This window comes from Arvicola amphibius, chromosome 12 (assembly GCF_903992535.2).
Source record: "Arvicola amphibius chromosome 12, mArvAmp1.2, whole genome shotgun sequence".
Lineage (NCBI taxonomy): Eukaryota > Metazoa > Chordata > Mammalia > Rodentia > Cricetidae > Arvicola > Arvicola amphibius.
Genome location: NC_052058.2, coordinates 80,004,444 through 80,148,622, shown reverse-complemented (window position 1 = coordinate 80,148,622; position 144,179 = coordinate 80,004,444). Strand labels below are relative to the sequence as shown.

At 35.6% G+C, this 144,179-nt stretch overlaps 1 protein-coding gene, 1 long non-coding RNA gene and 1 other non-coding gene across 3 annotated transcripts; all 3 read right to left on the bottom strand.

The window, feature by feature from the left end:
- Positions 1 to 74,191: 74,191 nt before the first annotated feature.
- Positions 74,192 to 74,298, bottom strand: LOC119799642. The gene has a single exon (XR_005282918.1). It is a non-coding gene; the product is annotated as a U6 spliceosomal RNA (small nuclear RNA).
- Positions 74,299 to 89,823: 15,525 nt separating this feature from the next.
- On the bottom strand, positions 89,824 to 94,823 carry LOC119827888. The gene is made up of 2 exons (XR_005287723.1): positions 91,785 to 94,823; positions 89,824 to 90,956 (listed from the first exon to the last, which is right to left on the bottom strand). It is a non-coding gene; the product is annotated as an uncharacterized LOC119827888 (long non-coding RNA).
- An 807-nt stretch (positions 94,824 to 95,630) lies between these two features.
- LOC119827887 (complement factor H-like) lies at positions 95,631 to 143,520 on the bottom strand. The gene is made up of 10 exons (XM_038349833.2): positions 143,219 to 143,520; positions 121,346 to 121,541; positions 120,788 to 120,958; positions 116,425 to 116,595; positions 104,363 to 104,554; positions 103,805 to 103,981; positions 101,941 to 102,125; positions 101,517 to 101,622; positions 98,979 to 99,056; positions 95,631 to 95,872 (listed from the first exon to the last, which is right to left on the bottom strand). The coding sequence occupies exons 4-9, from the start codon at positions 116,546 to 116,548 to the stop codon at positions 99,043 to 99,045; spliced, it is 798 nt and encodes a 265-aa protein (XP_038205761.1). The 5' UTR covers positions 116,549 to 116,595; positions 120,788 to 120,958; positions 121,346 to 121,541; positions 143,219 to 143,520; the 3' UTR covers positions 95,631 to 95,872; positions 98,979 to 99,042.
- Positions 143,521 to 144,179: the final 659 nt, after the last annotated feature.

Genomic DNA, 144,179 nt, shown 5'->3' with positions numbered 1-144,179 from the left:
ATGTCAGAGGACTATTCATTTAACAATGACTTTCAAGATTTAGTGTAAGTGGTGAGATTGTGCCTGTGTGCTTCAAAAAATTCATGAAATGTAGCCCACCTAAAGGTGACCAATTTAAATGAGGGCAATGACCTGCTTTTAAGTTTAATATCCAAATGAAACTCTGAATGCTGCCATGTAGAAAATAACTACCAATGATTTCAAATAATACTATAACAGCTACATGTATATCATTTATGTATTGGTCCATTTTTTGAAAAAAAGTGAACATCTTAAAACACTAATATTAGGGCATTTCTAGAAATATTGGAAACTCTTAAAGGAATATCATAAATGGATTTAAAATATTTGACATACTAATACTTATGAATACTGCATGCATAAAAGTAACACATGAATAGCCTCTACAAAATGACAACATATATGAGGAATGCAAATATTTATTAAATGAATGTTATCGATTGACATTGGTCTTCTTATGACCATTATAATTTTCTTATATTATCAATCCATGAATTACAACTTATTTATTTTTACAGGTAGCTGAATTATTTAATTTTAGATATTTTAACTATATAGATTAGTTATCCTTTTTCTATTGAATTTTAATGTTTTTCTCCAAGGACATTTTATAACTTATTTTCATGAACTGCAAAACGTGCCCATGCTTAGAGAAAAACAAAGTAAAAGTAACTACTAAAACCCCATAACAGAGTATAGAGAAGTTAAAACAACTTTTGTTGTATCTCAGACATATTTAGTTGTAGTGTATATTTTATTCTCAACCACCAAACTTCATGGTAGTTTAATTTCCTCATCATATAGTATGGTATATAAGTTAAGAAATGTTGAGAATAATCATTGTAAGTCGGTGAAATGATTCTTTAAAATTGATTTTAGTAATGTATTACAGTTTAGTTTCAATGTTGATATGCATTAAACATTTCTCATACTTCAAATTTAGACTTTCCAAAACATAACTATTTGTAGTAAAAATTTACATATAACAATATTGATTAAGTTAATGTTACCATTAAAAGTAATAAAGAAATAAACATGATTCTAGTAAGTTCCAGAGGGACTTCTGAGAGTCAATGTTGAGAAAACTTTTACTGTATATTTAAAAATACTCATTAGAATGATTCTCAATTGTCAAGTTTTATTTGGAACTGATATTAATTGATTTAGACTTCTTGGATCTCCAGTTTTCCTTCTTTTACTGATGCTACCTACAAATGCACCAGGCCTAGAACAGACATTTTTACGAACAGGTAATAGCTGAACAATTGAAGATTTATTCTTTGATAATTAAAATATGAATTTTAGTAAAAGGAAAACAGATAATCTGCCGATTGGTGGAGTGATCACAGCGGCTTTACTGTGATGTGCCCAGGTGCATCATCCCAGACTCCTCTTAGAAAACTAGATATCTGATTTCGTGAGAATAACCAGTAGTTGCATCTTTTTAGCAAGCTGAAATATGAACTAGACACAAGCCACCCTGGAAAAGAAAGTTACAATCTAAATTATACTTTTTGAAATAGAATTATATACTGAAAAGTGAGGTGAGGTAATTTTAAGGACATGAAGTATTTAATCATCACTCATCCACTTTTGGAAATTAATAATGAACAATTCTCTCATGAGGGTAAGAGTATCTTTCAGATTTTGTCTCCTTTATTAAAATGGTTCAGTAAAAATAGAGCAAGAGAGTTACATCAGCTCCACAAAATTCTTTTCTTTTTCTTGCAGTGATTTTGCATATATTCATTATGGAAATTTTCATGGATTTTGTCATCATAAATCTAACAAAATAAACTTGTATCGTTTTATGTTCTCAACACTAGAGTGAAATTTTTCTTTTACTAGGTTTATTCTACTTAAAGTTAACTTAATTCACATCATCCTTCTTGGTCTTCTCATTTTCTTCTTTTTATACATCTTTGGATAGCTTGTGACATTAGTACTCCTATTATGGCTCAAATTACTGCCCGTTAAGTCTAGTAGGTAATATGTTAATAGTAATTCCTTGGCTTGTACATATTTATAGTCTGAGATAGGATTTAAAGATGTGACATTTTAATGTAGTTAGTCTGCTGTCCACTTTTAAGGCAGAGACAGTTTTCTTCCTCATCAAGAAGGAAATCAGTTTACTCCAATAAAAATTACCTCCATGTAAATAAATAAATAATAAATAAATAAATAATAAATAAAAATGTGGAATGAATAGATAGGAAGTAAACGGAAACTTTTTCACAAATGGGTTGATTTTAAAAATTCCAAGGTATTTAATGGGAAAGGAATGGATAGGAAGAGTAGTTCAGTTTTGTGGAACACTGGGCACACAAAAAGGTAAAAGTAATTATTCTTATTTATATTTTGATTCATAAGAGTGCTAGTGATTATTATGAGTTCAGTTGGTTCATATTTCTATTGCATTATTTTGGATCATCCTATTTCTCTTTCTAAGATGCTGGTTCTCAACCTGTGGGCTATGATCCTTTGGCAAACCTGTATCTCCAAAAATATTTACATTGTGATTCATAACAGCAGAAAAAATATAGTTATAAATATAAATAAAAGCAATTTTATTGTTGGGGCTCATCACAGTGCTGTATTAAATGGTCACAGAATTAGGGAGATTGAGAAACAATATTCTAAGCAACTCTTAGAAGCTTGATACCTATAAACATTCCCCCCAAAAAAAGAAGATCATGAACTCCCTATATATTTAAGGGGAATATTATTATACTCAGTCTTGAGAAGATCTACAGTTGTGCTCTGCTGGAAAGCTGCAACACATAGGTAGCCTCCCCTCTGCTTTAAAATATATGTAAGTGTAAAACAACACATAAATTTGACTAGAATAACTTTAATAGTCACTTTAGCTAATAACTTGAAAATATTTTTAAAGGTCTATTTAGTAGATTTAAGTGGTCTGCTGCATGTATATTTGAAAATGTGTGTGTATTTGTGTTGTACCTGGTGTCTGTTGACATTAGAAGAGGATATTGGGTATTCTGGAGCTTGAGTGAATAACCATGTGGGTGCTGGTACCTGAATTCAGATCCTGCAAGAACAACAAGTACTCTTAGCTACGGAATGATCTTTCCAGTCCCTGAGAACAACACATGTATTCCTTACATCCTTTATATTATCCTTCGTTAACCTAGGAAAAGAATGGCTTTCAACACTCACAGCATAAAAGCATGGGTGTTAGTTTGGATATTTGTTTTGAGTTTAAGTTTTGATGGAGGACTTTCATTGGCTAATTAATAAAGAAACTGCCTTGGCCCTTTAAGAGGACAGAAAATTAGGTAGGCAGAGTAGACAAAACAGAATTGTGTGAGAAAGGAAGCAGAGTTGGGGAGACGCTTCAGGCAGTCGCCATACGCAGTCGCCATGCTTCTCCTCTCCGAGATGGATGCAGGTTAAGATCTCTCCTGGTAAGCGACCACCTAGTGGTGCTACACAGATTACTAAATATGAGTTAAAGCAAGATGTGAGAATTAGATAATAAGAGGATGAAACGAATGGGCCAGGCAGTGTTTAAATGAATACAGTTTCCGTGTAATTATTTTGGGTAAAGCTAGCCAGGTGGCGGGAAGCGGTCCGCCATTCCATCTACAAAGTTTTTGTTTTCTTATGGAAGAGGGAAATTTACAGGAGAAGAAGAAGTGTTTCTAAAATTACACAGATAAAATGTGATATGAACTTATAGGGCTCATGGTAGTGCTTCACATAAAAGACGTATGGTTTTGCTTTTGGATTAGAAGAGATCAACTAAATTATCATATACTAGAACCAAGTAGGATGTTATAATTCAAGCATACCTTTACAGACAGCAAAGTTAGTAAAGAGAGTAGAAAAATAATGTGTATGTCACAGAGAACATTATGTAAAAGTTTCATCAGTGTTCTTGATGAGTTATTGAAATATACTGATACATTTATCTTTTTTTCAATTTTTTGAATCCCAGAGCAAATTGATTTTCCATTTTCAGCAGTCAGTGTATATTTCTTTTTATGTAATAAATAAATTTATTACACATACAGTTTTGCTAAGAACTATGAAATTTGAAGCACAAAAAGAAATCCCACAACCTATTGGTTTCTATAAACATACAATTTATCTTAAGGGTTTTTTATTTTCTGGTTAATATGGTTTGTATTATAATCTAGAGCCTGGAAACCTTTAAAAGTTCCAGTCCTATATTAAAAACAAAACAAAAAAGTAAAAACATAAGCTTGGCTATTGAGTGGTTTTCTGTTGTGGAATGTTAGTTTAAGATGTTACAATCTTTTATGGTGTGAAATACATGTTTAATGATGCAAAGATGTGTTGCATTATTTCAGGTTACATTTTTTTAACTCTGTAAAGCTGTGTTTCTTTGCCTGCCTATAACACCTGATTGTTCTAATATGGAGTTGAACAGCCAATAGTTAGGCAGGAGAAAGAATTAGCAGAGCTTCCAGGTAGAGGGAATAAATAGGGGGAGAAATCCTGGCTCTGGAGAAGACAAGAAGGAGCCAGAAAAGGAGAAGAGAAGGAAAAAAAGGGTCCAGTCACCCAGCCACACTACCAGCTGTTGAGTAATAATGAAAGAAAGGTATACAGAATAAAGTTAGGTAAAAGCCCAGAGGCAAAAGGCAGATGGGATAATTTAAATTAAGAAAAGCTGGATAGAAATAAGTCAAGCTAAGGCCGGTTATTCATAAGTAATAATAAATCTCTTCTGTATGTGTTTGTTGGGGAGCTAGATGTCAGGCCCCCAAAGAGTAAACAAACAAAAAACCACAGTTTTCCTGGTGTTGGTTCTGGAAACTCAAATCAAGTCCAAATATAGTTTCCTTTCTCTCCTCCTTGCTTGGCCACTGCTGGTGTTTATGTACTATTCAGAGTCAGAAGGAGACATTCCTGGCAGCATGTAGTCTGCACAAACTCTGATCTTTCCCAAAGAACTTACTTCTTGAATCAGAATATTTTTGATGCTCCTCATCTCTCATCACAGTGCAGTAAATAAACCTTAATCCTCGACAAGACATCTTACTTTCAGATGAAAAGGTCTGATGAAAATTTGCTCAGTAAAGGTAATACCTTACTGTAGTGTTAAAAAGGGCAACTAAGACACACATTCTAGTGTCTCGGTAGGAACACAAACAAAGCCAAAAGTTTTATAGATAAGCACACTTAAACTTCTAAATATCGGGAAATAATATTTCAGTAGTCTCTTCTCCACTTCAGTTGGCATGCATCTTACTGTTCTTATGTTTCATTGATGAAATACTACTGACTGCTGCCATTATTTCACAGGGACTCCAGTGACAACTGGCCTAAGATATAGTCACTGTGCTCTAGAGTTCTTTTAAAGCCTTTAATCCCAGCACTCGGGAGGCAGAGGCAGGCGGATCTCTGTGAGTTCGAGACCAGCCTGGCCGACAAGAGCTAGTTCCAGGACAGGCTCCAAAGCCACAGAGAAACCCTGTCTCGAAAAACCAAAAAAAAAAAAAAAAAAAAAACAACTTTCAATAAACTTACTGTAATTCTTCATTTCTCATGGATACCATTGTGTGTTCTTACTCAACACTCATTTGCTTTGAGGTGAGTGTTATCAATGCATAGGATAATATTCATTATAATATTATCAGGGTGATGAAGATGTAGGAAAGAAACCATAAACTAAGAAGCTTTTATATCCCTTTCCCATATGTTCAAGTCAGCATTAGAAGATAATAATCACCACACCATTTTTCTTAGAGAACACCATGAATACATTGATTAATTCAGAATTCCACAGTAATACTCTCTACTAAGCTGACCTGAGCATTAGTCCAGGAGGTTATGAAGTTTGATTCCTTTCTCTTCCTCCACTTCCCTATTTCTTATCATCTTCAGAGGGTGTCTCATCCTTTTTGAGGCCTGTGAAGGAATTTTTACTACAAGAACATCTAGACTATCTTTTCTCTTTACTTTTATGGTCTTGAGAGTAAAACACGGTTCCAGCTCAGTTGAATAGAAGATGTCTCCCAGACAGTGGTAGATGGTTAACCTTCTGTGTGATAGTTGTTAATAGAATTCATAATTATAAAGCAGACTCAGCTGAACAAAATTCACATGATGGTATGGTACACCCTCTCAGCAGTAAAACATCAAGAACAGATGTTTTATGAAATAGATATTTGTATTCAAAGAGTGATTTTAAAGGGATAGACATTTTGAGACACAGATTTATTTTTAAGCTTTGTAGCATTGATGTTACTAAGGCAAAATCTGGCTATAAATGTGTGTTGTCTGTTTTTGTTGCTTTTCTTGTTTCAACAAAATACCTGACAATAGGAACTCCTGGAAGGAAAGGTTTGTTTGCTTACAGGGTGTGGGTTCAATCCATTAAAATAGAGAAGCTGTGGGGGCAGGACCTTCTGGTAACTCCTCATTGCTAACAGCCATGAAGCAGAAAGAAATAAATTCCATTTCTTTTTTTTTTTCAGTTTGGGACCCAGCCCAAAGAATGATCTTGCTCACATTTAGGGTGGATTTTTCTTAAACAACATAATCTATGTAATCCCTCATAAGCATGCTCAGAGGCTAACTTTATCTAGATAGATAGTTTCTCTTGGAGATTATCTAATCAGTGATTGTCAATGCTCTCAAGTTGACAGTCTAATTTTATGTTTTATTTTTATTACATAAACATTATGTTGGCATTGTTCAAGCAATTACAATAAACTTTAAAATAAACAGTACACCTCAATTTTTCAAATTCTCAAAGGACAAATTTCCCTACATATGAGTTTGTGACTTATCAAAACAGATCTACACTATATCAATACTTAGTTATCTATTTGTTGTTTGTTATTAGGTTTTCACTATATAAGATATTTCCAATGTTATTTGTGATGTCAATACTTAACACAATGCTGATCTACTAAAAATGTAACTAGAATTCTGTTACTGAGAAATTACATTTTTCAGTCAAAACAAAGCTTCTAAAAATTTCTATGAAGCTTTGCACCAATGTTTTCATTTAAAATTTAAATAACTTGCTAACATTCAGTTTTTACTTTTATATCACGTTTTCATTGCATTCTACATTTTATGAATTTTATCATTATTTATATGTACAATTTATTCAGCTATGTTTAAAGCAGGTATATATTTCTTATTTTGGCATTATGCCATTAATATTCTCATGGGAGATTTCCTACTTACTGAGGCCTGAAAGCCTCACCAATTCAATAGGTTGTATTTGAGCTATGAATGCTGCATTTTTCCAAAACTGTGAAGCTTGTGATTAATAGACAGTTCTGTAGTATTTGACTTTCTTAAAATTAACATCTGATTTTGCTTACCAAATAGAAAATTACAGGCAATAGATTCTGGAACAAGTTTTATATTCTGTATTTTTACCACCAAGAGTATTGAGACTGAACAGACCTAACTAAAAGATTTTGAGAAAGAAGCAGAGAAGAATGTTGTGGGAGTTTATTTGCTCTTAGTGAATACACAGTGCTCTGTAAAATAATCATGTTGCCCTCACATTGGCCTTCTTGCATCATCAACATTTCCTTAATGGTCTGTCAAGCGATGCTTATCAAAGATAACATTAAAGAAACTAGACTCAGCTGCTGAGCCTGACATGTTTACACCGTACAAACATCCTTGAAAATAATGATACTTGTTTGAATACTTCTGAAGAACAGGGTGAAGAGATCTTACATGCAATTTATTTTGCTATTAAATGCTGTCCAGAGGAAGTCAGAGAAAAAAAAATAAGTATCTAAGGTCTTATTTTTATTAAGTACTTGGGGGCAACTAAGAATTGTAGCATTAGCAGTAAATTGCTTTTTTTGGTGTGTTTCTTCATCTGACTACAACTTCTTAGAAAATTATACCTTATATAAAGTTCATCAGATTTCTTGTTATTGTATGATTCACAGTGATCAAAACACTGATGAAAATATAAAAATTAGGAAATTGAAAATGATATAGGATTATTACCTCCCTTTCTCTCTCCCTTCCTTCTCTTTTAAGATTAAATAATTTTAATTTTTATCTAGAAGCATGTGTGATAGACATGGAAATTGTTTATAGATCATTATGAAAACTGTGATCAGGCACATGATGGCTCAAAGTTTTTATAAGTAGGTAATTCGAGCTGATTTGAAGCTAAGAAATTTGGAAGTCAGTCAGAGAGTACAGTGGCATGATGTCAGAATCAGCCACAGAATCATCCTTCCCTCGCCACCTCCAAGTCTTTTGCTAGATTTGAGCTTCAATTGCCCATCTATAAGAAAGATCTCACTCTAAAGGCCCTGTCATGCTTCATATCCAGTGTTCATGCAAGTGTAAGAAAGGGGATGTGAAATTTCCAGATGGCTTTGTTTGCTGTTTAAAATTTGATCTTTCATTAGGTGCTTGCTCAATCTTTATTAGCAATGTGATCTTAGGCAATTGGTTGAAATTCCCAAGCAACCCTTGGTTATGAGGAGAGTCATTTAAACTCTGAGAAGTTCCACAATGGTAAGGAAAAAGTAACCTACTCACATGTGCCAGGCATGTTATTACAACTCAATGCTAAATTGGGACCGTGAAATAGTAAGTGAATATATGTGAATATATTTTGAAAATAAAAAATTCAGTTGGTGCACCTAGGTTGTTTCCAGGTTCTGGGTATTACAAGTAATGCTGCTATGAACATAGTTGAACAAATGCTTTTGTAGTATGATTGGGCATCTCTTGGGTATATTCCCAAGTGTGGTATTGCTGGATCCTAAGGTAGGTGGACTCCCAATTTTCTGAGAAACTGCCACACTGATTTCCAAAGTTGTTGCACAAGTTTGCATTCCCACCAGCAATGGATGAGTATTCCCCTTACTCCATATCCTCTCCAGCATAGGTTATCTTTTTTTTTGTAAGCCATGAAAGAATGGATATGGAAATTGTGGCACATCTACACATTAGAGTACTACTCAGCAATAACAAACAATGAAATCTTGAATTTTGCATGCAAATGGATGGAAATAGAAAACACTATCCTGAGTGAGATAACCGAGACCCAAACAGATGAATGTGGTATGTACTCACTCATTAGTGGATTCTAGCCATAAACAAAGGACACTGAGCCTATAGTTCATGATCTAGAGAACGTAAGTAATAAGGTGAACTCAAAGGAAAACATATATAGATCCTCCTGGAAATTGGAAGTAGACAAGATCGCCAGGCAAAATTTGGGAGCACAGGGGTTGGAGTGGGGTGGGGGGAAGGGGAGAGGGGGTGAGAGAAAGGGGGAAGGGGAGGGTTGGTAAGATCTTTGGGGAATGGGATGGTTGAGATGGAGGAAGGACAGATATGGGAGCAGAGAAGAAAATATCTTAATTAAGGGAGGCATTGTGGGGTTGGCAAGAGGCTTGACTCTAGAGGGCTTCCCAGATGTCAATGGGGATGTCCCCAGCTAGAACCCTGGGCAATAGAGGAGAGGGTGCCTGAACTGGCCTTGTCCTGTAGTCAGACTGATGACAATCTTGAATATTACCATAGAACCTTCATCTGGTGACAGATGGAGGTAGAGACAGAGACCCACATGTCAGCACTGAACTGAGCTCCCAAGGTCCAGTTGAAGAGCAAAAGGAGGGAGAATATGAGCAAGGAAATCAGGACAGTGAGGGGTTGGTCCACCCACTGAGATATTGTGCCTGAACTAATGGGAGCTCACCAAATCCAGCTGGAGTGGGACTGAACGAGCATGGGATCAAACTGGACCCTTTGAATGAGGCTTATAATTGAGGCAAACTGAGAAGCCAATGATAATGGCACTGAGAGTTGTCTCTACTGCATGTACTGGCTTTTGGGGATCCATTCTATTTGGATGCATACCTTCCTAAGCCTGGATGGAAGGGGAAGAGCCCTGAACTTCCCACAGGGCAGGATACCCTGCCCTCTCTTAGGACTGGAAGGGGAGAGGGGAAAGTGAGTGGGGGAGCGGGAGGGAAGTGGAAGGAGGGGAGGAAGAGGAAATTTTGATTTGTATTATTTATAAAATAATAAAATGATGGAGGCAGGTCTTCTATCAATCTGTTGATTTCATTGGTTAATTAATAAAGAAACTGCTTGGCCTCATAGGTTAGAACATAGGTGGGTGGAGTAGACAGAACAGGAAGAAGGAAGTGAGGTAGATGGCTCAGGCAGATGCCTCAGGCAATCACCATGCCTCTCCTCTCTGAGCCAGATGCCATGAAGCCAGCCACCAGGTCAGGCATGCTGAATCTGTCCCGGTAAGAAACCACTCGTGGTATTACACAGATTATTAGATATGGGTTAGTCAAGATGTGAGTAAGAGGCTGAAACTAATGGGCCAGGCAGCGTTTAAATAAATACAGTTTGTGTGTTGTTATTTCGGGGCATAAACTAGCTATGCAGGAGCCGGGCGGGATGAAAAGCAGGCCTGCCCGCAGCTCGTCACTACAATAAAAAGTCAGAAAAATATAAAATTGAGAAACTATTAAATTTAGCAAGAAAAATAAAAAATAAAAATTCAGCTGGTAATTATATCTTTCTTACTGTTAATGCCAGTTATTTTTGACTTTCCATTTATTATCATATAAAGGTATAAGTGTACTTAATTTGTACACCTATAAAATAATAATTTTATAGGTTAGGTACACACTATTGAATGGGGTAGTTGTTGAAGATGCAGGAGTAAATTCCTTTTGTTTCATTGCTTTCAAATTGCACCTTTCCTTGGAGTTATCTGTATAAAACAAGTGAAAAAAAACTTTTTAAATGTGTTGGTCACAGAGAAACATGAGTTCATATCTGTGTTTTGTTTAAAATATTTTTGTATAAATTATATTTCTTCATGTGCTCTGGTAAGTTTGTTCCATATTAAACTATACAAACTAATTATAGTTTTGAAAATAATAACTGTATTTTTATTTAAATTTCTGCTTTCACACAAGTAGGCATTTATCCTTCATACACCACAAATATGGGCTCCTTTCAAAGAGCACATGCTGATCTGCCAGCAGAATAATGCTTTCCTATTAATATTCTGCTCCATTAAAAAGATTCAAGCAACTTTTAAAATACTTGAGACTGTAAAGATAATGGCCCCACTTTCAGAAAATTTATTTGATTATTAAAATCATTCATTTTACATCACTTTCTTTTGCAAGCTAGTGCCACTCTGCATGTGTGAATAAGTCACACACATGCATTGGTTATGATTGATATATAAATATGAACATGTATTATACTCAGTATGTTCACAAATAATCACATATATTCATACATATTATAGTCACCCATGGAATAGTGAAACAATTTTCATACGTAACACTGTGAATTGTTATGTGGCTTTAATATGAACAAAACTGTTTGCACTATGTATCATGTCTGTCATGGACATTTACAAGACTGGCACTAAATGATGCAGTTGTACTTCAGTTGTCTCACTTGCAGCATCTATAGAAGAATGGAGAAGTTACAAAAGAGAAAGCTAATGATAACACAGTTTGCTAAATCTCTATTTTACTTTCATTGGTCGCATTATTGTGCCTTCCTTATTGCCTTCTACCTTCTCTAAAGTTTTTACCTCTTCTTTTTCTTCTCCTTCCTTCTCCTCCTCTTTGGCTCACATTGCCTCTAAACTTCAAGGTTTCAGTGACCTTCCTTGTTTCTGCCTCTTCCTTTCTTGAAACTATAGGTAATATCACGTACTTATGATAATTCATGGCATTTCCCTGGAACTCTTCAGTTTTCTCCCTTTAGTCTTCGCCCCTGTGCCGTGGTGGCCACCTCCTCCAGTCCTCACTCATACTTACAACTGGAGAGTTAAGATGTGATAAAGACGATGCTTTGTTTCAAAAATCACTTAAAACATAAATTTAACTTTTGGCTGTGTATATAAATGTGTCCATAAATATATAGGCAACTTCAATGATCTTTGTTTAAAATCAAATTCCAACTTCACAGAATATCAAGAGTCTGAAATAAATCTGATATAAAATTTCCAGGTAAGATACATTAATTCTATCAATAAATGTAACATTGCTTGTATATAATGTTAATATGTCATTTATTTAGTTGTTGAGTAAATATTTATATAGTAATTATTTTAAAAGAAGTATCAGTAAAGAACATTTTTCTTTATAATGATTCTTCTACACAGAAGAATTTATCAATTCATTGGGTTTATTGTTGAAAATACCAAAGGAATTTTTTATTTGGGTATTCTAAATAACAATTTAGTATTAGAGAAAAATAAAAATCTGAAATATATAGAAAATGTTGTAAATTGATAACAACATTTTTAACACTGTGAATATAATATAAACATGGCTATAGTAAATTTCATACGACAAAATTCATCTACACAGAACAAAAAATTGTTTGAAGAATTATTTATATATTTTGAAGATCAGACCTTTGTCTGATGTTGGGTTGGTAAAGATCTTCTCCCATTCAGTAGATTGACTTTTTGTCTTAATGACAGTGCCCTTTGCTTTACAGAAGCTTCTCATTTTCATGAGGTCCCATTTATTCAATGTTGCTCTTATTGTCTGTGCTAAGTAGGAAGTGGCCTCCTGTGCCCATGGGTTGCAGTCTACTTCCCACTTTCTCTTCTATCAGGTTCAGTGTGGTCAGATTTATATTGAGGTTTTTAATCCATTTGGACTTGAGTTTTGTGCATGGTGGTAGATATGGATCTATTTTCATTCTTCTACAGATTGACATCCAGTTATGCCAGCACCATTTGTTAAAGATGCTTTCTTTTTTTCATTGTATACTTTTAGCTCCTTTGTCGAAAATCAGGTGTTCATAGTTTTGTGGGTTAATATCCGGGTCTTCGATTTGATTCCATAGGTCAACTTCTCATAATTGAATAAATTTGGTTTATCATAAATAATAAAATCCTTTGGTGCAGCAAAGACTCTTGATTTTATTTTCTTTGCTACTATGGATCTTCCTACATATATAGAATAGAGAGATTGTGGAATTATACAACAGTGTAGTATTCTTTTAACACATAGCATCTTGTGTCACTTATTTTTTCTTTCTGCCTTATTTCACATCTTCTTTAAAAAAATCAACAAAACCAGTGCTGAATATATTAAGGCCACGAAGAGTGCATATTCAAAAATTTGTGGTGTAAGGAAAATCTAGAGAAAATTTTGTTTATGTAAGCACTGAAATTTGACTTAACTGTTTTGAATAAAAGTTCATAGTGAATGTGTGAAACTTAGACAATTGTTGACTGTTAACAAATCACTGGACCTGACAGAAATTCTTCTTTACTATTTAAAAATGTTAATTGCATCATATAACATGTAACATGAGGAATATTAGGAAGTGTGTCAATACATAGAACAGAAAGATGGAGTTCTGTGAATGGTAAAGTATAGGTAGGAAGAGAGTGTTCTGTGAATGGCGATACGTAAGGTGGAAGGATGCAGTTATGCAGATGGGGATACATGAGGGAGAAACATGCAGTTCTGTGGTTGGTGACACATGAGGGAGAAACATGCAGTTCTGTGGATGTTGATACATGATGTAGAAAGGTGCTGTTCTGGGAATGGTTGACTTTAGTTGCAGGTAAATTACATGCAACTTTAGTGGGCTTGCTTCTTTATAATATGCAACCTTCACCTGCTGATGCTCATTAGAACTCTTTGCTGATCTCTATATATTTAAATATGAGACAAAATAAGTAAACCAAAATGGAAAGTGTTAACTCATCGCTGTCCTAAGTAGGTTCTAGATAGAGTGGAAGGCTTGGTTAAAACTGATATTCTGATATTAGAGTCCTGCTTTGTAAGTAGATCAATGATGACCCTTCCGGAAGATGAATTTTTTTTTGTCTATCTAGTTCATTCTTTTTAAAATTCAATTATTTTTCTTATTTTACATCCTGAGCACAACGTTGCCACATTCCTCTCCTCCCATTTCCTCTCCTCACCTCCCCTCTGTCCATACCGTATCCCTTTCTTCTCTGTTTCTGTTCTGAAAGGGACAAGCCTCCCATAATTATCAAAAAAGCATGATGTAGTGAGGAGCTATGGGCTGCATTCCCGCCCAGCTCCCAGCCGCCTGGCTAGCTTATGCCCCAAAATAACAACACACAAACTACATTCATTTAAACACTGCCTGGCCCATTATTAGTTCCAGCCTCTTACTCACATCTTGATTAACCCATATCTAATAATCTGTGTAGCACCACTTCGTGGTGCCTTACCGGAAAGATTCTAGCATATGTCCATCTTGGGCCGGAGCTTCATCGCGTCTCTCTCCCTGAGGAGAGGCACGGCAGTCTGGATCAGAGAGCAGAGGCATGGTGATTTATAAACTTCCCTTCCTAGCATTCTGTTCTGTCTACTCCGTCCACCTAAGGGCTGGCCAATCAAATGGGCCAGGCAGTTTCTTCATTAACCAATGAAATCAACTCAAACAGAAGACCCTCCCACATCAGCATGACATATTAAGTTGCAGTAGGATTAAGTTCCTCCCCTTGTTTTAAGACTGGGCAAGGCATCCAGTATGAAGAATAGGTTCCCAAGATAGACAGCCAAAGTGTTAGTGAAGTGTTAGTGACAGCCCTTCCTTTAACTGTTAGGGGTCCCACAAGTAGACCAAATTACACAACAGTCACACACACACACACACGTGTGTGTGTGTGTGTGTGTGTGTGTGTGTGTCTACCTCAATTCCAGCAGTGTAATATTTCATAACATCCTTATCTGTATAACAGAATAAATTTGGGAGAATATTTAGTTAAAAGTAAATGTAAGAAACCAAAAATCAAAAGAGAAGATGCTGTATCTAGTAGATGAAAAATCTCTTTAATATTTTAAGTCTCTAAATCCCACATGAATAAGTAGATCCTTGTGTGCCCTATTTGAATTCTGAAAAGCACAACATAGTTTAAGTAGCAAACACCATTAATATTAGCAGCCAGAATGATGAGGCAGAAGGATCAGAAAGTCAAAGTCATGGAACCTTAAAAATTGCAGTATGTGTTGGGGTGGGTCTCATGAGTCTTATGTCTCCCTAATATGGCAGTTAATGGTTGCTGGGGATAGGGAAGTCATTGTGTTCATTGGTATATTCACTGGATAATGGTCACGCTCCTGGAAATACCCTGATGCATACTCAGCAAGTAACCCCAATTAAACTCAAGGGTTTGGAAAATAAAACAAAGCATGTGAAAGAAGAATGGGATTGTGTTGTGGAGTAGAACAGGTTGAGCAAGAGTAAAGGGGAAACAAAAGAGTAACTGGGGTGAGAATGACGACAGTACATTATATGTTTATACCGACACTCAAAGAATAATTTTTGTAAATATTTGTAATCATTAAAAAGAGAGTTTGAGGCTAACCTGTATTATAGGGTAAGAACATGTCTCAAAAACTTCCCCTAAACAGCAATACCCTACAATTTAACTTGCTCAAGCTTTTACATATGAGGGCTGCTGTAAGCTATCATTTGTCAAGGTTCAGCACACTGACTTGTCACAATGGGGGATCATTTTCTGAGTTAATAAGGGAATAATTCAATGATTGCCAACGACCCCTGAAGATAATAAACACCAAGTGTACCCTGAAGTATAAGGATGGGTGTTGCTCTTCCTATGAAGGAAGAACTTTGTAAGTATAGGGTCAGTGTCAGAGGTTAACATCCTGAAGATTCTTATCAAGAAACTGGGAACCACTGAAGACATGGAGAATATAAAATAAGTAACCCTGATGAACTTGCTGCTTTGCACAACCCTACATGTCTTTAGACCGTTTATAATAACATGATTGTTGCTTACAATGTAAGTATCAAAGAGACCTGAACTGTACCATCACATAGTTAGGGCTGTGAATTTTAATGCCTGGATCTTTTTACACTGCTTTTAATTAAGTTGTGTGTCAGCAGGTAGCATTCATAGAGAAAATCCTGCTTTGTGAGAGCATATTCATATACTGACTGTAGGATATACATCAGTAGCTAATACCGGTGAGATATTCTCAATGGCAGAGTAGCTTTAGGGGTAAAGTTAGGAATAACCAATGCCTTTATAAATTTGTTTTTAGAGTTTTGAAGGAAGCCCTATCAGTATACACTACCTAAAGGGGTTAAATTACCAGAATGAAGTCTTCCTCAAGACCATTAATCAGTGCTAGGCCAGTCATTGTTTGAATACTCACCTGAGGAGACTCATTTTTATGACAATATAAGCTACCTATGAAAATAAGCACTTCCAAACCTGTGGAGTTTTTGTTCAGAATGTTATTGCAACAACAGACCTGAAACTAGACTAGAAGGTAACCCACAAAAACTTCTTCACTTTAATAAGTAAAATCTGGAAACAATTGCACAATCAAAAACTTTACTGTTAAGGACTGTTATAATACATCCTACAAAAATAAACTAAAATAGATAACATCTCATCTAGGTTCCATCTTTAATAATTATTGGAAGTCCTTTCTTACAACTGGTAATCACAAGAATGTTCATGTGTCTGTTAATCAATTCAGAGCATGTTTACTTAACCTTCTTCATCAGGTATCATGGTCCTTCTAACTTATATGGCTTATCCATGATGCTCTTAATTTAAAAAAAATTAAGATTCCATTGTTATTAAGCCTAGTTTTTAAGAAGTGCACAGCCATTGGTGAATGATGGCAGAATAAAATTATATTATTTGGAAACATTAAGCAAACAAAATTTTCTACAATTAACTTCTGTGCAATATTACTAAGAATACTCAGTCTTAATTACAAAGAATATGCATTTAAAAACTAGATTACTGCAATTAAAAACCATAATAAGCTAACATGTCTCCCATTAGAGTACACTGTTTTTTTTTTTTTTTTCAGTTCTATTGTTAATACAGTCTTGGTTAATTAAAAACAGAAGTGGCCTTTTTGGGAACAGGCTCTATTTTAAAATAATGTGGCTAATTTGTCAATGAGATTTATTTAATTATCATTCTGGCCTGATAAGAATGCAGATATTTTGAGCTGTTATTCTTTATTTTTACACCTCTTCCTGGAATCAAACTGATATGAAAAACAGAAAGATAGGAAAATAATTTTACTGTGAATTTTTTACATCATGGGTACTGCAAACATTGGTGCATGTGGTGTGTCATTATGAATTTCAAGTTTGTAGTACAGGAGACTGCTCTGTTTGTTAGTGGCTACATTAGAAGAAGAGCTGTGTTTCTTCAGGGCCTGTAGAAGCATACATTTCAATTTTATCTAAGTGCACATCCTTGTTTGGACTTTTGAAAATTTTTACAAGATTATTATTATTATTATTATTGGTAGTAGTATTGTCAGTGTTATTGTTAGTAGTGGGAATAGTAGTAAGTGGCAGAGTCAAGTGAGGAAGCACATTATGGTGGTTAGTTTTAATTTACAGCACAATCAAGAATGGCCTAGGAAGAGAGACTCAAAACAAAACAAAAGACTGCAAGCAATTATTGTGATGTCTTGCATATGGTGCTATGGTAACCTGCCCATTGTGGGTGGCAACAATTATTTGATTCTAGTCTTGCACTATACGGGGTGGGTAAAGTCAGCTGAGCACAAGCGTGTGTGCATTCCTTCTTTCCCTGCCCTTGACTGTGGTTGTGACTAGCTGTTTCAATTCCTAACAGTTGTGCCTAAATTTTCCCTGGAATTGTGAACTAAAATAAACTATTTTCCACTTAGTTTTGTTATAGCTTCTGGAAAGGAAACTGAGGCACATATGAATGTTTCTTGACTTCGAAATTTTTGAATTTGCACTTAAAGTTGGTGCTTAATATAACATCTGATGTGATCAGATTATAAAGATTATTCCTAACTAATAAAAGAATTATTCAATGAATAAATAGAATTGTGGCAATATCTTTTTCTTTTTTCCTTTTTTTTTTTCCAAGACGGGGGTCTCTCTGTGAAGTCCTGGCTCTTCTGGTACTCACTCTGTAAAACAGAGATCTGCATGCATCTGCTTCCTCAGTGCTGGGATTAAAGGCTTGCACCACCGCTGCCCAGTGGCTATGTCCTTTTCAATATTTGATCAACTATAGAAATGAATATTATATTATAGCTTTTCCTTACTTTCCCAAATAGTTACTGTGTAGATTTAGAGAGGACCAACTAATGTAACACAAAATCTCAAAATTTATTTTTTTCTTAATAAATCTAATGTTGATATTCCCAATAAGCTGAAAATTTTCTCTATATACAATACACACACACACACACACACACACAATTGCATCATAGCATAAATATAATATAATAACATGCATGAAGAAGAAAATTTGGCTTTAAAAACTCTTGGAACGTAACCAACTCCACTTTTACTGGAACTTCATAGAAATATCTTACATGAGGATTAGTCATATCTTCAGACTGTGACAGGATTAAGATGAGTGTCTGGCTGTGGTGGCTGTTTGCATTCTACTCTGGGAGGCTTGGGAAGAGACAAGAATGTTCAGGAGTTAAGGCCACCTCTGCCACCGCCAGCACACCTAAAGCCTATAATGTTTATTTATTTCAAAAGTAGATTCATCACTGGCATGCTTAATTACTGCTTCTATGACTTGGAGTTAGGGTTTTAATTTCTGATGTTTTGCAAAGTTAGGTTTCTGAAAACCTTTTCTAGTATGGACACTAGACTCTACTATGCTTCTATGCTCTGGTCAGTACTAAATTAGCACTTTATTTGTTTCTTGTTTCTCAAGTGTTAATGAAAATACAAAATAAATGTTCAGGGAAGGCTGACAAACTCCCAGTTGTAGTCTTTTCTTTTCTGACCCCGTCATTCATATGAGCTGGCTAATCTCTTGTATATGTACACTTAGTGAGGTAATGTGCTTTTTTTTCCTTTTGTTTATTTTCGTAAAAAACTTTCTTTTGCCGGGCGGTGGTGGCACACACACCTTTAATCCCAGCACTTGGGAGGCAGAGGCAGGCGGATCTCTGAGTTCGAGGCCAGCCTGGTCTACAAGAGCTAGTTCCAGGACAGGCTCTAGAAATTACAGGGAAACCCTGTCTCGAAAAACAACAAAAAAACCTTTCTTTTCTCATTTTAGGTACCAATCCCAGTTCCCACTCCCTCCCCTCTTTCCTTTCCCTTCTCCAATCCCTCACCTCACTCCTACCCACTCCTCAGAGAGGGTAAGGCTTCCCATTGGAGTAAATAAAGTCTGGTACGTTGCTTTGACAAAGGCAAGACCAAGGTCCTTCCCAATCTATCTATGTTGAACAAGCCATCCTTCTGTGTAACATGAGGGGCCTGCTTGTTGGGGTTTCTATCCTGCCTGGTACCCCACAGCTGGCAAGCCCCAAAGAAAATCACACAGAGATATACATAAGTTGTAAAACTGTTTGGCCCAATAGCTTAGGCTACTTATGAGCTCCTGTAGCTTATATTAACCCATTATTCTGATCTATGTTAGCCATGTGGCTCAGTACCTTTCACAGCGGTGCAGATCACATGTTGCTTCTTCGGAGTCTGGGCAGGAGTGAGAGAATGGACTTCCTGCTTCCTAGCAGTCTCCTGTTCTCATCGCCCTGCCTCTACTTCCTGTCTAGCTGACCCACCTATACTTCCTGTTTTCTAATAACATTTTATTAGAACAGAACAACTTAATCTACAGATATGAAAATAAGAAACTAAAAAAAGTCAACAAAAATTACAATTTCCACTATTGTGAAGTTTAAATTAAAAAGTCAACAGATATTAAAATTTCCACTATTGTGAAGTTTAAATTACAGACATTAAGATGATTAGTTTTATTATAAATAATTTTTAATATATATTATATAATGTTTTAGTATTTGTCTTTTTAATAAGTAGTTAAGTGTCTTAATTTCAGTAAAGTTTTAAAAACTGTAGTATTTTCATAACATTTGTTTACAATTTTCATAGCAGGACCCACAGGGAGGAAGCTCCCAGTTCAGTGTGCACTTGTGTTCTCTGTGTTCTGTATCCAAAGTATGTGGGGTTTTGAGAAATAACATTTTTTATGCTTAATTCTATAGGCTATAAAGAGCAGTGCCAATTATCTTCTCACTGAGGGAGCCTCGGTGGGTCCTGGCTAAACAATTCAAGGGAAAATGTTCCTCACTTGGCACTGGGATTTTGTCTGAAAGTCATTTCAGCTTTATTATTGCAACCATCACTTTTCAGTTGCTTATAAAGTAGTAGTCTCTCTGTGGGTTTTACACACACCCTTAATTTTGGTTGACAATTCCTACAATCCTCAACTTCCTCTGTTCCTCATAACCACTCTATCATTTAACTGCCTGACCCCCACCAGACAGTATTGCCTACTTTTACATACACATCTCATGTATTGTACTGTGATTTTTCCTTGTTTCTGGCTTCTCCCAACCTGCTACATTGCATAGATCTTTTTGTTGCTACATGGTCACTATTGGTATCTCACTCAAACTAAACTTGCCTGTTTAAGGTTTGAACACCAAGCTCTACATATGAAAAAGATGATGAGCTAATCGTCTTTCAAGGCCTAGGTTATCTCCACCATGTATTTTTCTATTGATATTTTTCCTGAAGATTTTATTTTCCCTTAGTACTAGAAAGAATTTTTCTGTGTAAATGTAACACAATTTTAATATCCATTTGATAGTTGACAAACACCTCACATGATTTCATTTGCTTGCTTTTATGAAGAGAACAGTGCTAAATCCACATATGCAAGAATTTCCACATTAGGTTGTAAAGTTTATTGGTTATATGTCCAGAAATGATTCTGATCAGTCATATGGCAGGTATAGTATTAGCATGGTATGAAATCTCCACATTAGTTTCCATAGTCACTGTACAGTTTATAATTTTACCAACAATGTATAAGGTTTTTTCTTTTCCTACACCCTTCTCCGCATTTATTTTCAGTTTTTTCAATGAATGATATTTTTTGAATCCCAATATGGTTTGAATTTACATTTATCAGTGGGTTAATGATATCCAACATGTTTAGAATGTTTATTTGCCATTGGTATTTCTCCTTTTGAGAACTCACTGTTCAGTTCCATACTTCAGTATGTGATAGTGTTATTTGTTTTATTGATGTTTAGTTTTTGAGTCCAGTTTTAGAGTGTGAGGAATGAGACTATGAACAAAGAGGTCAGGACCATGATGAGTTCACCCACTGAAACAGTCTACCTGAGGTTATGGGAGCTCACCAACTCCAACCGAACTGGGAAGAAACAAGCATAGGACCAAACTAGTCCTGTTGAGTGTGGTTGACAGTTGCATGGCTGGGGCAGACTGAGGGGCCACTGGCAGTGGCACCAGGATTCATCCCTACTGGCTTTTTGGGATCCTATTCTTTTTGTATGTATTCCTTGCTCTGCCTAGATATAGTAGGGGGGGGGCCTTGGACCTTCCAAAAGCAATGTGCCTTACCATCTCTGAGTATTGGATGGGGGTGGGGTGGGAGGGTATATGGAAGTTATGGGAGGAGGGGAAGGAGTGGGAACTTGGATTGGTACTTTTTAAAAAATCTAATAACTTTTTAATAAATATAAATTATTTATTATTATTGTTATTATTATTATTATCTTTGAGAACACTGGATATTAGTATAAGCCTGTGTGAATTATGGTGGGGAATTTTTTCAGTTTTATTATTAAACAAACAGAAGTATAAAATAAATACATATTGAGCTGACATTGAATTCACAAGTTAGAAGTAAAATAAATTTGTTTGAAAAATAGTATATTTATTGAGATATAAATTGATAATTTAATTAACTCTTTAAAAACTAGTTTCAGAGCACTCATGTTTAGATCACTATTTGTGTCCTTCTACATAGATACCTATGTTTGCACACATATTCTGTTTTACATTGTGTACTAAAATAATTATTTGTTACTATTTCTATAAAGTATTTCTAATAAGTGTAAATATTTCTGTTAGACATTTGCTATATGTACAATGCTAATTATGCTATGACCTTAAGAATGTTATATTATTGAGGACAATTTTGTAGCAGATAAATATTATAGTAGCAACACGAAGAAACTGATGTTGGTAAAATTTAATTTTATATCATTTTAATCTATGTTGGAAACACAGTAGGGAGACAAAAGAATCAAATAAAAACTCTTTGTGTAGATTCAGGAAGTATTAAGAACACTTTGATGTCTATGAAGAATAATAGTATCTAGAAATAGTTAAGAAATTGACATTTTGATGACCAAAGGAAAAAGACATATTCAGAAGTAAAGCTGACAATGGTAGCACAAAAGAGACATGTTACACATACAGGCTTATGTTTCTATATTATATGTCATATATAAAATGGTGATAGCAGAAAGGATGATTAAAAATCCAACAATAAGGATGTAAAGTTGAACTAAACCTGGAAACAGGTTGCTTTTTTAGGTAGGGTATTCAGGAAATGGCTGTCTAATATAGTATTGTAATCAGGAAATAAAGAACACATTGTGAACTAAGCATATTTCTGGGAAACGCCTGTTCAGAATGAAATGCCATCAGTGCCAACACTCTAGAGCAGAAGTTTTCTTATATTTTTGAAGAAAATGCTTCCAAAAATGTCATATTAACAATGCTCTGAGTACTCCATGGAGAATAGGCTGTAGGAAGAGAAGGACAGAGTCAAAAATTCTGGGATTCTAGGAAGGAGGTCCTGAAGTCTTGACCTGGAAAAATAGCAAGAAGGTTGGCTGTCATTATATTTTACATCCATGTTAAAGGTAAGATGTGAAATAGATATGAGGAATTAGATGTAGGATACGAGAAGGAAGAAAACTGAATTTTAAGTATAGTTTGTGTTTCAGGAAAGTAAAAATGGGATGTGACATTTACAAGACAGAAATCTGGAAAGGAACATAAAAGAGACAGAGACTCTTGTGCTACAGATGACTTTGAGGTATCCAACAGGAGATAATAAATAAAAAATCCAACAGGAAAACCCCAAATATTTGACGTGTAATGCAGCAGATTTTTATGAAGTGCTGTATGACTATAATGGATTTAAGAATTTATTTCTTGTTTTTAAAAACAGAGCCCTCTCTATACTATCCAAACCAGATGGTTGTCTATTTTAAACTTTATTCGATGTCACTTTTTATAGAGCACTTTTATTATAATCAAAGCATTTTCCTACCATCCAGCAACCAGATTCTGACTGAATTCTTATACCAAAAACAAACAAACAATCAAACAAAAAAAAAAACCCCAAAACCCCACCATTTCTTTTTCTCTTTTAAAATTTCTTCTTAAATTTTTATCCTATTTTTCCCTTTTTAATTCCTTTGTTACCCAACTTTTTGAATTTATTTAGATACTTATACTTTGGAGGTAATATTTTTTTGCTGTGTATGTGTGTGTGTGCACGTGCATGTGTGTGTATGTGTGTGTATGTGTGTGTTTATGTATGTGATCAATTCAGGTCCTAATGATTGCATGTCAATCACCCAAACCTACTGCACCATCTCTCCAGTGCCTGAGCTGTTTCTTAGAATCCTTATACTTAAACATTTATCAGGGCTCTACTCATAATATCCCAACTGAAAATTTCCAGCATATTTGACAGCAGGTTACTGTAGGAGTCAGCCATGATAAAATAAATATGAACAAATCACTCAAAGGAAGTTCTTTACTTTCAACCAGTATCACCTCCAGAGTAGGACTCAGCCATCAATAAATTTAATAGATGCCTGAGTCTCAGTAGTTTACCCTGAAGCAATACCTGGTTGAAGGAAGAATCACAAGCTGAGATTACCCAAGCACCCCCCAAGAAGAGATCATCCAAAGGAAATGCCTAACATTCCAACTGCTGTAGATAGGATCACCTGCCAGAACACACTTACCAGGACACCCCTAGACAAATGGCAGCCAATCAGGGGTCCTGAACCTCAGAAACCCCCTTACCTCCACCTGTCCTACTATAAAAACCCTACTCTAACTGAGCTCTTTCCATTTATTCCAATAAGTTGGACATGCGGAGAGACCAAGTTTGCAAACTTGCATAAAATAAAAGCTTTTTGTTTTTACATATGGGAATCAGTCTACTTGTTGGCTTTTTGGGGGTCTTCACGGATGTGGACATAACAGTTATCCTATTCCTTGTCCATAACCTTTGCTTGTTTGTTGTAAATTATGTCATTAGAATTTGGAAGGTTCACTCCAGCACTGTCTCTTTTCTATATGCATTAAAAAATCTGTTTTAATTATTTTATAACCTGGGTTACATTAACTTTCACCAGTATTTTTCTAGTCACATATTATAAAACACTGCTTCAGTTTTCCTTAATAATTCAGCCTCATGGAGTCACTCAAATGGCTTTATATAATTCTCATTATCCAGTGGAATTATATTAATTATATATTTTTGTCTTTACATGCAAAGTTTTGATATTTATTTTTAGATCCTTGATTTACTAGCAAATTTATTTTAGGGTGTTCTAAATATCCCATTTGAATTTCATATGAGCTGGTTCCTGCTATTGTACCATCTTTGAAGATGAAAAAATACTTCCAACTTCCAATCTATTCCTTTATAAATCTTTTATATTGACCATTGAGAGCATATGGTTTAACGTTTTCCATTCAAGCAAAATAAACCATAAATGGCATACCTTTTCTCCACAGTGCTTTTTCATTGTTGTTTGCTATTTTCTAAATCTGTTCCATTTCTGAAGCATAAATTTAAACATAACCATTGCTGAGAAACCACAAAGATACAGCGATTTTATATTTTTTTTTAAAAAATTGTAAAGTGTAATGTACCATTCAAATATTTTGCAGCCTTTTTACTGCCATAATTCAGGGAAAATGTTAAGAGTTTCATGGAAAAGATTTTCTTTTTCGAGAGGTTTGCGTCTTAGAGCCTGGAAATATGTATATTTCTGTAAAGGAGCATCAATTCAGAAATAAAGTAGATTTAATGGGATCCTGCCTATTTAACGCACTTTTCTGCTTAGTCACTGCACTTTTAAAAGGTATAATTTAAAAAGATATATTCCCTCAGTCTTGACTTATATTTTTTTAACAAGTAGGGACAAAACCATATTATTCAAACATTCTTCAAAGAACTTAGTTTGTTTTTTAAAAATTGTAGATTTAATTTAGTTTTTGAAATTTTGAAATGTATGTGAGACGGGCAGTGGAGGCACACACCTTTAATGCCAGCACTTGAGAGGCAGACACAGGTGGATCTCTGTGAGTTTGAGGCCATCCTAGTCTACAGAGCGAGTTCCAGGACAGTCAGTGCTGTTACACAGAGAAATTGTTTTAAAAAAAATGTATGTGAGATATTATGATCATATCCTTCCTTGGCTACCTCCCTGTAGCACCTCTATGGACTGAACCATCTCCCACCCACCCACACACAAACTCTTTCCTTCTAAATCCATGCCTTCTTGGTTTACATACAAATTAATACCCTCCCTAATCCTGTCAGTGCTGCTCATGTGCAGATGGAAATCCACTGAGGCATAGGAAACTACCAATAAAGAAAACTGACTCTCTATTCCCTAACAACCATCAGCTCTCTGTAGCTCCTCTAGCTCCATCATGGAGACCGACTTCTCTAGCCAAGTGACATTTTGACAGGCACGGTATTGTGGAGTTTCTATGCAGGTACACATGACGCTTTTGAGTTTATGAGTGCAAAGGCCATGCCATGTATAGAAGACATCATTTACTACTTCCCTCCTCACCTTTCCATCTATTCTGTTAGTGCGTGTCTTTTTATAGGTGAATTAATTCACCTAATACCATTGATATTAAGAGATATTAATATTCAGTGATTGTTAGTACCTGTGAATTTTGGTTTAGTTTGTAGTAGTGGTATTGTACGTATATTTTCCTTCTTTGGGTTTTTCTGCCATGGGATTATCTATTGCCTGTGTTTTGTGGGTGTACGCAGCCTCTTTAGGTTTGAGTTTTCCTTTTGATACTTTCTGTAGGACTAGATTTGTGGATTGGTATTGACTAAGTCTGGTTTTGTCATGGAATATCTTGTTTTCTCCATTTATGGTGATTGAAAGCTTCACTGGGTATGGGAATCTTTACTAGCATCTGTGGTCTTTTAATGTCTGCTGAACATATATTCAGGACCTTCTACTTTCCATGTTTCTATTGAGAAGTCAGGTGTATTTCTGATACGTTTGCCTTTATATGTTTCTTGGCCTTTTCCCTTGCAGCTTTTAATATTATTTCTTCATTCTGTATGTTTAGTACTTTGATTATTATGTGGTGAGGGGAGGTTTTTTTTTGTTCAGTCTTTTTGGTGTTCTGTAAGCTTCCTGTACCTTCAAAGGTACAGCCTTCTTTAGGTTGGGAAAGTTTTCTTCTATTATTTTGTTGAATATATTTTCTTTGCTTTTAAGCCGGACTTCTCCTTCTTATGTTCCTTTCATTCTTAGGTTTGGTCTTTTCATGGTGTTCCAGATTTCCTAGATATTTTGTGTTAAAAGTTTGTTGGGTTTAACATTTTATTATATTTGATCAATGGATCTATTTATTCTATTGTTTCTTCAACACACCTGAAATTCTCTCTTCCATCTCTAGTACTTTGTTGGTTATGCTTTCATCTGTAGTTCTTGATCATTTACCCAGATTTTCCATTTCCACAATTCCCTTGATTTGTGTTTTGGTTATTGCCTCTATTTCAGTTCTCATATCTTGGACCATTTCTTTCACCTGTTTGATTTTTTTTTTTCTTTCTTTGCTTTTTTAAAAGGATTTGTTGATTTCTTCCAAATTTTTTGTTTGTCTTTTCCTCTATTTCTTTAAGGGGATTTTGTATTTCCTCTTTAAGGGCCTCTTTTTAAGGTCACTCTCTTTTGCTTTGTCTGCATTGGGACAGTTGTGTCTTGCTGATGTAGTACCACTAGTTTCTGGTGGTGTCATATTACTCTTTATGTTTTTGCCATCTATCCATCACTTCCTCTATGGGGTGCAGGTGGGATCTGCACTTCAGGGGGTTCCCTTCCTCCAGTTGATGCAGGTGGAACTTGTTGCTTCCTCCAGGTTCAGGAATGTCCATGCTACTGGTGGACACTGATATGGCTCTGAAGCACCTCCAGGTGTAGGCGGCTCCAAGACTCTGGTGGTCACAGAGGCCATGGGGGCTGGTTGGGGGTATGGGTAGGCTGCTGTCAGTTAGAGTGTGGGATGCGCCTGCAGGGTCTAGGGCCTAAAGAATATGATCCTCCAGCTGGGACCCAGACACTCACCTCTCCAGGTGCATTCAGGCCAAGTCTCTAGTGGTTACAGATACCATGAGTGACAGTTGGTGGTGTGGGAAGGCTGCTCTGGGGCTTCATTGGCTGCGGATACAGCAAGGGGTGTGCCTCCAGGTGCTAGAGTGTAGGTCTTTCCAGCATGGAACCCAGACTCTCACATATCCAAGTGTAGGCAGGGCCAAGGCCTAGGTTGTCTCAGATGTGGGGTGGTTTTGACTGTGAGGAAGCTTCTGCCAGGTTCCTTGGGCTCTGATTGGTGGGCTGGGGCATAGGATGTGTCTCTGGATACTATAGCCTAGAGAGTAGTGTGTCACCTGATTCCACTAAAAAGCTGCTTGAACTTACTTGTAGCCTACTTTTATATTTTGACTGGTAGAAATCTTTCCTCCAATATGTTTGTAGTTAAAAAGGAAAAGAAAGGTGACACAGATATCTCTCTCTCTCTCTCTCTCTCTCTCTCTCTCTCTCTCTCTCTCGTCTCTGAAAAGGGCATACTTTGTGCCTTATGACAGAACTTGTTCAAATATTTGTTTTCCTTGGTAGCAAGCATGTTGAAGCCTCAGAGGTTTGCTTGACTCTTCTTTATGCCTTCTCATTATCATGAACTATAATTATTTATCTCTTTACTTTTAGTTAATTTAATCTACTCCAGTCATTGTTCTGTCCCATAGTGTTGTCTCTCTCCTCTTCAAAACTCACAGTTGAGAACATCTCCTATTATTTCAAAGTACATTTTCTTACTGCTTTATGGCTGAACACAAACACATGATCAGTGTCCCATACAGCCAAAACAACACAAACAGCAGAGTGTTATACAATGAATAATACCCACCCTCACCACCATGAACATCTAACCCATCTCTTTGTACTGTTAATAGTAATGCCTCATAAGAATTTTGGTCTGTACACATTTTACAGAATGTTTAATCATTGTTATCATTTTGCTTAAAATATTATTTACTGAAAAGGATGAATTACAATTGAATATAATTTTTGTTAAAGAATATATTTTGCAGGGAAGAGAGTAGACTATATAGAATCCATTTAATTGAAGGTCATAATATAGGAAAATAGCTTCAAATTTTGTTATGTTTGCACATAGTCTGTAGCCTCAGACAATTTCTATCTTACATTTTAACTAAGTGAGTGAAACTAAAGGTAGATTAGCAGAAACATATATGAAGCTATTGGAGGCAGTGTTGTTCGGCAGTACAAAAGAATATGCTTGTCCACGGTGCACAATACCCTGGTTCAATCCCTATAAATCATTTCTCTTCAAAACAATAAAAATACATGAAACTGATAAAAATTTAATTTAAGCAAAGCAGATAAACACTAAGTGGAAGAATAATTACCTAAATATTATGTAAGAAATGAGTGCTATTTTCATATTAGATTCTATGTTTGGAAGTTGTCAATAAGTCAACTTTTCTACTGTAAGTATTTACAGCACAATAAAATTTAGTTTTCTTACAGTTAATATGTTTGAGATGTTTGCATAGGTGTGTGATAGTTATTCTGTTTGACGGTTTATATTTGCTCTTGCTTTGTTTTTTAACCAAAATCACTCTTAATGAGATTGAACAGTATTCGAGTTTACAAAGCAATTGGATTACAAAGTTTTTATGAGTTGCAATTCTAAGAACATTTCTCCTCGTAGAAACTAAATTTACTGATTTACATTTTCTATGGTCACAATCCCTGTAAAAGCATGTTCTGTTTGTCAAGCTTCCAAGTGAGTAGGACTACACAGGTGTTCTACTGTGTGCTGAAAAACTGTGCAGTGTATAAGATGGACTGGCATTTATGCTCTGTGCTTTGTAAAATGTGACCAACATTGGTAAAGAGTATAGTATGATGAGTAAGAACCGTGCATTCTTGTGGATCTGTGAAGGAGACAGTAGCTTTGGCCAACGTCTAGGAATTATTTAGTTTACAGTAGAATTGATGTAAAGAACAGAAACACAGTATGCAAAACATGACATTTTAATATGCTTGTTTTGCTCCTTTCAAACAATAAAACAGATGCAAAACTATGTACCCAAAGCCTTAGAGTTTCACTATTAAATTCTTTAATCTTAGTATGAATAACATTTAGCATTTGTTTTATGTGTATGTGTGTGGGTGTGCAGGAACACACGAGGACATAAGCTTGTAGAAGCTGGCTCCCTGTGATTTTCAGGGGTCAACCTGAGGTCATGGGGCTGTCGGCACACATTTTAGCCTGCTGAGCCATTTTTTGGCTTAAATCATGCTCAAGGAATTATTAATCCAGAGTCATTTAGTACCAACCATAAAGTATAAAAAAGTAAAAAAGTATAATAAAAGTTTTAAAAAAGTAAAAAAAATTTTAAAAAAAGTATAAAAAAGCATAAAGTATGCAAGTAACTTTGGAGTAGGTAATTCTAAAATATTTATACAGCACAAACTGAAGACTTTTGTTGTGAAGTTTAGTTAACAACACTCGAATTATTTGAGTTCATATTTGGTGGGATTTTTTGATCTGGGTATTCATAAAAAGAAAAAAAGAGATCTCATTAATTCCACAAAATATTAACTCATATAAATGACATGAAAAGTCTTTGGATGAAAACCTGTGCTTATTTCAAGTATTGTCAAATGTATTTGAATGTATATGGAGCCCTGAATCTTTTGAATGCCTGTGGTCAAATTGGCCTTTCCATTGTAATATGGAACACAGGACCAAGCTACTCTTTCAAACAAGTCCTTAACCTGATGTTGAAATTTGTGCCCAGAATATAATTAACTCCCATCCCCTTTGCTGATTTCCCAGGAATTCATTGTCAGTTTCTGTAAATGATGACAATGAACCTATCCAAAGGTCAAGTATGCTTAGACTTGTCAAAAGTTAATGATTATGGGTCTACCTTGCAAATTACCCAACTCTGTTTTCACATAGAAACTTTGTTTATTCTTGTTGCTGTTTCCAACAGTGGAGGGGAGTTGAAGCATTAAGGAAGGATTAGACAAGGTTATTAACCCATGGATGGTTATATTTATTTATTTATTTGTCTAAATCTTTATTGGATTGTTATCTACTCTGCCATTACTAAGGTGTGTGACTGATTCTCTATGCCAGTATCACCAGGCTTGCTGACTTTTCACAACGCACTTGGAGGAAACTCAACTTGGATCCAAACTCTGTTACTAATTTCAGAAAAATATAGAACTTCCAGTGTTAGAAAAGACTCACATGCACCACTTCCAACAACCCTGTATATGTGAACTTATAAAATCTTATTCATGATTTTTAAAAATAAATATTTAAAAAAATTATAAAGGTATACAAAAATCCAGTTGGGTCTCACAAGGATAGATTTTTAAAAACTGCATTGTGTACTATTTGACAGTCTGAAACATTATATATTTGTGTGTGTTTTGGGTAAATTCAACTTTAAGAAACCTGACACAAATTAACTGTAATACATTTGCTTGTGTGCATTATTTCCCTTTATCTCTAATTACAATCTCTAAGGTCCTTATAAAACTTTCCCTTTGATATTCTTAATCATTTTATGTTATGATATTTGTTTACTGTTTTTAAAGTGAAAGTTTAATATAAATTCTAATTCCAGATGTGGAAATTGAATATCCCCTTTGGCTAGTCAGGCTATGTTAACAATTAATTTATAATTTCTTATTTCCTTGAACAAAGAGAAAATACACAAAGCACATAAACATACACATACATACCACAAAGAAAAATAATTCTTAGCAGTGGATGTAAGTTGTCAGTCTGCTAATTGGATTGTAGCACATTAATGATGTTCACACTTAGCAGTTCTTTTGGCCCACTCATGTGAAAGAAGAAAATATATTATGTTTCCATTGCTGTATCTTTTTCTGTAATATCTGACTTTTTCTCCATTGTAAATTTTTCTCTTATTATTTAGAAAGCAAAGAATGTAGAACACTTCTTAATTTTTTTAAATTAATTAATTTATTTTATATCCTGGCCACAATTTCATCTCCATACTCTCCTTGTTTTCCCAACCTGTCCCTTTCCTCTGTCCCTGTCCCCATCTACTCCTTCCCTGTTTCTGTGCAGAAAAGAGCAGGCCTACCAGGGGTATCAACAAACCATGGATAATCAAGTTACAGTAATACTAAGCACCTTCCTTTTTATTAAAGCTTTACAAGGAAGTATAGTATGAGGAATACGTACTCAAGAGCCAGTCAAAGCATTAGGGATAGACTGCTATGGGATTTACTCGCACTGTTAGGAGTTCCTTAAATTAAATTGATGAAGCTACGTGTAGATACCACATATATTAGTGGGGCTTAGTTCAGTCCCTTGCACGCTCCCTGGTTTTGGGTTCAGACTCGGTGAGTTCCTATGAGTCATGTCAGTTGTTTTGTGGATTTTCTTGTGACTCTTCTGGCTCCTCAATCCACCTTCCCTCTCTTCAGTAGGTTTCTCTGAGCTATGCCTAGTGTTTGGTGTGGGTCTATGTTTCTGTTTCCATCAGTTACTAAATGAAGGCTCCCTGTTCACCACTGGGATAGTCACTGATATGATCACAAGAAAAGGTCAGTTAAGGCTATGTATCCACTATTGCTAGGAGTCTTACTTAGCTGGGATCATCCTTGTAGATTTGTTGGAGTTTCCATTGTATGAGGGACCTACATGAACCAAAAAGTTCCCTTTAAAGTATTTCCTCACTCCCAGCCTGATTCTTCAAGGTCCCATCCTGCCCCGCTCATAGTCTACCTAGGAGATCTCTTCCAAGGGAAGTTCATGCATTTCCCTTTGGGCCCTCCTTGTTACCTAGCCTCTTTGGGGCAGTGGATTGTAGCACGATTATTCTATACGTTATAGGTAATATCCATCTACGTGTGAGTTCATACCATGTTTGTCTTTCTGGGTCTTATTACCTCACTCAGTATGGGTTTTTTTTTTTTCTGTTTCCATCTATTTGCCTTCAATTTACTCACCCAAAGCATGGATGAAAAAAATGTGGTACATTTGCCCAGTGGAATATTTGTCAGCACTAGTTTACTTTTGGTCATTATATTTTTATCAAATAGAAAAAAAAATGAATGTATATGGGGTCTTTAAAATGCCTTAGTGACTAATGATGCTTGTTCCCAGATTGAGAACCTGAGTTCTTTCCTTTGGACCCACATAGTAGAAGGAGCAAATCCATTTCACTAAGTTGTCTTCTGATCTCCACAGGTACACACACACACACACACACACACACACACACACACACACAGAGGCACAGCAGTAAATGAAATATAAAATCAGGAACTCTGTTATATAACTATATATGATAATTAACTATAAATTATAGTTAGTTATTCTGCATATAAATTTAATGAGTATAGTAACCTAATTTCTATGCTTCTATTTCATATAGGAACTGGAAACCATTAACAAAATTATAAAGCAATTAGGTAAACATTATTATGTGCTAGGTATTTCATTGATCATTTGTGCATTTAATTCTCATAATAGATAAAAATTCAGTTAATATCATTGCATTTCTTTTTCTGGTGAGTATAAAATTGAAATAAATTAAAGAATTTATCCACATTATCACAGAGCTCATAAATAAAGGTTTGAACAGCATTGTTGTTACTAACAGTGTTGTTGCCCCCTCTGTAGATTTTGGGGACTCTCCATTCTGTACGTTAGGGGGACTTTTTCCTTTTCTTATATCTTCACCTGCAACATTCAATGCAAGATTGATCATGTCAGTGTTTTTCAACCTTTAATTCAATTCCTCATGTTGTAGTGACCCCATCATTGCTGCTACTTAATAAATGCAATTTGCTACTGTTATGAGTTCTAATATAAAAATCTGTGTTTCCTGATGGTTTAGATAACCCCATGAAAGGGACACTTAACCTTCAAACGGGTCACTATCCAGAAGTTGTGGACCAGTGATTTATTCTTAATAATAATTAGTTTTAAAGAAATATCAGAAAATTTATTTATATGAGTTAATATAACACAATTTTACAATAAAGTAACCATTGTTTTAGTGCCTTTATGATGTGTATGTGTGAATCTGCTTATGAGTGTGAGACCAGAGACCATTCTCAGTGTCAGCCTTGTTTCCTACTGTGCTTGAAACATAGACTCTTTTTGTTCACTGCTGCATATACCAGGCTTGTAGCCCTTTAGCTTTTAGAAAACTACAGCCTGTACCTCCCATTTCCCAGATAGCAACTCCAATGCAAAGTTGAAATTATGCATGTGCCTCTGCGTCTGGTTCTCATGAGATTCCAGGCCATCCAGCTTACACCTGGAGAGCCTTATTATCATTCTGGTAGCTGTTTTTCAATTATGAAACACAAATTAAAATTTTGACACTTACTAGTTTCATATAAAATGTTTATTTAAAAATTTCATAGTACATCTTTATGAAGTGTACATATTAATTTTAATCTACTAAATAACTATAGATGAATCTATTTTTATATATAATAAGCAAAGCATTAGCTAGAAAAGGTTGATAATCATAAGTTTTATATTTTAAATTTTAAATTATTTAAAATGCTTATGCAAGTTGTAGACAATAGTAAAATTTTTGTTGTAATTAAGTAAATTGTAATGAGAAGTAGCTATCCGGTCATACACCAATATTGCTTGATTTGCAGACAGTGCAAAGTTAGGATGATTAAAAATATTCAACTGTAGGTACTACTAACAAAATTCTCTGCTTTGTAAAATTCTTTAGCTACAATAAACTATGGACATAATTAAAGGTTCTAGCCTGTACTTAACTGATTGAAATGTTCTAGTACTTTAATTAAAGGCAAATTGAATATTTTTATTATGAATGTATGGTATTTGACAGTCTCATTATCAGGAAATCTATGCATACCTCTCCTAAAACTACTTCTGCATGCAGATACACAATAACCACACTCATCAAATGTCATGAGAGTATTAGACTTCTTTGGTTAATAATGACTGCACTGTATCTGTGAATGAATTGATAATTATCTATATTAAAATATATTTTCATCATCTAATAACTCCCAAGTACTTATAAAGTGTGTTATAAGAATCAGAGTTCTAGGCAAAGCAAGTATTGCTTAAATTCAGTATTAAATTTGTATTTACTGTAATAAAAGCTGCTTTCTGTTTCTAGTGCTACAATTGTGTTGGCCTTTAAAACTCTTTACCATTAAAATAACTGATTAATTTTCTTATCCAGCAAGCCTTTCCTACAACCATATGAATTATCATTAAAATATGAATGATTTCAATACATACTTCATTTGAATGATTAGCACATAGTTGAACAAATAACCACTGCTCCTCCAAATATTCTCTTGTGTTGTCTGTATGCAAACTGCCCCCTCCCACCAGCAACACATGCACATGCTATATTACCCAAGGAGGTTGTTTCTAACAGGGATCAGAAAAAGAGCAGGAGGTTGATTCACAACCAGAGGTGCTTAATGTCTGACATTTTGCTAAACTTCATGTCTTGACATAGCTTTGGTTAAAAAAGAAAGAACTTAGAACAAGTAAATTTTCAAAATAGTTCTTAAGTTAGTAAGAGTTTTGAAAGGTTTTTAAAAATTATAGTATGTGTGCTCTTACTTTTGAATTTGATAGACTTGTGTAATTTTCTGCAAAATTCTTTACACTTATTCTAATCCTGCCAGGAAATTAAGGTGTGCATATCCTTCTCTCTCTGTGTGTGTGTGTCTCTGTCTCTGTCTCTGTCTCTGTCTCTGTCTCTGTCTCTGTCTCTCTCTCTCTCTCTCTCTCTCACACACACACACACACACACACACACACCTGACAGCAAGAGCATAAATGGTTAGAGTTGAGAAAAAGAGGGTGACAGTGGAGCATAGATAATCAGCCACTACAGTGACAACTTTTATAGTATACGTATTTATTTATTTTTCTGTAAAATATTAAGTAAACAGTTCCCTGATGACTATGGTATTTACTGGCCTTGGTGATTCAATTTGGTATTGTAGTATTCACTATCAGGGACTTATTTGGGAATGAAAGTCAAGCATTTGGTTTAGTAAATAGTTTATTAAATCATTCAACTATTTTTAAACTATGTCAGTGATAGGCTAAATTCATCTGGTACTTAAAATAATTTATGTCTCATTTTTGTTTATTTTATAGTTTTATTTATTTAGTGTAGGTATAAATTATTATACAGCATAGATATGTTTAATACATATAAATGTCATATTTACAAACTTTCATTTACTATGTTGTATATAGATGTGAATTTCATAAGTATTACATTTTATATGCTCTATAATAAAAGCTGTTTCTAGTGTTACAATTGTTTGTATACATACATATTTTCATATTAATGCTTACCTTTTTTTCTTTTAACAAGATATTGTGTGGCCAAGCCTAGCCTCAAACTCATTATAGTAGAGAATGATTTTGAAGTCCTGGTCCCCTTGGCTCCATCATCCAACTGTTGAAATTACAAGCATGTATTACCATTCCAAGCATTATTTAATTATATTTAAATAAAAGAAATGCATATTACAAATAGTGGTCAGAAGAGTAAAGAAATACTTCCTTGTTTATATTTCTTGACTATTTTATATAACAATTAAATATTTGCAAATATTGTTAGATTTATAGAGAATTATAGGAAACTGTCTTAACCCTAATTAAGGGTTCTCAATCTATAAAAATGCACATATTCATTACTACTATTTAATTAATTTGAGATATATGTGCACCTGTGACACTCAAACTATAATCCATGATACATTCTTTTTTTTCAGTTTATGCTTGTAACTTCTATCAGTATTTGATTCCTCTTCTTGCTTCATCTGCTCCTCCTTCTTTCTCTTCTCCCTCCCCACCAAGTCTCTCTCTTTCCTTTATGAATAGTACCTTTAATCATACTACTGTGTCTGTGCTATTATACATGTACTTATAAGTGGGGAATTTGTAATATTTTACTTCTTCATTCTCAGGGCTTGAGTATTTCATGTCATGGAGACACAGATCAATGTCTAAGGAAAGGGTTCTCTCCAATTCTAAGATTTGTTGCTATGTCCTCACATGGTGAGTTGGGAGGAAGACTAATTTTTTCTACTATCTTATAAAGTCCCTATTCCTATTCACAATGTCTGTGCTCATGTCTAGAAATCCTGATGCTTATTACTATTATATTAAACTCTTAGGTGTCAACCTAAATTTTTGAGATGGCACATTCCAATTTATATTTTTCCTCAAATAAAAACAGTTAAGAAAGCAATCAAACACATTTCATTACAATAGTAGTTCTAAAAGTCTTAACTCAATATATCGACAAGTAAGTTCAAAACTTGTTAAGTCTTTATTTTTTTTTTTTTTTTTTTGAGACAGGGTTTCTCTGTAGCTTTGGAGTCTGTCCTGGAACTAGCTCTTGTAGACCAGGCTGGGCTTGATTTTACAAAGATCTGTCTGCCTCTGCCTTCTGAGAGCTGGGGTTAAAGTCGTATTCCACCACCACCCAGAAAAACCTGATAAGTCAAACAACATGAAATCCTTGGGCTTAATGATGGTTTCCTATAACTCTAAGTCAAAAGTTCTAGACAAACAGAGCAAGGGTTACTTCTTAAGGCCTTGGGAAGTCTCATCCAGTTGACTTTTCTGGGCACAGACTGCACAGGAAACATCACAGTATAGATTGTGGGAGCATTAACCCTCCTAAGTGTTCATGATTGTTACTGTTCAGTTGTGTTGTATGAGAAGGTCTCACACTCAAATCTTTACTAGACCTTATCTCACTGGGGCCTTGCTGTGTCAACCCCAATCCTAAGGCATTTCTGTGAGACACAATGAAGTTCTTTGATAACTAGATGAAGTAGTTCTTCAAGGACTATGTACTCTGAACAGCTGCTGGCTTTTTCCAATGAGATAACTGCCAATGTTTATTTCCTGTGTCCTCTGCCAGAATCTTGTCAAACCCACATTCTTATGTAGTGTTGTCCTTGGCCCCACATGAAGTGACTATAGAGGTTTGTGACACAATGCAAGGGTCAGAGAGCTGAGGCTACTCTGGACATAAACCTAGAAATTCTGTGGGTGCCTTGATTTGCTCATTTGAAACAGCTATAAAATTCCAGGCCCTGTTATTTTTGGCTTGTGGTAGTTGTGATGGTTTCAAAGATCTCTGGAGTGACTTCAGGCACCTTATTATATTGTGCAGATGAAGAGCATCTGGCTTTCTTTTTCATACTTATTTCCCACCCTTGGCATTTTCTCAGGAGAACCATTTTTATTCTTTACAATCTGACTGGGATGAGGCTCTTCCAAGGCAAGTCACACTTCTTCCATTTATTCTATCTGAAGAGAGAAATCCCTATAAATTTTACCATTAAACCAGTTTCCTCTTCTGTGATTTTAGCATAGAGTCAGGAGATGCAATGAAAGACCCAAAATCCTTGACTTAAAGATTTGTGCTCCCAAAAATTCTATTTGTCACTCTGAAATTTTGGCTTTCCTAAAGTCATGGACTTAAGTCCATGCAGTCAAGACTGGCTGTTGTCTTACAAGTACAGCTTATCTTCTGTTTTCCAATAAAGCATTCATTTCTTACTTCCAACTAGTCAGGATCATCTTCAACATATATTGTTCAGCCAACATTCTTCTGACTCCTTCTGTGATCTTCTACTAGAATCCTGAATTCCTGAACCCTGAGAGAATTGTCCTTAACAACACATTCAATGTGATGCAGTCCTTGTCTTCCTGTTCTCAGTTTTCCAGCCTCTATCTATTTTCCATTCCCAAAGCTGAGTAATCATGCATAGGCATTCACTAAGCCAAAAATTTATTCTCAGTTTTGATATCTGTTGTTGGTCTGTTTCCATAAAAATACACGAGAATTAACAATTCAAAAGTTATGTAAATTTTGTTTCTAACGTATTCAAATGAGAAGATGTTACAAATTAATTCTGGTGAGGGCCTTCTCTCTAATTCTAAGACAATGTCTTCTTGCTACATCATCACATGGAAGAATGTAGAATGAGTAGATTTATATACTTAGCTTCAGTGCTTTTATAGATTTACTACACTCATGTCTAAGGACACATCCCTCATGATTTTCGACTCCCTAAGTCTCTACATTTCAATACTGATATATGAATTGGAACATCTTTTTTCAAATTATGGTATTTGTGTACTGCTTTTCATGTTGCAAATTTATTATTATTCTTCAACATGCACAATATATCATTACCTATTATTTTTGACTTTTTATTTTATAATTAAGTAATGGTGGTATATCTAATTTAATTTAGTAATTCTGATTTGTGGACATCTGATATCATTAAGAATTTTTTATTGGATCCTTTTACATATCATTTACTTTCTGTAGAAGTTTGTCTTATACTGTAGGCTCCCATCTGAGACAGACTACTGTATTAGTTTGGTTTGTGACTATATGGCAGAATACTTGTTACTGGAATAGTCTTAATGAATGAGCAGAACAGAAATTTGTTGTATAATAGTTCTAAATCTGGGAAGTCCATTACAAAGGTGCTCAAAGTTGCCCATGTTCTTCTCATTCCATTGCAAAATGCTGGGAGCATTACATAAGGTTGTTCAGAAAAAGAAACATACAACAGGGTAAACTATGTCACCAACAGCAAAAACCTACCCACAATAATAACAGCATTACATTTCATGAGGTGGGACCTCAATTCTTCTTCAAGGTCCATTCCTTCTCAGTATTGTTAGAATAGTCAATGAATATAAAACTATATGATTTGATTATGGTTAACAGTTTTCTGCAGATGCCCATATATACACTAATGAACCTTTATTCCTTCTGAAATCAGAAAAAAACCATAATGAGTGAGGTAACCCAGACTCAGAAAGACAAATGTAATATGTATTCATGCATGAGTGGCTTTTAGACATAAAGCAAAGAATAAACAGCCTACAGGCCACAAACCTCACTCAATATAATGTTTTCTAGATCTATTTGCCTGCAAATTTCAAGATGTCATTATTTTTCTGGTGTGTAGTACTCCATATTGTAAATGTACATTTTTCTTATTCATTCTTTAGTTGAGGGGCATTTAGGTTGTTTCCAGGTTCTGGCTATGACAAACAATGCTGCTATGAACATAGTTAAGCACATGTCCTTGTGGGTATATTGAACATCCTTCGGGTATATAACAGTTAAGGTTATTGGGTCTTGAGGAAGGTTGTTTTCTAATTTTCTGAGAATTGCCTTACTGATATTCAAAAGGTTTGTACCAATTTGCACTTCCACCGGCAATGCGGGAGTGTTCCCTTTACCCCACCACTTCTCCAGCATAAGTTGTTATCAGTGTGCTTGATCTTGGCAATTTTTATTGGATTAAGAAGGAATCTCAAAGTTTTTTTGATCTGCATTTCTCTGATGGCTAAGGATGTTAAGCACTTCCTTAAGTGTCTTTCAGCTATTTTATATTCCTCTGTTGAGAATTCTTTGTTTAGGTCTGTACTCTATTTTTTATTGGATTAATTGTTTTTTTGATGACCAATTTCTTGAGTTCTTTGTGTATTTTTGATATCAGCCCTCTGTCTGATGTGGGTTCATGAAGATTTTTTCCAATTCTATAGGCTGTTGTTTTGTCTTTACAGAAGATCGTCAGTTTTAGGAGGTCTCATTTATTAATTGTTTTTCTCAGTGTCTATGCTGCTGGAGTTATGTTTAGGAAATGGTCTCCTGTGCCAAAGCATTCAAGTGTACTTCCCACTTTCTCTCCTGTGATGTTCAGTGTAGTTGGTTTTATGTTGGGGTCTTTGATCCATTTGGATTTGAGTTTGTGCATGGTGATAGATATGGATATATTTTTCTACATGTTGATATCCAGTTATTCTAGCATCATTTGTTGAATTTTTTGATATATATTTTTTGCTTCTTTGTCAAAAATTAGGTGTTCGTGTAGATTCATATCGGGTCTTCTATTTGGTTCCATTTATCTTCCTGTCTCTCTTTTTTTTATTTTCAAACACCAGGCTGTTTTCAGTACTGTAACTCTGTAGTAGAGTTTGAAGCTAGAGATTGTAATGCCTCCAGAAATTCCTTTATTGTACAGGATTGTTTTGGGTATCCTGGGTTTGCTTTTCCATATGAAATTGAGTACTGTTCTTTCATGCTGTGTGAAGAATTTTGCTGGGCATTGCATTGAATCTGTAGATTGCTTTTGATAAGATTGCCATTTTTACTATGTAAATCTACCCACCCAAGAGCATGGGACATCACAATCTCACAACTATACAAATATTCATCAGAAGTTGCTCCAACATACCAGCTCATAATATTATTAGTTAAATGACTATAATAAATTTCAGTCTAATATCAACACTTTGAGGTATGAATTAACCCTTAAACCTTTCTCTCCCATTCAGTATGTATTTTACACTTACTCTGTAGTGCTAACTAAACTAAAGGAGTGTATGGCACATACTCCGTGATTGCCTACCTTTGTCCTACTTACTGATGCAGTTGAAATAGCTCAAGCTGATTGATTGTTTGCATTTTATAACTTTATGTTTATCATAGTGCAATCTTATTTAACTTGTCTGAATTTAAATATAAACATTTTTATTACCAAGAATTCATTTCACTTTGATCATCATTAAAAAAGACTGCTTTCTTAAGTATTCTGTGTCCCTCTGTAGAATAAAGTAAAGCATGGTTCTATTTATGCCATTGCCAATTTTACCTTGAACAGGATTATTATGTGGTGATTTTCTATCCTATGGAGATGGATTTGCAAGTTCCCAGGGTGTTACAGATTCCAATGTGGTCCCAGAGAGTGATCTACTTTCAAGGCTCAGCCTTTAAAGATCAGGATCTCCTGTGAGCAAAGTAGGCATCATCACCACATTCTATCTCAGTTTTAAATTTTCAGTCCTCTGATGACTTTTCTCTCATAATTTTTGCAAGATATATTTTACACATATTTAAGTATAGAATTTAGCTCAGTTTTACTAATTATATAATAATAATGCTAGAAATATATGGTCCTGTTTCCTCTTTTTGTTTTTGGGCAGATGTCTAGGATAGCATGCCTACCCCATGTGATGAGAAGTTGCCATGATAGAATTATGATAGCTATCCAAGATAGATAGGTGGTGTTCAGACTTCCAGTTAAAGTCTCCAAATTTTGCAATGTGGCTTTCTTTTCAAAAATAAAATATTTGGACTAAATAGAGGTGAGATAGCCAAGCATGAGTCATGGTTTGGATTTTAAGGAGGTTGCTGCAGGCATTCAACAAGAACATTTATCTTGCTAAGGTTCAAGTCTGAAGAGTCCTCTGAGCTGGAAGAAGCAGGATCCTGAGAGGTCCTGTGGATTTGCCCTCATATTATCTATAAGCTTGTCAACAGGTTTACCAGGTGCTATGGTCTAACTCTTTGTTATGGAAGATTGGTCTTCTAACACAGAAGCAGAGTGTGGGAATGGACTGAGAGGACTTAGGTGACCAGGGGATGAGTGCTAGCACAGAACAATTTTTTTAGTGTCAGAACCAGGAGAAATCTCGAGCAGGCAGGGCTTTCCTGGAGCCTTCTGCTGCTTTTGAAAATTTAATTATGTCTTCATGTTTTTCTTTGGATGCTTTCATATCCTGTTTTAATTATGCTGGTTTCCTCATCAGAGTTGATAACCTAAGAAGACTTTTTCTTTCCAGGACTCACCTAACATCCTGAGTGATACTTAGGTATGCAGTATTTGTGAATTCTGACATTAATTTATCAAGAGAAAAATAAATTTAGCTGAAGTTTATTTTATTTAATGATTTAATTTAAGAAACAAAACAGTAAGGAAACACTTCCTCAATAGAATGAATGGTAAATATTGGGAAGCTAGAAAGCTTAAGAGTATATGTTTTGTCTTAGAGTTTATCTCCAATAAATATTACAGGTGACAGTTCTATAAACATTCAGATATTACCAAACTTTTGTGTGAATTTGAGCTTTAACAATTTCTTATCATATCTATATAATTATTAGAAGCTGTTGCCACATTTGCATCCTCTAAAGCTCTATATTCTTTTATCTATATAAATCAATCTCCTTAGATTATTTTCAATTAAGTTCTTCACATAGCTTGTCCAAAGTGCATTGATATGCATGCGTCTAGTGGAAGCTTTTTATTCTGGGAATTGAATCCAAGCTGTTTGTTTCAGCTGTAGTTATCTGATAGATTCTATGTGTCAGTACTAGTATTGAAATGATTTTCCACAAAAGGGTCACCTTTACAGAAAACCCTCCATATGAATTGTAAATGGATAAATGGCAGAAAAGGGGTGACAAGGGACTGTTGGCCACCTAGTACTGTTCTAAGAGGTGGGCTGAGCATGACAACTGTTAGGGTGACAGACTATTTACTCCATATAAATTTCTAATCTTAACTTTATATAAAAGATTTGAGACTTAATGATAACTAGTACATTCTTCAGCATAATTTCCCATGCAAGGAACAAGGAGTAGGAGTCTCCAAACAAGTCCCAAAGGTCAATTGCATGACTTCACTGCTTTACAGAAAATGATGCTTAGAGAATGTTGTCCAATACCAGTGTTATTTAGCAATCATGCCTCAATGTTTTCTTCAGAATTGTTTTATTTGGATTAGTTTTCTGGGCTTTTTGTTTCTCTTCTCCAATGAAAACATTTTTTGAAGAATCTAATTTATCACAGTGTACCAGAAAGTTAAATCATTAAGCATTTGAAAAATAATAATTCTTAGCTTTTAAATTCCCTACTTTTGAAGGACTAAAACATATTTTTTAGTTACTAATTCTGAAAACTGAAGAATATTAACATGAGAAATAAAGAGTTTTGAGCAAAATGTTGAACTGTCTCCTTGAATCATAAACATACAGTGAAATTTGACTTAAAACCGCTAAGCATATGTGTTCCCTCTCTGTAACTAAGTAGTTCTGAGTTAGGTTAGCCAGAAAATAAAGATAAGTAATGTTACTAATTTGTGAAAAGCATATTAAAAAAATAAAAACAAAGTTTAACTTCTTTTTCTGCAATAAATTCTGGAGTTCTATGACTTGTGCCAGCTGTTCCCCCCCCACAAATATAGTCATTTTAAGCAAGATATCCAGCTGTCCTTTAAGCATAATGACAGGCATGCAGATGTGGACCAGGTGATGACACAGCCACTCCAGTAGAATTTCTGTGTGGTTGCTGTTTCCTGTCTGTGTTTAGGATGGACTACGAAGAGACCTGCTTCTTTTTGATCAGCCACTATGAAGTGGACAAGACATCATCTGTAAGTTTTCTGAAAACCCCTCAATACACTTTGGTTTCCATTTTGCAAGATTTTTGTTTAGCTTGAGTGGAAACAATGTAACAAACAAACAAAAAAATCAAAAAAACAAGCAAACTAAAACAAAAAAGCCAAAAACAGAAAATGAAAAATGCTGTAATGAAACATTGAAACCTTAAATTTTCACTGAAGTTAAGGAACTATTTATTAGCTATGATTATTTTAACATTAAAAACATTTTCCATTGTGTCAACAAAAGTGTTTTATTAATCCTTTACATTTTAGTAATCCTCTAGCTAAATATGTCCTCCAAGATAGAGTTTTGTCAAGATGTCCTAACTCTTCTCAACCCCAAATGAAAGCACATGGGTCAAGCAGATTATATTGGAATCAACTGAAATTTTTCATTTAAAATATACGTTGCTTTGAAAATTCATTTCCAGTTATCTGGTGGGGGGACTGGACTGGAAACATGCATTGTTTAAAAAGATATGTAGGTGGAGGTTGATTCCGAATTTCCTGAGAAACTGCCACACTACTTAATTCCACTCTTGGGAATTTACCCAAGAGATGCCCAATCATACTACAAAGGCATCTGTTTAACTATGTTCATAGCAGCATTATTTGTAATAGCCAGAACCTGGAAACAACCTAGATGCCCTTCAGTGGAAGAATGGATGAAGAAACTGTGGAATATATACATAATAGAATACTACTGAGCGATAAAAAACAATGACATCTTGAATTTTGCATGCAATATGGATGGAAATAGAAAACACTATTCTGAGTGAGGTAACCCAGACCCAAAAAGATGAACATGGGATGTATTCACTCATAATCGGTTTCTAGCCATAATTAAAGGACATCGAGCCTATAATTCGTGATCCTTGAGAAGATAATAAGAAGGTGAACCCAAAGAAAAACATAGTAATCCTCCTGGATATTGGAAGTAGACAAGATTGCCGGGCAAAAATTGGGAACTTGGGGGTGGGGTGGGACTGGGGCAAGGGGAGATGGGAGAGAAAAGCGTGAAGGGGAGGATGGGGAGAGCTCGGGGGAATGGGATGCTTGGGATAGGAAGGGTGGATATGGGAGCAGGGAAGCATATATCTTAATTAAGGGAGCCATCTGAGGGCTGCCAAGAGACTTGACTCTAGAGGGGTTCCCAGGTATCCAGGTTCCTTGGGCACCTGAGGAGAGGGAGCCGGAAAAGGCCAGATCCTATAGCCATACTCATGAATATCTTGCATATCACCATAGAACCTTCACCTGGCGATGGATGGAGAAAATGACAGAGCCCCACATTAGAGCACCGGACTGAGCTCCCAAGGTCCTGATGAGGAGCAGAGGGAGGGAGAACATGAGAAAGAAAGTCAGGACCGTCAGGGATGCGTTCACCCATGGAGACGGTGGAACAGAACTAACGGGAGACCACCAAGTCCAGTTGGAATGGGACTGATGAAACATGCGACCAAGCTGGACTCTCTGAATGTGGCCGATGGTGGAGGCTGACAGAGAAGCCAAGGACAATGGCGATGGGCTTGGATTCTACGGCGTGGATGGGAACTGTGTGGGCCTTGTCAGTTTAGTTGCTCACCTTCCTGGACCTGGGGGGATTTGGGAGGACCTTGGGCTTAACATAGTGTAGGGAACCCTGATGGCTCTTTGGCCTGGAGAGAGAGGGAGAAGGGGTATGGGTGGAGGGGAGGGGAGGGGGACGAGGAGGGGAGGAGATGGAAATTTTTATATAAAAAATTTAAAATAATAAAAAATATATGTAGGTAACAGTTTAGTAACTTTTGACTGAACAGATTTTTTTTAGACTAAAAAGTATATTTTTTCATTTTTTTAATAAATTATATAATTTTACAAATTTCCACCTCCTCCCCTCCTCTCATTTCCCTTCTCCTCCCCCCATTCCCCTCTCCCTCCCTCTCCAGTCCAAGGAGCAGTCAGGGTTCCCTGCCCTATGGGGAGTCCAAGTTCCTTTCCCATCCATCCAGGTCTAGGAAGGTGAGGATCCAAATAGACTAGATTCCCACAAAGCCAGTACATGGAGTAGAATCAAAACAGTGCCATTGTCCTTGGCTTCTCAGTCAGCCCTCCTTGTCAGCCATGTTCAGAGAGTCTGGTTTGATCACATGCTCCATCAGTCCCAGTCCAGTTGGCCTTTGTGAGCTCCCATTTGATGTGTTTCTTAAGTCCAGACTTCTTGAAATCAAACTAACTTAAATAATTGCTGGATTATGATTTCAGTTTTCAAAGAGATAATTTAACTGCACTTTGTATTGTATGAACTTGGATTAGTAAATGGTAATATGATTGGGTATATGACATAGCCCTGTACTTTACTTGAACTTCTTGCTCATATGTTTGTAAATTTAAAAAAAACTCATCCTTCATTAGAAATGGTTTCTATGAAGTGATTCTATTTCCACGAAATTCATATGTTGAAGACCTTACTCTTAAGTTCAATATTTGGATTTATCTTGAGACAAGTTGTTGATAAATTTTAGTGTAATAAAGAAACCACTACTGTGAGCAATGGTGTCCTATATAAGAAAAAAAATGTAAGGAAGGTGCATACATGAAGGGTTACAAATGAACATGAAAGTGAACAGAAGAGCCAAAGACATGCACTTAGCGTCGGGTCTTCCCTCACAGCTCTGGAAGGAGCCACATTGTCACCACCTTGAGTTCACTCTATCATTTGGATCTGTGGGGCATTAGATTTCTGTTAATTAACCTGAGTTTGTAGAGTTTTGTCAAAGCAGCCCTTTAACTAATCATTGGACATCACCCAAACATGCGGTCAGAAAAGATCTCAAATAGTTCATTTACTAATGTTAAAAATTCAGGGCTACAGAGATGATCCAGTGGTTAACTACATGTACTCTTAGAAAGAGCCTGACTTCAGTTCGCAGTGACTTTCAAGTGACTTGCAGCTGCATGTAGGTCTAGATACAGGAGGTCTGGAGCTACTGTCTTCTGGCTTCTGTGTATATTTCCACACATGTGCCCCTTCCCACATGCAGAACACACAGACACACACAAATATACACACAGAGAGACACATAAACTAAAGTAAAAAATTAAAATTTCCTCACTCCTCTTTTTTCACGTTACTTAATTTTAATCCAGATCTTCCTTATTTTATGTAATTACAACTTGAGATTTCCTAAAGAGTTGGGCATAAAAGTGCTCCAATCAGATCTGATACAGTAATGAATTTGAGCATAATTGTGTATGTATTATTATTTTTCACGTAGTTGTCAATCTTGTTCATATGACTTTTTAATTTTACAAATCTTATAGTATTTTATTGAGGAACAGGGACATATATATATATATATAATATCTTCTACATTTACATTTAAAATGAATTTGGAAAGCTGTCATTGAATTAAATGTAATCAATTTCTTCCTGTTTGTAGTAAATTGGCAAGAAGTTAATAAAAATACCCATAAGACTTAAAAGTAAAGTAGATGAAGCAACAGTAGTTCTGGAAGTAATAAAAGAAGTAGGTGAGTAGCACCTGGCTTGTCCATAGAAAATTAAAATTTAGGTTTAGAGAGGAAGTGCTATCACAAGTGACTGCTATTGACAAAGAGACCTCTAAAGCCTTAGGAAATAAGGGATCATATGGTGCTTTAAATGAGACTGTATTTAGGACTTGTTCAAAGTAATGGCAAGGAGCAGATTGCCTGGATCTTTCCACATTTACACTATTGGTTACCATCTGAACCCTGGAAGAAGAGGGATGTTATTTGGGCAATCTGATCTGTGTATCCTCTTCTTTCTATGGCCAAAAGTAAGTTCAGCTGGCCTAGGTGCATACTACATCTCAGTGGATTGAGAACAAATGCTTCTTCAAATAAACATGCCTTGGGGAAATGGCCCATCATAAAAGAAAATGCTGAATATGTAGGTGTGTGTGTGTGTGTACCCCATCTGCACACATAAGCATGCTTCTCTGTTCCCTTAACTTCCCCATTGAGGAGTGCAGGATGTTGAACACATGATTCAACTCAAACTATTGTGAAACTATCGTGTAAGTAGAAGTGAAGATGTCTTTTTTACAGTGTAGGAATCTAGTACATGGAGAACGTTTTAAGTATTTATAAACTGTATCCCTTTATAACATTTAATTAAATGATATTTACATTAGACTAACATTTCACATTTGTAATAATTCTCTTGAAATAGCATCGAAGGCACATTGAACATGAAAAATGTTAGATAAATTTGATACCTTGAAGATGCGTGCAAACCAGTCAGCAATTGTAGTTTTGTCAGATGTAACAATTTTCACAATTTCTGGCTGTTCTACTTTATATAATACAAGACCAAACAGAAAAAACAAAGTGAAATGAAGTGGTAAGTACTGGTTATAAATTAGAGAAACACTTGAGAAGTATTTTTAAAGTAAACTTGAAAAACCATAAGAAAGTTACATAGTGAATTAAGTGCTTAAGGACTCTAGCACAAATGCCATGTGCACACATGTTTGCATATAGAGAACACAGCTGAAGATTTAAACAGACACCAAGAAGAAACATCCCTCTCTTTTCTCTTTCTTCCTTGCCCTCCCACATTTCTCTTTTCATGGTTCAGTCTACTCATGATGGAGGAAGGTGGGCACAGAATCCCATTCTAGTTGAAGAGTTTTGGGTAATCAATAACTATTGATAAAGGGACAATATTACTTAATTAAGAACACATCACTGGTAGATCAGTCACTCTCCATTGTAATACCCAAAATCCAAGAATAACTACATCAGAAATTGGACTGTATTGGTTGGTTTAAGAATGAAAAAAAGAAAAGAAAAAGAACCCAAATTTGGGTGGGTAGTAGAAGGGGCAGATATCTGAAAATAGGTTGGCATGAATAAATATGATCAAAACATGTTTTATGAAATTTTCAAATATACAAAAAGATACTCTCAAAAAATATTATTTTCAATGTCAAATATAAGGAAAGGTAAAAATACATAAAATATTCACAAATTTGATAGCAGAATTGTATCATAGATAATTAAATAATTATAAAATATATTATACAATAAAATATAGAATTAAAAAGGAATTGTTAAGTAAATGCTATTATTAGTCATATATATGACTATATATATATATATATATATATATATATATATATATATATACTCCTCTGTTGATGAGTTTAGAATCTAAATCTCCTGATTTTTAGAGGGAAAGAACTCAGATGAAAACTTTGCTCATTGTTATTATGGATTCCAAATATCCCAAATATCCTTTAAATCAAAAAACCAGATTTCTCACAGTCATGTGAATGTCATAGTTCTTGTTAATTTCAGTTTAGATATTTATATGAGTATTTATAAATTAAATGCAATGACTTGCATTCAATTTTATAAGTAGCTCAAATTTTTCACAATTTAAAGCATAAAGTATATTAATAAAATTATATAGATAGCTTATTTAATACATATCTATGTAAAGATATATCTTTATAAAACAAAATTAGTTGCTATCCAACTCATAACTTGGGATAATGACAAAGATATTCTACTGAGATGTAATGAAATTGATAAAAAAAAAAGACGCATGAATCTATTGATATCATGCAGTAGAAACACAACATTTTAGTAACAAAAAAAGTTGCCTAGAGTGGTGGAGTTGATCATATACGGAAGAGGAAGGGAACAAGAGAAACCTAAAATTTTAAACTTGCCCCAACTTGATAGGGTTGTAGTCATATTAACACAATCATTTGTCAATCCCATTTACCTGAAAACTAAATAGGAGTGAACTGAACTGATTTTTTAATAAAAATTATTTTTCAAATATTATTTCTTGGTGAGTATAAAGATGTCAGTTGTTTTAAGATATTGTTGAGTTACTTAAAGTAAGAAAGTAAATACAATCTACCTAAACAGGATATGTTAAAAAAATGAAAAACCACAGAAATATAAAAATATTGATTTATTCAAAAAGCTAAATTAAAATTTATCATAAATATTTAAATCCATATGTGACATTCAAAATAAAACCAATATTCAATGTTTAAAAGAATGCTATTTTCTTAATTTTTGTATAAAATATGCAAAAATAAAAACATTTTCATAGTCCCTATTTTTAATGTGCATTTCTTGAATATCTGCTCAAAAAGGACAGAAACTGGTCTTTTTGCTGAAAAACTCTTCTGTTGGTTTTATTTTTGTCATGAGAGACTTCACTGTAATTATTTATGTGCTCTTCTCTTTCATCCTTTGATAGAGTTAAACATGATTTAATGTAGTCATTGACTAAGACATGAAACTTCAGGTTTCCACTCCTGCACAGTGCACCAAATGCAGTCCTGTTGTTGCTGTGTGGGCGTCAGAAATCCTCTGTTGCTGTAATAGATGAATTGCTTTCCTATAGGTGCTGGGAAGTAGGGTCCGTGACTCTTTTCATTATATAGAACTCCATTTTTGATTTGTGGAAATTCACATGGTTTAATTTGCAATCAATAAGGACACAAAACACTCAGACATAAACCATTTGATCAGTGAATTTCCTCTATTAATTAAAATAACTGTGAGACTAGACAGTGTCTTGAAGAAGGAGACCAGTGGAATTCAGACAAGTGAGGTAAGAATGTTTTCCTCATGAAATCAAGTTATTCCTTTACAGCTCACAAGAGAACTGGGTCAGGTGATTTTAAAGGTTGTGCACAAACAAGAGTCAAATATTTACTAGCAATATAGCTTAATTTGTACATGTTTAAAAGAGTAACTTTAGAATAATAGGGATTAAAGATGTGAATAAATTTACAGCTATATGTGCAGCAGGGATCCAGCCAGTACTCGTATACTTTACAACAGTTTCCTGGGTTTCAGGATAGAAGCCATCTTTACATCTGTATCTGATTTCATCACCAGCTCTGTGTTTAATCATTTTAGGTGAGAAGTACCATTTGCAATAGAAGGAGGACTACATGTCATTTCTATAAAATTTATAAGAATTAATCACATTAAGTTTAAAAATATGAAAACTAAATGGAATACTTTTATTTACTTTTTTATTGTTTATTCTTATTTGCTTCAACTGATAACCGTACAACTGACATTTAATGAGCACATCTTCGTATGTGTGATATGTCAGTCAGGCTTCCTTTCTTCTCCTAAAGTGATTGTGCCTTTCTGACATTAATTCTTCTCTCTTCATAATTCTCTAACTAGCAACATCTTTACGATATATAACGTTATCAATTCCTTCCACTTTCTAATTCCTTGATTGACATTGCTGTTCTTTATTCTCCTTAGTCTTATTTATTAATATTTGTGGGTTTTTACTTCTGAATAGATGTGAAAATTTCTTCCCTCTTTGAAGTAATATGTCCTCTGTCTTAAAGAGGAAAACTTAATTATAAGGAAGTTATATATTTCACCTTACAGAAATATGTACTGCAAACTTTTAGTTTTAAAAAAAATTATATCATAATAAATAAATCACTTGTAAGTGAATTTACTTTCTATCAATTAAAGAAACTACACAAAAAAGACTCTCCTGAACAGAAAAATAAATAGAATTCAGACACCTGCAGCATAAAAGCCAATTTACTCTTATAGGTAACCGGAGAAGTGGATTAGAGGTGTTTCTTAATATCCAATATGATAACAATGTATTTATAATTTTAATTAGAAGTGAAAAAGCATGAATGAATCATCTTGACTTGGAACTTAATAGTGAAGTGCTAAATTGTTCAATATATTAACATGTTCATATACAATATTGTTTCTTAATGTTATTATTTATAAGTAATAACTATTTAAAATATCAGAATAGTATTAGTTTTTTCCATAAATTATGGTTCTACTTTAGAGAGCCTCACATTTAGAGAGCCTTATGTTAAATGGCTGCTAATAAATATGTACAGACACCAATTTCTTATAGCTTCCTTTTTATTTTAAAATTTTTTCATTTTAAATTTTATTTTATAAATTTCAAAATTTTTCTAAATATTTGATATATTGTTTATGAATTTAAATTCTTTTTGTCATAAGTGTTAACTATTAACTTACCAGTCATTGAGCATGAAGGTCATGCCATCTTCTAATCTCTTCTTCCATTTTATCCTTATTTAACGTTCCATTATACAAGATTTTGTTTCATTGATTAGATAATTGAGTACACTTTAGTTTGTAAGGTTTTTATGAGAGGTAAATTTTCCTAATATTTTTTCTTAAATATGTTTGTCATTTGCATATAGGAAAGATACTGATTTAATATAATTAGTTTGTATCTAGTTACTTTGCCCAAAGTGTTTAACAGCTAAAATGCTTCTTTGTTGAACGCCGGAGTCTTTCAGATAGAAAATCTATTTATCTGTTAATAAAGATGCTTTGACAGCTTCTTTTCTTGCTTGAATCTCTTTCATGTCCTCCCTTATCTAGGCTGGTTTTCTTTGCTTTATGTTGAAAAGCCACATATGAGTTAGTACATATGACAATTATCTTTCTGGATCTGGATTACTTCACTCAATATGATGTTGTCTAGTTCCATCCATTTGCCTGCAAATTTCAACATTTTTTTTCTGCTGTGTATTACTCCATTTTGTAAATGTACCAAATTTTCTTTACCCATTCTTCCATCAAGGAGCATTTAGGTTGTTTCCAGGCTCTGGCTATGACAAACAATGCTGCTATGAAAATAGTAGAGCATATGTCCTTGTGGAACGATTGAGCAACCTTTGGATATATATCCCAAAGTGGTCTTGAGGAAAGTTGTTTCCTAATTTTCTGAGCAATCGCCATACTGATATCCAAAGGGGTTGTACCAGTTTGCATTTCCCACCAGCAATGTAGGAATGTTCTTTTTTCCCCACAACCTTTCCAGAACAAGTTGTCATCAGTGTTTTTGATCTTGGCCATTCTTACATATGGAATCTTAGAGATGTTTTGATTTGCATTTTTCTGATGACTAAGGATGTTGAGCATTCCCTTAAGTGTCTTTCAGCCATATTAGATTTCTCTGTTGAGAGTTCTCTGTTTGGGCCTGTACTCCTCTTTTTTATTGGATTATTTGTTGTTTTGATGATGAATTACTTGAGTTCTTTGTATATTTTGAAGATCAGTCCTCTGTCTTATATGGAAATGGTGAAGATCTTTTCCCATTCTGTACATTGTTATTTTGTCTTGTTGACAGTGCCCTTTGGTTTACAGAAGCTTTTCTCTTTTAGGAGGTCTCATTTATTAATATTTTCCTCAGTGTCTGTACTACTAGGATTATATTTAGGAAGTGGCAATACTACTTTTGGGTATTTGCCCAAAAGATACTCAATCTTACCACTAGAACATGTGTTCAACTATGTTCATAGCAGCATTTTTTGTCATAGCCAGAACCTAGAAACAACCTAAATTTCCCTAGACTGAAGAATGAATAAGAAAAAATGTGGTACATTTACACAGTGGAGCACTGCACAGCAAAACAAACAAACAAACAAACAAATAAATAAATAAAAATAATAAATAATAAATATAAATAATAAAATAATATAAATAATAAATAAATATTATGATATCTTGAAATTTGCAGGGAATTGGATGGGTCTAGAAAATATCATATTAAGTAGGGTAACCCAGAACCTGAAGGACAAATATCATATGTATTCACTCATAAGTGGCTTTTAGACATAAAGCAAAGAAAACCAGCCCACAAATCACAATCCCAGAGAACCTAGACAACAATGACAACCCTAAGAGAGACATATGTAGATCTAATCTACATTGGAAGTATAAAAAGACAAGATATCCTGAGTAAATTGGAAGCATGGGGACCATGGGAGAAGGTTGAAGGGGAGGAAAGGAGATTGGAGGGAAGCAGAAAAAAATATAGCTCAATAAAATCAATATAAAAAATTAAAAAAAAACTTGTGAGAAGAAAAATATTGAAAGAAAAAATAAAAGTAATTGAGTGGGATCTTATTTTTGGTAAGCAGCATTTAGTGCTTTAATTACTGATATTGCTGCCATGGTAGAACATGTTGTGGAAACATAGTAAGGAAGGGAAAACTTCCTCTTTGGTTTTCACTCACAGTTGAGGGCACAGTCATTGTGCTTTGCAAGTCATGGTGGTGAAAGCATGAAGCAGCTTGTCTGACTGTTTACAGTCTGGAAGCAGAAAGATTTCTCTTGGTACTCAGTTCACTCTTTCCTTTCTATGAGTCAGAAGTTTCAGGCCATGGAATGATGTTGCCCAGTGTAGGCTGTAATTTTCCACTGCAGATATACCTGTGTAGTAGACAGTTGGAGACATACCCAGAAGCTTGTCTTTGTGTGATTCCTGCTAACAACCAATACCCACCATCAATCTGAGATGACAAGTGTATGGTATAGAATGGAAGATAAGAAATCTCCCTATTTAATATATTTAATAAGTGAATGAAATTAATAAATTCAGTGACAATGTCGGAGATTTTTATTTTTAATTTAGAAGTCCTTTGTGTACACAATATGGTTTTGGATTGTGTGATTTTGTGGGATCAACGTGTGGGTGAATATTTGTCTCTGTGTCTATATTTGATTTCTCTTTGGCTTTTTGTCTTTTGTTTGGCTTTTTACCTTTCATTGTATTTTATTTTAGCTTAGATTATTATTACTAGTTTATTTATTTTATTATTATATTTAGTTGTTAAGTTTGTTTTCTTTCTTTGTTGAGCTACGCATTTCTCTACTCTCCCCTTTCTTCCTCTGCTCGCCCCTTCTACGTTCTCCTGTGACCACCACACTTCCAATTTACTCAGAAGATCTTGTCTTTTTCTCCATTCTATGTAGATCTGCCTATGTCTCTCAAAGGCATTTTTTTGTTGTCTCTGTTCTTTGGGGTTGTGGACTGTAGGTTGGTGTTTCTTTGCTTTATATATAAAAGCCACTTATGATTGAGTACATGTTATATTTGTATTTCTGAGTCTGGGTTATCTCAATGTGTTTTTCTAGATCCATTCAGTTGCCTGCAAATTTCAAGATGTCATTATTTTTTCCACTGAGTAGTACTCCATTTTTTATTTATTTTTCAATTGAGGGACATCCAGGATTTTGCCAATTTCTGACTATTACGAATAATGTTGCTATGAACATAGAATGAGCATATGTTTTGTGGTATGATTGAGCATCCTTTGGGTATATACCCAAGGTGGTATTGCTGGGTCTTGAGGTAGATTGTTTCCTAATTTTCTGAGAAATTGCCATACTGATTTCCAAACTGACTGTATAAGTTTATCTTGTTCCTGATTTCAGTGTGATATATTTCAGTTTCTCTCCATTTAGTTTGATATAAACTGTTGGCTTGCCTTATATCGTCTTTATTATGTTTAGGTATGTTCCTTGTATCCTTGACCTCTCCAAGACCTTTATTATGAAGGGGTGTTGGATTTTGTCAAATGCTTTTTCAGCATCTAATGAGATGATCATATGTTTTTTTCAGTTTTTTTATATGGTGTATTACATTGACAGATTTTCATACATTGAACCATCCCTGCATCTTTGGAATGAAGCCTATTTGGTCATGGCTGATGGTTTTTCTAATGTATTCTTGGATTTAATTTGCCAATATTTTATTGAGTATATTTAAATCAATGTTTATGAGTGAGAGTGATAATTAATTCTCTTTCTTTGTAATATCTTTGTGTGGTTTGGTTACCAGAATAACATTAATCTGATAAAAAGTTTGCATGGTGTTCCATATTTCCTAGATATTTTGTGTTAAGATTTTATTATTAGATTTAGCATTTTCTTTGACCAAACAGTATTTATATTTCCTTTATCATGCATTCAAAGTGTGATTCTCTCTTCTATTTCTTGTATTCTGCTCTTTATGTTTGCATTTGTGAATCCTGTTTGTTTACCCATATTTTCTGTTTCCAGAATTCCCTCAGTTTGTGTTTTCCTTACAGTCTCAATTTCTGTTTTCAAGTGTTGATCATTTCTTTTACCTGTTTGCTTGCTTTTCTTGGTTTTCTTTAAGGGATTTGTTGATTTTTTTTCCAAGTTTTTGTTTGTCTTTTGCTCTACTTCTATCCGGGAGTTTTTCATTTCCTCTTTAAGGGCCTCAAACAACTCCCAAAGTTATTTTTGAAGGTTGATTTCTTCAGCTTCATCTATATTAGGCCCAGTATCAACAGTGTAGCAGAAGTCAGAGATGTTGAACCAGACCAGTGACTTATTGCTAGAAACTCTTACAATTCAAGGTGAGTCACATAATATGCTATGTGACTCATTGGACCACACTATGGTTTCAACACTGAAATTTGTTTTGTTTTTGTTTGTTTTATTTAGTTTTGTTTTTTTTTTTGGTTTTACTTTTAAATTTTGGTTTGGTGGGGAGGATGTCAGAACAGAGGGCAGATGTAAAGCAAAAGGAAGATAAGTGAAATACATGATGTGAAATCCACAAAGAATCAATAAAATGTCAAAGAAAAGAAATGGGAAAATTAACAACAAAGAAATTATATTTAAAATATGGAGATATCCTACTAAACTTTCCAAAGTTTACAAAGTAAATACTTTGAAAATTTTTATCAAGCCTCATATAAATATATTTTATGCATTTAATAGTCAATAGATAACTGATTGATTTAAGATTTAAAGTGATAAATATTTCCTTAGAGGAAATATTCCTGAAATGTAATATAATCTTCGTTGAAAAATTTCTCCATAAAACCTCATTAAATTCGCCAAGAGAGTTAAAACTTTGTAAATATCATTTCATTTTCTTACAGTTTTGTTTATGCGCTTATTATTTAATGGCTGAGCTAGAGGAAGGTGTTAACAAGGAAGATGTGCCATCACAGAAGACGTGGACAGTATATCATAAATACACTTTCTTTTTCCTTGCTTCTGCTAAACTGCTTCAATACTGAGCAAGAACTTGACAGAAAAATGCCTCACAAATCATCATTGACAAGAGGAATTTAAAAAAAAAAAATAAGAATGCTGCGGGAGTTTCTCTGCTCCTTCAGCCATAGCCTTTAAGATACCAGCCCACTTGGGCGTGGTCTCTTTTGCTTTAAAAAGCAGTAGTAGTCCTGCTCCCACTCTCTTGCTTCTTGCTTCCAGCTGCTAGACTCTTCCCCTGTTCCCTCAGAGGCCTGTTTTCCAGGATAGTGATCTGCAAGTTTTCCGCTTTAATAAATATCCCTTTTATTAATCATAATTCCAAACTGCTGTGGGACTGTTTTGTGACTTACGCCTTCATCTGGCACAGAATGTTTGGTTCGAGAATCCCCCGGCTCTGCTGTCTGCTTCCAGCTCAGATTCGCATGAGCTGGCCATGGCCTGTGCATGGAGCCAGCAGTTCAGTATAGAATCTCACGTAGTGGCTTTTCTTTATATTTTCTCTTTACATGCCTCGGAGTGGCTTCAAGTCCTCATGCACTCTACCATTTGCCTCCTGCCATGGCACACCACAGAAATCTGGGTGAGGCACTGGCTTCCCTGATCTTAGCCAGCTGTTGTAAAGCTTTCTAATGATTTGTTTGCATTTGCCTATTCCACTGATCTAGAGACATCTTCAGAGCACACAGTCCATGATTTATCTTTCAGCATTTCAACTTAAATCAGATCTCAGACCGGCCACATGCATTCACCTGCAATGTAATACCCCGCAGGGTTAGTTTTGTAGGTGGCCTGCGACACCTACTGGCAGATAACGGTTATTGCACATAATCCAGCAAATCAAACCACAGGTAAGATTTAATATCCTAAATATAGATCATAAATTGCTAATTTCAAAGCGCAATATGTTAGACATCCTAATTGTCCAAGGTTTCAATAGTCTCTTTATTTACAACACAAGTGAGGTTTTACAAGACTTATATGATGTCTCTTGTATATCACTAATTTATTTCTGGGGATTAGTTTTGTCCTCAATATTTTTTCTTAGAAAAAAATGAACAAATTAACATCACCAAGAATGAAAACTACATGGGGTTATTCCATTTTTTGTATTTGTTGAGGTTTGTTTTGTTACCTAGTATGTGGTCAATTATCAAGAAGGTTCTACGAGGTGCTGAGAAGGTATATTCTTTTATGTTTGGATGGAATATACTATAGATTTCTTTTAAGTCCATTTGAGACATAACATCTGTTAGTTCCCTTGTTTCTCTGTTCATTTTTTTTTTGTCTGAATGACCTGTTCATTGGTGATAGTGGAGTGTTAATGTCTCCCACTATTAGTATGTGGGGTGTAATGTATGACTTAAGCTTTAGAAGTGTTTCCTTTACATATGAAGGTACCTTTGTATTTGAACCATAGATGTTCACTATTGAGATTTCCTCTTGATGGATTTTATTTTTCTGGTGACTAATATGAAATGTCCTCCTTTGTCTCTTTTGAATGGTTTTAGTTCAAAGTCTATTTTCCAATTTTGTGGAGTACAGATTTTCAAAATATGACCAGAGGATTCTCTGGATGTCTTCTGCATCTGTTGTTATGTCCCTCTTTTCATTTCTGCTTTTGTTAATTTGGGTAATCTCTCTCTGCCTTTTGGTTAGTTTGGATAAAGGTTTGTCTATTGTGTTGATTTTCTCAAAGAACTAACTCTTTATCTCATTGAATCTTTGTATTGTTTTCTTTGTTTCAATTTGTTAATTTCATCTCTTAATTTGATTATTTCCTGACATCTAGTTCTCTTGGGTGAGTTTGATTTTTTGTTGGAAAGTTTTTAAATGTTCTGTTAATTCATTAGTGTGGAACTTTTCCAGCTTCTTTATTTAGGCATTTAGTGCAATGAATTTTCCTCTTAATACTCCTTTCATGGTGTCCCACAAATTTGGGTATGTTGTGTGGTCATTTTCAATGAATATTAGGAAGTCTTTATTTTCTTTCTTTTTTTATTTCTTGAGCCATTGATGATTCAGGTGAACATTGTTTAATATCTGTATGTTTGTGAGCTTTCTGGAATTAGTACTGCAGTTGAGTTCTAGTTTTAAAAATCATCTGTTTCCTTCTCCAGAGTGCTTAATCTTCCGTTAAATGAAGTTGAATCCTTCTTCATATTTCCAAACTCTTTCTTGAGAAATGTGGTTTCAGTTTGTAAAGACTGCGCCATTTTTAAAAATGCCTCATTCTTAGCACTATTGTCAAACCTTTTTTTTGTCTTCTTTAGGATTTGCTGTTATGAAACCATGAATTTTCTATGTTTTTGTTGATGTAGTTAATTCCTTGGGTTGGAGTTTTCCTTCTAGTATATTGTGTAGTACTGGGTGTGTGGCTAGGTATTGGTTAAATCTGGTTTTGTCAGGGAATATTTTGTTCTTCTATGGTAATTGAAAGTTTTGCTAGATATAGTAGTCTGGGATGGCATCCATGGTTTCTTAATATCTGCATGATGCTTGACCATGACCTTCTGGCTTTCCTTGTTGCCTCTGAAAATTAGGTATAATTCTGATAAGTCTGACTTTATATGTTACTTGGTCTTTCTCCTTTGCAGCTCTTAATATTCTTTCTTTACTCTGCATATTTACTGTTTTTATTATTATGTGGTGAGGGGACTTTTTTTAATCCAGTCTATTTGGTGTTCTGTAATCTTCTTGTATCTTCATAGGCATATCTTTTTTTAGTTTGGGAAAGTTTTATTCTATGATTTTGTTAAATATATTTTCTGTGCTTTTGAGTTGAACTTTTCTCCTTCTACACCTATTATTCTTAGATTTGGCCTTTTCATGTTGTCTTATATTCCTGGATATTTTGTTAGATTTAATGTTTTCCTTCACTGACAAGTCTACTTTCTTTATTGTATCTTCTGAGCTTGAGATTCTCTCTTCCATCTCTTTTATTCTATTCTTCATGCTTGCATTTTTGTTTCCTTATCATTTTCTCATGATTTCTGTTTTTATAATTCCCTCAGCCTGTGTTTCTTTATTGTCTCTATTTCAGTTTTTAAGTCTTGAATAGTTACTTTCATACGTTTGATTACATTTTCTTTAAAGAATTTGCTGATGTCTTCCAATTTTTAATTTGTCTTTTCCTCCATTTCTTGAGGGAATTTCTCATTTCCTTTTTAAGAGTTTCAAAGGTTTTCCTCAAGCTATTTTTTAGGTCATTTTCTTCTGCTTCATTTATATTTGGTTGTTCAGGTCTTGCTGTCATAGGGCCTTTAGGTTTTACTGGTGTCATGTTGCTCTTTGTGGTGTTACGTGTGTTCTCACCTTTCCTACTCATCGTTTCCTCTAATAGGTATGGTTGGTGCTGTCTGCGATTCTGTTGATTAACCTTCTAGGTGCTGGTGAATCCGATGCTCATATGGTTGTTCCTGACCTGGCTCAGGTTTACTTCCTTAGAGGTCCCAGATTCAAGTCCGGACTCTTTGGTCTCTGGCTCTGGCTCACTTGCTCAGTGGTTGCTCCCCCGTACCTTTTACAGTGGAGTTCACTGTCTTTGTTTGCTCTGGCCCTTGTTGCTGGCTCAGTCCTTGTCCACCAATGTCTCTGGGCTGGATCCACTCCTGCTCCAGTGGAGCTTGCTTTTTTTGGCCCACTCTAGCATAGCTAGGTAGCTGGTTCAGTTTTACTCTTAAGGAATTTGTTGCCTCTCGCCTGCTCTAGCCCATGGTAGAGTTTGTTGCCTCAGGCATAATTTGGTCTAGGTTACTAGCTTTGACTAGTTTTAGTAAATCCTGGTCGGGGATCCCCTCCTGCAGAGGTCCCTCGCTTGGAGATGGTCCTGCCAAGGTCTCTGGCTCTGGTCTACTCCCCAGGAGTACCCAAGCTCGGGTGCGCCCAGACCCACAGAGAACCTGGCTCAGGCTACTCCCTCAGAGGTCCAAGACTCATGTTCAGACCCACAGATGTTTCTGGTTCCTGCCTGTTCCCTTTGACATCCCAGACCAACGCTCGAAACCCCAGAGTTCCTAGCTTATGCCTACTCCCTCTGAGGCCCCAGACTCATGCCTAGATCCACAGAGATCTCAATAGGACTGCCGTTATTATTATGGTGATCCTACCTATCCAAGAGAATGGGAGATCTTTCCATTTTTTGATATCATCTTCAATTTCTTTTTCCAATGACTTAAAGTTCTTGTCATGCAAGTCTTTCATTTCTTTGGTTAGTGTTACCCCAAGGTATTTTATGTTATTTGTGGCTATTTTGAAGGGTGATGTATCTCTAATTTTTTCTCAGCTTCTTTATTATTTGTATATAGCAGGGCTACTGGCTTTTTTGAGTTGTGTATCCTGCCCAATTACTGAAAGTATTTATCAACTGTAGGAGTTCCCTAGTAGAGTTTTTGCGGTCACTCGTGTATACTATCATATCATCTGCAAATAGTGAAAATTTGACTTCTTCCTTTCCAATTTGAATCCCCTTGATCTCTTTTTGTTGTCTTAATGTTCTAGCCAGAACTTCAAGAACTATGGTGAATAGAAATGGAATGAGTGGTCAGCCTTATCTTGTTGCCAAATTTAGTAGAAAAATTTTTGAGTGTCTCTCCATTTAATTGGATGTTGGCTGTCGATTTGTTGTATATTGCTTTTCTTATGTTTATATGTTTCTTCTTCCCATGATCTCTCTAAGACCTTTATCATGAAGGAGTGTTGCATTTACTCAAATACTTTTTTCAGCATAATGAGATGATTATAAGGTTTTTTCTTTCAGTTTATATATATGGTAGGTTACATTGATTGATTTTCATATATTGAACCATCCAGGAGTAAAGACAAAATCTTAGCAGTATTTGCTGAATAATTATCACCTTTTCATTGTCATAAACTTAATATGTACATCCACCAAAATATAGAAACTGTCTTTATTTTGGTTTTTAGAGACAAGGTTTCTCTCAGTAACAGCCGTAGATGTCCTGGATCTAGCTCTTATAGACCAGGCTGTCCTCAAACTCAGAGATCCACCTGCCTCTGCCTCCCAAGTGCTGGGATTAAAGGCGTGCAGCACCACCACCTGGCTAGAAACTGTCTTTAATATATTAAATAGAAACTCAACACTATAACCTCTAAAGATAAATATAGGGGACTTTTTGATAAATTAGACTGTATTTATTATTTTCCTTCATCAATTTGGGCATAAAACATGTATGTGCTTACTGCCCCTTTATTAGTTATACAGAGTTTTTATAGGTTTATATCACTGACAGAATACTATACCCAGTTAAATTTTAACTCCTAGGTATAATTGCTTGAATATATCAATGTGTCAAATTAACATGTTCAAAAATTCATACACAAGATGTTTCTTTGCTTTGTTTATTAATACAAAAGTAGTATGTAGCAATTACTTACATTCATAAGTAATGTTAAATGTGACAGTTTGATTATTACATATATGTGAGAGAATACTAATTTGAAGATGAAACAATATGCTTTCCTTTCATCATGAATCAGAAGCTTTGCTTAAAATGTATTGAGAGATTTGAAGAGATTATGAAAAGTTATGGGTACAAATAGACACTAAAGTACTTGCACCTATTTTTTTCTATTGATTATTGTGCTAGAATATACCACATACTGGATTTTAAGGCACATAGGAGGTTGTAATGCACTGTTTTGCATTTGTGGCAGTTGTTTGTCAGGCTCCAAATTAATCACTATATATCAACACAATTGTATACTTATGAGGAGAAATGAGTTAAACAATACTTTAAACATAAATTGAAACTGGATTAGTAATACTCATGAATATTTCTAAACAAAGGTTTATTCATCCACTAAACCAAGAACTTTTTTATGCAACTGGGATAATTGATGTGACCATCAATAGACCTTGTACGAAGTGGAGCTGCTTTATTTGCCTCTTTATATCCAGATTTACATGAATATTCTATATAATCCCCTGATATGGAATAGAGTTTTTTGCCATTTATCCATCTGTAAGTTATGTTATGTCTTTCCATGATCTCTTCTGATATTACACATGCATCTGAAAGAAAAAATCACCAAAAGTTTAATACATACACTTATATAGACTCAGTTGTCAAGCCCAATTCCTCAAAGTTTGTAAAAACCTGTATTAAACTATCACATAAATTTAGTTCATGTTGGATAGCAAATGGTGTCAAAACAATGTTTTTAATGAGATAATTAGACTTATAAAAAGGATTCCTCAATGAAAGAAGACACTTAGAATTCAGGCCATCCAAGGTTGTTTGTATTTCTTTAGGTATTGGGCAAATGTAAAAAATTTGAACCTTGACCTGTACATGATATTTAGGCCTAACATTCAGTGAGATGAATATACTGAAAAATACTGCTCCTACTAAACCAAATCGCAATTACTATCATAATATTCTTCATTCAATCACAAAGCTACATCTATGAATAGTTATTGTTGTATTATGAATTTGATTTTCATAGTTTTAAATTTTTATCTATTAAATTACCACACTGGATAAGTGACTAACCTGCTTGGAAAGCAGGTCCTGCAACCACCACCTGGGCCCCTGCCCTTCCTTACATTTCTAGAAAAACAAGAGGACTTAATATTCAAGATCATGCTGTCTACAACCAATTGTTTAGTGCTACTATCCTGCCCTACAGTGCATCTAATCATACATTACTGTAAAGGTGTGGACCCAGTGCTACAGAGTGGTTACCAAATTCTCTGAACTACCCTCCAGTGCAGCATCTGGTCCCATGCCACTGTCTAGTCAGAGGCAAATCATACTTATTACTCTCTGCTGAGGTTTCTAGGAAAAATAACCCTTGAGAGTAGCAAATTTGCCTATCAAAGTTACTGAGAAAACCTGCAAAATCTTCTGTGAGCCACCATACACAATGTAGGAATTTGACAACAATCACCCTGCACCCTGTGCTGTCTCTACCACCTCATCTGAGCTAATAAGTGCTCCAGTTTCATTATAATTCACAGAAATTATAATGAAATGGTGGTTCATGTTGTGCTCAAAGGTGTTAATTACAAATAATCCATAGGTGCTTCAATAAATTAACTCCTGCACTGCAGCACAAGATACATCTCCAGTAGAAAAGTGTCCGTTGATATAGTGCATGAAAAATTGATCAGACAGATGTGCCAAAAAAACAAGAAATGAAGGGCAACAAGACCTAAAAAAAACAGGGATAGAAGAAAGAGAGGAACTCCAGCTCAGAAGCACAGAAAACATATTCAACAAAATCATAGAAGAAAAATTTCCCAACCTAAGGAAGGATATGTCTATGAAGGTACAAGGAGCTACAGGTCACCAAATAGATTGTACCAAAGAAGTTTCCTGTCCATATAATAATCAAAACACTAAACATGCAGACTAAAGAAAGAATACTAAGAGCCATGAAAGAAAAAGGCCAAGTAACATATAAAGGCAGACCAATAAGAATTATACCTGACTTCTCAATGGAAATTCTGAAAGCCCAAAGGTTTTGGTCAGGTGTTCTGTAGACACTAAGAGACCATGAATGCAAGCCCAGACTATTATGTCCAGCAAACTTTTAATCGTCATCGATGGAGACAACAAGAAAGTCCATGACACAATCAGATTTAAACCATACCTATCCACAAACCCAGTCTTATAGAAAGGACTACAAGGAAAACTCCAACTCACAGAAGCTAATTGAACCAACAAAAACACAGGCAACAGATAACTTCACACCAGAAACCCCCCAAAATGGAAACACTCAAACTCTACCACCAAAAAGCAAAAAGAATTAACTATTATTGGTAATTAATATCTCTTAGTATCAATGGACTCAATTCATCCACAAAAAACACAGACTGACAGGATGAATAAGAAAACAAGATATATCCTTCCTCTGCAGATGAGAAACACACCTCAAAGACAGACATTACCTCAGTGTTAGGTGTTGGGGAAAGATTTTCCAATAAAATGGACCCAAGAAACAAGCGGTTGTGGCTATTTTAATATCTATCAAAATCAATCAGAAGAGATGGAGAAGGACACTTCAAACTCATCAAGGAAAAATACAACAAGATGAGGTCACAATCCTAAAAGTCTATGCCCCAAATGCAACAGCATGCACATATGTGTAACATTACTAAAGCTTAAATCACACATCAAACTCCACACACGAATAAAAGGAGACTTCAACACTCCATTCTCCACAACGGACAGATCAACCAGATGGAAATTTAACAGAGAAGAAAGAGAACTAACAGATGTCATGACTCAAATGGACTTAACAGACATCTATATAACATGCCACCTAAACACAAAATAATATACTTTCTTCTCAGCATCTCATGGAACCATCTTAAAAATTGACCACATGCTTGGTAACAAAGCAATCAGCAACAGATACCAAAAAAATAAAATAACCCCCTGTATTTTATCTGATCACAAGACTTAAAATTCAATGACAACACTAATCGTAGAAAACCTATACATTCATGGAAACTGAACAATGCTCAACTGATTCACCCCTAGGTCAAAGAGGAAATAAGAAAGAAATTAAAGGCTTTCTAGAATTCAACTAAAATGAATGCACAACTAGCCATACTTCCATGAATCTTCAAAAGCAATGCTAAGAGGAAAGTGCATAGCACTAAGTGCCTACATAGAGAAAGTGAAGAAATCTCATACTGGAGACTTACAAGCACACCTGAAAGCTCTAGAATAAAAAGAAGCAGACTCACCGAGAATTAGATGACATAAAATATTCAAATTGAGAACTGAAATCAATAAAGTAGAAACAAATAAAAAGAATCAATTAAACAAAGACCTGGTTCTTTGAAAATATCCACAAGATAGACAAAACTTTTCGCAAATGTATCAAAAGGCAGAAATAGAATATCCAAATTAACAAAATTGGAAATGAAAAGAGGCACACAACAAGAGACACAGATGATTCAGAGAATCATTAGGTCATATTTCAAAATCCTGTCTTCCACTAAATTGGAAACTGTAAAAGAAACAGACAATTTTATATATAGGTACCACACACCAAAATTAAATCAAGACCAGCTGAACAATTCAAACAGACCTATAACTTGTAAGAAAATAGAAGGAGTCATCAAAAGCCTCCCAACAACAGCAAACACCCAGGGTTGGATGGTTTCAGTTCATAATTCTACCAGAACTCCAATAAAAGCTAATTTCTATACTCCTCAAAGTTTTCCACATAATAGAAAAAAGGGAACATTGCCAATCTCTTTTTATGAGAATACAGTTACCCTGATACTAAAACCACACAAAGACTCAACCAAGAAAGAGATTTGCAGAACAATCTCCATCGTGATCATTGATGCAAACATATTCAATGAAATTCTGGAAAATTGAATCCAAGAACACATAAAAAATGTTCCAGCATGATCAATTTGGCTTCATCTCTTAAGTGCAGGTATATTTTTACATATGAAAATCTAACAATGCAATCCACCATATAGATTAAGGGAAATTTAAAAAACCCATATGATCATCTCATTAGATGCTGAAAAAGCACCACTTCATGATAAATGTCTTGGAAAGATAAGGGATTTAAGGAACATTGCTAAACATAAAAAACATTATATAGCAAGTTGACAGACAATATTAAATTAGAAGCAACTCAAAGTGATTTTACTAAAATCAGGAGAAAGACAATGATGTTTAATATTTCCATATCTGTTCAACATAATACTAAAAGTCGTATTTAGAGCAATTAGACAACAAAAGGAGATCAAGAAAAACATCATCATTCGAAATAGTCAAAAATCGCATAAAATATCTTGGTTTAACACTAACCAAAGAAATGAGAGACCTGTCCAACAAGAACTTTAAGTCTTTGAAAAAAAGAAACTGAAGAAGATATCAGAAAATGGTAAGATCTCCCATTCTCTTTGATAGGTAGGACCATCATAATAAATATGACAATCTTACCAAAAGCAACTTACATATTCAGTGCAATCCCCAGCAAAATCCCTACAAAATTCTTCACAGACCTTGAAAGAACAATACTAAATACTTTTATGGCAATCCAAAAAAAAAAAATAGCCAAAACTATCAGTAAATCTGGCACTTAAGGAATCCCCAGGAATTCACAAGAATAACCCCAGCTAAGACCCTAAGCAATTGTGGATAGGGTGACGGAACTGATCTTGCCCTGTAGTCAGACTGATGACAATCTTAAATGTTGTCATAGAACCTTTACCCAGCAAATGATGGAAACAGATATCGAGATCCACATCAGGCAGTGAGCTGATCTCCCAAAGTACAGTTGAAGAGACGGAGGAGCAATAATAAAAACAGAAGGGCAAAGACCAAGATGGGGATACCCACAAAGACAGACAACCTGTGCCAATGGGAGCCCACCAACTCTTCTCTCACAGTGGAGAAACCAGTATAGTATCAAACTAGGTCCTCTGAATGTGAGTGACAGTTATATGGCTGGGGAAGACTGTGGGGCCACCACCTGTTGTATGGCTTTTTGGAACCCATTCTCTTTGGAAGGATACCTTTCTCAGCCTACATATAGTGGGGTGGGCCTTGGTCCTGCCTCAAACCAATGTGCTAGAAATTGGTGACTTCCTATGGGAAGCTTTACCCTCTCTGAGGAGTAGAATGGGAGTAGGGTGAAACCTATAGGGTGCGGAAGAGAGGAAGTAGTAGGAACTGGGATTATGTGAAATGGGAAAAGATATTTTTTAAATAAATAAATAATATTTCTCTAGGAATTCTTAGAAATGGTCCACCAGAATCAACTTTATTGCCTCCTAGGAAAGTAAGGATAATACAACCCATATATATATTAGTAACATACTGCATTACATTGATGGGATGAATGGCAAGTTAAGAGATCATTTCAATAGAAACAGAGAAAGCATATGAGAAAACTTGACATAAAGGTTAAAAATGGCTGAACAGTTTAAGCATATAAAAGAGAGTACAGCAGAATCATCAAATGCCATAAAATGTAGGTACACCTGACATACCATTTCCTTGCTTATATGTAAAATGTACTGAAAAATTGACTATATGCATTGTCGCAGTGGCTTCCTCCAGTACCAGATAGGAACAGATGCAGACACCTATAGCTGTATATACTATGGAGAGAGAAAGAGAGAGAGAGAGAGAGAGAGAGAGAGAGAGAGAGAGAGAGAGAGAGAGGGAGGGAGGGAGGGAGGGAGGGAGGGAGGGAGGGAGGGAGAGAGGTAGGGAGGGAGAGAGAGAGAGAGAGAGAGAGAGAGAGAGAGAGAGAGTTTAAAGTGAAGATCTCCATCAAATCCCTCACCTGAGAGCTGAAGTAACTGCACAGAGAAGGAGTTGGAAAGATTGTAAGAGTCAGAGGGGATGGAGGACAACAGGAAAACAAGATCCTGATAATCAACTAAGCAAGGCCTATGTGAGCTCACAAAGACTGAAGCAGCAAACACAGGGCCTACATGGGTCTTAACCAGGTCCTATGCATGTATATTATAACTATTCTTTCAGTATTTTTGTGGGATTTCTGAGTATGAGTATGAGCATATCTCTGACTCTTTTGCATGCTCTTGGGATTCCACTTCATGTTGGATTGCCATGTCCAGCATCCATGAAAATTTTCACTTCACCTTATTATGTTTCAATTTGTCATGTTTGGTTTTTTTCTCTTAGAAGCTTGTTCTTTTCTAATGAAAAGACAGAAAGGGAGTAGTTATTGAGGGGAGATGTTATAGACAGGAACTTGAAGGAGTAGAGGGAGAGGAAACTATAATAAGAATATATTGTATTAAAAACTATTTTCAATTAATAAAATTTATTTTGTTATCAGCAATAAAAAGACATCCATTCTCTCTAATAATTTTTGCTACAGTATCAGAATTTTGAATTATTATGATAATTAAGAAGATAAAATATACAATTATTGAATTAAAAGTCTAATCATTCTTACTTGACCATTATATATTTCTATACATGGTAAATCTTAAAGACATACCCAAAATATGAAAATTGAAAACAAAACTTATTAGGTAATTCATTCATTGTCAGTATACAAAATTGTCAATATTCATCGTTAATATGTGAAAATCAGTTCCTTTCTATAGACCAATTTTTTTCTGCAAATTAACAATGAAAGCAACCTCATCATTAACATCAAAAACTTAATCTAGCAATGAACTTACCACCAGGAACCCCTCAGTAGCCAGAACACTATGATACTGGGATCAACAATCAAATGAATGAGAAAAGAGTTTTGAAAAATTGAAAAGAGTTTCCAATATACATTGGAAAACTAATAGCATATTCAATAAATGATACAAGAATAATCAATATACATATGGAGAGAATTAAAATTTGAATCCTATCTCTCCTTCTAGGCAAAAATCAACCCAGAGTTGATTAAAGATATAAATGTGAGAACAAGATGGTGAACTACAAGGGAGCAACAGGAAAACTCCTCATTGGGTTTAGACACTTAATGTTTAGATGGGATCCCAGATCACAAGACAAAAAACAAACCTTGATGAATGGAGGTTATCACAATGAAATGTTTGTATATAGCAGAGAGCATAATCAATACAATAAAGCAGTGACAGCCTATAGAACTGGAGAAAAATGTTGAATGATTTGTTGTCAGAGTTTATAGTTAGTTGTTTCCTATCTCAAAAATACAAATGGAATTGAAAATATTTTAAAAACAAAAAGAAGACTACCAAAATGGGGTAAAATGAAGAGACACTTCTGATAGGAATAATATACATGTGGGTGAGGGGGGGAAAGATGCTCAATATCATTAGCTCTCATTTCACTGCCAAATTTTCAATTAGATACCTTATCACCCAGCGAGAATGTCACTGCAGAAAGGAACCCTGCAAAATTAGAAATGTTCATAAGTGTGTAGTGGAAAAGAAACTTGAAATATACTAATGTGAATATGAGTTTGAGTAGTCACTATGGACAATAATATGGAGATTTCATATACTGTTGCTGTATTCCTCTTTTGATATGAACCCAGAAAAAAAGTAACCAACCTACTCAACCTGCACTTATACGTTTATTGCACATTTCTATGTCATAGTAACTATGATGGGATAACTGTCTGGGTCCCCATCAATTGATGAACTTATAAAGATAACGTAGTATATTTGTATGTCAAATATGATTTAGACATCATAGATAAATTTTATTATTTTAGTTAGTAAGAAGGCATTTAAGGATTTAAGTGAAGTGAGTCAAACACAGGAATACAAGTCCCCCGTGTTCTTTCTCACACAATGAAAGAAAAACTAAAATTCCTCTAGACTGCCTGACAGTGATTAGTAGAAGTTAGATCATTTATCTAAGGGAATGGGAGCTTCTGTGAGGGACATGGACTTAATAACTGCAAGGCCTGTACAAGGGTTGTATATGTAGAAGAGTGGCCTCTGTATTGAATGGTTTTCTGTGTCAAACAGTACTTGACACAAGCTGGAGTCATCACAGAAGAAGGAATTTCAGTTGAGGAAATGCCTCCATGACATCCAGCTGTAAGGTCTTTTCTCAATTAGTGATCAATGTGGGAGAGACCAGTCCATGGCAGTCCTGGATCCATTAAAAAAAAAAAAAAAAAAAAAACAGGCTTAGCAAGCCATGAAAAAGTAAGCCAGTAAGCAGCACCAGTCCATGGGCTCTACATCAGCTCCTGCCTCCAGGATCCTTTTCTCTTTGAGTTCCTCTGCTCACTTCCTTTGATAATAAGTAGAAATATGGAAGTGAAAGACAAATAAACTCTTTCCCACCCAACTTGTTTTTAATAATGTTGTTTCATCACAGCAATAGAAACCCTAACTACTGCAGCCTCCACTTACTTATATGTTGTTTATTTATCAGGGAGTGGTACCGCTTGAGTAGCACTGGGCTGTGGCTTTGTTGGAGAAGGTGTCTCTGGGTGGTCTATAGCATCCTGCTGTCTTCAAAGTCAGATGTAGAACTCCTAGCTATTTCCCAACACAATGTCTGCTTGTGCGCCACCATGCACCCCCCACATGATGATAATGAACTAACCTCTGAAACTGCAAGCAATCCCTACTTAAATGCTTTCTTTTATAAGAGTTGCTAGGGTCATGAGATCTTTTCAAAACAACAGAACATCAACCAAGGCAATTGGTATGGAAATATTATGCTACCACCAAGTTTTATGGACATCAATACATGTGAGTAAAAACACAATAATAAAGAATAAGTTGAATAATTAATGAAAGCACAGTTCTAAACAATACTTTAGTGATTTCTGGCTATAGAAATGATTCCTTGAGGAAATTTCAATCGTATAAACTCAGAGTTACAAGTTTTTCCTTCCTTCTTACCTAAAACACTTACTGAACTGTAGCCAGCCTGTCTGTTCTGAAGCCTTCCAGTGTTAGTATATGTCTTAACAGCTGCTAAACATACAGACACTAGTGAAGACAGGCAGGGTTTCTCGGTTTTAAGGCTCTGGAGTATTCACTCATTGCTCTCTATATTTCTAATCTTCATTATCATTTTAGAAACATATTTATAAACAAGAATTTAAAGCTTTTAAAGTTACAGAAGGAAAATGAGGCTCTCCTGATCCCTAATAGAGGTAAAGTAAGTATACCCATCTCTGTGCTATACTTTTGCTAGTTACAGCAGGAATTCATGTATATATTATTTTTAGTAGACAAAATAGGAAAAGGGAACACATTGAGAGTCTAGTTAAGAGATTTAGGCTTCAATTAACTGCACAATGCTATATAATATTTGTTTCCCTTTTGTACTGCTGATTGCGCTGCTGAGGTCACAGGAGAAGACTGAAATCAAGTACTAATAGTTTGTTCTGTTGAGTAAGATCACAACAGGATCATCATGAAACTAAATTGAATTCCATTAAGTGTTAAAATTACTTAAAATAACTATAAACTCATTAGTCATGTCTTACAAGAAAATCTTCACAAATTTGATAAAGGAATCATACTTTAGGTGTGTAAATGGTAAATAAATAAATCATAAAAGAAAACATGCAATTAAAATGGGATATTCTTAGGTAATTGCTATTTTTAGTTCACTAGGAAGATAAAATTAAAGTATAATGATAGACTCCTAGTCTGATTTCTTTAGATTAAAAAGTCCCATGCTCCTGATATTTAGAAGGAAACAGATCTGCTGAAGTTTGCTCATTGTTGTTATGGATGCAAAATGTCCCAAACATCCTGAAAATCCACATGCCAGATTCTTACAGACTGACTCATGAATATGCCAAAGTACTTACAAATTTCAGTTTTAGATGTTTATCTAAGAAATACAATTTTAAATTTTAATCTAGTGATTTATCTTTGAATTTTCATAAATGGCTCAAAATTGCCAAGATATAAAATAGCTAAAATGTTCCTCAAAATGGTATAGACAGTTATATATTATTATATATCTAAATAATCTCTCAACAATAAAATTCAGTTACTATACAGGTCACAAAAATAGAAGAATACAGATATTCTACTGAAAATTTATGGAATTAAGTTTGAAGACATTAGCCATAAATCTATTGATATGAAGTGGCAGAGACATAACACTACAGTAACAAAAATAAAAGTTATTACCTATGGTGGTGGAGGTGAAGAAGAAGGAACCAAAAGAAATTCCTCTTTAGATTAAGAACTGGTCTAGCATGACGGGGTGGTATTATATAAGCACACCATTTTTCAATGTCACTGACCTGAACTCTAAACATATTTGAACTATTCCTGAATAGAAATGTTTTTTCACAGATGAGTCTTTTGAAAGTGTGCATAAAACTGTCAGTTGTTTTAAGATCTTTCTGATTTTCTAGGAGAAAGAAAGCTAAAGCAATTTACCTAGACATGATTATTTTAAAAAAAGAAAAGTCACAGAAATATGAAAAAGCAGTATGTTCATATAGATCAGCACAATTAATAAAGACCTTAAAAAAGAATCTGTAAAATTAAAAACATGAACAAAAGCAGCATGGCAGAAAGGGTATCAAATAAGAACTCAATACAAATTTTAAACAGGTCACTAATATTAATCATAAAAATTTTAAATCACTGAAGATAAATTTTCTTAGAGATTAAATACATAATGGAGAGCATCAAAATGCTAACAAAAGTTTCTTGTCAGCAAAATGTTACAATAAAAGGCAGTTAGTAAACATTCAAAAACAGATTAAATATAAGTTATATTCATACATAGGAAGACTGAATATGACTATATATTTAATTATTTCAAAACTGTTCTGAAAATTCAAGATAATGTTATTTAAATCTAACGAAGGTTATTTAAAAAATTTGAAAATCTATATTAAATAAAGAATACAGGAAACTCAGACTGATTTTTAGAATTATTAAATTGAAGCAAACTAACTACAAGTGCATTGATTTATAAACTGCACTTGAAAATTATTAACTGTAAATTGACTTAGAATTATATTTTAAAAATCCAAATGATAATGAGGGAAATTAAAATTAGCACTATTATGTTTATCATTTTTAGACATTTATTTTGAAAATAAGTATGATATCACATGATCATTTATAAGAATATAGATCATGAAATAACCATTAGTGCAAATGTATTATCTCAGAGATTGGAGAAAACATGAAAACTAGAAAATACAATATATCTCAGAATTCCTTTCCCAGTTACACATCATGGAGAAGACAGTGACAGTTGTCAATACTTTAAAATGGCATGTCACTACTTGAACATACGAATGATGTGTGTAGCTATTATCATATTTGCATAATTTTAAGCTATATTTTTATATTTTTTGAGTCAAATAACAGTGATTTACAAGTTTATAGTACTATAAATTAAAAGTATATTCAATATTTTGTTTTAATGACTGATTATTTACTTTGCTATATACTCACCAAGAATCTTTTTTTTTAACATATAATAAAGGGTTTTTATTTAGAGGTAGACTCACAGATCACACTCCTCTGCACGAACAGGAAACAGGAGCAGAATCCAGCAGGTGGAAGCAAGAGAGCAAGCGCATGCTTACAGCTGCATTTATAGTATAAGAGACCATGCTCAAGTGGGCTGGTTTCTTAAAGGCTATTGGCTGAAAGAGCTCCCACAACACCTCCCTTTTTGTTTAAATAAGAGAGTTCCAAACCTAATACAAAACTATATACACTAGGTACAGATATCAAGTATAAGATTAGAATTACAATCAGCATAAACAATATTAAGCAAGGAATATATGCTAAATGTTTTAATAAACATTCTATCCTAAGTAGTCTAAGTCTTGTATTGAAAATAGCTTGATTAGATCATAAGAGGATGGGAACTCTCACTATCTAATCTTCAACCCCATCAAAGGCCTAAGAAGTATTATTACTTGAGTAAGCAGGAAGTATAATCAAGCAGCTTCCAAATGTGCAGTAGATGACAAAGAAAACTGGCTGCCTGAGCAATCACCAAAAATCTCATTTGCAATGTTGAAGCAACCAACTTTGGCTAAGACCTAGATTAACTGACAGACCATTTTCAGAGGCAGGAAAAATTCAGAACCATCTTACCCTGTCTTTGCAAGGTTTGGCAGTCTTTTTTCTTGTATCCTGCTTGTCCAGTCTGGACACCATGCATTTTGTCAGTGGTCGAGGCATGAGCAGTTCCTTGCCCAAAGGCCAGTTGTGCCAAGAAAACAAACTCCAAGTGAAGTGTCTTTGGTGCTCAACATTCTCTCAGAAATAGATCAGTGCTTCCAGGAGCAATTGCATCTCATGTCAACCAAATTCTAAGTTATTTACATGCCATGTCCTACAGATCTTTGAAGTTGTTGAAGATTACCTGTCCGTGTAGAATACAATCTCTTTGTATCTAAAGAACCTAATTAGTCTGACTAAAAGTCTAACAAACATGAATGACTATAAAAACATGGAACGCTTCACAAATCTGCATGTCATCCTCATGCAGGGGCCATGCTAGTCTTCTCTGTATTGTTCCAATTTTAGTATATGTGCTGCTGAAGCAAGCACCTCACCAAGAATCTTTAGCATTCACCGATACATACTTGAAAATAAGGATTTTGACACAGTTAACATAGATGGTACAGGGACTCAAGAGCATCTGGTGAGCTCAGAACTGGTTACTTACTGCCATGGATGCATTTGGGTTGAGGAGACCAGCCATGCTCTGTACACGTAACTGTGTCCTGACCTTTTGGAAGACTGTAACCAGGGTAACACTGGACTCTTACAGACTGGTTCTGTATGTAGATTCCTTTCTCTTGTAGAACTTCCCCATTCTCTATATGATAGATGCCACATAGCCCTAAGGACCATAAATATACCATGAATGCTAAATTAAAAACACACGATATTTATTTATTTTTGAAAAAAGTTTATCCTACAATAGGTAAATAAGCATGTGTAGCATTCAGAAATAAAACCCATACCAAATGTTTTAAAAAGTAACATTTATCTTTATTTTTTCTAAATAAAGTATGAAAACAGTAAAGGTATTCTCATAGTCACTATTTTTCACTTCCATTTTATGAAGAGCTACTCATAAAGAACAGAAACTAGTCCCTTTGCTCACAAAATTTTCTCTTGGTCTAATTTTTGTTACGTAATGTTTAACTGCTATTATGTATGTGCTCTTATCTTTCTACTCTTTGATAGAATTAAACAAGAATTAAACAAGATTTTTGACTTACTGTGGCATGGAACTACAGGCTCCCACCCTTGTGAAGTGCAGATAATTTTGTCCTAGTTTATCCTTGAAGTAGTCAGAAATCCTGTGTTACAGCAATAATAGAAACACTTTCCTGTTTCTACTGGGAAGTCGGGTTTGTAAAACTTTTCATCCTGTAGTTTTCCATTTTTGATTCATGGAAAATCACAAATTTTATCTTTAAATAAAAACAAAAAGACAGAAAAAACACACTTGTCAGAGGTAAATCACTTGATCAGTGAATTACTTTGTATAAAATAAAATAACTGCATGTCATGAGAGTATTTGGGAGAAGGAGACAAATAGAATCCAGACTGCTGAGGTCTATCAGGAAGTCTTTTCTCATGAAATCAAGTTATGCCTGACAGGTCACTAGAGAAGTGGGTCAAGGATATCAGAACTTAAATCTAATGTGATTAAATCACAGTGAACTATTCTTGTAACTTCATATTGAAGTGCTATATTGTTCATTGTATTGATAAATGTGTATGCCATACTTCATTAAATTTTTCCTCTATGTTCTTCTTAATAAATAATAAGTACTTTGAAGTATGATTCTATTTGGGGACCCTCACGCTGTGTATAAAAAGAATTCCTCCAATACATGCCAAAACAAAGCTATTTCCTATAACTTCCTTGTTCATGCACAGACACACACATTTTTAAACAGTTTATAAATTTAAATTCTTTTTATCTTGAGTGATCTTTTAAATTTGAGAACTTTATTTTTCATGGGGTATCAATAAATTAAATTAGCTTACTGAGATTTCTTTTCAAAGTATTCCAAAGGGAGACATGGTTTAAATTAGAGATATTATAGCCTCATAGACATATTCCCCTGCCTCTCAGCTAACCTTCATTCTCATATGAGCAAAGACAAATATGTCTTTTTCTCTTTTATAAATGATTTTTTAAAACAAATCTAATATTCCTTGAAGTGAAATGACCAGCAGAAATAGTCACTACTTACAGCTGTCCCATTTCAATATTAAACTTTTCCAGATGCAGGTTGTGGTTCCATCTGCAGTGATGGTTGTTCCATTACAGTTTTAATTCAGGCTACTCATAATATTTACTATATTATATTTACTATTTTTCAACTGCCTTAAATAAGTACAAGCACAATTCATTTCTTGACCTATCACAGGAACCCCTAACTTTTATTGGTAAATTTCATCCTACTTCAGATTCATTATGGCACACAAGAATAATTCATAGACTCCCAATGGAGATTCATACTCATCATCCTATATATAGCTCCAGTTTGAATTTATACTTTTCCCCCCAAATGCAAACCATTTCATGAAAAAAAAAATGAGTAATTGAACAGGCTTGAGAAGAGAGCACTACACATTTTAAGTAGACAAAAAGTATTTCATGAAATTACAGAAAGAGTTGTCATCGTTATTTTATCTAGCAAAACACTAAAAATTCTTCTGTGAAAAACTCAAATTCAGATATATTTAGGCGACAGATAGTCCTCTTATCTTTGGGGTGATTTGTGTTGTCAATCTTGGGTTTAAAGTTCACTGCACTACACAGATTCCACACCTGTAACTATAAGCCTACTCAAAAGCCCAATGGTAGGGATGTAATGACACCTTGCAGAATCTTAATTCTGTTTTTGTGATAAATTGACATAATAATGAACAGTCTTCTAGATATATATGTTCATATTTTGAGTAATCAACACTGTCAACATTAGTTAGAGATACTTCTCTTTTCCAGAAAACTGTGATGAAAGTAGAGCCTTTAACAAGGTACTGGGAGTAGTGAGAGTGTGCTAATTATTTTATTTTATTTTATTTTTTGTTTTTTCGAGACAGGGTTTCTCTGTAGCTTTGGAGCCTGTCCTGGAACTAGCTCTTGTAGACCAGGCTGGTCTCGAACTCACAGAGATTCGCCTGCCTCTGCCTCCCGAGTGCTGGGATTAAAGGCGTGCGCCACCACCGCCCAGCTGAGTGTGCTAATTATTAAACATGACATTTATACCATCACTCAAAAGTTCAAGGAACATGTGATGAAAGGGCACAAAGAATCTAAGAGCTAGAATGTAGTCATAATGACTGTGAAATAAATTCAGGACTATTCAGAGCCATTATAATCACAAACTACATCAACAGATCAACATCTATAGATGTCTGCACTGAGTCTTTCAAGAATGTACCATCAACATCTAGGCAATGTATGGAGTAAGCTCTGGGAACTGTAGTCTTTAGCTCTGAAATATTTCATCTGATTGATTCAGAAAAAAATTGGAGTCAGTGATTTCATGTGTATTCCCACTAGTGACTAAACTACCTTACAAAAGGCAGTGTTATACATATGTCTTTCATTAAACTTTATGGACCTTTTATCAAAACTCAAATTTCAGAATCTGGGGGAAAAACATGCAAGTATGAGATATTGTTGGTATAGGTGAGATGTGAAAGAAAAATGGGAATAGGATATCCAGAATATTTTATATATGTGTAAGACATTGTCAAAGAAATAAATTTTTAAAAATAAAATATACTTTTTCATTTATTTAATTTTTCTTACCACCAAACACTTATTGAGTAACCAAGAACTAAAGACTAGATAACCCACAGACCACCTAGGGTAAAACCAAACACTACTGGTAAATAAATAAGAAAGACACACACACACACACACAAACACACACACACACAGAGACAGAGACAGAGAGAGACAGAGACAGAGAGACAGACAGAGACAGAGAGACAGACAGGGACAGAGACAGTGACACACAGAGAACATATTCCTAAGGTATTCTATACTTGTATACCAGTATCTTATCCAGTCATCATCAGAGAGGCTTTCTCTGCCAGAAGATGGGAACAGAGACAGAGACCCATAGTCAGATATTAGGTGGAGAATCTAAACAGAGTTTTCCATCAAATTCTATCCCACAGTGCCCAGGAAATCACATAGAAGAAGCACAAGCAATATAAGACACAGAGGGGATGGAGGACACCAGGAGAACAAGACCTTCTATATGAATTAATCAAGGCTCATATGAGCTCACAGACACTGAAACAGCAAGCACAGGGACTGCGCAGAGCTACAGCAGGTCCTCTGTGTATGTATTATAGCTATTAGCTTTGCATTTCTATGGGACTCTTGACTGTGACAAGTGAGTGTCTAATGATTGTGCATGCTCTTGAGACTCTTTTCTTACTATTAAGCTGGAATTATGGCTATGGAATATTAGTGCTATGGAATATAATTGCTTTTAATGATTCTTGCTGCTTAATTTTATAATAAATACCCTGCTATTTAAATGAATGTTTTTGTAAAACCCATATTGTCAGTTCCTAGGTGTCAGATTCCAGTTCTTTTTCATCTATTATATATGTAAAATTAATACATTAATTGCTAGATTCATTTTACTTCTTGATTTTGTAACAATTTACCACTCTATTCTCAGCTAAATCTTTTAAAGACAACACCCTGAGGCAAGTCCAACCTACAACTTGTATCTATAAGATGCCATTTTACCACATGTGATAAAAATAAAGGACTACAATAGCTTACAAAAGAATAAAACATTTGCTTAGGTTGTTGGAGACACATATTTCCTTTGAGTATTTTTCTAATATTTAGAACACTTGTCTTAGTGAACTTGTGTAATAAATAGCATTCTGTTTTTCATCATTTCAGTAACTAAGTGTTTGCACACTAGATGGTGCTAGTACCCCACCACCACCACTGCAACATAAACCTGGGGCTACCCAGGTGAGCTTTCCGAAAATGAAGGTTCCTTCTGCTTTCAGTTGCTGCTTAGATCTTCTCCCTTCAAACATGTGATGATTGTCTTTGTTTTGATTCTCATCATAACATGTACCAGTAACTCATGTTATAGATAAAATTGTTAATGGTTCACCCCATTTCTACAATCAGAGTTTAAGCGTGTCTTAAGATGATAACAGACAATAGGATTTCTCAAGTTTCACTGAAATATATTGTCAAAGAGCTCTAATGAGACGGCAACAAGTTCCTTTCCTTCACGTAGTGTATCTGTCGACATAGATATGCAACAAACACATTTGCTTGAAATAGATGGGAAATTGTTAGCAAAATAGTGCAGTTGTGTATTGAAGAGAGCACAGCAAAGCTTTCATGAGAATAAAAACACATTCGGGGGGATGATTCATCTTAAAGCCACTAAGAAGGGGCAAGTCTACTGTATCCAACTAGCAGTGAATGAATGCACTCACTTTTCTTCTGCCTACATATTTATTCAGGTCCTTAGAAATAAAGTCTGATCCAAAGTGTTTGCAGTAATGTAACAGTTTATGCTGTTTTTGAAAACTACCAGTGTTGATTTTCTCTACACTTGTCTGAATTTACAAATTTCAAATGTTTTTGAGAAAAAAATGACTGTGTATAGGTTTTACTCTCTGAAAACAGGAGCTTTTTTACTTTAACATGAGGGAGATAATTGTGTAATTTTTGAAAGTTAAAAGCAAGTATCTCATATTTCAGTAATTATGATTCACTAGTTTTTCATATTCAGATTTAAAGAGGCAGTATGCACACACAAACCAGTGAGTATATGAAAAACTCTTGCAGACTTGAAATAAATTTTAATGCATTTTCATATTTTGTAAAATGTATCTCTTGTACCCACACATTTGATAGATAAAATTCAGAGGAAGCCTCTTTGTTCATTTACTATAGGTTCTAAAAGAATTTTAGAAAAGAATAGGTGGCATCACTTTAAAAATACTTTTATTAACAGATGGTAAATATACTATAATCGAAAACTATAAATTCCTTAGAAAAATAAAACAAATAAATAAAATTAAAATATTAAAATAGATGTTTTCGTTAAATTTCCCTTCTGCCTTCTTTATATAAATGCATATTAATTTTATGACTATATGTGTGCCAAAGAGTTTTTTTGTTAATTAAAAATATTTAGAGTAATTTAGGAATAATGCAAGAATATGGAGTTTGTAAATTTTGAACAAAAAAAATCAGTTGTAAGAAAATACTTTAAGAAACAAACTACAAAAATTTAGGTTCAGATGACACTTAAGAAACGTTTGAAGAATAAATTTCAATTTCTAAAGCATACAGGGATAATTATGTAGTTTATTTGTAAAAATGTTAACCTTGAGGACAAAATAGAACATTAAGTCTACATGAAAAAACCTTGAAGAAATCGGCAGAAGCAGCTGGCAGTTATGTCATTGTGAGGAGGTGGCTTGAAATCCATTCAGCCAACACTTCTGAAATGGGCATTGCTTGGACTGCAGTCTCCTGACACCAAGTATAGTTTCAAGCACATTGTTGTCTTTTTAAAATAAACCGTTAGTTTATATTGAATGGTTTTTCCTTAGTCTTGAATGTCTGCCTCAAAAAGCATCTTAGTTGCAGGATGGAACAAATAAACATAGACAGTTAGACAGCACCAGTGCTGAGTGTTATTGGTGGGATCCTGAGGATAAGGATCAAAACAAGGGAAAAAACAACGCCTTTCGAAACTGTAGTGGTATTTCATTTGTATTTTAATAATAAAGCTTACCTGAGAATCACAAAAGTAAAACAGCCACACTGACCAGCCTTATAGGCCAGGCAGCAATGACATACACCATTAATCCCAGAAGCCACAATGACACACACCTTTAATCCCAGTAGCCATACTAGTTTACCATAGAAACCAGAACTAGGGAAGGTTATAAAATGGGAGGAAAAAGGTCATTCTGACATTCCTGGACTGAAGTCGAGGTAAGAGCCTGTGGCTGGCTGCTTTGCTTTTCTGATCTTCAGGCTGAGCCCCAGTATCTGTCTCTGGATTTTTCGTAGCTGTGCTTTATGAAATCTTACTCCTAATTCTTTTTTTCTCTTTATTTAAAAATTTCCATCTCCTCCCCTCTTCCTCCCCCTTCCCTCCCCTCTCTTTCCCCCTACCCCCCCCCTCCCTTTTCAGGCCGAGGAGCCATCGGGGTTCCCTACTCTATGGTCTTAACATACTCCTAATTCTTGTAGAAGTTAAAGTGACTTTACTTGGATTTGTGGAGGTGAGTTACAGTTTTACAGAACCTCTTTATTTCTTTTTGTATAAGTAATATTTCCCCAAGCCATTAACCTCCCTCTTGTCATCGTCTGACTAACTCCTATGCAGCTTCCAAAACCTGCCTACATGAGGTTCTATGCTATGCCTTTTAGCATGTTGGGGAAAGGAGATTGTGATTGGAGACTAGCTTATGCTCTTTTATATGACTCTGTTTGGATGACTGTCCAGATGAGATGTCTCTGTCATTTCTAGAATTTTGGAAGTTGCTTACAACCTTCAGTCATTGTTTCCAAACAAAGTTTGCACAGAATCCCTGAATGACATTGAGATGATGCAAAGTTTTCCCTCTAGATGTTTTTCTATGTAAGAATTCTAGGATGAACATTGCAATGTTAATTTACATTTATAAAACCCTGTCCAAGATACTGATGATTCTGGCCATGGAATGATAAGCTGAAGACCTTAACTCTATTAGCATAGAAATTGAATTTCAATTCCATATTTTTATTTTAAACATAAACCAACTTCATCTTGCTTTTAAAAACTAACCTTTGCCAACTTCTATATTTCCTGGACCTTTTTTATCAATCCTTGAAACTCCAGTAAATACATGTTGAAGTGCATCAAACTAACTTGACATAATAGCTCTTGAATTCACTTGCAATTAATACATGTCACACTGTTAGACACATTCATATAAGAAGGCACACATATGAATGTTACATTTTCTTCACACACACACACACACACACACACACATACATATGCTTTTCTGAGTACGGCATTTATGGAACTGGGTAAATTGTCATAGACAGTTCCTTAAAGAAATAAAATATGTTTGTTTCCATTTTCAGAAAATTGTAGAATATGCAATATATAAAACAATTAAAGTTCATTTAAAACAAAAATATTCTAGCTTCCCCATTTTTACATAGTTACACTGAATAGTTACAAATTTATAAAATTAATAATATAGTAAAGCACTGGTACAGAATACTAATAGTTAAAATTCCTTAGATTTTTCATTTTTTCTCTCATACTTTCTTCCCTTATGATATATTTTTACTTCTCTTATTCCATCAAATATAATTTTTGAAATGATTATTTCACATTTCAGAGCATATGTAGTTGTATTGGCATTGCACCTAAAATAGCCACTGTAGTGATGAGCCTGTTGAGCAGAGCCAGTTTTTTCCTAGAAGTCTGAGGTTGCTGATAGTTCAGGCTACATGAAGTAGAAATGAAGTAATTGAGATCAAAATATAAAATTACATTTTTAAAAGTGATGAAGTAACCTGCTATTATCCAGTAAAAAGCTTTCTAACATGGTAAAATTAAAGCTTATTTTCTTATGTGTGCCATATACATATATATGTATGTATATATATGATATATGTATGTATATATATGGAAGTAGATAATCTGTTAATAAAGAATAAAAATAAAACTATCCTTCTGCAACCTGGTGGCTAGGACCACTTTCCTTCTATTCATTTAATAGATGACATCCATCAATTCCAAATCCTTAAGAACAACTGTATGTCACCTTTCACCTCCTCTGTATGTTGGTAACTGTTTAGATCAGCAGACACAATACCATGATGGACTGAAAATGACACAATGAGAGGAACACAGAGAAAAGATTCTATATCACACTAATTCAGAAACTCACATATATTTGTCAATTCTATGCGAAGTAGTAGTAGAAAGACTTGTTAACAAGAAAGATGAGCCATCACAGAAGACGTTTACAGTGTGTCCTAATACCACCTTCTGTTGTCTTGCATCTGTTAAACTGAGCTTATGAAGTATGACTTACTTGTTGGCCAAGCTACAGGGAATGTACCCTGGAAAGGAAAAGCATCCTCCTAAAAGAATTGTTTCTAGATTGCCCATTATTCCTGCTGTGCCTCTCCTCTTGCTGCTATTTTGCTATTGGTTTGGCATGGTGTGATTGTTGAGGGGAGAATCTCTAAGTATGCTGAATAGTGTGATTGTTTCATAAGAAAATTCCACTCCTTACTGGGCAATTATCTTGCAGATCATAATGAAGATGATTTTTATTGAGCAATGAAACTTACCTATGTGAGACTCACTGAGGATAGAAAATAAAAACAAGAAATTTCCACATCTTGTAGAACATGAATATGACCTGAGAAAACAAGCTGGTGATGAAAAAAGGCAATTAAGTCCTGCTAGCTAAGGTTAGGTTTGAATTCCCTGGTCATGTATCTTACAGAATTAATCACAGACTTTGGTGTGCCCCTTGAGGAAACAAAGTTGTAAAGAGAATTTAAATAATTTTACTGTTTATAAAGAAAAAGAAAAGAAAGAATAGTTGAATGACTAGAATACTTGAGCAAGGTTATGTTGAACAAAGTAAAGGTAAGTATTTGATACACTGAAACCACAAACTGCTGCCTGTAGTTGAATAATCCTTTTTTACACTTTGAATATGTGCTTCACTCATTATTAATAAAGAGCTAACTTGCCCAAAGAGACAGGTTTGGTGGGAAAACGGGAAAACCAAACTTAGGTGACTCTGGGAGACAGAAGGGCAGAAACAGAGGCCAACAGCCAAATGCAGAGAGAAGCAAGATGAACATACAATGCTGTAAAAAGGTACTGTCATGGTGTAGAGTATAGATAAGAAATATGGGTTAATTTAAGTTTTAAGACAAAATGGCAGACTACAGAATGGGAAAATATCTTCACCAACTGCTGTTGAACAATGGTCTTTCATCATGTCCTTGTATTATTTTAAATAAAATGCTGATTGGCAATTAGTGAGGCAGAAAGTATAGGCAGGGCAACCAAGAAGGAAATAGAGCGGGGCAATGAGAACACAAGAACACTGGGAAGAGGGAAGCTCTGCCTGCAGTTGTGACCCAGCCACAGAGGAAGCAAGATGTGACTGCCTTGCCAAAAAGGGTATCAAGCCATGTGGCCAACATAACATCCTTTTTTTTTTTTTTTTTTTTTTTTTTTTTTTTCCAAGTCTCAAGGAATACTGCAGAAGAAAGGGCAGGAAAAGGAGAAAAACCTGAAAAAATACATGGCTAAAAGAAAGTAGTATTTTTCAGATACATCAAGAAAGACACACTTATGAATTCTAAGTGATTGTGGAAGCATGCAAAAGTGAAAGCTAGACCAGTTCTCTTACAGAGGGTTGGAGCTGGGTGGGCACAGACTTGCACTCCTAGCAGTTGCCTGCAAAGGGAGAATCAGTTTTCTTTATGAGAATACGCTGGGGAATCAGCCACTCTCCAGTGTAACACCACACATGCAAGAAAATAGACACAGCACAAAATTGTACTTAGTATATTAGAATAATAATGGTGATGATTATGATTGATAAGAAGAAGAAATAAAGGAGGAAAAGAAAGAAGAGTAGGAGGAAGAGGAAGAGGAAAAAGAAGAAGGAAAAAGAAAAACAATGAAAAAGATCAAACAACAACAAAAAAGTGCTGGGCAGTGGTGGTCTGCTCCTTTAATCCCAGCCCGTAAGAAAGAGAGGCAGGCGGTTCTCTGTGGGTTTGAGGCCAGTCTGGTCTACAGAGTGATATCTAGGATAGGCTCCAAAGCTACAGAGAAGCCCTGTCTTGAAAAATAAAAACAACAAAAACAAAAACAAAACAATCAATAAAAAATAAACAAAGAAGAAGCGAAATAGAGAGAAGGTTCAGCCATTAAGAGCACTTGACTATTTTCCAAGATCCTGAGTTCAATTCCCAGCAGTCACATGGTGATTCATAACCAATTAGAATATGATCTGATATCCACTTTTGGTATGCAGGCATGCATACAGATAGAATACTTATACACACAAAATAAATTAATAAATCTCGAGGAGGAAGAAGAAAAGAAAAGAGTACACAAAATCAGATGGGTAGTATAAGGGACACATTCCAGAAAATGGTTGGGGATAGGTGAATATAATAAAATATATAAAAGTTTTGAAGAACTATGAAAAGGAAATTCTAAAAATTTAAAGTTGTTTTTGAGTGTCCCACATAAACAAAAACAATTCATAAAATGTTACTTGGGCCTTATTGAGTGTTAAAATTCACTTATTAAAAATAACTGCTAGAAAACAATAAGATGAGCCATGTAATACCAGAAAATATTCACAAATTTGTTTAAATGAATTATATCCTAGATATGTAAAAGGTTATAAAATAAATTATAAAAGAAAACAGTCAATTAAAATGGGATATTCTCAGGCGATTGCTACTATTAGTCCACTAGGAAGATAAAATTAAAGGACAATAATAAAAACATATGTTGATGTGTTTAGAATATAAAATTTTACTCTGTTGATATTTAGAAGAAAAAAGACAAATGAAGCTTGCTCATTGCTGCTATGGATGCAAGATAAACAAAACATCCAGAAAATATATATGCTGTTTTATTACAAAATGAATCATACAAATACCATGATACTCACAAGTTTCAGTTTTAGATATTTGTCTAAGAAATAAATTATTAATTTTAATCCAATCCTTATCTTCAAATTTTCAAAAATATCTCAAAATTTGGCAAGATCTAAAATAGCCAAAATGTTCCTTGAAATGATATAGATAACTAAATTATTATATATCTATGTGAATGTATCTTTCCACAATAAAAGTCAGTTACTATGTAAGTCTTAACATAGGAAAATTACACAGATGTTATACTGAAAAGTAATGAAATTATGTTTGAAAACCTGATGCATGAATCTATTGATATGAAGTGATAGAAACATGACACTTCAGTAACGAAAAGAAAAGTTATTACCTATGGTAGTGGAGTTGAAGAAGAAGGGAACAAAAGAAATTCCTCACTAGATTAAGACACAGTTCTAGCTTGATGGGGTTGTATTCATTTATGCACACTCATTTCACTGACGTAAACTCTAAACATATGTGAACTATTCCTGTATAAAAATGATTTTTCACAGTTGAGTCCTGTGAAAGTGTGCATAACTCTCAGTTGTTTTCAGATCTCTCTGAGTTTCTGGGGAAAAGAAAGATAAAGAAATTTAGCTGGATAGGATTTTGAAAACATGAAAAGTCACAGAAATATGAAAACTCAGTGTGTTCATATAAATCAGCACAAATAACAAAGCCCCTAGAAAGAATATGAAAAATTAAAAATAAGAACAAAACCAATGCGGCAGAAAGGCTGTCAAATAAGAACTCAGTAAAAATTTTAAGCATATTACTAATATTATTCACATAAAATTTTAAATTACTGAAGATAAAATTTCTTAGATATTAAATACATAATGGACAGTTTTAAAAAATAATGCTAGCAAAGTTGCTCAGCAGCAAAATAATACAACAGAAAACATTTGACAGTGAAAAAAAATTAAAAAAACTGTAAGATATATTGTATTCATAAACAGAAAGACTCAATATGATTATGTAATTAATTATTTCAAAATTGTTCTAAAATCTCAAGATAATAACTTTCCAATCTAACCAAGGTTATTTTTAAAAAGTTGGGAAATATATTAAATAAAGAATACATGAAACAAAAACAAACAAATTTTTAGAATTTTTTTTTAATTTTTCTCATTTTTTTATTCAAGATTTCCATCTCCTCCCCTCCTCTTCCCCCTTCTTTCTCCTCCCTTCCACCCATACCCCCACTCCACCCCTCTCCAAAGACAAAGAGTCATCAGGGTTCCCTTCACTATGTTAAGTCCAAGGTCCTCCCAGCTCCCCCTAAGTCCAGGAAGGTGAGCAACCAAACTGACATATTGCAGCAAACTAATTACAGGTACATTGATTTAGAAATACTGCATTTGAAAAATTAAAATTTTTGACTCAAAATTTACTTAGAATTATATTTTTAAAACCTAAATGATAATGAGAGGAATTCAAATCAGTACTATTATGCTTATCATTTTATAGACATTTATTTTGAAAATAAAGTATGACAAAACACAATCATTTACAAAACATTAGAAGATGAAGTAGCCATCAGTACAAACATATTAGTCCAGAGATTGGAGAAAAAAGGAAAAGTAGACAATACACAATATCTCAGAATTCCCTTCCCAGTTACAAATCACGGAGAATTCAGCAACAATTACCATAACTTTAAAATGACGTGTCACTACTTGAATATATGAACGATGTGCATAGCTATTATCATATTTGCTATTTTTAAACTATAATATAGTTGTTTTGAGTCAAATGGCAAAGTGATTTCAAAGATTATAGTACTAGAAAATAATTGAAAGTTTACCTAATATTTTGTTTTAATGTCTGATAGTTTTGTTTACATTACTATATACTTACCAAGAATCCTTATACACACTTTGAAAGAAATATTTGACACAATTAATACAGATGGGGCAGGGAGTCAAGAACATCTTGTGATCTCAGAGACAGTTTATTACTGACACGGGTGCATCTGAGTTGAGGAGACCAGCCATTCTCTGTACATGTAACTGTGTCCTGACAATTTGGAAGACTGTAGCCAGGGTAACACTGGACTCTTACAGACTGGTCCTGTTTGTATTCTCCTTTCTCTTGTAGAACTTCCCCATTCTCTATATCATAGATGCCACATAGCCCTAAGGACCAAAAATTTACCATAAATGTTAAATAGAAAACAAACCACATTCATTTATTTTTTTTAAATCTAAGATTTATCTTTATAATAGTTAAATAAGCATGGGCAGCATTCAATAACAAAACCAATACAAAATGTTTCAAAAAGTAGTGTTTATCTTTAGTTTTATGAATAAAATATGCAAGCTATAAAGGTAAACCCATATTTCTCATTTTTCACGTTCATTTCATGTCTGCTCACAAGACAGAAACTAGTCATTGTTGCTCACAAACACTTTTGTTTCTTATTTTGAGAGAATGAACTGTAATTATGTATGTATTCTTCTCTTTCCAGTCTTTGATAGAATGAAACACTATTGAATGTAGACATTGACTTACTGAGACATGGGACTGCCAGCTCCCACCCTTGTGCAGTGCAGTGAATGCTGTCCCAGTTTTTCCCTGAAAGAGGCAAAAATCCTCTGTCGCAGTAATATTCGAATGACATTGGTGTAGCTACTGGGAAGGGTATGTGGTCCATTTCAAAATATACATCTCCATTTTTGATTTGTGGAAAATTACAAGGTTTAACTTGCAATAAAAAGAAAAAGACAGAAAAACACTCATATCAGAGATAAACCACTTGACCAGTGAATTAGTTTCTATTAATTATAAAAACTGCAAGTCTAGAGAGTGTCCTGAAGAAGGAGATGAATGGAATCCAGACTGCTGAGGTATGTGAGGAGATCTTTCCTCATGATTTCAGGTTATGCCTGACATGTCACCAGAGAACTGGGCCAGAGATATTTATTAATATCCAATGTGATAACTGCTTATTTATATTTTTATCAGAACTAAAATCTAATTTGATTAAATCAAAGCTAACTATTTTTATAACTTCATATTGAAGTACTATATTGCTCATCATATTAATAAATTTATAGGTAATGTTTCATTACATTTTCCTCTTCATATTATTTATAAATAATAAGTACTTTTAATATTAGAATAGCATTAACTTTTCTATGAGGTTTGATTCTACTTCAGGGACCCTCATGCAGTTAAAAGAATTCCTCGAATACATATCAAAATACAGAAATCTCATATAGCTTCCTTGTTCATGCACACATTTTGCATAGTTTATAAATTTAAATTATTTTTATCTTAAGTGACCTTCTTTAAAATTTTATAATTTTGCTCTTCATTGGGCATCAAGAAACTAAATTAGCTCACTCAGATTTCTTTTTAAAGTTTTCCAAAAGGACACATGATTTTACTTAGGGATATTTTAACCTTATAAACATATTCCTTTGCCTCTTAGCTAATCTTCATTCTCACGTGGGCAGTTGTGAATCTGTCTTTGTCCCTTTTATGAATAATTCCTCAAAACAAATCTAATATTTCTCAAAGTGAATGATCAGCAGAGGTTAGTCGTTAAAGCTGCCTTGTTTGAATATTATACTTTTCTATCTGCAGCTCGTGGCCCCATCAGTTTTAATTCAGGCTCCTCACAATATTGATAAATATATTTACTAATTTCAACTGCTTTATGCAAGTACCACACAGTTAATTTTTTGACCTGACACAGAAACTCCTAAGTTTTATTGGCAATTTTTATCCTACTTCAGATTCAACATTGCACACCAGGTGATTTTGTAGATTCTCCCCTAATGAAAATTCATGCTCATCATCACCTGTATTGCTTCAGTTTTGAATTTTTACTGTATTTTTGCCAAAGCTAAAAACAATTTGATGAAAGAAATGAGTAACTGAACAGGCCTGAGAAGAGAGCATGACCTATTTTAAGAAGGAAAGGTATTTAATGAAATTGCTGAGAGATTTGTCATCTTTATTTTATTCAGTGAAACATCAGAAATTCTGCTGTGAAAGAAATCAAATTCAGATATGTTCAGATCACAGACAATCCTGATATTTTTGGGAAGATCTACATTGTGGATTCTGGGTTTGAGGCTCACTGCACTACTCAATTACAGCATTACCGGAATTGTAAATCAACTCAAAAGCCTATGGCAGGTGTGTTGTGAGATCTTGGTGGAACTTAATCTGTTATTGCAATAAATTGACTCTATACTGAACAATCTTCTAAATATATATGCCCATATTTTTGCATATCAACATTATCAACTATGGTGCAGGATATGCATCTGTGCTCTATGCGCTGCCATACCATTTGCGAGCCTGGCAAGGGGCTGTAGAATAAAACACACAAAGACTCACAGAGACAGTACAGACTGAGACACTGGTAAAAGAAGCTCTTTATTAAATAGCACCACGGAGGCTTTTATACCCAGCACAGTCAGGTTGGCCAACAGGTGAAAACCTCATCCCCTGATCCTCAATCACGTCCAAAAAACACGTGCTCAGGAAGCAGAGCTGGACACAGCTTTCAGTAGCTCAAATCAGAAGGCCAAGCAAAGGTCACCAGCAGGGGAGATCAGCTGGCGGCCAGGACTCCAAATGTTTCCAGCATCTCCCACCTTAATTTTTTATAAGACAGAAGCCCCTCCTTTCTTAGGTCATCTCAGAAGAGGAAACCCTTACCCATCTTTGGGAGGCCACTTCCCTGTTTTAGGCGGGCCCTCTTCTGTAGAAGTTGCCCATCTATGGAGGAGTCTTCATTGTGAAGTATTTGCAACCAAACCTGGGGTACATCCGAGTTACTGGCCAACAGCCTCAGGACTTGCTAAGAGAGCATATGCTGCGTTCTCATGGATTGTCTGATTTTACACAGAATCCAGAGACAAATGCCCATGGCAACAAGCCTTAAGATTACTTAAGAGGGTCCCCAATCACCACTGGACCCAGCTTCCCAGTTGAGCTATGGTATTCTACAAACCCTTTGGCTAAAGCAGTGGACACACAGGTATCAATAATCTGGTGTGCTAATCGTAACATTCCAAGGGCTATTCAAGTAACCATTGAGCTGTTTCACCACATAAGAGGCATTAACAATATTCACAGATGTCACACAAATGGAATGACAAGAATGTGAACAAGATATTTGTTGTACAAGCCATAAGAAGTCTGCCTGCTCCTACAATAGGGCAGTTTGTTGTTTTAAATTCAAAAGTCCAAATTTAATGTGGACATTCAGGGCATTCTGAGTATGGACAGCAGCCTTGACTTGTCTCACCAGTTTATCCCTGGAGTCCGACACCAACGATGTTTGTGCCATTGCCAGTCCTGCGATCATGGCTGCAGCAGCAGACACCACGATGACAGCAACCACCACAGCTGTCGCTCCAAAATCTCATTTCTCTTGATACAGGGTCATCCCAGTCTGCATCGTCTTTTTGGTATGATGGCTGATACCAGAACCAACAAGGCAGCACTAGAGTGCTCATCCTAGCAGTTGCTCAGACCACAGTTTCTGAAAGAACAACCGAGAATATCTTTTCCTCCAAAGGTGCTATTCCATACCACAAAAAAAAAAAAAAGAAAAAAAGAAAGAAAGAAAGAAAGCAAGGAAAAACTAAAACATAAACACAGGATTTAATAGTGCCTGGAGCCTGCAGAGAAACATTCCAAAAAAGGTGGGGACTACACCTGCTTGTGTAGGATTCCTTAAAGTAATATTCATAGCCCCAAAATGTAACAAAGCATAAAGCATCCACAAGGGAAAAGGTTTGATTAATAGAAGCCTGTTTTATCACCATATTGCTTGAAACAATTCCAGCAGTGGTGCGGGAGAATTGTCTGTATTCTGTCAATCATGTTTTAAATAAATGTTGACTTTCCAGGAAGGAAGTATAGATGGGTCAACCAGACAGGAAGTAGAGGTGGGACTATGAGAACAGGAGAAAACTAGGAAGGAGGAAGCCCATTCCTCCAAGTCCTGCCCAGACCACAGAGAAGCGAGATGTAATCTACCCCGCTGAGAGAGGTACTGAGCCACGTGGCTAACATAGATAAGAACAATGGGTTAATATAAACTATAAGAGTTAACAAGAAGCCTGAGCTAATGAGCCAATCAGTTTATAATTAATGCAGACTCTCTGTGTGATTTTCTTTGAGGCTTGCTGCCTGTGGGGTACCGGGAGGGACCAAAACCCCAATGAGCAGGCCCCCATGCTACACAGCAGTATAGTTTGTGGAATAAAAAGATGGATACAAGGAGCTAGCTCCACTCACTGGCATCAATACAAGGGGGATTTCTTACCAAGCTTCACACAGTGCTTTTTGCTTGATTGGGACTCACCAGGAGGCTCATCAAGAGAATGACAGATGTCATTCTCAGGCTCATTACAGGATCCTTTCCCATCATTCTCCACAGCCTGAACATATCGCTCTGGTACCCAAATGGGCTTGTCTGTTCCTGGAGGAAAAATACAAAACAGCTCCTCTCACCCTAGCCACATGGATGTGGGCTCCTTCCACTGTCCTGTAATAAGGTCTTTCCATCGTACCCATCCGAAGGACTGAGAACTTTTATTACAATGTCTTTCCATGGCTGAGTGGCCCTCATGATCCACAGTTAAAAAATTTAGAATAAATAAAATAGAAGCCAATTGTGCATTGGGAGAGAGAATATCCTCCCCCCATTTATTTTCATGAAATACTGTTTTATAACCATATGCATTCTTTCTACTAAAGCTTGTCCAGTGGGGTTATATGGAATACCTATAATGTGTTTAATATTATTATTTACACAAAAAGGTTTGAAATTTTCCACTAGTATATGCAGGATCATTATCTGTTTTAATAACATTAGGTAAGCCCATATAAGCAAAAGCCAGCAGGGAATGAGCTATCACACACTTAATTTTCTTACCACTATGCAGAGAAGCAAAAACTATTTAGAGCAAGTATCTACCTAAACATGCATGTATTCCAGCTTTCTAGCTGAGGGTAGGTGGGTAAACGTCCATGCGGTTTAAGTCCACAAGGATTAACTCCAGCAATAGGCGCATTATGAAAAAGGAGCACAGGCAAAACATTGGGTGGTAATTTGTAAGGCAGTTGCTTTAGAGCAACCAGTATGGTGCTGCAGGGAACAAGCATTGAAGTGATACTTTTTATGGAGTTTAGAAACCTTTTCTTTGGGGCTGGCAAATAGTATTCGGGGTATATGCATCTGCGAGCTGATTATCCTTAGCCAGGGGTCCAGGCATTAAGTATGACCTCTAATATGACTCACAAAATAGGATCCCGCCTGGACCATACATAATAAATGTTACAGATAGCATAATTGTTGTTGTAATATGGGACACAGGAGAAATATAAGGAGCGGTCTCTAAGGGAGCAATAATTTGAGACAAGGTAAATACTATCAGTATTTAAATTAATTGACTCATCAGGAAACATAATACTACAATACAGGCTGTTATTTCAGCTGCTTGAACAGAGACATTGCCAACAGGTGTTTGGCATAATAGACCTTGAGAAACTACCCACAGCATTTCCTTTGGGGAACCATCTGTAAAAAGTTCCCACCAGGAACCTAGGTTTTACTATCTGTGGAAAAATAACAAGATGATTTTTAAAGAAACTTAACAATGAATGTTTGGGGATAATGGCTATCAATCATTGCATCAGTTGATAATAAATATAGAGACCAATATTCATTATATTGCTGTAAATGTAACAATTGATCTTTATCATAGGGAAGGACAATTTTGTCTGGAAATTTGTTTCTATACTCATCTTCCTAGCTTTCCAGAGCAACTGCATAACCAAATCATAATATGGTGTAACAACATTACAAGGAAAAACAGGCATATTATACCCACATAAGAGGTCCAGTTTGCCGAAAAACACCACTTGGTGCAAAATGAGAGGTTTAAAACTAACAATTTATAAGCTATCATAATCTCACCCTTTGTAAATGAACCTGTTCTATACTTTGCATAAACAATTTTAGAGCTCCTTTGGCTTCAGGAGTAAGCATTGGGAGGATAGGGAGTCAGTATTCCTGAGTAACATCTTATATAGCAGTTTAAGATCTCCAGACTTAACAGATAGCGAAGGGCGTATCCATTGCACATTGCCTAAAAAACATTGCCAATCATGTAAAGTCTTAAGATGAGCACAATCAAACTGCAACTTCTGTGGTTTAATTTCTCCTTTTACAAAATACATCCCAGATAAGAATACAGGAGCATGGCTTGAACTTTTTCTGGAGCATTAATTAATCCAGCACTGGCTAGGGCTTGTTGCATATCAGTGAATGCACCACAAGCTGCAGATGTTCCCTACAGAAATCTGGAGCTCTGCAACTGAAACAATTACTACCTCCGGCTCCCATGACCTGACCCTGGGGTTGTATAGCTGCCACTATAATCTGACCTTGGATGAAATTCCCATTTTATATCTCTACATATCCTGATATATTCATTTAAACTCTTTGTTTTGTGAGGGATAAGGCTTCCTTACAATATTCGTTGGCATTTTTCAAGTGCAAGTTGCTTTACTTTAGGCACAGCTATTGTCACATCTCCAAACAATCTACCTGCTAATTGTAACAGTCTATCTACATAATCTTGGAATGATTCAGATGGTCCTTGTAAAACTTTTGACAATTGATCCCCAGCTGCCTTGTTAGGTAGGGCCTTCCAAGCTTTAAGTGGCAGCTGCACCTATTTGGGTGAATACTGCTGGATCATACAGAATTTGTTGCTGCAAATCAGCATAAACCCCAGCCCCAGTTAACATATCTATATTACATTGAGCTTGACATGCTTGAGCATTTAATTGGGCCATCTGCATACAATTTTCTTAATATTCCCCTCGCCATAATATAGTCTCCCCCAGATAAAATGGCAGGGCATAATTGCTGCCAATTGTTTGCTGTTAAATTCAAAGCGGAGAAAGACTCCATCACGGCCAATGTGAAGGTGCTTGGGCCCCATATGTAGCAATAACTTCCTTTAATTCTTCATGTCTTTAAATTTCAATGCAAAATGTTGGTGGATTACTTGCCCCAGGTTCTTGGGGTTTGACGCCTCCATTACTGGCACCACCATGTGTGTAGGACAGAAGCAAACTCCTTTGTTTTGTTCAATGTTAGAGCCCCTACTTAACTGAGACCACCACCCTTCATCATTATAAGCCGGTGGGTCCAAGGGAGTTAGGAGTAAATCTTTTTCTTTTCCTTTTCATCTTCTCAGTTTTCTATGGAGATTTCTTATTTCCCTATGTATTATTTCCTCCTCATATTCTGTGATTCCTCACTATCCTCTACAAACCTGGAATCATCAGACTCCTGCCTAGTGACTGACTGTTTTCTGAGCTAGGAAGAGCAGATTTTTTTTTTTATTGATCCTCTTCCAATATTTTTTCACTACTGCCACCACATGCCCCCTTTTGATTCTCTATAGAACACAAAGAGCAGCAGGTCTCTTCTTTACGAATTTCTTGTAAAACTTCCTTAACTACTTCTACCTCCTGTTTAACTTTCACTCTGTTTATTAATAGAGCTTCTTTAACTAATAGCAACCTTTAACAAAAGTCGCAGTAGGAAAGCTGTTGGGCTCCTCTCATTTTAGTTTTTTTTTTTTTTTTTTTTTTTTTTTGTAGTTCTGTGCACCTCTTCCCAATCTAAAACATTCAGGCCTCCTCCCTTAATAAACCAGGGACTGGCCTGTTCTATGGTATTAATAAAAGCTTCTATGTTTTTTTCTTTTACCATTGTTCCTTGTTGCTCTAACAATCCTTTAACTTTAAAATACAATTCCCTTTTACTGCTACCAGTTCCCATCTTAATTCACCAATATGTCCCTGTCGGCTTATGCCTCTTTCTCAGATTTCGGTGGGACCTCCACTTGCCATGCCTGCATGGACTGGAATCGAAACCCAAGCAAAGGACATCATGATTAAACACACACACACACACACACACACACACACACACCAATCCACCCTCACTATTCCCGAGGGTGACCTCTCAGTGTTCTCTAGTTCCAAACTTGATGAGACATCCACTTGCAGAACACCATGCCTATCTGCAATATATGCGCCACCATACCATTCACGAGCCACAGAAGGGGCCGGAGGTTGAAACACTCAAAGATTCACAGAGACAGCACAGACAGAGACACACCTCTAGTCACTGGTAAAAGACATTTATTGAATAGCACCACAGAGGCTTTTATACCCAACACATTCAGGTGGGCCAACAGGTGAAAACCTATCCCCTCATCGTCAGTCAAGGCCAAGGCAACATGCTCAGGAAGCAGAGCTGGACACAGCTTTCAGTAGTTCAAATCAGAATGCCAAGCTAAGGTCACCAGCAGTGGCGAGGCATTGGAGGCAAACAGTCAATATCAAACAGATATTCTTCCGGGTAAGCTGTGATGAATGTAGAGCCTTGTTAATGCCGAAGGTACTGGGAGTAGTGAGTGAGCTCATCATTAAACAAGACATTTACACCATAACTCAAAATTTCAAGGAGCATGTGGAAGGAAGGGCACAAAGATTCTAAGAGCTAGAATGTAGTCATCATGAATGTGAAATATTTTCAGGACTATTCAGAGCCATTATAATCACAAACTACATCAACAGATCAACATCTACAGATGTCTGTACTGAGTCTATCAAGAATGACCCATCAATACCCAGGCATGAATGGAGTAAGCTCTGGGAACTGTGGCCGTACCTCTGAACTATTTCATCTGATTGATTCAGAAAAAAAGAAGGGTGTCATTGATTTCATGTGTATTGCCACTACTGACTAACGTAGCTTCCAAAATACAGTACCAATCCAACTGTAACACATATGCCCTTCATTAAACTGTATGTACTATTTATCAAAACTCAAACTTGAGAATCTAGAGAAAACATGTAATTGTAAGATATTGTTGATAGAGTTTAGATATAAAAAAATAAGGGAATAGGCTATCCAGAATATTATATATATACATATATGTAAGAAATTAACAAGAAATAAAAAATAAAATATTAAAAAAGATCATTAATTTCCCCTTACAATTCTCAAACATTAATGGTGTTTATTAATGAAAACAGCCTCTTTCTTCTTGGTATGGTTTTGGATCTCGTATGGTTTCCCCAAATCTCACTTTAGTGGAAGCTCGATTTCTCCTGCTGGTGATTTGGGAAGAGAGTGTAAAAGTTCAGAAGTTGCTACCCTGGTTGAAGTAAGTGAGATCATTGGAGCTTTGCAAAGAAGGGGTATTGGAAACCTTGGCCATTCTTTTATAGTTTGTTCTTGGTGGCCAGGAGGGAAGCAACTTTTGTTTTAGCAGTCACTCCTTGACATAATGTTCTGTGTGTCGCAGGCTTATAGTGGTAGGACTAGCTGACAATAAACCCAAGTCACAAAAGTCACCCAAAACTGTAAATAAGCCCTTGTTCTAAGTTATTTCTTCAGTAATGTTGACACAGAGACAGAAAGGGACTAAGAAGAGGTCCCTGATCACTCTTTTTGTCACTGTAGAGTTTGTTTTTACTTAGCTTCAGGGATATAAATTCCTCAGATCATTCCGATAAGTTGTAAAAGCAATGAATTTTTAAGATATTTCTTCTTATGGAGGAATGTCCTTAATTTTCCTTTCCTTTCAACCTCGGTGTTAACATTTTTAGTTAACTTAAAATTTTTCCATCATGAAGGTTTTCAAAGTTTATGTTTCCTGATGAAATTTTGGATGCAGTAGATACCTAGTGCTGTTTCCTTGTCTTATCACCCAGATATACTGACTCAACAGGCCATTCTGTGGTCCAAAGCTCAGTTTTATACAAGCATCTGAATTTATATAAGCGTCTGAAGTTTTTTCCTGGAAAAACTTCTCATTTCCTTAACATTACGTGTCTATATTTGTTCAGGCATGAGAATATCCAGTGTGACCACATTCTCTTTCTCTCTCTTCATTCCACCCCACCCACTTTTCTTTCTCTCATCCTTTATTACTATAATGGAAACTGGAGCATCCTACTGGATGGGCCTCTCCTAGTTCCATGATGACTAGAGATCTGAGCCATTTCTTCTAAACGACAAGCAAAACAAGCATTTCCCTGTTCTTGCTATTCATGCTTCATGTGAGCAGAAGCAAAATAAAAGATTTCTTTCTTGTCTTTCTTTCTTTCTTCTTTCTTTTTTTCTTTCTTGTCTTCTTATGTGCTTTCTTCATTCTTTCTTTTTCTTTCTTTTCTTCTTTCTTTCTTTCTTATCTTTACTTTTCTTCTTTCTTATCTTTCTTGTTCTTTTTCTTTTCTTTCTTTCTTTCTTTGTCTTGATTTCGTTTCTTTCCTATGTCTCTTCTGTGGTCTTTTCTTCTGAGTGTCCTTCCTGTAGTGCTTATATGTGCCAGAAGAGGCATCAGATCCTATTATAGATGGTTGTGAGACTATGAGCCACCATGTGGTTGCTGGGAACTGAGCTCAGAAAATGGAAACTAACTGAAGACTGCCCCCGCCCCCCTTTTGCGTGTGCACACGCGCCCCTCTCTCTCTCTCTCCTCTCTCTCTCTCTGCTCTCTCTCTCTCTCTCTTTCTCTCTATTCCTCTCTATCCTCTCTTTCTTTTCCCTCCCTCCTTGACCCGCACTGTCGAGCACACCCTTCCTTAATAAATAATCCTCCCACGCAAAAAAAAAAAAGAATGGAAGAGCAGCCAGTGCTCATTAACCACTGAGACATCTCACCAGCTCAAGACTTCTTTCTTAATTCTTGTTTTTTTTTTTCTTTCTAAAGTGCAGGCTATGGGAAAGACTTCATAGCAGCATACTGTTGAAAGATGTTTCAATCACACAATTTCTACCATGGTGGTGGCCTACATCCTTATAACTGGATGGTTATTACAGGAGATATTCTTCATGAACTGAGTTTCAAGCCCTACATTTCATTAAACTGGTGATAGTTATAGATATTATTAATGTTTGAAATCTAAAATAAGAGTTGGCTTTGATATTTCTAATAATCAGTACATTGACCAAAAATAATATTAATCTCATTTTGTATTTATTATGTTGTTAGACAGTTTTTGAAAGGATTTTTTGTGGGTTATTTTTTGTTGTTTTTTGAGACAGGGTTTCTCTATATCTTGGGAGCCTGACCTGGAACTAGCTCTTGTAGACCAGGCTGGCTTTTAACTCACAGAGATCCACCTGCTTCTGCTTCCTGAGTTCTGGGATTAAAGGCATGCGCAACCCCAGTCTAGCTGAAAGTTTTGAGTTTTATTGATGACCCTTGTGTGCTGAGGGTCAAGTCCATGACCCCAAGGAAGCTACACTAGCTCTATAAAATTTGCCACCCTCTGGGCTTAGTATAATTAGTACATTGAAATACAAATTAGTACTCTAATAAAAAAACTCTGTTCTGTTTTATACTAGAAACTATAAAATATTATAAGTAAGACATACTGAAAAATAAACTTCAAAAGTATTTTCAGAAAAATCTATTGTAGGTGTTGAGTCATACATGTAAAACAGCATTTTATTTACCTTCACATGATGGAATATCATTGGTCCACCACCTACACACCACATTCACGGTAATCAATCTCACCTAACAGTCGATACCTAAAAATGGAAAAATATGTGTTGAGACATCATTATATTTATGTACATTTAAGTTCTTTACTGCCATGGTTGTCCTCTGGTAAGAAATTTTTAACAAAAAAAACTTTCTCTTTCTCATAATATTCTCATCTTATTCCTAATTTATTATAGGAAAAAGAAAAGCTTCAGCAGAATATATTGGTCAAGGAGTTTGAAATTTAAGGTTTAGTTAATGCTTGCTGTAGAGGAGATGGAATAATTGACTATAAATGTGATCTCTAGACCCCTTATGAAGCATAATGTGTCCTCTTCTGAGGGAAAAAACAAAGTTCCTGGTGATACTTTCTATTCACAGCAGAGGGCAACCCATTATGCTATGCTCCTTCAGACATTCTGCAAAATTCTACACAAAACTTTCCTGGACCTATGTTCATAGAGGGAGGGGAGAAGAGGAGATAATGGTTGACCATACAGAAAAAAAAATTGCAATGTCATCTGAAAATCACCAACGTCAAGGACAATTACATGATCGTTCATAAGGAATCATTCTGCTAAATAATATGTAATTAAACCTATATCCCGCAGAGAAAATAAAGACATAGATATAGGAATAAAAAGGGTGAGCAAAAACCAGAGATTCATAAACCTACTCCTTCCTTAGCTTTCACTTCTGGGGAAAAAAAGAATAGACAAAACATTCTTCAATAAAAATTTAATTTATTGTGAACTATTTTGCTTGTTGATCCCACATGGTGTGAGGACTTAATTGATACGTGTCAGTAATTTGACCAACAGATTTCTATTGGTGATTGAAGCTCATTATACAAAGTTAATGACATAACAGGGTTCTATCAGCATTTGCTCTTGCTACTGACAAAATGAAAGAGGCAATAATGAGTTTAAAAGAGCCAGAATTAGAGGAAAATACTCAGTTCATTTCTTCACCAAACTGTAAATATTAAGTTCTGAGACTGTAGGATTCAAATGAAGAAAGCTTATTAATTTTATTTCCTTTTTCAGCACAAGTGTGAAACTCAAATAAGGTAGGCTAGGCTGGGAAGAAATAATTCAGAGGTGAACAGTGGAACAGTCAGAAAAACTCATGCCAAGGCAATCCTTGTTGGGATGTGCAATAAGGTGAGTGGTGATGAATAAAACCTGGGATAAAAATGGGCCTGGAAAACCTCTTTCAGGTTGTGGACAAGGACAAGATTAATAAGAAATGAGTATCTGGTGAATACTTGCAGTATCCCAGGATTTGTTGAGGGCTTCAAATGTGGGTCATATTTATATCCCCTGCCTACCCCATGATGCTCATGAAAAGTTTCCACTTTTGTAAGAGAGGGATAGTAATGAAATAAGAGTTTATCAACAATGAGTATTTGAGTTTGGAAATGTTTTAGAGCTAATTCTAAAGCCTGGAAAGTTTAAACTGTTATAGATTATTGCCTCAAGTTAAGAAATCAAGGGCAATGAAAGAAGATTCCACTCACAATGTTTAATTTTATTTATACTTGTTTAGCATAATAATGTAGGGTTTTTAATTTTCCCATATGATCTGTGACAATAAAGAAAATGATAGAAAATGAAGAGCTGAGGACTCAGAGATGACATCAGTCATGACACCCAGTATCTGTTCAGAAGGCAGAGCCAATGATTAAGAAAAAAAATAGCATTTGGGTCTCATATAATAAAGGTAATTTGCATACTACTAAGCTTTAACAATAGCGCTCAGGAGAGAGACATTTATTCACAAGTAAAAGTCTTGCTTTCTTGATCTGTTTGTGGGTCCCCAGCAATAGGACCAGGATCTGTCCTTGTACAGGAGCTGGCTCTTTGGAACCTATTCCCTATGGTGGAATGCTTTGCTCAGCCTTGATGAAGGGCTGGGGAGAGCTCGGTCTTCCCTCAGTTGATATGCTGTGCTTTTTTGATTCTCATGGGAGGCCTTACCCTTTCTGAGGTGTGGATGGGCAGGGGTGGCAGGGTAGAAAAGAGATGGGGGAGGAATCAGAAGAGAAGTGAGAGGATCTGGCTAGTATGTAAAATTAATTAATTAATTTAATAAAACGGTAAAATCTAAAAAAGTATTGTTTTCTTTAAATATTATAAAAACTTTCCATGAGAATTAGCGTATAACATAGTTGTTTTCACAATATTTATTGTTCCCATTATATAAAATTGTCTCATTTCACATAATATTGTACAAATAATGAAATGTAGTAAGGACTTGTCAATTGAACAATTAACTTTTGTGTTACTGACTTAATACTCCCTAATTTCAACACTATACCAGAAAAATCATAACTCACCTAATTTTTCAATGTTTTAAAGATAGTATGGCATTAAATTAAATTACAACCATAGCTTTATTTATGTTATTCTTTAAATGTTAATAGAAAAATTCAGTCTCATTAAAGCACAAATTTGTAGACTTTCTACTTACAATTTCAATGACAAGCCTCATTATTGACAACATACCCTTCATTGCAGGTATAAACAACCTTTGCACCAAACTCAAACCCGGTTCCAACTGCCAGCCTAAAGGACCCAAAGGGTGTGTCTCCAGGATACCCACATGGCTTTTCTAAAATTAAAGCAAAATAATTCAGTATTAGATTCAGTATTAGAATACAGTCCGTGGAACACACCTTATCTTGGAGTCAGAGGGGCCACATTTGAATATCATTGGATAGAAGGGAAACTTTAGACAGCAAGGAATATTTTATAGTTGAAGCTAACTATCTACTTCCATTTTAATTTTGTAGGATTACTACATTTTAAAATGATTTTTTCTATATTTCAGCTGCAGTAGTGATATAATAATATAGTGTAACAATATAAAACATGTAGTACATTCTAAATTCAAATTTGTTTTAAGGTTCTCAAACATGAAGTACTATACTCCACATATCCTGGATGGGTTTAAAGCCACCCATTCTCCACGCCTGCATACTTTAACAATAGTCCCAAATGTTTGGTATCCAGGTTGGCATTTGTAGATAGCCCAAGTTTCTTCTGGATATAATTGGTCAGACCAAGAACCTAACAGAATTTCAGTATTTTGTTCTGGAGGAGGACCTCTACAGTCTACAATACAAACAAACCAATATTTGAAATACATATTTACATAGACATCATAAACCTTAAATATAAAAAACTGATATTGTCAATAAAGACAAATTTGAAATGATCAACATTTGGGGGAAAAGTGAAACATTACAAACTGCTAGTGAAATATAGGGCTCACAAAAACTGAACTCACATTGGGAAACTTGTAGGTCTTTTGAATATATGTTATGGTTGTATAGCTTGGTGTCAGCAGGAGTTGGGGATATTTCTGACTACTTTGCCTGTTCTTGGAACCCTTTCCAAATGTCTTAACCCTGTTCTCCTACTGGGTCACCTTGCCCAGCCCTGACAGGGTTTGTGCCTAGTCTTTCATAATTTGTTATGCCATGTTCATTTGTGAAACCTGCTATGTTTTTTTTTGTTTTTGTTTGTTTGTGTTTTGAAGGGAAATGGAGGAGGTGTGGATCTAGGGTAGAGGGAAGTGGTGGGGAACGGGCGGGGGGTCTTGGAGGAGTGGAGATAGAGGAAATTCAGTCAGGATGTAATATATATAAAGGACAGTTTTTGGAAAAAAGAAGAAAGAAAAGATCTGCTAGCGTGGTGAATCTTGGAACTATTGTGTCAAGAAAGGGGGCAGAAGGCACAACTCACACTGAAGCTGAAAATGTGTTCTCTGTCTTAGTCAATGAGGACTGCTAGGACAAAATGTCTACAGCTTGGGAATCTTAACCACAACGTATTCCTAACAAGTAATGTTTTTGTTCCCAGCAGGTGAGGAGTGGGAGGTGGGTGGGGGAACAGAGAGGCAAATAATATAATAATGGACAGAGTCCGATTTCAATGCATAAAGCCTCTTTCTCTTGTTTCTTTTTTAGGACTTTACTCTCATAACCACAGCTAAACATAATTACATCCCTAAGGCCCATCTCAGCTTCAACATATTGGTTTGGAGACAGAACAAATAGTGTCCATCCCAAGTCAGCAATTATATCACAGAAATTACATCCAAGAAATGCATGTGCAAGTGAGTTCAATTTCTTTTGAGGTAAGGATTATGACAGTGTGGCTAATATTCAAAATTAGAAAGTACAACCTCAACAGTTGAATTAATAAACATTTATAATACATGTATGTGGTAAATATTACATCAATGTCACCAAATAAATAAAACAAAATGGATGCAAAACCACATGTTGTATCAGACATTTAGGACTATTAATATCAACATAGTTTAAGAGCAACATAGTATGTATCAGGCAGGCATGCACAGGCTGAAACAATGAAAAGCATAAAACATAAGTATAACTTTGAAGATAACTTGTTCCATTTGCAAGAGATCATCGGATCTTCTGGGGTGCTGGAAATTCTCCGGGTCTTTGTGTGATGAATAATAAATAGTAAGATACTATGTTCATAGTTTATTCATTAATGTTTATAACATATTTAAAACACATAAAATTAACAAAATATGTATTGGTTCTATTCTCTTTACTTTTCGATAGATTAACTAAGGGTAGTATATAAAAAGAATGGGCAGAAAATTAATTGAAAGTTTTCTCAATATTTTGTTTTAATATCTGATAGTTGTGTTTATATTGCTATTTACATACAAAGAATCCTTAGCATTCACTTATACAAACTTCAAAAGAAATATTTGACACAGTTAATATAGATGGGACTCAGAGCTAGTTACTTACTGACAGGGGCGCATACAGGTTGAGGAGACCAGCCATTCTCAGTACATGTTACTGTGTCCTGACCATTTGGAAGACTGTAGCCAGGGTAACACTGGACTCTTACAGACTGGTCCTGTATGTATTCTCCTTTCTCTTGTAATACTTCCCCATTCTCTATATCATAGATGCCACATAGCCCTAAGGACCACAAATTTACCATAAATGTTAAATTGAAAACAAACCACATTCATTTATCTTTTTTAAAATCTAAGGTTTATCTTTATAATAGTTAAATAAGCATGGGCAGCATTCAACAATAAAACCAATATCAAATGTTTCAAAAAGTAGCATTTATCTTTAGTTTTATGAGTAAAATATGCAAGCACTATAGGTAATATCATATTTCTTATTTTTCACGTTCATTTCATGAAAAGCTGCTCAAAAGACAGAAACTAGTCATTTTTGCCCACAAACACTTTTGTTTCTTATTTTGAGAGAATGAACTGTAATTATGTATGTATCCTTCTCTTTCCAGTCTTTGATAGAATGAAACAAGATTTAATGTAGACATTGACTTACTGAGACATGGGACTGCCGGCTCCCACCCTTGTGCAGTGCAGTGAATGCTGTCCCAGTTTTTCCCTGAAGGAGGCAAAAATCCTCTGTCGCAGTAATATTCGAATGACATTGGTGTAGCTACTGGGAAGGGTATGTGGTCCATTTCAAAATATACATCTCCATTTTTGATTTGTGGAAAATTACAAGGTTTAACTTGCAATAAAAAGAAAAAAGACAGAAAAACACTCATATCAGAGATAAACCACTTGACCAGTGAATTAGTTTCTATTAATTATAAAAACTGCAAGTCTAGAGAGTGTCCTGAAGAAGGAGATGAATGGAATCCAGACTGCTGAGGTATGTGAGGAGATCTTTCCTCATGATTTCAGGTCATGCCTGACATGTCACCAGAGAACTGGGCCAGGGATATTTATTAATATCCAATGTGATGACTGCTTATTTATACTTTTTATCAGAACTAAAATCTAATTTGATTAAATCAGAGCTAACTATTTTTATAACTTCATATTGAAGTACTATATTGCTCATCTTTTTTTTTAACTTTTTTTTTGGTTTTTTGAGACAGGGTTTGTCCTTTGCTTCTCTGTCAGCCCCCGCTGTTGGCCACACTCAGAGAGACGGGTTTGGTCGCATGATCCATCAGTCCCATTCCAACTGGAGTTGGTGATCTCCCATTAGTTCTGTCCCACCGTCTCCATGAGTGAACGCACCCCTCTCGTTCCTGGCTCTGGGCTCTGATTCTTCTTCATGGACGGGCTCTGTGGGAGCCTTCTCAGCTTGGTCGATCACCTTCCTGGACCTGGGGGGAGTTGGGAGGACCTTGGTCTTAGCATAGAGTGGGGAACCCTGATGGCTCCTTGGCCTTGAGAGGGAGGGAGGGAGGTATGGGTGGAGGGGAGGGGAGGGAAGGGGAGAAGGAGGGGAGAGAAAGGGAGAAGGAGGGGAGGGAGGGGGAGGAGGAGGGAAGGAGATGGAAATTTTTAAATATAAAAAAAAAATAAACCATGAGGAAAAAAAAAAAAAAAAAAAAGAAAAAAAAAAAAAAGAGACAGGGTTTCTCTGCAGCTTTAGAGCCGTCCTGGAGCTAGCTCTTGTAGACCAGGCTGGTCTCGAACTCACAGAGATCCGCCTGCCTCTGCCTCCCCAGTGCTGGGATTAAAGGCGTGCGCCACCACCGCCCGGCCTATATTGCTCATCATACTAATAAATTTATGGGTAATGTTTCATTACATTTTCCTCTTCATATTATTTATAAATAATAAGTACTTTTAATATCAGAATAGAATTAACTTTTCTATGGAGTTTGATTCTACTTCAGGGACCCTCATGCGGTAGGTTAAAAGAATTCCTCAAATACATGCCAAAGTACAGAAATCTTTTATAGCTTTCTAATTCATGTACACACATACACATTTTTGCATAGTTTATAAATTTAAATTCTTTTTTATCTTAAGTGACCTTCTTTCAAATAATAAAATTTTGCTCTTCATTGGGCATCAAGAAACTAAATTAGCTCACTGAGATTTTTTTAAAGGGTTGCAGAGGGAGACATGATTTTAATTAGGGATATTTTAGCCTTATAGACACATTCCTTTGCCTCTTTGCTAATCTTCATTTTTTTTTAAATATTTATTTATTTATTATGTATACAATATTCTGTCTGTGTGTATGTTTGAAGACCAGTAGGGGGCACCAGATCTCACTACAGATGGTTGTGAGCCACCATGTGGTTGCTGGGAATTGAACTCAGGACCTTTGGAAGAGCAGGCAATGCTCTTAACCTCTGAGCCATCTCTCCAGCCCCGCTAATCTTCATTGTCTTGTGGACAATTGTGAATCTGTCTTTGTTTCTTTCATGAATAATTCCTCAAAACAAATCTAATATTTCTCAAAGTGAATGATATTACACTTTTTCCAGATGCAGGTCATGGCCCCATCAGCAGTGGTGGTTGGTCCTTCACAGTTTTAATTCAGGCTGCTCACAACATTGATTAATATATTTACTAATTTCCAATTTAAGTAAGTACTCCACAGTTCATTTTTGACCTGTCACAGGAACTCCTGAGTTATATTGGCAAATTTCATTCTGCTTCAGATTCAACATTGCATACAAGGTCAATTTATAGACTCTCAACCAATGAAGATTTATGCTCATCATCACCTGTATTGCTTCAGTTTTGAATTTTTACTGCATTTTCCCCAAAGCAAAAAACAATTTGATGAAAGAAATAACTGAATAGGCCTGAGAAGAGAGCACTACTTATTTTAGGTTATTTAGAAAAGGTATTTAATGAAATTGCTGAGAGATTTGTCATCTTTATTTTATTCAGTGAAACATCAGAAATTCTGCTATGAAAAATCTCAAATTCAGATATTATCAGGTCACAGACAATCCTCATATTTTTGGGAAGGTCTACATTGTGGATCTTGGGTTTATGTTTCACTACATTACTCAATTATTGCATTGCTGTAATTGTAAACCTACTCAAAAGCCTATGGCAGGGGTGTTGTGAGATCTTGGGGGAACATAATATGTTATTGTGATAAGTTTACACTATACTGAACAATCTTCTAAATATACATGTCCATATTTTGCATAATCGACACTGTCAACATCAATCAGATATGCTTCTCTTTTCTGGTAAGCTGTGATGAATGTAGAGCCTTGTTAATGCCCAAGATAGTGGAAATAGTGAGAGTACACTCATCATTAAACAAGACATTTACACCATAACTCAAAAGTTCTAGGAGCATGTGGATGGAAGGGAACAAAGATTCTAAGAGCTAGAATGTAGTCATCATGAATGTGAAATATTTTCAGGACTATTCAGAGCCATTATAATCACAAACTACATCAAAAGGTCAACATCCACAGATGTCTGCTAAAGTCTATCAAGAATGACCCATCAACACGCAACATGAATGGAGTAAGCGCTAAACTATTTCATCTGATTGATTCAGAAAAATAGAAGGGTGTCATTTATTTCATCCGTATTCCCATTAGTTACTAACGTTGCTTCCAAAATACAGTACCAATTCAACTATAACATGGTGTGGGAAAATCGTCTCTATTCTGTCAATTATATTTTAAATAAACACTAATTGGCCAGTAGCCAGACAGGAAATAAAGGTGGGACAACCAGACAGGAAGTAAAGAATGATAACAGGAGAATTCTGGGAAGCAGGAAGCCCATGTCTCTGCCATTGTGAGCATGCCACAGAAGTAGCAAGATGTGATTGCCTCGTTGAAAAAAGGTACCAATCCATGTGGCTAGCATAGACAAGTTTAATGGGCTAATATAAGTTATAAGAGTTAATAAGAGGCTGGGGACATGGAATTGAGTGCACCCAGGCCGGTGGGAGGTCCCCTCCTACATTAGCCTGCCTGCGGCAAGGTAGGCCTTTGTCAGAGAGCTGCTTGGCCTGCAAGGAGACCTGACAGTCTGCCAGAGGATCCATCATTCATTGGGGTGAGTGAATTTAATTCATTGGGGTGAATTGAACTTCTAAAAGAAGACCCAAAGGGGATTATTCAGAGGAACAAATGGGCAGGCGCCAATGCAAGAATTCCTCCAACAATTTGAAAAACAACATGAAAGCACCAGAACCCAGCGAACTTATAACAGGAGGACTTGGACACACTAATCAAGAAGAAGAAGAAAAAATTGACTTTATGAAAGTAATAGAGTCCCTTAAACAGGAGGTGAAAAACTCCCTTAAGGAAATGGACGAGAAGAATAACAAAAAGTTTGAAGAATTGAGTAAATCCATAAACGATATCCTAGGAAACCAAGAAAAAACAATCAAACAGATAATGGAAACAGGGCAAGACTTGAAAACTGAAATGGAGGCAAGGAAGAAAACACAACCCGAGGGCCAGCTGGATTTGGAAAATCTATATAAACGAACAGAGACTACAGAAACAAGCATAACCAACAGAATACAAGAGATAGAAGAAAGAATCTCAGATTCTGAAGATACCATAGAGAAAATAAACACACTGATCAAAGAAAACAGCAAATCCAACAAATCCTCATCACAAAACATTCAGGAAATCTGGGACACAATAAAAAGAACAAACCTAAGAATAATAGGCGTAGAAGAAGGAGAAGAAATACAGCTCAATGGTTCAGAAAATATATTTAATAAAATTATAGAAGAAAACTTCCCAAACCTAAAAAAAGATATTCCTATTAAGGTTCAAGAAGCTTACAGAACACCAAATAGACTGGATCAAAAAAAAAAAAATCCCCTCGCCATATTATAATCAAAACACAAAACATACAGAATAAAGAAAGAATATTAAGAGCTGCAAAGGAAAAAGGTCAAGTAACATATAAAGGTAAACCTATCAGACTAATACCTGACTTCTCTATGGAAACCATGAAAGCCAGAAGGTCCTGGATAGATGTTTTGCAGAAACTAAGAGACCATGGATGCAAGCCCAGATTACTATACCCAGCCAAGCTTTCATTCACTATAAATGGAGAAAACAAAATATTCCAGGATAAAAACAAATTTAAACAATACATAGCCACAAATCCAGCCTTACAGAAAGTAATAGAAGGAAATTCACAAACAAAGGAGTCCAGCATTGCCCAAAATAACTCAGACATCTAGCGACCCTTCACCAGCACATCTCAAAGAAAGGAAACACACAATCTCTACTACCAAATAAAAAATGACAACCGGAGTTAACATCCACTGGTCATTAATATCACTTAATATCAATGGACTCAATTCACCTATAAAAAGGCACAGGCTAAGAGATTGGATACGAAAACAGGATCCAACATTCTGCTGTTTACAAGAAACAACCTCAACCACAAAGACAGACATCTACTCAGAGTAAAGGGTTGGGAAAAGGTTTATCAAGCCAATGGACCTAAGAAACAAGCCGGTGTGGCCATACTAATTTCTAACAAAGTTGACTTCAAACTAAAATCAATCAGAAGAGATGGAAAGAGACACTTTATACTCATTACAGGAAAAATCTATCAGAATGAAGTCTCAATCCTGAATATCTATGCCCCTAATACAAAAGGACCCACTTATATAAAAGAAACATTACTAGAACTCAAGACAGCCATCAAACCAAACACACTGATAGTGGGAGACTTCAACACTCCTCTTTCACCAATGGACAGGTCAATTCGACAGAAACCTAACAGAGAATTAAGAGACTTAAATAGAGGTAATGAACCAAATGGACTTAACAGACATCTATAGAACATTCCACCCAAACAGGAAAGAAATTCTCAATAAAATACTGGCAAACAGAATCCAAGAACACATTAGAAAAATTATCCACTATGATCAAGTAGGCTTCATCCCAGAGATGCAGGGCTGGTTCAACATACGAAAATCTATCAATGTAATCCATCATATAAATAAACTGAAGGATAAAAACCATATGGTCATCTCATTAGATGCAGAAAAAGCATTTGACAAAATTCAACACCCCTTTATGATAAAGGTCTTGGAGAGATTAGGGATACAAGGGTCATTCCTAAATAAAATAAAATAAAATAAAATAAAAGCTATTTACAGCAAGCCGACAGCTAACATCAAATTAAATGGAGAGAAACTCAAGGCCATCCCACTAAATTCAGGAACACGACAAGGCTGTCCACTCTCTCCTTATCTCTTCAATATAGTGCTTGAAGATTTAGCAATAGCAATAAGACAACATAAGGGAATCAAGGGGATTCAATTTGGAAAGGAAGAAGTTAAACTTTCATTATTTGCAGATGATATGATAGTATACATCTGTTGAGAATTCTCTGTTCAGTTCAGTGCCCCATTTTTTAATTGGGTTCATTAGCATTTTAAAGTCTAGTCTCTTGAGTTCCTTATATATTTTGGAGATCAGACCTTTGTCTGTTGTGGGGTTGGTGAAGATCTTTTCCCAGTCAGTAGGCTGCCTTTTTGTCTTAGTGACAGTGTCCTTTGCTTTACAGAAGCTGCTCAGCTTCAGGAGGTCCCATTTATTCAATGTTGCTCTTAATGTCTGTGCTGCTGGGGCTATACGTAGGAAGCGGTCTCCTGTGCCCAAATGTTGTAGAGTACTTCCCATTTTCTCCTCTAACAGGTTCAGTGTGTTCAGATTGATATTGAGGTCTTTAATCCATTTGGACTTGAGTTTTGTGCATGGTGATAGACACGGATCTACTTTCATTCTTCTACAGGTTGACATCCAGTTATGCCAGCACCATTTGTTGAAGATGCTTTCTTTCTTCCATTGTGTGCTTTTAGCTCCTTTATCAAAAATCAGGTGTTCATAGGTTTGTGGGTTAAGATCTGGGTCTTCTATTCGATTCCATTGGTCGAATTCTCTATTTTTATGCCAATACCAAGCTGTTTTCAATACTGTAGCTCTGTAATAGAGTTTGAAGTCAGGGATAGTAATGCCTCCAGAAGTTCCTTTAGTGTATAAGATTGTTTTGGCTATCCTGGGTTTCTTGTTCTTCCATATAAAGTTGATTATTGTCCTCTCAAGATCTGTGAAGAATTTTGATGGGATCTTTAAGGGGATTGCATTAAATCTATAGATTGCCTTTGGTAGTATTGCCATTTTTACTATGTTGATCCTCCCAATCCAAGAGCAAGGGAAATCCTTCCATTTTCTGGTATCCTCTTCAATTTCTTTCTTCAAAGACTTAAAGTTCTTGTCAAATAGGTCTTTCACTTCCTTGGTTAGAGTTACCCCAAGATATTTTATGCTATTTGTGGCTATCGTGAAAGTTGAAGCTTCTCTGATTTCTTTCTCTTCTTCCTTATACTTTGTATATAGGAGGGCGACTGATTTTTTGGAGTTGATCTTGTAACCTGCCACGATACTAAAGGAGTTTATCAGCTGTAGGAGTTCTTTGGTGGAGTTTTTGGGGTCGCTTATGTACACTATCATATCATCTGCAAATAATGAAAGTTTAACTTCTTCCTTTCCAATTCGAATCCCTTGATCTCCTTGTTTTGTCTTATTGCTATTGCTAGAACTTCAAGTACTATATTGAAGAGATATGGAGAGAGTGGACAGCCTTGCTGCATTCCTGAATTTAGTGGGATGGCCTTGAGTTTCTCTCCATTTAATTTGATGTTAGCTGTCGGCTTGCTGTAAATAGCCTTTATTATATTTAGGAATGACCCCTGTATCCCTAATCTCTCCAAAACTTTTATCATAAAAGGGTGCTGAATTTTGTCAAATGCTTTTTCAGCATCTAATGAGATGACCATATGGTTTTTTTCCTTCAGTTTATTTATATGATGGATTACATTGATAGATTTTCATATGTTGAACCAGCCCTGCATCTCTGGGATGAAGCCTACTTGATCGTAATGGATAATTTTTCTAATGTGTTCTTGGATTCGGTTTGCCAGTATTTTATTGAGAATTATCACACAGAAACTTTATTAATTATAACACTGTTTGGCCAATTAAAAAATGGGGCACTGAACTGAACAGAGAATTCTCAACAGAAGAATTTCGAATGGCCAAAAGACACTTAAGGGCATGCTCAACCTCCTTAGCAATCAGGGAAATGCAAATCAAAACAACCCTGAGATACCATCTTACACCTGTCAGAATGGCTAAAATCAAAAACACCAATGATACCCTTTGCTGGAGAGAATGTGGAGTAAGGGGTACACTCATCCATTGCTGGTGGGAATGCAAACTTGTGCAACCACTTTGGAAAGCAGTGTGGAGGTTTCTCAGGAAATTTGGGATCAACCTACCCCAGGACCCAGCAATCCCACTCTTGGGAATTTACCCAAGAGATGCCCAATCATATTACAAAAGCATCTGTTCAACTATGTTTATAGCAGCATTATTTGTAATAGCCAGAACCTGGAGACAACCTAGATGCCCTTCAGTGGAAGAATGGTTGAAGAAAGTGTGGAATATATACATATTAGAGTACTACTTGGCGGTTAAAAACAATGACATCTTGAATTTTGCATGCAAATGGATGGAAATAGAAAACACCATCCTGAGTGAGGTAACCCAGGCCCAAAAAGATGAACATGGGATGTACTCACTCATAATTGGGTTTTAGCCATAAATAAAGGACATCGAGCCTATAATTCGTAAAATCCTAGAGAAGCTATATAAGAAGGTGAACCCAAAGAAAAACATATAGTTATCCTCCTGGATACTGGAAGTAGACAAGATTGCCGGACAAAAAATGGGAACATAGGGGTGGGGTGGGATGGGGGGAGGGGGGATGGGGCAAGAAAAGTGTGAAGTGCAGGATGGGAAGAGCTTGGGGGAATAGGATGGTTGGGATATAGGAAGGGTGGATATGGGAACAAGGAATTATATATCTTACTTAAGGGAGCCATTCTAGGGTTGGCAGAGGCTTGACTCTAGAGGGGTTCCCAGGTATTCAGGAAGACGCCCCCAGCTAGGTCCTTGGGCAGCTGAGGAGAGGGTGCCAGAAATGTCCAGATCCTATTGCCATACTTATGAATATCTTGCATATCACCATAGAACCTTCACCTGGCATTGGATGGAGAAAATGACAGAGTCCCACATAGGAGCACCGGACTGAGCTCCCAAGGTCCCGATGAGGAGCAAAAGGAGGGAGATCATGAGCAAGGAAGTCAGGACCGTGAGGAGTGCATTTACCCATTGAGACGGTGGGACAGATCTAACGGGAGACCACCAAGTCCAGTTGGAATGGAACTGATGGAACAGGGGACCAAACCGGGCTCTCTGAATGTGGCTGACGGTGGAGGATGACTGAGAAACCAAGGACAACGGCAATGAATGTGAACTCTACAGCATGGACGGGCTCACTGTGAGCCTTAACCTTCACCTGGCGATGGATGGAGATAGAGACAGAGCCCCACATTGGAGCACCGGACTGAGCTCCCAAAGTTCTGATGAGGAGCAGAAGGAGAGAGATCATGAGAAAGGAAGTCAGAACCATGAGGGATGTGTTCACCCACTGAGATGGCAGGACAGAACTAATGGGAGACCACAAAGTCCACTTGGAATGGGACTGATGGAACATGCGACCAAATCGGACTCTCTGAAAGTGGCTGATGGTGGAGGCTGACTGAGGAGCCAAGGACAATTGCGATGGGCTTGGTCTCTATGACATGGACGGGCTCTGTGTGAGCCTTGTCAGTTTGGTTGCTCACCTTCCTGGACCTGGAGGGAGTTGGGAGGACCTTGGACTCAACATAGTGTAGAGAACCCTGATGGCTCTTTGGCCTGGAGATGGAGGGAGTGGGGGTATGTGTGGAGGGGAGGGGAGGACTGGGGGAGGAGGAGGGGAGGAGATGGCAATTTTTAATAAAAAATAAATAAACTGGAAAAAAAGAGTTAATAAGAAGCCTGATCTAATGGGCCCATCAGTTTATAACATAATGTAGATTTCTGTGTAATTTCTTTGGGTCTTAATGATTGTGGGAACTGGGCAGGATGGAAAACACAGTCAAGAGTAACACATATGTCTTTCATCAAACTATATGTACCATTTATGAAAACTCACACTTGAGAATATAGAGAAAACTTGTAATTGTAAGATATTGTTGATAGAGTTTAGATATAAAAAATTAGGGAATAGGCTATCCCGAATATTTTATATGAATGTAAGAAATTAACAAAAAATAAAAAAATATTAAAAAAGATTAATTTTTCCTTACAATTCTCAAACATTAATGGTGTTTATTAATGAAAACAGCCTCTTTCTTTCTTGGTATGATTTTGGATCTCATGTTTTCCCAAATCTCACTTTAGTGGAAGCTCGATTTCTCACTGCTGGTGATTTGGGGAGAGAGTGTAAAGTTCAGAAGTTGCTACCCTGGTTGAAGTAAGTGAGATCATTGGAGCTTTGCAAAGAAGGGGTATTGGAACCTTGGCCATTCTTTTATAGTTTGTTCTTGGTGGCCAGGAGGGAAGCAACTTTTGTTTTAGCAGTCACTCCTTGACATAATGTTCTGTGTGTCGCAGGCTTATAGTGGTAGGACTAGCTGACAATAAACCCAAGTCACAAAAGTCACCCAAACTGTAAATAAGCCCTTGTTCTAAGTTATTTCTTCAGTAATGTTGACACAGAGACAGAAAGGGACTAAGAAGAGGTCCCTGATCACTCTTTTGTCACTGTAGAGTTTGTTTACTTAGCTTCAGGGATATAAATTCCTCAGATCATTCCGATAAGTTGTAAAAGCAATGAATTTTAAGATATTTCTTCTTATGGAGGAATGTCCTTAATTTTCCTTTCCTTTCAACCTCGGTGTTAACATTTTTATTTTACTTAAATTTTTTCCATCATGAAGGTTTTCAAAGTTTATGTTTCCTGATGAAATTTTGGATGCAGTAGATAACCTAGTGCTGTTTCCTTGTCTTATCACCCAGATATACTGACTCAACAGGCCATTCTGTGGTCCAAAGCTCAGTTTTATACAAGCATCTGAATTTATATAAGCATCTGAAGTTTTTTCCTGGAAAAACTTCTCATTTCCTTACATTAAGTGTCTATATTTTTTCAGGCATGAGAATATCCAGTGTGACCACATTCTCTTTCTCTCTCTCATTCCACCCCACCCACTTTTCTTTCTCTCCTTTATTACTATCATGGAAATAGGACATCCTACTTGGATGGGCCTCTCCTAGTTCCATGATGACTAGAGATCTGAGATAATACTCTGAACACTCAAGCAAAACATGTATTCCCTGTTCTTGCTATTCATGCTTCATATGAGCAAGAAGCAAAAGATAAGAGATTCCTTTTTTCTTTTTTTTTTTTATTTATTTATGTATGCATGCATCATGAGTGTCCTGTCCTGTATGCTTATATGCCAGGAGAGGACATCAGATCCCATTATAGATGGTTGTGAGCCTATGAGCCACCATGTGGTTGCTGGGAACTAAGCTCAGAAGCTTGGAAGAGCAGCCAGTGCTCATTAACCACTGAGACATCTCACCAGCTAGAGACTTCTTTCTTCATTCTTGTTTTTTTTTCTTTCTAAAGTTCATACTATGGGAAAGACTCCATAGCACCATACTGATGAAAGATGTTTCAATCACAATTTCTACCATGGTGGTGGCCTACATCCCTGTAACTAATATATAATACAGTTGAAATCTCCGTGTTTTGTTTCCCAAGACAGTAAGAGTGTCTCTATAACTTTGGAGTTTGTCCTTGAATTAGACCTTGTATACCAGACTGGCCAAAAATTCACAGAGATCCACCTGTCTCTGCCTCCTGAGTGCTGGGATTAAAGTTATGCTCCAACACCCCGGGGTCTAATTCTTCCTCTTTTGCACTTAATTCACTTGAGGCTGAAATAATTGTTTGAAAAGTTCTTAAATGCAAGATAATGATTTAATATAAAATAACACTTTATGGATTCTATTTTGATCATTTAGTGGAAAAATGGTCTATTTAGGAGGACACTTGAAATTAAACATATGGAAGCAGTTTAATGCCAGAGGACTATTGCAGATACTGCTTCTCTGATTAGAAACCATAAGCACCATGAAAACAAACGGTTAGACTCAGTTCTATCAGCGGAACATTGATCTGCATGACCATCTGTTGTGGAATATTCCTTTACATTGTGTGAAAATGTTTCAATGTGACTGGTTTAATAAAGAATTGAATAGCAATTACATAGGCAGAAAGAGATGGGACTTATTGGAACAGAGAGAAGTTGGAAAGGAATAAAGTAGTTGCCAGCAGAGGCAGAGAGAACAGACATGCAAGAGGAGAGGTAAAAGCCATGAATCATATGGCAACATGTATATAAATAGAAATGGGTTAAATTATAAGAGCTAACAGAACAAGACTAAGCTATAGACTGCATAATTAATTAATCATAATTAATCATAATTAATAAGTCAATTTTGTTTGTGTGTGTATGTGTGTGTGAGAGAGAGAGAGAGAAAGAGAGGAAGAGAGAGAGAGAGAGAGAGAGAGAGAGAGAGAGAGAGAGAGAGAGAGAGAGCACAAGCTGGCAGTCCAAAGAAAAGTCTGACTATAGCCATCATTCTTTGCCACTCACTGGGCGATTTCTTAAATAATAAAAGACTTAGAAAATAACAGTAACTTTACCTTCACAGAAAGGCTGAGGACTCCATCCAGAAGCTGTGCAGATGGCATCCCCTCTTTCTCTGTACACAAAACCTTGATGACATTGATACTGAAAACTTTCATCCACCTTGTAAACTATTTTCATAGATAGAGCTTCTCCGTTTTCAACTTCTGGTGCTGTGCAGTAAATTTCTAAATACAAGAGAGTAATTGTATCATGTTTCCCATGAAAGGAACTCTGCTGGGCAAGTCATGTTTTCACATTGGCAGTGTTTTTTTTTTCCATTAGGCCAATCAGCCAAAAGCAACCAACCAAGCAACAATTGTTTTGACCTGACGGCTTTCCTAATCATGTATCTGCTGTTTCAAATATTAATTTTTGAAAGCTAAAAGTATAATTAATTGTTTTTAGCATTATGGTAAATTAACGTCTTGAAATAAGTGGCCAAATATAACAGCTCTCAGGTTCTTGTGAAAATGAAAATGGACACAGCCTTGCAGGTTAATATTTTCATTGAATAATCTACAAAAACCACATCTTATGATTATCCACAGTAATTTTCAGGACCGCACTTTTTCTAAAAAAATCTATTAAGGTCACATTCCATTTGATCTTTGAAAAGTCATAGGCTTCTGTTTTGCTGTCTTTGCCATGCATGTGAATTTTTTTTTTTTTTTTTTTTTTTTTTGGTTTTTTTCGAGACAGGGTTTCTCTGTGGCTTTGGAGCCTGTCCTGGAACTAGCTCTTGTAGACCAGGCTGGTCTCGAACTCACAGAGATCCGCCTGCCTCTGCCTCCCGAGTGCTGGGATTAAAGGCGTGCGCCACCACGGCCCGGCTACATGTGAATTTTTTTGCCAAAAAACTAAGGACAAGAAACTCCTACTCAATGGTTTCTCAGCCTTCCTAATGTTTGCAACCTTTTTTAATATACAGTTCCTCACATTATGGTGACCTCCAACCATAAAATTATTATTGTTTCTACTTCACATCTGTAATTTTGTGACTTGTGAATTGTAATGTTAATATCTGATATGCCAGGCGGGTCTTGGACTCCCTATGAAACAGGCCATTTCACCCCCAAATGGGGTGATGACCCACAGGCTGAGAACATTGTCTGAAGGGGAACATCCCATCTCCAGCAAGTTCATTAGCGTGGGAAAGCAAACCATTTAAAGTTTCATAAAGGTTCTTGGAAAAATTGAGCACACTTGATTAGGCTCCTACGTCCCCATGCCCTCAGATCATTGTGCATTGTGCTCCAGCCTTTGCAGCTTTTTTGTGAGCCTGCACTCATGCTGGGGTAGGCTTCAGATGATGTCCCTTATCTATTGGTCACTGCTTCTATCTACCCCTGGAGCTATAGTAACTCTTTAGTTCACAAAGCAGACGTTGGTGGAGGATTTGTTGTCAGTTTCCTATCCTGAAGTATAACAATGTTTGTTCTAATCTCAGTAATGGGGTTATGCAGCAACATCCTGAAGTGGGGCTTCTGTAGCAGCGATGAGGCTCAGGACAACACTGCTTGCCTTAGACACCGTCTGTCTTTCCACCTTTGCCCCATGGCTTTCTGAGATCTGCTATGCTTGCTCTTGTAAGGAATTTACATCTGAAAATACCTTACTCTCTCTTGAAAAATAATCTCAAGGATCAAAATTTCCTAGGATATCACTTCTTAACAACATTAATTAAATTGGTTTAATGTCCAGTGGAACAAAATGATCGTTCAAATTCAGCTTCCACTTATTCAGGTTTCATTAGCAGCAAGTGTTTTAAAACAGATACTGTTTCTTTATTCAAAAGATTGTGGTGGATGTGAGAGAAAATACACTGTGGCAACATTTTATTTTTCCCAACAAAAATTTCCAGAAAAACCTTTGACAATTATGCTCACCCATTTAATCCATGCGACAATGGATATACCACATAAACAAATTGTGGGACAACAATAAAGAACATGGAGGAAGCTGGCTTCACAGAGCATACACAGAGAAAAGGACAGTAGCCCCTATCCGTTACCCCAGATTCTCTTAACACATTAGAAAAAGAAGAAATTAAAGTTAAAGTGAGTAGAAGGGTGTTTGTGTGTGTAGGGGGGATGTCATATCCTGAACTGAAACAATGAAGCAGAAAAGTAAAAGGAATGATGTTTGCAATACTCAAACACATTCATATGTAAAATAAACTTTAAACACTGATACTACAAAAATTCTTAAATTAATAACAGTTAATCAGATTTAGCAGAGAAAAGTAGAGACATCACCAATATCAAGAATGATTGGAAATATATCTTTTTTTAAAACCCATTTTTAAAAGAACAGACAGAGAACATTTTGGACGTTCTTGTCAATTAATTTGACAAGTTAAAACTTATTGGAGTTTAAAAGTCATAGACTATACAACTCACTCAAGAAAAATATTTAAGATGAATATAGTTGCTTCAGTATGAAAAATGTATACTAGCTAAACATTTACAGAATAACACAGGACCTTCTGCTGCACACAACAGAATAGTGCTTTAAGGAATCAAAGATCTAAGTACACAGGTATAACAATCATTAATAGAAAAATTAAATGATTCCATATCAATTGTCTCTAATTGTATTCCAGAAAAGCATTTTACATTCATAACCAAACACACTGTAGAAGTCACATGACAAGGGATCACAGCAGCAAAATGTTCAAAATGTAAAATGATACATATATTTTAAACTTAATGTAAACATTACAAGTGTGTTAATTAAGAGAAATGTCATACTTCTCCAACAATAGATTTCTACAACCTATGCTTTTGTTTAACATTTGAGTGATTTAAATTACATAGTTCAGAAAGAAAAGAATTGAAGGTCTAATATTACAATAGTCACTAAAGATGGTTTGATGTTGGGGAATGTAAAAGTATACACAATAGTGGAAGAGAACAGGAAGTCAGTACTGCATACACATAGGATAAGTACATATTTAGGAATAATTAATATCAATTTTGTAGTAGAAGATGATCTTTTATCAAATAAACATTAACATTTAGACATTCAAATACAAAATAATAAGCTTAAAATTTTTTTCTCACACTCATATAAAATTATCATAAATATTGATCATGTGCCTAAAGGGAAAATCTAAACTTCTAGAAAAACATCTGCTTTTGAGTTAGGCAATGACATTTTAGGTGACAGAAAAAGAATAAATATTGATAAGTTTTTGATATCTGAATAGTATCAATGTTATAGAAATTTACCTGGATAGGACTTTTATAAAATTAAAAGTCACAGAAATATTAAAAAATCATTGTTTTCATATAGATCAGCACTATTAACAAAGACACTAGAAAAAATCCATAAAATTAAAAATATGAGCAATACCAGCATGGTGGAAAGGTTATCAAATAAGAACTCAGTAGAAATTTTAAACAGGTCACTAACATTATTCACATAAAATTATAAATCAGTGAAGATAAAATTTCTTAGAGATTAAATACATAATGAACAGTTTCAAAAAATAATGCTAGCAAAAATTTCTCACCAGCAAAATAGTACAAGAGTGCAGTTGACAAACATTCAAAAACGTTTAAACATATTGTATTAATAAATATGAAGACTCAATATGCTTATGAATTATTTCAAAATTTTTCTGAAAATTCAAGGTAATGTCATTCAAATCTAACCAAGGTTGTTTAAAAGAAGTTGAAAATCTATATTAAATAAAGAATACATGCAAATCAAACAAACTTTTAGAATTCTTAATACTGAAGCAAACTAATTACAAGTGCATTTATTTAAAAATACTGTACTTAAAAAATTAAAATTCTTGACTGAAAATTGACTTAGAATTATGTTTTTAAAACGCAAATGATAATGAAAGGAATTCAAATCAGCACTATTATGTTTATCATTTTATACACATTTATTTTGAAAATAAAGTATGACATTACACAGTCATTTACAAGAACATAGAACATGAAGTAACTGTCAGCACAAACATTAGCACAGAGATTAGAGAAAACATACAAACCAGATAATACACAATACCTCAGAATTTCCTTTCCAGCTACACATCATGGAGAATTCAACGACAATTATCAGTACCTTAATATGGCATGTCACTACTTGAATATATGAATGATGTGCATGGCTGTAATCATATTTGTTATTTTTAAACTATATTTTTATAGTTATTGTGATTGCAAAGTTTAGAGTACTATAAATTAAACAAAAGTTTACTCATTATTTTGTTTTAATGTCTGATATTTGTGTTTACTTTGCTATATACTTACCAAGAATCCTAAGCATTCACTCACACATACTTGGAAATAAATACTTGACACAGTTAATATAGATGGGACAGGGAGTCGAGAGTATCTTGTGATCTCAGAGCCAGTTACTTACCGATGCATTTGGGTTGAGGAGACCAGCCATTCTCTGTACACGTAATAGTGTCCTGACCATTTGGAAGACTGTAGCCATGGTAACACTGGATTCTTACAGACTGGTCTTGTATGTAGTTTCCTTTCTCTTGTAGAATTTCCCCATTCTCTATATGATAGATACCACATAGCCCTAAGGACCATAAATTAACCATAAATGTTAAATTAAAAAGAAACCACATTCATTTATTTTTTAAAAAAAACTAAGGTTTATCTTTATAATAGTTAAATAAGAATGTGTGACATCAACAATAAAACCAATATCAAAAGTTTCAAGAATAGCACTTATCTTAGATTTTATGACTAAAACATGCCAGCAATAAAGATAATCTCATAGTACTCATTTTACAGGTTTATTTCATGAAAAGCTGCTCACAAGACAGAAACTAGTCACTTTTGTTCACAAACTTTTCTGTTTCTTATTTTTTCTCATGAGAAACTTAACAGTAATTACATATGTGCTCTTCTCTTTCCACTCTTTGATAGAATTAAACATGATTTAATATAGACAATGACTTACTGCGGCATGGGACTGCTGGCTCCCACCCTTGTGCAGTGCAGTGAATGCTGTCCCAGTATGTCCCTGAAGGAGGCAAAAAATCCTCTGTTGCAGTAATATTCAAATGACTTTCCTGTAGCTACTGGGAAGGAGGGTTTGTGCTCCTCTTCATCATATAGACCCCCATTATTGATTTGTGGAAAATCACAAGGTTGACCTAGCAATAAAAAACAAAAAGAAAAACATTCATATCAGAGATAAACGGCTTGACCAGTGAATTAGTTTCTATTAATTACAATAACTGCAAGTCTAGAGAGTGCTCAGAGAAGGAGACAAATAAAATCCATACTGTTGAGGTATATGAGGAGGTCTTTCCTCATGATTTCAGGTTATGCCTGACATGTCACCAGAGAAGTGGGTTAGGGATATTTATTAATATCCAATGTGATAGCTGCTTATTTATAATTTTTATCAGAACTGAAACCCAATTTGATTAAATCAAAGTAAACTATTCTTTTAACTTCATATTGAAGTACTATATTGCTCTTTGTACTAATAAATTTATAGGTAATGTTTCATTAAATTTCCCATCCATGCTATTATTTACAAATAATAAGTGCTTTTAATATCAGAAAAGTATTAACTTTTCTATGAAGTATGATTTTACTTCAGAGGTCCTCATGTGGTATGTTAAAAGAATTTATCCAATACATGACAAAACACAGAAATCTTATAGCTTCCTTGTCCATTCACACACACTAACATTTTTACATAGTTTATAAGGTTAAATTCTTTTTATCTTGAGTGTTCTTTTTTAAATTTTTAGAATTTTGCTTTTCATCGGACATCAAGAACCTAAATTAGCTCACTGAGATTTCTTTTTAAAGGGTTCTAAAAGGGGACATGATTTTAAATAGGGATATTTTAAGCCTATAGACACATTCCTCTGCCTCTTAGGTAATCTTCATTCTCATGTGGGTAGTTATGAATCTGTGTTTTTTCCCTTTTATAAATGATTCCTCAAAACAATTTTAATATTCCTCAAAGTGAATGACCAGCAGAGGTAATCAGTACTTACAGCTGCCCCATTTAAATATTACACTTTTCCAGACGCAGGTTGTGGCCCCATCAGCAGTGATGGTTGGTCCATCACAGTTTTAATTCAGGCTGCTCACAACATTGATTAATATATTTACTAATTTTCAACTGTTTTAAATAACTACTACATAGTTCATTTTTTGATCTGGCACAGGAACTCCTAATTTTTATTGTCAAATTTCATCCTACTTCAGATTCAACATGGCACACAAGATCAATTTGTAGACTCCCTCCTAATGAAGATTAGTGTTTATCATCTGCTGTATTAATTCAGTTTTGAATTTTCTGTATTTTCCCTGGAGCAAAAAACAATTTGATGAAAGACACGAGTAATTGAACAGGCCTGAGAAAAGAGCAATATACATTTTAAATAAAAAATGTATTTAATAAAATTACAATGAGATTTGCCATCTTTATTTTACTCAGTGAAACACCAGAAATTCTGCTGTAAAAAACTCAAATTCAGATATGTTCAGGTCACAGACAATCCTGGTATCTTTGGGAAGATCTATATTGTGGATCTTGGGTTTGAGGTTCACTGAACTACTCAGATTCCACAACTGTAATTGTAAATGTCCTCAAAAGCCTATGGCAGGGATTTCATGAGATCTTGGGGGAATTTAAATCTGTTTTTGTGATACGTTGACATGACACTGAACAATCTTCTAAATATATATGTTCATATTTTGCATAATTAACACTGTCAACATCAATCAGAGATGCTTTTCTTTTCTGGTAAGCTGTGATGAATGTAGAGCCTTGTTAATGCCCAAGGTAGTGGAAATGGTGAGGGTACACCCATCATTAAACAAGACATTTACACCATCCCACAAAAGTTCAAGGAGCACGTGGAAGGAAGGGCACAAAGATTCTAAGAGCTAAAATGTAGTCATCATGGCTGTGAAATATCTTCTGGACTATTCAGAGGTGTTATAATCACAAACTACATAAACAGATCAACATCTACAAATGTCTGTACTGAGTCTATCAAGAATGACCCATCAACACCCAGGCATGAATGGAGTAAGCTCTGGGAACTCTGGCCCTACCTCTGAACTATTTCATCTGATTGATTCAGAAAACAAAAACAAAAACACGGGTGTCATTGATTTCATCTGTATTCCCACTACTGACTACAGTAGCTTCAAAAATACAGTAGCAATTCAACTGTTACACATATGCCCTTCATTAAACTATATGTACCATTTATCAGATCTCAAGATTGGGAATCTAGAGAAAAGACGTGTAAATATAAGGTAATGTTGGTAGATTTGGGATGTGAAAAATAAGGGGATAGAATATCCAGAACATTTTAAATTCATGTAAAAAATTGTCAAAGAAATAAATTTAAAAATAAAATATTAAAAGATCATTATTTTTCCCTTACAATTCTCATACATCATTGATATTTCTTACTGTAAATAGCATCTTTCTTTATGATTATGGTTTGGAATCATGTTTTCCAAAGTCTCACTTTAGTGGAAGCTTGGTGTCTCATTGCTGGTGATTTTGGGAGAGGGTGTAATGTTCAGAAGTTGATAGCATGGTTAAAATAAGTCAGATCATTGGAGCTGTGCAATGAAGGGGTACTGGGATCTTGGTCATTCTTTTATAGCTTTGTTTCCTACTGGGCAGGAGGAAAGCAGCTTTGCTTTAGCACTCACTCCTTGATATAATGCTATGCCTGTCACAGGCTTAAAGTGGTGGGAATAGCTGACAATGAACCCAAGTCACCAAAGGCACCAAAACTTTAAATGGGGCCTTGTTCTAGTTATTTCTTCAGTAATATTGACACAGAGACAGAAAGTGACTAAGAAGAGATCCTTGACCACTCTTTTTTCACTGTAGGGTTTCTTTGTTTGGCTGAAGAGATACCAGGCTTAGGTATGATATACATTTATCAGTGTCTTCTAGACAGGAAAAAAAGGAATATGGATTCAGATAGGCAAAAACCTGAAAGAATGGAAGTACAACCAAAATACAATGTCTTGACTCAATTGACATTGATGCATGTGTTTTAAGCAGCCATTGAAATCCTTCAAAACAAATGTCTCAAACGAAGGTAGTATAATTTCCCTCTTTGTGTGTCAGGTAGACTCAGAACGTAAAGAACTACCATGTCCAAAACAATTGTGAGTAGATCATAGAGGGATTCTGGGCCTCCAGGGTCTCATGGTTTAATGACTCTCTAATAAGTTAGGTGATATCGAGCCAACTAGGCAGAGGTTAATATGTAAGGAACTGAAGCCTCCTGCCAAAGCTATGTTAGGGTGACATGTTGAACATGCAGCCTCCTAATGCCCTGCCAAGGCTCCTGATGACTGACAGCCACGGCAGTCTTTGACAGCACCACACTGGTGCAAATATAGCACCCAATAATCTTCAAATATGGCCCATAGAAATGGGGAGACAACAAAGGTTTGTTATGAAGCAAATATTTCTGATTGATACTTACTACAATGCAAATATAACTAAACTTAAATATCCTATGTCATTCTTTCCCAATAATTTGCTGAAAATCTATGTAAATGTTTCTTAATTTTAAAATGTACATATGTACATATACAGAAATTCAAGTAGCAGTAAATTATGAATTTAAGTTTTCTAAAAATGTGTTTTTAATACTATTTAAAATCTTAAATTTTAATGTTACTTAAAACTTAAATGTTACTTAAAGAAAAAACGAGGTAGGCTGCCCACAGATCTTATTTCTCTCTCCATTCCACCTGATAAAAATCCCCTAGCCTCATTCCCAGTCCGCAACAGAACACTTGTGGCAGCATTTTGTTTCCTTCCTCAACTCCTATCTCTTGTGTTTCCCACAGACCTTCCCCTTTTCTCTCCCCTCCCCACACTTTTCTTTCTTTTTCTAGTCTTCAATTTCAGAAGGAATCCCCCTGCTAAGCCAAGGTTCCTGTGAACATACCCGATGAATAGAACAGGATAATAAGCAAAACACAGCATCACACTCTCCAAAATTCCTCTGAGAAAACACAAAGCAAGAAACAAAACACCCATTGAACAAATATAAATATAGAAATCAGAACCTAGACTTATAATCACCCCAAAACGAAAGGCATAAATGCAAAAATAAAATATAATTAATAGTCATGGCTCTGCTAGAATGTGGCTATCTTACCATTAGAGATCCTGATTATTTCAACATAGCTGAAGCTCAAGAAACCTATCTTATAACCACCTGTATGAAAATAATATAGGTCTGTAAGGAAGAAATTGGTAAATCCTTTAAAGAAATCCAGCAAAACACAAACGATTTGAGGGAATGAATAAATATCTTAAGGAATTCAAAAACACACAAACAAACAGTGGAAGGAAACAAAACTGCTCAAGAGATGAAAATACAAATAGCATAAAAAGAAAACACAAATGGATGGAATTATGGAAATGAAATTTTAGGAATTTGAACAGAAACAACAAAGGAAGGCTACTGATATCTCTCAATATCAATGGACTCAATTCCCCAGTAAAAAGACACAGATGATGAGAATGGATTCAAAATTAGGATCCATTCTTTTGCTGCATACAAAAAGCACAACTCACCATCAAAGGTCAAGGGTTGGAAAAAGATATTTCAACTAAGAAACAAGCTGCTATGGCCATTTTAATATCTAACAACATAGACTTCAAACCAACATTAATCAAAAAAATGGAGGACACTGCATAGAAAAAAATAATCTCCCTAGATGATATTTCAATTCTTGATATCCATTCCACAAACACAAAGACACTCACTTTTGTAAAAGGAGTACTACTACAGCTGAAATCACATAATTACCTTTACACACTAAGAATAGAGGACTTACATATTCCACTCTCACCAATGGACAGGTCATCCAGACAAAACCTGAAGAGATAATACTGCACATAACAGGCATTATAAATCCAATCTACCTAAAATAATTCAAGAACATTTCACCCCCACACAAAAGAAGATTCATCCTTCCTAGTTCCTCATGGAACTTTCTCAAAAATTGACCACTTACTCAGAAACAAAGCAAGTCTCAATAGATAGAAGCAAAGTGAAATAATTGTATACAATCTATCATGGATTAAAGGTGAATATAGCAAGAACAGAAACAACATAGAACTTATAAGTTCATGTACATTGAACAATGTTGCATTGAATGGTTACTGGGTCAAGGAAGAAAAAAAAATAATACTTCCTAGAATTTCGTGACAATGAATACACAACATACCCCAAATTATGGAATACATGAAAGCATTGCAAAGGAAGAGTTCATAACAGTAAGTGCTTCGATAAAAAAAAATAAAGAAATTTTTTATTAGCAACTTGACGGCACATCTGAAAACTATAAAATTAAAAGAAATAAGTACACTTAAGAGGATTAAACAGCAAGAAATTATCAAAATGAGGACTGAATTCAATAAAATGGAAACAAAAAGGACAGTACAAAAATCAATAAAAAAAAGCAGTTGGTACTTCAAGAAAATTAACAAGATAGAGGAACCTTTATCTAAACTAACTAAAAGACAGAGAATGTCCAAATTATTGAAATAATATATGAAAAGGGGAACATAACAAAGGACTCCAGGAAAATTTATAAAATCATATAGACATGTTTAAAACCTAAATTCTAAAAAAAAAAAATGGAAAAATCTAAAAGAAATAGCTAATTTTCTCAATAGCTAGCACTTACTAAAATTAAATCAAGGTCAAATAAACAGTTTAAATAGACTGACAAACCCTAAACAAATAAATACCATCAAAAAATATTAAGCTTAAAAAAGAGGATGGTTTTAGAGCACAATTCTACCAGGCTTTCAATGAAGAGTACCAGTATTCCTCAAATTATTTCGTAAAAGAGAAATAAAAATAACATTGTTCAATTCATTTTATGAGACCATAATAACACTCATTCCCAAACCACATGAAGACTCAACAAAGAGAATTACAGACCAAGTTCCCTTATGAACATAGATACAAAACTATTCGATAAAATACTTGAAAAGAGAATCCAATAACACATAAAAAATCATCCTCCATAATCATGTGATAGAGAGATAAACCAACATAAGAAAATCAGTCAATATAACCCACCATATAAATAAACTGAAAGAAAAAAACGTACATGATCATCTCATTAGGTGCCATAAAAACCTTGACAAAATACCATAACCCTTCATGATAAAAGAGACATACATAAACACTATAAAGAAAATATGCTGAAGATTATATCCAAAATCAAATTAAAGTGAGAGAAACTCAAAGCAATTACACTGAAATCAGGAACAAAAAAGGTTGTATATTCTCTTTAAAGCTATTCTATATATTACTTAAAAGTGTAGCTAGAACAATAAGACAAATGAAGGAGATCAAGGGGACACAACTTTGAAAGGAAAATTCAAAATTTCTTTATTTGAGGATGATATGTTAGCAAAAATAAAAAATCCTCCAAATTCCACCAGGGAACTCATACAACCAATAAATATTTCCATCAAGGTGACTAGATGCAGGAAACATCTAAAAAAATTGTAGTCCCTATATATTAAAACAAAAAATAGATTTAGAAAGAAATAATGGAAATAGCATCCTTTAAAATAACCTCTAATAAAATAAAATATGTTGGATTTAATACTAACCCTGCAAGTAAAAAAATCTATATGATAAAAAGTTAAAGTCTTTCAAGAAAGAAATTGAAGAAGATATCAGAAGATGGAAAGATCTCCCATACTCATGGATTGGTAGGATTAATATTGTAAAAACGGACACTCTACAAAAGCAAGACGGAAATTCAATGCAATACCCATTAAAATTACAACACAATTCCTTATAGACCTTGAAATGACAATCTCAAACTTCAGATGAAAGAACAAAAACAAACAAACAAACAAAAACACCAGGAGAGCTAAAACAATCTTGAACAATAAAAGAACTGCTGGAGATCCCACCATTCCTGATTTCAATGATTTCAAGTTGTACTGCAGGCCAAAGAAATAACAGCCACATGGGACTGGCATAAAAAAAAGACACAAAGACCCAGACAAAAAACAAAAAACCAATGAACACCTAAATTTTGAAGATTAAAACATGCACATAAACACACACACACACACACACACACACACACACATACACAGTGTGAATGGGTAAAGGAGGTAAGATAGAGGGAGAGAATTTGGGGAGAGACAGTTGAGGGATAAAGCATGTGAAGGGGATCCTAATAAGGTCTCCCGATAATGGATGATACATAGTCTCATCTGGGCCTTGTCTTGTTATTAAATATGCTTCCAGTAGCAGGACTGGTTTGCATTAAATTGAGTTGTTGATCAAGATGTTTCCATGAAAATCCCCCAAATCCTAGGCTTTTGCTAAAAATAATGGATTCTTCTTTACACATTGGGAGGGGCCTCCATGTCAGAATGACACGTACAAACTCACTGAACATGGAGAAGTTAAGGTGGTACCTACATGGGATCTTCAAACCTAGATTCTAGTCCTTTGGGTGCTGGAAGGTCCTCTGCAGGCTAACAAAAATTTAAACACTAACTGAGTTCCAAATCCTCTTATCTATTATATTTTCTGCCTGCTTAATGCTCTGGGAAAGTACTAGCATAGAACTTGTGGTCATAGCCAGCCAATGTCTTATTTGATCTAAGGCCCTCTCCATAAGAAGGAACCCATACCAAACATTTCTTGAGTAACCAAGAATTAGAGATTAGATAGCCCACAGACCACCTAGGGTAAAAGCAAACACTACTGGTAAATAAATAAGACAGACAAACAGGAAGGAAGAAAAGAAAGAAGGGAGGGAGAGAGAGAGGGAGCAAGAGATGGAAGGAGGGAGGAAGGGAGGGAGGGAGGAGGAGGGAGGGAGGAGGGAAGAGGGAAGGAATGGCAGAAGAAAGGAAGAAAGGAAGGATGAAGGTATTCTGCTATGCTTGTAGACCTGTACCTTGTCCAGTCATCATCCCATCTCTGTCAGCAGATGGGAACAGGGGTAGAGACTCACAGTCAGATATTAGGTGGAGAGTCTAAATTGAGCTCTCCATTAAATCCTCTCTAACAGAGCTTAGGGAATCATATAGAAGAGGAAAACAAAAGAATATAAGACACAGATGGGATGGAGAACACCAGGAGAACAAGGCTCTATATATTATTAATCAATCAAGGCTCATATGAGCTCACAGACACTAAAACAACAAGCACAGGGAGTGGGCAGAGCTGCAGCAGGTCCTTTGTGCATGTATTATAGCCATTAGCTTTGCATTTCTATGGGACTGTCACAAGTGCATGATGGAGAAGTGTCTATGTGTTACTTTTATTGGTTAATAAAGAAACTGCCTTGGCCCTCTGATAGGACAGAAAATTAGGTAGGCGGAGTAAACAGAACAGAATGCTGGGAAGAAGGTAGTGAGGCAGACACTTCAGGCAGTCGCCATGCCTCTCCTCTCCGAAAGGGATGCAGGTTAAGATCTCTCCTGGTAAGCCACCCCTCGTGGTGCTACACAGATTACTAAATATGGGTTAAAGCAAGATGTGAGGATTAGTCAATAAGAGGCTAGAACTAATGAGGCAGGCATTATTTAAATGAATACAGTTTCCGTGTAATTATTTCGAGTGTAAAGCGAGCCATGTGGGATCCGGACAGGATGAAAAGCAGGCCTGCTGCATCTCATCATTACAAGTGAGTCTCTGACTATTGTTCATGCTCTTGAGACTCTTTTCTTCCTATTTGGGCTGGAATTATGGCTATGGAATATTAGTGCTATGGTAAAGAATTGTTTTTAATGATGCCTGCTACTTAATTTTACAATAAATACACTGATGTTTATTAAAAATTTCCACCTCCTCCCCTCTTCCCATTTTCCTCCTACTCCTCCCATCCCCTCCCCCTCCCTCTCCAGTCCTAAGAGCAGTCAGGGTTTCCTGCCCTGTGGGAAGTCCAAGGTCCTCCCCCCTCCATCCAGATCTAGAAAGGTGAGCATCGAAACAGACTAGGCTCCCACAAAGCCAGTATATGCAGTAGGATCAAAACCCAGTCCCATTGTCCTTGGCTTCTCATTGAGCCCTCCACGTCAGCCACAATCAGAGAGTCCAGTTTGATCACATGCTCCATCAGTCCCAGTCCAGCTGGCCTTGGTGAGCTCCCATTAGATCAGTCCCACCAATTCAGTGGGTGGACGCACCCCTTGAGGTCCTAACTTCCTTGCTCATATTCTCCCTCCTTCTGCTCCTCATTTGGACCTTGGGAGCTCAGTCCAGTGTTCCAATGTGCGTCTCTGTCTCTATCTCCATCCATCGCCAGATGAAGGTTCTATGATAATATTCAAGATATTCATCAGTGTGGCTATGAGAAAAAGACAGTTCAGACTCCCTCTCCTTTGCTGCCCAAGGGACAATCTGGGGACATCTCCTTGGACACCTGAGAACCCATCTAAAGTCAATTCTCTTGCCAACCCTAAAATAGCTCCCTTAATTAAGATATCTACTTCCCTGCTCCCATATCCACACTTCCTCCAGTCCAACCATCAGACCAGGCTGTCCTCGAACTCACAGAGATCCGCCTACCCCTGTCTCCTGAGTGCTGAGTTTAAAGGCTCGCACCACCATTGCCTGGCTCATAAACTTTCTCTTTTAAAGACAACAACCTGAGGCAAGTCCCACCTACAACTTGTATCTTTAAGATGTCATTTTACCACATGATAAAAATAAAAAAACACAATAGCTTACAGAGGAATAAATCGTTTGCTTAAGTTGTCAGAAACACATATTTCCTTTGAGTATTTTCCTAGTATTTAGAACACTTGTTTTAGTGAACTTTTGTAATCAATTACATTCCATTAATTTTCCATCACTTCCGTAACTAAGCTTTTATACACTAGATGGCGCTAATACCCCACCACCACCGCAGCACAAACTTGGTGCTTCAAAATGTGAGCTCTCTGAAAATGAAGATTCCCTTTGCTTTCAGTTGCTGCTGAGACCTTCATCCCTTCAAATGAACGTGCTGTTTGTCCTTGTTTAGATTCTCAACATAGCATGTACCAGTAACTCATGTTAGAGATAAAATTGTTAACGATTCACCATATTTCTACAATGACAGTTAATTGTGTCTTATGATGGTGACAGACAACAGAATTTCTCAAGTTCCACTGAAAAATATTCTCAGAGTTCTAAAATAGACTGTAACAAGATCTTTTTATCATGTAGTCTATCTGTCAACATAAATATGCGAAAAATTTCCTGAAATAAATGGGAAATTGTTAGCAAAATAGAGCAGGTGCTTATTAAACAGGGAGCACAGCAATGGTTTCAAAAGGATAAAAACACGTCAGGGGGATGATTCATCTTAAAGCCCCTGAGAAGGGGCATGCCTTTGGTATCCAACTACCAGTGAATGAGTGGAATCACCTTTCTTGTGCCTATATATTTATTCAGGTCAGAACAAATGAAGTCTGATCCTATGTGTTTTGCAGGAAATAAATGGACAGTTCATGGTGTTTTCGAAAACTGCCTGTGCTGATTTTCTCCATACTTGCTGGAATTTGAAACATCCCTGTGTATAGGTTTCACTATCTGGAAACAGGATCCTTTTTATTTTATCTTGAGGGAGATAATTGTGTAATTTTTTTAAAGTTAAAAGCAAATATCTGATATTCAGTAATTATGATTCACCAGTTTTTCATATTCAAATTTTAAAGAGGTGATATGCACACACAAACAAGATATAATTCCCTATTTCCAATGGCAATATGTCTCTTAATGATTGTTTGAAAAATTCTTGCAGAAATGAAATAAATATTAATGAATTTTCATATTTTGTAAGATGTATCTCTGTACCCCACACTTTTGGTAGATTAAAGTCAAAGGAAGCCTCTTTCTTCATTTACTATAGCTTCTTAAAAATTTTTAGAAAAAAAATACATGGTATCACTTTTAAAATATTATCTATTAATAGATGGTAGAATATGCTATAAATTGAAAGCTATAAGTTCCTTAGAAAAAATAAAACAAATGAATAAATAGAAATATCAATATAGGTATTTTCATTACATTTCCCTTCTGCCTCTTATTGTTATAAACGATAGTACTTTATGACTATATGGTGAGACAAAGAGACTTTCTTAATTAAAAATATTCAGAGTATTTTATGAATAGTGGAAGAATATAGAGTTTGGTTATATTGTGAACAAATAAATATTAGTTGCAATAAAATACTTTAAAAAAACAAACTATAAAAATTTAGGTTCAAATGATACTTAAATATTTAAAAATATAAATTTTTATTTCTAAAATATAAAGGGGATAATTACATAGCTTATTTGTAAAAATGTTAACCTTGAGGAGAAGCAAGAGCATAAAGGGGTCATGATGAAACCTCAAAGAATTGGCAGGAGGAGCTGGCAATTGTGTCCATTGTGAGGAGGCAGCATGAAATGCATTCATTCCAATACATCTGAAATGGGCTTGTTTGGACTGCAGTCTCCAAACACCAAGTATGATTTCAAAGCACTTTGTTGTCTTTTTAAGATAAACCATTAGTTTATATTGAAATGTTTTTTCTTAGGCTTGAATGACTGCCTCAAAAAAGTAGCTTAGTTGCAGGATGGAGCAAATAAACATAGACATTTAGATAGCAAAAATTCAGAGCGTTATCAGTGGGATCTTGAGGATAAGGATGAAAACAAAGGGGGAAAACAACTCCTTTAGAACTATAGTAGTATTTCATTTGCATTTTAATAATAAGCTTACCTGAGGATCAGAAAAGTAAAACAGCCACACTGGCCAGCCTTGCAGACCAGGCAGCAATGACCACACACATTTAATCTCAGTAGCCATACTAGTTTTGCCATAGAACCAGCAGTAAATGGTGGCATGCTCTTAATCCCAGAACTAGAGAGGATTATAAAGTGGGAAGAAACAGCTCTCAGTTTCAGTCTCATTCTGAGATTCCTAGAAGCAGGATAGCCATTTTGGACCGAGGTCTAGGTAACAATGGTGGCTGCTTTGCTTTTCTGGTCTTCAGATTGAACCCCAATATCTGTCTCTGAGTTTTTCATGACCGTGCTTTATGAAACCTTACTCCTAATTCTTGTAGAAATTAAGGAGACTTTACTTGGATATGCAGATGTGAGTTCCAGTTTTGCAGAACCACTTTATTTCTTTCTGTATAATTTATATTTTCCCAATCCATAACCTCCTTTTGCCATCATCTGACTAACTCCTATGCAGCTTTCAAAACCTGCCTACATGAGGCTCCATGTCTTTTAGCATGCTGGAGAAGGGAGATTGTGATTTGAGACCAGCTTGTGCTGTTGTATGACTCTGTTTCAGATAAACAACTTAAAACTAAAGCAGCAAAAATATATCTAGTCAAACATCATTGGTGCAGGAGAATTTTCTGTATTCTGTCAATCATGTTTTAAATAAATGCTGATTGGCCAGACAGGAAGTATAGGCAGATTAACCAGACAGGAAGTGAGGCAGGAAGTATAAGCAGGTTAACCAGATATGAAGTAGAGGCGACGAGAACAGGAGAATTCTGGGAAGGAGGAAGCCCATTCCTTGCACTCCTGCCCAGATCACTGAAGAAGCAGGATGTGATCTGCACTGCTGAAAAAGGTACTGAGCCATGTGGCTAACATAGATAAGGATAATGGGTTAATATAAGCTACAAGGTCTAAGAAAAGCCTAGCGAGTGGGCCAATCAGTTTTATAACTTAATGGAGACCTCTGTGTGATTTCTTGGGGCTTGCCGGCTGTGGGGAACTGGGCAGGACAGAAACCCAACAAGCCGGCCCTCATGTTACATATCATCCTCTATCCCTCTTGACCCATTCTAATTTTTATCTTAATTTTACTTTTAAATTAGTATACAGAGGGTTGTGATTTTATTATCACACCCCCATCCCATACCATGAGACAGGGATTTTTCTGTATAGCCCTGGCTGACCCTCGAGTCACTTTGAAGAGCAGCTGGCCTTGAACTCACAAAGGTCTGTCTGCTTCTACCCCTCCCTCGTACTGGGATTAAAGAGGCATGCTCCATCCCACCTGGCTCTTCCTACAGTTTTTCAAAAATAGTTTTCTTTTATTCTTTATACTCCTTCCTCTGCCTTGGGCCCACCTACCCCAGTGTTTCTTTTAGCTTTCAGATCATGCGTGTTTTCCATTTCCCCATTCTCCACAGTACCTTTTCTATTTCTAGTTCCATTTCCGCTACGAATTCCCACCCATGTATATACATGTGTACATATACACTACAATCAAAACGAATAACTATTAAGTATATGCACTATAAACTAGGATGCAAATTATAAAAGGAACCATGCAATGTTTGTCTCTCTGAGTCTGGATTTATCTAGTTTGCTATTAGTTTCATAATTTCTGTTTTTTTTTTTTGGCAGATGAACAAAATTCCATTCCAAATAGAGCATAATCGTTTCCAAATTTTAGTTTCCTGCTTTAGCAGTTTTATAGTTTATAACATGAACTTCAATATTTGAATATTTAAATACACTGTTAATTCTTCTCCTGTACACTAAATGACTACCCCTGGAAGGTATGACTGTATGACCCATATAATAATGAGAAGTCATTAAAAAGTGAACGGGGATAAAAGAAAGAGTGAGGACAAACAGAGCTGTAGAATCATTTCCAGGACATATGTCCCTATTGGCAATATGCACAGATGTCACTGAGAGTGACAAGTTGAAAACTTAAAGATAGAGCTGGAAGAATAATAAAGAACAGACTTGGGAGGAAAAAAAAAAGACAAGGGAACCCTTGTCTGGTAATTTGAAAGCCTGTTGTCTGCACTGACAACTCTCCACAACATACTGTTCATCTATCCATCTCCCAAGTTGTTGTGATCTAGCTGCCCTCACTCCCCCTGACCTACAGTGGAACTTCCTTGTGGTCTGTAATTGACAAGGATGTTTGTGTTCTTTCTGGCCAGTGATTTTCCGCAGAAGCTTCCCAATGTAAAAGGCTTTAGTTGGGGCAAAATAAAGGTTACTGTTCTTCCACCTTAAAAGAAGCTTCCCTGTCTCAATCCCAGCACCCCCAGCCAGTCTTGGCATCCAGGCTGCCCTGGAGGTAGCACCAAGTGTGAATCTATGTTACAGTGTTTGAGTCAGGAACCTCTAGCATTTAGGGCAAAGTGTAAAAAGTTTTTAGGAATCTTTGAAGGGGTGTTTCTATAATCATCCTCTGTTTATTGCATTTCCAATTAGCACCGTTTGTGAGAAACTAAGCTTTTAAGTTAAAATGTCAAAAACAAAAGTGCTCTGTCAAATTTTTCTGCTCTTTTTATTATTTCCAAGTAGAAATTTCTTTTTTTTTTCTGTTTGGTTACTTGACTTTCTCTGAAACTGTTTTTTTTTGTTTTGTTTTGTTTTGTTTTTTAATTCATTTTAACCAAAATGTAACAGTTTTCTCCCAGTTACCTTGTGTATTTTTCATGGGTGGGGAAATTTCAAAATTGAGCAATCTAAGTCCAAAGATGAAGACTATTTACTATGTGGCAATTTCTACCTCAGAATAATTCTAGATCACAGTACTTAAGAGTTGCAGTTTAAAATCATATTCAGGTAAAGGGCACGTGCATTTCTAGAGTATGGCTGTGCTAAAAATAAGCAAGGTTTGCCATCACAATCCACCTTACTCCCTGCCTGTGAGCAGTTTCTCCAGTCTTTGACAACTTCCACAGCATTTGGACACAGAAAAGGCTTCCTGTCTCAGAAAAACTTGGTTGCTCATCCTCTATCAGTGAGATTTTACAATAAGTCACACAGAATATCACTAAATTTAACTGTATTGTCTCTTCCATGTAATTTACAGGTTGGTTGGGTTTGTGGTACTATAAACATGTCAGGTATTTTAAGAGTTGCAGAAGAGAAAACACAGAAGAGAACTGGGACCCAGCATAATGCCAAAAAGCATCATTTAGGGAAATGCAACACAATTCCTGAAAATATGGGTCTTGTGGGTAGGGGTTATTTGTCCTACTGAAATTAAAACCTAATTTGAATAATTAACCAGTATTGCCCATTTTTCTAGTTTACATAAAGATCTACAACACTCACATACTCTCTTAGGGTGGATCGTGAAGAAGCAAATGTCTGCATAACTGGACCTCTAGCCCCTGGGATCGCAATGACGACCATGGAGAAGTTGTGTAAATGTCTGGACTGTGCGGGGACCTTACTACACAGGGCGCATGTTTTCCTGACCTCGTCTCTGTAGTCTTTTTTTATGAAAATATGAATTCAAGGCTCAAAAAACTCAAAAAAAGAATGTCCTATGCTGTCTTCTCTTCTTCTACATTCCTGGATTTTTTTTATTTTTTATATACTTTGCTGTTTTTAATTGAGTTATACATTTCCCCACTTTCCCTAGGGAAATGTCAGAGGCTCCTTCCTTCCATGGCTTGTGATGAAAAGACTACTTCCCTTTCCTTCCAATTCTCAGACTCAGTAGAGAGAGTCTCTGGGGAGAGGCAAAACAACTGCAATAGGCCTGGTGTTGTTTGCATAATAGTAAAGCTACAGCTTTGCAAGTGGAAGCGGATTATTTAATTTGCAACAGGTGCTTCCTTTGTAGTTGTGAATTCTTTCCCCTTTGCCCCAAACAAGAAAGTCAGACAAATGTCAAGGATGGATGAGTTCAGCGTTTTTAATATGTCTTACGGCTTTGAAACTATTATGATAATCATAGTTTAGACTGCAGCAGTAATTCTAATTGTTCAGTATAATTTAAAATAAAGGAAATGTTTAAAAGGTGCATACATGTAAGTCCTTGCCTATCCTATGACTTATCAAGTTTACAAACCCTTGATAGGAGCATAAAAGCAAGATGCCAAGATTGGTTTCATGAGTAACCTCAACCATTGCAGACACATATTTTTACTATGTAAATCCACATTATTTTCTAATTTCTATGGAAATTCCTATTTTTAACTATCATTTCTTTTAAGTATAATATAATTAATTTTCTCATTCCCTTTGTCACTCCAATCTCACATATATCCCTCCTTGCTCTCTGCAAATTAAAGGACTCTAATTTTTATCATTGTTATTACCTGCATATATGATATTCATATATTTTCCTAAATATAACTTGTTCAGTCTGTATAATGTTACTCTATTACATGTTTGGAGGACGGGTCATTCCTCTTTTTATGAAAGATTTTTTTCTTTTTTCACTTGGGAGAGAAAATTATTGATGCTTCTTCAAAAGGTTTTGACAATCTGGAATTTAAAAGAATTTTCTCCCCATTCTTCTAAGGAAGGACCAGCTATTCCTGTGAATTTAGTTGAGAAATGGAGAAAAAAAAAAAAACCTGAGCAGGTGTTTCTGGATGTTAAATTCTAGTAATTCAGAAGCTAAGACTGGAAGACGAGGTGTGCAAGGCCAGCTTGGGTTGTAAAATAAAACTCTATATCAAACAATAAAGACTGGATGAATGGGTTTTGCAGTTTTCAGTTACTATGATGGTGGTGGCACATGCCATTTTAAAATTGATTTTATTGAGCTATACATTTTTCTCTGCTCCCTTTTCTTACTCTCCCCTTTCCTTCTGTTCTCTCCCATGATATCCACAGTTCCAATTTACTCAAGAGATCTGTCTTTTTCTACTTCCCATGTAAAGTCGATCAATGTATGTCTCTCTTAGGGTCCAGGTTGTTGTCTAGGTTCTCTGGTATTGTGAATTCTAGGCTGGTTTTCTTTGCTTTATGTCAAAAGCCACTAATGAGTGAGTACATATATTTGTCTTTCTGGGTCTGGGTTACCTCACTCAATATGATGTTTTCTAGATTCATCCATTTGCCTTAAGTTTTTAAGATGTCACGATTTTTTTCTGTTGTGTAGTACTCCATTGTGTATATGTACATTTTCCTTATCCATTCTTTTGTCAAGGAGCATCTAGGTTGTTTCCAGGTTCTGGTTATGACTAAAAATGCTGCTATGAACATAGTTGAGCACATCTACTTGTGGTATGATTGAGCATCCTTTGGGTATATACCCAAAAGTGGTATTGCTGGGTCTTAGAGAAGATTGTTTCCTAATTTTATGAAAAATAGTCATACTGATATCCATAGGGCTTTATCAGCTTTCACTCCCAATAGAAATACAGGAGTGTTTCTCTTTACCCCACCGCCCCATCTTCTCTAACATAAGTCGCCAATCAGTGTTTTGAACTTGGTCATTCTTACAGGTGTAAGATAGAAATCTCAAAGTTGATTTGATTTCCATTTCTCTGATGGCTAAGGATGTTGAACATTTTATTAATAATCTTTCAGTCATTTTAGATTCCTTTGCTGAGGAGTTCTCTGTTTAGGTCTACCCCATTTTAAATTGGATTATCTGTTCTTTTGATGACCAATTTCTTCAGTATATTTTGGTGATCAGTCCTCACCTTTAATCCCAGTACTCAGCAGGCAGAGGCAGGTGTGTCTCTGTAAGGTTGAGGCCAGCCTGGTCTATAAAGCTATATCCAGGACAGGTGCCAAAGTTACACAGAGAAATTCTGTCTCGAAAATAGAGAAAAGAAAAAAAAAAAAAGATGGGGCAAACTCTACACTACAAGTTGCCTTGCCGTGGACTGTGGACATAGAATGAAGGAAAAATTCCACAAATTCTTCCTCTTAAGAAATAAAAGAAATAGTTTACATCACAGTTGACTTTTTGCCATTTATCATAGCATTTTAAATAAAAGCACAAATAACTTTTCCTTCTAATCTCTAAAGAGTAACTATTATTAATTCATAATTAATATATAAGACCAAATTTTCCAAATCAAAGTCAAATTAATTCAAAAATATCTTTCACTTAAAAATAACATAATATAGAATTAAATGAATTCTCCATTCTATGACTAAAATCTTGAAGCCTAAAAGAACGTTTTTGTTCTTTAAACTTCCAGGATCAAAGAACACTTATCTCTCCTGGAAGTTTGCAGAGTTATTTGGTTGTGATTCTGCACAGGTTTAATTGGTTTGTTTCAGTAATTCTGGGCTGTGGAAAATTTCACACAACATTCAATTGTGAGAGTAAAATGTGTGCTTGGAAAGCTTGGGTATAATCCATTCCCCAGAACTAAAATTACATAGCTTGATGAAGGAACTCTTATGTTACAGGATGTCCTGTAAATCTTACCCAATTTGTAGCATGTGATTTCGCAAGAATCAGCATTTAAAGTTCCTAGCAGCTAGGAGTGTAAACACAGGCAGGTACTACACTAAAAATGTATTAGGCAGCCCTTGACATATGGAAAAGCAAGGACAAAAAGAAAGCTAGGTTCATAGTTCTTCCCTTTTAAAATTTTTGTTAACTGATGAATTTCTTGCATATCACCATAGAACCTCCACCTGACGATAGATGAAGAAAATGACAGAGCCCCACCTTGGAGCACCGGACTGAGCTCCCAAGGTCCTGATGAGGAGCAGAAGGAGAGAGAACATGAGAAAGAAAGTCAGGACCGTGAGGGAACCTCCAGCTGGCGACAGATGGGGAAGGTGACTGAGCCCACCATTGGAGCACTGGACTGAGCTCCCAAGGTCCCGATGAGGAGCAGAAGGAGCGAGAACATGAGGGAGAAAGTCAGGAACGAGAGGGGTGCGTTCACTCATGGAGACGGTGGGACAGAACTAATGGGAGATCACCAACTCCAGTTGGAATGGGACTGATGGATCATGCGACCAAACCCGTCTCTCTGAGTGTGGCCAACAGCGGGGGCTGACTGAGAAGCAAAGGACAATGGCTCTGGGCTCTGATTCTTCTTCATGGACGGGCTCTGTGGGAGCCTTTCTCACTTGGTCGATCACCTTCCTGGACCTGGGGGGAGTTGGGAGGGACCTTGGTCTTAAGCATAGAGTGGGGGAACCCTGATGGATCCTTGGCCTTGAGAGGGAGGGAGGGGAGGTATGGGTGGAGGGATGGAGGGAGGGAAGGGGGAGAAGGAGGGGAGAGAAAGGGGAGAAGTGATTGGAGGGAGGGGGGGAGGAGGAGGGAAGGAGATGGTAATTTTTAAATATAAAAAAAAATAAACCATGAGGAAAAAAAAAAAAAAAAAAAAAAAAAAAAAAAAAAAAAAAAAAAGTTAAAATTTTTGTTAAAGTTGTACTTTTCTTTTTGTGTTTTTAATATGGGGAGGTGTGATATCCAGTGGCCATGCTTGCCTATGGAAACTGGAACATCGCCTGCAGAAGGTCTTTTTCTTTCTTTCACCTTATAGGTTCCATGGATTTAATTCAAGTAGTCAGATTCTGTTGCAAGCAAGTTCATTAACGTGTTCAGCCTTCCTTCTGAAACCTTGGTTTTGGAAGAATGTTGATATTTATCAAAGCAGAAGTGATTTATGAAATGCTTGCCTCTTCTTCCAGGTTTAGGAAAGAATTAGGATAGCATTTCACAATCATTTTTTTAATCAGTCCAGTAGCCAGTGTCTGATGTAGGGAAAAGAAACAATCATAAATATTGAAGCATATATGTAACAATTTTAATTGATTAAAGTTCTGCTACATGGGGAAATTCCCATTAAGTTGATAGACTGTTGAAATTGTTTACTTTTCAGACAGACCCAGGCTACTGGCCAAGCTAAGAATGAAGAGGGAGCTCTGTGTCCACTGAATGTCCATGAAACTTCTCCACATCTGTCTCTTCATTGTGTGAATTTGTGGAATATCATAAGGGTTACTCTACATAATGCTTTTAATATTAAACTCCTTCTTCATCTCTTACTGTAAAGCCCTTGGAACAGTAATGGGGACAGTGCAGCCCAACTCAGCAGTAAGAACGAGCACCACACTTCAATACATGAAAAATCATATCCAACAATAACAAGAAAATCAGCTGGAATCCATGGTATGAGGATTTTTAATTTTTTAATGTAATTAAATTTTTAATTTTTCATGTAAACTAGAGGGCACTTCCTTTTAATATTTATGTAAACTTGGTGTTTACATAAACAGCTTCATTTCATTGTATCATTTATTAAGATTTAAGAATTAGCTACGAATAAAATAGATCTTTGTTTATAATATATACTTTCAAAAATATCTCAGCAAAGCAGTATGAACATAGAACATTAAAATAAAAGACCAAAGCATTGACTTATGATGAGAAAAGGTTGAGTTATAGTTAATAATATCAACACTGCTTTATAAATCTTATCCAATATAATCATATCTCATTTTAATAATACTTATATTTTCATTTATAAGAAAATGAATGCTTTAGTCTAAAAGGTATCCGAATATAAGAAATATAAGCCAAAATTCAAAGAATAAATTACAAAATATAATTGTATAGGTCATTCAAAAATATTAAACACTCTTAAACAAATTTTAAGAATTTGAATGAAAGATATAACTGAGAAACCATATCTGTCTTTCTTGTCTGGAGAGGCAAATGTCCAGTTAGAGCCTGTGTGTTAATATTCTTCAGTGAGTAGAGGCCACGGCAAAGGCTCAAATTGCAAAGGTTGGCTAAGTGAAACATCTGGAAAAATGATTAACGTTGTGTTATTCACTGGATATAACAAGTGCTAAGTCAGGTATGGCAGTCGCTAGCACCTGTAACCTCAGCACATGGGGGGCTGACACAGGAGGATTATAGTAAGATTACGGACAAAGCAGAGTGTTAGAACAGCCTATTTTTTAAAACAATCCAAAATGAGAAAAATAAGTCAACTGAATGCTTGTCACATTACTGGCTACCTATGAACTAGGAAAGTGAACCCCTTCATAGGATAAAGCAAATCGTTTTGATGGAATTTAACTCAATGATAGAGATGGAACTTCTGTTATTGACATGGGGGAAGAGCTCCCACACTCACATTACACAGGCCACAAAAAGATTTCACAAGAGTATACGTTCCATACACACTCACCAGGCAAACAGAAATATGTGTCAAATTTTATAACCTTTTTAGTCTCATACATGCCGTTCTTACATACCAAACTTTAACGTTACGGCAAAGTCAGTTGTAAGTGATGGGTCATCTTGAATGTTACAGAAAATGGATAGAAATCTAGAAAACATCACATTGAGTGAGGCAACCAAGACCCAAAAGACAAATATCTTTTGTACTTCCTCATAAATGGCTTTTAGACATAAAGCAAAGAAAAACCAGCCTACAATTCACAAACAGAGAAGTTAGATAACAAAGAGGACCCTAATAGAGACATACATGGATCTAATCTACATGGGAAGTGGAAAAAGACAGGGTCTCCTGAGTAAATTGGGAGCATGGGTACCTTGGGAGAGGGTTAAAGGGGACAGACAGGAAGGGGAGCAGAGAAAATATACAGGTTGATAAAACAATAAAAATAATTTTTAAAAGATAACACAAAGCATAAAAAAGACAAAGCATAATCAAGAATTGCCATAAAAAAGAATTATGCCTGAAATAAATTCACTCACTAAAAAATTTGTAAAAGTTTTCACTAAGTACAGATATTTACATATTTCTCACTAATTTTACATGAATTATTTCAGGGATGTTAATGCAAAGAAGAGGTTTGTATTTCTTGATGACTACAAGCTAAATGACTATACCGAACTATGAATTGCAGAAACATTTTTCAAGGACTATTGTGTTTTACATTGGGAGGAACCATCAATTACGGCAGTCAAATGAACTACTTGCAACCTTTAAACTTAGCACCAAAGGTCATGAGGTTACAGACCAGTAATTCCCTCACATTTTTTAGACTTCATTTGAATGATTGCTATGAGAAATATTATCTGCAAATATTTTATAGTGTGGCTCTGCCAGAAGGGAAAAAGGCAATCTGTAATAAACTTACCTTCTGCTACACAAACAGTCCATAACATAAGCCAGATAATTCTTGCTGATGGTCTCATGGTTTGGATCTTTCTAGGATGCAAGATGACATTACAGCACCACCAGTCTCTGTGAAGAACTGTGGGTTACTGCAGGGAAAGACTTGCCCCCAAAATGAAGTTGGACAGTCAGCTTAGGAAATCAGGATCACTAAATGATCCGCCTCCCAGCAACTTCTGCAAAGTAAACGCAAAGCATAGACTACAAGTCTAGCTGCTTGGGCGTTTGATCCCTGCCCTTACTGCACCCTGCCTGTGACCTGCTCATTGTTCTTGTAAATGCCAAGCTTGTTTTTCTCTGGAAACAAGTTCAGGTTTCTCGGAATGTGAGGAGCAGGGGCTGGTGATTGCCTCTGGATTTCATAACCACACAACAGAAAGCAGGTGAAGGCTCTTTTAAAAATCTTTTTGGGGAGCTTCAGTTAGGCAGGATTTTTAGGACCAACATCCAGGACCAGTCAAGAAACTTCTGTCTTCATTTCTAACTGCTGTGCTCTCCCAGTTTCCACCCAATGTTGGGTCTCCAAGAAAATGGACTCTATTTGTCTGAACTAGTGAATGTAAGTGGGGGAGAAGCAATTTACTCCATTGTTTAGTTAGAGTCCTTTACTCAGATATTTATTTGAGACATTGCTTTGCACAACATGGCTCTTGATTGTTAATTTTTGTTCTAAGTAGTATTCAATTTGAATATTGACAAATTATTTTTAACAAATTATATAATATTATATTTATTTATTTATTTACAAAACCTAAGTGGTCATCTCTAAACACATTTATGTAGCAACATTAATTAGAGCCAGTAGATTGTTAGTGTACACATATAGTACATGTAAGATGTTGATTATAGAATAAGAGGTCAAGATTTAGAGAGGGGCAAGAAAGACATAGGACGAGTTAGAAGGGGGAGAGAGATGAGTAGAA

What these genes read in the sequence shown, in the direction of transcription:
- LOC119827887 (XM_038349833.2), bottom strand. Translation starts at nt 116,548, where the DNA reads ATGAAAATAGTTTACAAGGTGGATGAAAGTTTTCAGTATCAATGTCAT. An exon ending in GCCGGCAGTCCCATGTCTCA is followed by an intron (nt 103,982 to 104,362) that starts GTAAGTCAATGT and finishes TGTGGTCCTTAG; the next exon opens with GGCTATGTGGCATCTATGAT. An exon ending in ACCCATCCAGGATATGTGGA is followed by an intron (nt 101,623 to 101,940) that starts GTATAGTACTTC and finishes CTTTAATTTTAG; the next exon opens with AAAAGCCATGTGGGTATCCT.